Here is a 101,706-nt window from a genome sequence, read left to right on the forward strand (position 1 = left end):
CTTGAGTGCTGGAGCTTGCAGTCTTCCGTATCCTTGTCCCCTGAGAGCAGCCCTGGGCAATGTGGTTTGTTTTGTTCAACTCAAACTCATTTTAACTTCTTCTGCCGCTGTGGTTTGTCAGGTTGAAGAATGTGTGGCTCGAAGCTAAATATTTCCAAGCAAATTGTTCTTTAAAATACAGTGTTGTGTCAAGGGCGGCAGACATGGCATTAGAGCTAGGCTTCAATTCTGCGGTCCATCGTTGATGTTGCTGTGTACATGGTGTGTGTGAGGAGCACACAGGCCACGCCATCTGAGTGGAGGCTGGAGGACAGCTCTGTGGACTCTGCTTTATTCGTCCACTTTTACATGAGTCCCAGGGTTCGTACTCAGGCAAGTTATTTCGCCGACCCTCAGTTTGTGACAGCATATAATTCTGTTTAATCTTTCTGACTTGTCATTTTTCCCCTTCTAGATTAGGAACTGAAATCAAAATTGAAATTTATGCCCTGGCAATGCTGAGGCATGCATGGCAGCCCGTACATGGCGGTTCTGTTGAACTTGTCCATATTGGGTTTCATGGTCTAAGTTGATGAGGACGACTTACCAGGTCTCTTCCTCAAGAGGGCACTCATTATAGATGGTTGTGAGCCACCATGTGGTTGCTGGGAATTGAACTCAGGACCTTTGGAAGAGCAGGCAGTGCTCTTAACTGCTGAGCCTTGTCTCCAAAGAGATTAGGGGCTCCTGTGGTAAAATGATTAATACCATTTTATTTAGGGATGCTCACATATTTACATATAAAATAGCAACAAAACTTTCATACCTACAACCGTAATTGCTTCCTTAGGAGGGGCTCTTTCTTACCTGCTGGGCATCTTATTTCCTGGGGCTGTGTGATGGGTTAGGGTTTGTAAATCTGAGTTGGGTTTAGGGAAGTAGCTAAATTACTTGCACGTGAAGGGAAAAGAAAGGGCTGGAGAGGTGGCTCGGCATTAACAACATCCATTACTTTTACAGAGGACCCAGGTTTGGTTCCTAGCATCCACACGGTGGCTCCCAAACATCTGTAATTCCAATTAGGTAATCCGATGTATTCTTTTGACCTCCTGTGACCACAGGCACACCCACAGTGCACAGACAGACATGCAGGCAAAAACTCGCATATGCAAAATAATAAATCTTTCAAAGGGAAGGGTAAGAAAAAATTGGAAGTAGGTTTGCAGGTTAGGAAGTAAGGGGAGAAGGGATGCGAAGTTAGATTCTCCTGGGAGAAGCCCTGGATAAAGTGGGTGTTCATCCTTTCTTCTGCTTGTGGGCCACAACTTTCCTGCCTGACCTTCCAGGTCACGCAGCCTTTTCTGTGAACTGAGAGTCACTCACCGTGCTGTGCAGGGGCTGGATCGGGTTGGGCAATGAGGACGATGACATCCTTAATGGTTCAGTGGAGCACTATGGGCAGAGGCAGAAGGCTCAGAGGAGATAAACCCTGGCTCTCGTGTGGATTTCCATGGTTTAACCCTCTGCCAAACTGTTTGTTCAGACAGTCTAAGTGGCTAGGAATCTCTCACCATGTAGAATCTCCAACAATTCTTTGCTCGGTAGCAGTGGGGATGAGAATGCAGAAGACAGAACAAGACTGCATGGTTTCCAGACTCCTCCCTGCCCCGCTGCTCCCATCCTCCACCATCGATGATTCTTGGTTCCCCCAGAAACCACTTACGCTTCTGTAACCTCCAGCCTCCTGATACAGAGCTTTGTCCCGAGAGTTTGTAACTTGTATGTGAATTCCGTGAGCCTCCCTCCTTATGTCCATGAGGAATGCTTCCGTTAGGAGGAACAAGCTACACCATAGGCATCAATCCTGCACTTTATGTGTTTTCAGCAGGGCTATTGATATTGCTTGCTTGACACAACAATGATAATGCAATATTTACAATAGTTTTAATAAATGAAATTAATTTATTTGACTAGAATTAAGACGACATTCTGGATAATTCTAGAACTTCTGGAATAATAACAGACTCTTAGGGCTGGATGAAATCTTGGAGGTCAGTCATTCTGTTCATCATTATTTTAGGTTTGGCTCTAGCGTCCTGTTTAGTCCGTAGATTTGTGCTTTGTTGTAAAAGAAAATTGCCCTACTTTTCATTTGAACAAATTAATGTTGCTTTATTTTCCTGAGCAACAAGGAAAAAAAAATGAGTCGTGTTGTTCAGACTTGAACCTTGATTCCCGTTGTATCAGTGGGTCCTACGGACGCCGGTTCAGCTGATAGGAGTAAGCCACTAAAGGAGGACTTTAGAAGGTTGTGCCCACGTGCTTTCTCTGCCTCCTGGTCACCACCATGTGGGCAGCTGTTGCCACACACTTCCACTGCCTTAGTCGGTGCTGCTCCTTGCCCCCTGATGCCACCACAATCTGAAAACGAAGGCTCAGACCTGCCTCTCCTGACAAAAGCAGTTTCTGGTGGGCATTTTATCACATGATGCTAGAGTAACTAACACAGCATGTGCTTTTGGTCCTTTAACTTTTGACCTCTCTGAATCATCATTCAATCAATCATCAATCAATCAATCAATCAATCAGAAGCTTCCTCTCATATGCTCAGAATGTTTTCTCCGCGGATGGCTTGAGCTTTCCCCAGCCGTTCCTGTCTGAGAGAGAGTCCAATTGTCATCGTCTCCTCGAATTTCAGCCGTAGTCTCTGAAACTTAATGACTCTGTTTTGCTTGGTTTGGAATTTCTCTTCCTGTGGTTCCATCTAGAAACTTCGTTCAGCACAGCATTGAGGTAATTGTGGTCTCACCTCCTCTCTTTCACTTCTGTTATATATCACGAACCCACGCTGCCAATGTCTTTAAACCATGGCTCCATGCATTCCTGCCTGGTTTTCTAGTTATTTAAGGGTGAAAGTGAAATCTAATCATCGTGGCCAATGGTGGAATTATTTACCCATCAGCCTAGCCAACCCTAATTCCTTGGCTCTGAACCTCTCATTCTTTAACTTCCCACACAGACAAACCCACAGAGAACTATGTGGCTGTTTCTGGACTTAGGTTTCAGTGAGTGAGAAATCTGTGGCTTCCACAGTGTTGGAAGGACAAGAAAAGAAAGTGTTTTCAATGAGTTTTCCATGGTCATTAACGCGACCACAGCACTGGCGGGAGGTCCCTCAAGCCAGACCGCGATACTCAGATTTCTCACTTAATAGTTGTTGATACGATTGGGACTGTTGAGTGATGTGGAATGCAGGGTAGGGGCTCCACTTCAGTACATGAAGAATCCTGGGAGATGGCAGGAGGAGATGCTCTTGTTTCAACCTCCTTTGTTGCTGGAAACAAATCAATGTCACCATCAAATTTGCCTATGGGATGATGAGAGTAGAAACGATGGGAGCTCCATCACTGGTCCCCAGGGAACAGGCCAAGGGTTGGACAGAGGGAGGAAGGTGGAGTCGGGGACCATTCTCCAGTTGCTCTACTTTCTCCGTCTATTACAGATGAACCCTCCTTTGGCATCTGTATGCGCATGTTGTGTGTGTGTGTGTGTGTGTGTGTGTGTGTGTGTGTGTGCGTGCTTGTGTCTGAGCTAACTAGGCCAGGCTAGCCAGCTTGCTGCAGTGTTGCTCTGTGTCTGACTTCAGGATGTTAGGACTAACCCACAAGCATCATGCCTGTCTGACTTTTTCCTTGGGTTCTAATGACCCCGTCTCTGGCCTTCGGGTTAGAACGGCAAGTGTACCATCCACTGAACCATCTCCCAGTCCAAATTCCCTTTATGAGCCCACACCTGGGCCACAGGGCACCTGTGTGAATGGATGCGTAGATAGGCGAGAGACAGCGTGCCCCTCTTCTGTCTCAACAGCGGTGGTGGGTTTGCCTTTTGATGACAAAGAGGCAATGCTTATTAAATGCCGGCTTTGAAGCTTTTATTGTAATTATATTTTGGTTACAGGGAGTATTTTTAATTGGGTGTTTCGGACTCATTTGGAGTTGACAGAATCCATATAACCTAGCAGATTACCTTAGGAGTCTCAAACTGCATGTCTCAAAATAGAGCAAGGAAAAAAATGGAAAGTAGAATCTGTGTTGGCTTTAAAATCCACTTTGAGCAAAGGAAATTTACAGCTTGCGCTGCCTTCTGAGTCCCTGCTGCTGATGCTGCACTTTGGGCGACAGGCTGTCATTTCGGGGCAGGTTTTTTATTTTCAACGATTTGTTCAAAATAAGATACTAACTCTCTTTTAAGAAAATTTTAGGCTGAATTATCTTACCAAAACATTTTCTATGTCATGCTAAAAGATTAAATTTACTGCATCAATGATGTTTTAGGAAAACCAGCTACAACTGGTAACAAAGTGCCCTAAATTCTCGAAAAGGCAGGAAGGCGCTTGCAGTCCATCAGAAAGCCTTGCTGCTCCTAAGGCTTTGTGATGCTTTTAAACATCGCCACCTAGTGGCGTCCACTAGCCATAAACGCACAGTGGCACTGTAAGACCCTATCCTTGAGTCTTTGAACACCATGGTTAGCTCGGTGTGATGGCACATACGTGTAATCCCAGCACTCGGAGCCTAGGGCAAGAGGATTGGCATGAGTTCAAGGAGTGGCTAGACTACACAGCAAGGCTCTGTCTCAAAAAAATGAAAGGGTTGGGGAGGTTGGGATGTAACTCAGTGGGACTGCAGGTGCCTAGCACGTCCAAGGCCTTAGTCTGGATCCCTAGCACCGGGCTGGCATGGGAGGTGGCAAATGGACCATTCCTGGTGTTATTCAGCCTACTGATAAATGAATTCCAATTCTAATTCCTGCGTTGATTTATTTGATTATGGGTATATACTCAATCAACTTTCCAAAAGTTACTTATTGATTCCCTATCCATGAATGACTGTCTTTTTACTTGTCTCCTTTCCCACTGCCCCCTTCACCCCCAGCCATGGGCTCAGATGTTTATGTATAAAATAAGGTACAGTGTTTTCCTGCGTAGAAAAGGAAAGACAAATTCTTGCATATTCCCAGTATAAAGTTGCTTTCATTGCACTTTTACTTACAAAGTCAACAGTATCAAACTTTATACATAGTTTGCTCCAACTATAAATATGAAATTGCTGTAAAGCTAATTACAAATACACAAGACAAAGAAAACACAAGTGTGTGTGTCCCTGTGTGTGTGCTTGCACATGAATCTTCAGGTGTCTATGTACACGTGTGCATAAACTCTCAAGTGTGTGTGTACTCATGTATGCACACAAATATGGAATCTGGACATTGACGTGAGGCGTCTTCCCCAAACCACTCTCCATCTGAGATCTCAGTAGGTAGGGTCTCTCACGTGAGCTCAGAACTCACCAGTTCTGCCAGCCTAGGCAGCCAGCTTGTTCCTGGGACACCCCCCCCCCCGCCTCTGCCTTCCAAGGATGAGAATACAGGTGGGTCACCACGGCAGGCAGACATTTGTGTGGGTGCTGGGGATTCTAAGTCTAGTCCTTTCCACACTGAGCCATCTCCTCGGGCCTAAGTATGGATATGTTTTGATCCAACAAAAACAGTGATTTGGGCTGAGTCCTGGGAAAATCCCTTTGGGGAATCTTCCGTTCCATTAGCGTTTCACTGGCTGGAAAATTGGTCGAGTCACTGAGGGTGGCTAACATTATTTTTTTATGAATAATGATATTTATTTCAACTGTTTCATTATTTAGCAGAGCAGACCTGCTTAATAGCAACCTGCAAACAGTTGTTAGCAGATATTTAATAATGAAGGAGCATAACTTCTCCACTTTGCCTACCATTTGGCAGTGAACTGCTGGTGGTGGTTGTGTATAAATTCGAATCTATGCGCTGTGACAGGTGACCCTAAGTGACTAGTCACTACTTCCCTGCATCGGAATAACTGCCAAATCCTTATCCAAACAGTGAGCCTGAGCATGCCGTGGCTTTCAGCTATCTGTGCCACTGTAAACACACGTGCAGATTTGGGTATGGGTTATAAGGTGGTTATCTGAGCATTATAGATAATAAACACATTAAAAGGACAAAACACAAACTAGAACTTGGGGTGACTTTTCCTGTTGGTGATTCCTTTTCTTAATAACTTATTTTTTATTTTATGTGCACTGGTGTTTTTGCCTGCATGTATGTCTGTGTGAGAGTGTCAGATCTTGGAGTCACAGACAGCTGTGAGCTGCCATGTGGGTGCTGGGAATTGAACCCAGGTCCTCTGGAAGAGCGGTCAGTGTTCTTAACCATTGAGCAATCTCTCCAGCCCTTTGTTGGTAATTTCAAACAGACACACTTTCAGGGATCTATCTCTAGTTGGCATTTCTTGGCTCTGGAGGTGCAGGGATCCAACTAGAAGTAAACATCTGAGCAAAGAAGCACTCCATAGACTCCTAGATGGTGAAGATATCAGTTGAAAGCCAGGAATGGTGGCTCAAGTCCATAATTCTAGCATGTGGGAAGCTGAGGCAGGAGGACTGCAGTGAGTTCGAGACCAGTATGGACTACACAGTGAATCACAGGCCAGCCTGGGCTGTGGTTACAGTTACAGATTCTGTCTCCAAAAGCCAAACAACACTAACAAACCAACCAAACAAAACAAAACACAGATAAGGCAGCCTGACTTCCTAATCTCAAAGGATTTATGGCAGGTGAACTCATGCCAAATGTAGTCTTAGGTAGAAACGAACATTCAGCAGAGAAACCAGCTCAGTACTCTGTCGTGGATACACCTTCTGCCTCCACTGGGAAGTTTCTGATTATGTTGGTTTCTGTGAATCTCTAAAGAAGTAAGAACATCAGGAATGATGCCCTCTCTCGCGTCTTCACAGAGTTTTCCTATCAACATGGGGATGTTTTCCTCTTTGACATTTAACAGATATTATCTTGTTTGGTAGGGTGACACAGTTAACAAAATTTAAAATTTATTATTGTACGTGTCTATGGCATGTGCATGTGAGCATGCATGTGGCAGGCAGAGGACAACTTTGTGCAGTCGGTACCCCCCCATACACACCTTTACTTGGTGAAGTACTTTTCTATTGCGGTGTTAAACACCATAACCAAGGGAACTTACAGGAGAAAGTCTGGTTTGCCTTATAATTCCAGAGGGTTAGAGTCCATCGTGGTGGGGACAGCATGGTGCAGGAGCAAGAAGCTGACAGCTCACTTCTTAAATGGTCAGCTTGAAGCAGACAGAGGGACACATGGCTTTCTAAGCTACAAGCCCACCCCCAGTGACATACTTCCTCTAGGTAGGCTGAACCACTGAAGCTTCCCCAAATAAGACCACCAAGTGGAAACAACCACATCCAGGTTCTTTAAATTTAACTCAGGCATGCAGAGCAAGCACTTTGCCTGCTGCCCTGTGGGTGATACATTTTCTTCAACTAAAGAATAAGATAGAAGAATTTTGTGGGAGCTAAAGGAATTATAAACACTAATCTCATGTTCAGTCATTTGGCTTGAGCAGTTCCTAAAGTGAAGACCCAAGGCTCTTTAGTAGGGACTGAAGGGAAGAAGATTTTGATGTGGAGCCAACCCATCTCTTACCAGGACTTAATCTGATAGCCAAGCATTGCCATCAGATTAGCCTTCCTTGTACAAAGCCATGAAATCCATGACTTTGTCTTGCTCTAACACACCTTGCCAGGGAAAAAACCAAATTCTCTTCTGTGCTTTAAAAATACAGCTGGAATTGTAGACCCTTTCTCAACAGACACAAAGTCAAGCAAGTTTTCTAACAGCACCTTTTCATTTCATTGCCTGGCTTCTTCTCTCTGCCCGCTAAGCCATATACCTTTCCCAGGCTTGCAGGCTGGCTACCCAGGTCTTAGACAAACCCCCACTTCTGGCTGTATTTATAACTTTCCAGATGGGACTGCCACCTGGTGGGACAGTCTGGAAGTCAGCTCACTTCTGCAGTCCATCTGAGTTTGAGTCTGTCTTAACAGTCTCTCTCTCTCTCTCTCTCTCTCTCTCTCTCTCTCTCTTTCTCTTTGCTTTCTTTTGTCAGTCTGAGGTCATGGGAAGGAATGGGACATGGTGGGTAGTATCCAGTGGCAGAAGAATTATATTTACTTGAAAACATTAATTTCATTTATTATTATTATTGACTACTTACTAATTTGTCAATGTGGGAAGTAGTTTATTGTACACTGAGAATTATAAAACCCAAAATTGAACCCAAGGATTCAATTCATTTTAAAGATTGTAATTCTTTTTTGTTTGTTTCTGTCTGTTCGAGACAGGGTTTCTCTGTAGCTTTGGTTCCTGTCCTGGAACTTGCTCTGTAGACCAGGCTGGCCTCAAACTCACAGAGATCGGCCTGCCTCTGCCTCCTGAGTGCTGGGATTAAAGGTGTGCGCCACCACCACCCGGCTGAAAACTGTAATTCTTGTAAGCATCATTTATAGAAGAATCTATGGATACTAGATTCAAGATGGCTCGAAATCCAATGTAACTATGGCCTGGGTTTGTTTCTTTTTCTATTTCCAGTCAATTTGATACTGCCTTTCATGTCTTCATTTACTAAACACAAACTATCCGGATTTTGTATTGGGCATCTCCCCCAAGGCCCTATCAGATAACTTGGTATCATAGGCGTTTTCAGCCCTGACATGTTGTGATCTGAGACTAATCCTGAGAGCCACATTCTTATTAAAAGTTCAGTACTAAATGCTTAGAACTCAGAATGTGTCTGGCTTGGTATTTAGTTAATCTTGCAACATTCTGAACTCTCTGTCTAGAATAAGGATATGGAGGGGTGGTAACGTGTATTTGGGGAAGCATAAAGGGGAACAATGGGGGCTTTTGTAATGACTACAATATATTTCTTAAAATATGATGTATTTCTTAAAAGTCAAAAATTGGAGCCAATAATAAAACTGTTCGTGTAAGCCTGGCAGGAAAAAAAACTTTGTTAAAGTATAAATAAAGAAAATAAAGCTTAAGCTATTGGGGCCGCTTGTGTGCAATCCACAATCTTCCTTGAAGGGGCACCCCAACCCAGTCTCAGGACCTGAACTGGAGATGAGGCAAGACCCAGGGGGCTAGGCTCCCGGGGATTATTCCTACTTGAGGAGCAACTATATCCAGACCTCGTTATAACAGAGTCAAGATCTGTAGATAAGAAAAGTTTACATGGAGGTTATGGAGATTAATAATAGCTTAAATAATGGCCCAATACTTCAAGGCACAGATTTTTTTTTTTTTTTTTTTTTTTTTTTTTGGTTTTTCGAGACAGGGTTTCTCTGTGGTTTTGGAGCCTGTCCTGGAACTAGCTCTTGTAGACTAGGCTGGTCTTGTAGACTAGGCTGGTCTCGAACTCACAGAGATCCGCCTGCCTCTGCCTCCCAAGTGCTGGGATTAAAGGCGTGCGCCACCACCGCCCGGCTCAAGGCACAGATTTAAAAACAAAACTTTAAGGTAATTGCAAGTATAAACAAAAAAAGTTTAAAAGAAAGGAATACAGTGAGTCCCAATGACCCATCACACAGGGATTGCTAACTCACTGACTGTGTTTTCCTCCACCCAACAACGCCTGCCTCCTACAGAGAAGTTCCAGACTTTGGCAAGGCTGATTTATAGGCAGCAAGATGGCTGTCCACAAGGGGGCGCAGCCCTCGTTGAGCAGCCCACAGTTATAAATTCCTGCACTGATGAAGGGTTTTAGAGTGGCCTGCCAGCTCTTCCTGTGTTCGAAATTAAAGTACTTCTTTGAAGAAAATGTCCCCTTAAACTATTTGTTACTGTAAAAGGCAATCTGTACAGAAAAACTAGAAAAATGTCTGTTTTTTTCTTATCAGATTTCAAAATACTGAGTTGGTTCCTAAGACCATCCATCCAATAGTCAAAAATGAGGTATTAAAAATGTAGGATCCAACCATGCCAATTTCAATAGAGGCCCGAGTCTCAGTAGTTTACCCTAAGACAATACCTGGTTCCAAAAAAAAAAAAAAAACAAAAAACCCCCACAAACTGAGACCACCAGGCACCACCCAGGAACAGGAAATTCCTAATGTTCCAAGCATTGTAAATAGAATCACCTGCCAGCACACACCCATTGCGTCTTACCAGGACACCCCCAGACAAGGGGTCTTGAACCTTAGAAATTCCTCATCCCTACCTTTTTATGATAAAAAAAAAAACCCAACCCCATCTGAGCTCAGGGCTCTCTGACCACACCAATAGGTTGGACACACAAGGAGCTCAGGTTGTGAACTTGTGTAAGACTAAAGGCTCAGCAGCTGGTAGAGGCACACGCCTTTAATCCCAGCACTCGGGAGGCAGAAGCAGGTGGATGTCTATGAGTTTGATCAAAAAACAGAGAGAGAGAGAGAGAGAGAGAGAGAGAGAGAGAGAGAGAGAATATAAAGGCTCTTTGCTTTCACATACAGGATTCAGTCTCCTAGTTGGTTTTGGGAGCAACTCTGTGATCCGGGCATAACAAATAAAATATTTTGACTTTGTGCATGTGATGTATTTTAGGTCTACTAGTCTTGGGAAGTTCTCGTAATTTGTTCTAGTGGTATGTGCGCTCAGGAGAGCCTTATGGCTCATATTCCTGTCTTCTGGAGAGCTGTTTCCAGAAGCCCCACAATGTAAATAAACAGATTCTTCTGGCTCGAGTCTTCTGAAAGAGCAGTATGTGTTCCTAAGCACTAAGTCGTCTCTACAACTTTCTAGCTTCTACTTATGTCTCTATCCATCCTATCCTCCCTAGGTAATATTGTTGCTGTTTTAAAAGCAGCTGGTTTTTCAATCACTTTTTTATTTATTCTTTGTGTCTTTCACATCATGCCTCCCATCCCACCTCTCCCCCCCCCAAATAAAGTTTAAGATTAAAAAAAAGGAAAAAATAAAAGAAGGGGAAAATCTCATCACGGGAGCTGCAGTTGACACAGTGAGTCATACAGCAAACCCCTTTATCCATATATTTTTACATGCAGGACTTTATTGCAAAGACTCATTGGTCTGGCCTGGTCTCTCTTGCATCATCGATGCTCCGCCCTCTCTGGGACTCTCTCTGGACATCCTGTTGCTGCCCTGTATCATGGAGAGGACATCTCCCCCGACCTCCTCTTACTCCCATATTCCAGCAGATCACGTTGGGGTGAGCCACCATGTAACCCTGATTCTGGGCTTGGATAGTTGCAGGGTTGGTCAGCCCCCGAGCTCTCCTGTCTTTGCCTCCAGGATGGGCTCTTCAGCACTGCCCTGGCTACTTCAACCCTTACAGCTTTAACCAAGGGGCAGGGCCCTTTCTCCAGCTTTCAACTCCTCAGTCATACCTTCAGGACCAGCTCTACTGTGTTGCACAGGTGAGGAATAGGGACCACTCTCCCGAGTGCTGCCACTGAAGAGGAGCAGGGAGAGCTCTCCTGCTCTTGTGACCTAGGCCAGCTCTTCCATCAAAAGCAGTTGTTTTCAAGTTAAACACACTGGTGCATCCAAGCTTATGAATAGTGGGGACAAAATTTAGTTCAAACCCAGCCTCCCCTAAACAGCAAATTAAAATCAGCCTACATAACTCCAGACCCTAGCTCCAAAAACGAAAAAAAAAATAGTTTTCATTTCTATTACTTTAAAAACTTCAGGGAGGGCCGGGGGGTGGTGGCGCACGCCTTTAATCCCAGCACTCGGGAGGCAGAGGCAGGCGGAAAACTTCAGGGAATATATATTTAGTGTCACCACTATTCACCTCGCTTTTGGAAGGTAGCATACCATATACTCTTCTTTCTACTGGATATAGGTGGTTTTTTGTGTTTTGTTTTTGCCTTAACAATAGATTGTAGGGGTCACTCCACAGTTGTAAATGGAAAGCTTATCTACACAATGGCTGCAATATTTCAGTGTTTTACAGTACCCTAAGCTTTCCCCTAATCCTCTATTGAGGAATCTGGGAGATGATTTCTAAGGATTTGATATTACAAATTGTGTCGTGATCAATACTCTTGCATACCATTGCAACTTTTTACCGCTATACTTTTGGGATTTTTGCAAGTGGGACGGCTGGATCAAAGAGGGAACGAGCCTATGTAATCCTCCCAAATACAGTCTTCTTTATTTCTGCAGTACAGACGAGGGAAGAAACCGATATACGTGGGCTGGGAGCTGAACTTGGAGGTAATGGTCTCTAGGTTAAGAAGAGAGGCATTCCAGGGGGCTGGGCAGAGGTTCGGTAAACTCACGTCCCGGTTCTTCCAGCCCCCTCCGCTACAAGTTCTTTCTTCTCTGAACGCCAGCCTCAGGACCTCTCACACGTCCTATTCCCTTCCCTCCCCGTCCCCATTAGTTAAATAACGAAGGGACCTTCCCGATGGAGCTCTCAATCCGGGTTCGTTAAACCAGGACCGGCGAGAGAGCTCTGCGCATGAGCAGATCCTGACTTCCGCCAAGGGTTCGGCAGACACACACACACACACACACACACACACACACACACACACACACACACACACACACACACACACACACACACACACACACACCCCGGGTTGGTGTGACGTCATCACAGCGCGCCGCTCCCAGGTGTCTTCAAGGTCGCTTTGCGGAGTGGGAGCACGTCTGAGTGACCGGCCCCGGGTTCGGGCCCGCGCCGCGTCCCTTTGAGCGAGTTCGCCGGCAACATGACGGGGTACACTGCGGATGAGAAGCTGCGGCTGCAGCAGCTGCGGGAGCTGAGGAGACGATGGCTGAAGGACCAGGAGCTGAGCCCCCGGGAGCCCGTGTTGCCACCGCGCAAGATGTGGCCCCTGGAGGGATTCTGGAATAACTTTCTGCGGGACGGGGCCGTGTGGAAGAAAGTGGTGAGTTCCCACGCCCGGCTGCAGCCGGGCCACCCCGACCCGCTCCTCTCAGTCCCATCAAGGCTCCACTCTGTCCATACCCCGGAGGACCCCCAGGGACAGTCAGTCCGGGTCTTAGGTTTAGCGGAGACTGTCACCTCCCCAGAGTCCCGCGCAGGGCTCTGAGTCCAGGAGGTGTTGGCCTCGGGAGGATGATGACCCTTGTTGGGCTGTCAGGTGTACCGAGAAGTCCGCCCATGGGTTTTAAGCACACGCTGTTCTTTCGGTTGTAGACACCTTTCCTCAGAGTAAACAGGCCAGACTTCACTAGCGTTCACGGGCTGTGGTTTTAGTATTTGAGAGCACGGGAGCGATTTGTAAGGTTGTGGTTGTAGAGACCGGCTGACTCTGCACTTACTGTCAGAGGGCTTGCTGCTGTGATACAGCCGCAGGGATCGCCACGGAACACAGGGTTCGGTTCGGTATGCTTTGTCCGACGCCAAAGCCCCCTTTCTGTGCCTCACTGTGTACTGTGAGCACAGTTTGCTTTTCAGCTGCATTCCTCGACCTTGCCAGGCAGAAAAATCATCCATTCTAGGACTGGTTTTTATTTTAAGGGTTCCAGATATTGTCTTTGAATCTGTTAATCGAGTCACATCTGGGATGAGTAGTGAATACTGTGTGGGGTTTGCTTTCAGTTACTTCCAGTAATAGTGGGCTCGTGCTGTCTTCGAACCTAGTACTCTGCTGAGCTTTTGTATGCATTACTTCATTTCTTTATTCCTAAATGGTGAAACAGTTACTAATTCTCATTTTAAATGTGAGGAAAGAGAAACATTAAAAAAGAAGGATTTTTCTTCTGGTCACTTGAAGGAATTCATGTTGAAATCCACATGTAATCTACTTTTTTTACTATGCTACCAAGTATAGTGCAATGGAAATTAGCATAAAAGAGTACCACATACTTCAGGTGGTAAAATTTCATACTAATTCAAGCAGTCTCTTCCTTGTGTATCTGCCATTACCTGTTGACGTTAGCAGACACTGGTGGCAAGTTAAAAACTTAGCTAGTGATTTAATTGTTGGATTTTGTCTTGCTTTACTTTGAATGATTTTTTTTCTTCTATAATAATTTGCTATAATACATAGATTCTATGTATTTGTTGCCTTTCTCCTGAAACGGTGTGTTTCAGTCAAATCGGGATGCCATAGAAAAGTCCCTTTTTGTCCTTTGACTTTCTGTTTTAAAAAGGCGTGTCAGAAGAGATCTCAGTGAGTTTAGAACACCCGTATTTTAGTGAAGTCTTGCGTTTTTCTTGAACATGAATGCTTTATATCTTGCAGAATGCTATTTATCCTAAACCTTGTCTAGCAGTCTTGCAGAATGCTGCTCATCCTAAGCCTTGTTTGCTCTGGAGTCTGTGGATATCCTATAGGAAGTCCCAGAGTCAGTGAAAATACTGGAGTAGGTAGGTTAGCCCCAGTCTGTCAGGAAGTATATTTCATTTAGAAGTTTGTAAAGTAAGTACCACGCTGTTTCTTTGTTGGTGGTGGGATTTTTTTTCTTTTTCTTTTTTTGGTTTTGTTTTGATTTTTGTTGCACACACAATGGAAAATGAGGTATCCCATGCTAGGCATAGTAAGTAACATATGTTGATAATCAGAGCAATTCCAGAGGCTGAGTAAGGAGGGTTGCTGCGTGTTTAAGGACAGGTCTGCCTTGGCTAGAGAGAGGACCCTGTCTCAAAATAATAGTGAAAAATAAAAATGAGGGGTGGGTGAGGTTGGAGAGGTGACTTAGTCCTTGAGACCACTTGGCTCTTGCAGAGGACCCAGTTTGGTTTCCAGCACCCACATGGTGGCTCAAAGCCTGTCTTGACTCTAGTTCTAGGGGAGCCAATGCTTTCTTCTGGCTGACCTCTGAGGGCACCAGGCACACTCATGGCACACATACATACATTTATTCATATAAAACACTAATTCACATAAAATAAATAAATCTAAAAAATAAAAATTTAAAAAGAGTATATTTGTTTATTCTGTGTGTTGTGCTTTTCCCCAGCTCTTTAAGACATACCGGTCCAGTATCTTCACTGTCTCTCATATACTTGTACCTCTCTGGTTCATTCACTACTACGTCAAATACCACGTTGCGGTAAGTGTGTGTTAAATGTGTGCTTCACTTTTAATACTGTACAATAATTTCCTGTACGTGCCGTTTTAAGTTGATTTTGAAGTTCTTTGAATTCTTTTGCGTAAAAAGTTTAATGGAACTTCAGGACTCTTATATACAACTAGTTTCAACGCTTGCAATTCAAAAGATTACTCTTATATGCAACTAGCTTATGATTTGCAATGCATTTCCTTGTGGTAGTGTTTAAATGTCAGAGGGTCTAAGCCTGGAGTCCTGAGCGGGAGGTGGGAAGATGACTTCTACCGCCTTTTTAGCACAGGTCAGGTATATCATACCATTCAAAGCGGGTTTGTCATTGTTTCATGTTCCTTTCTGGGTTTTCATAATTGTCTTTCTTTAGAATCGAGGGTGACCAGAATTATTAACTTTTTCATGGAAAGATCTTGCGTGCGTTGTCCAGAGCCACTTGCCACAAATTAAAGAGAAGGAATAGCACGGTGTGGTTGGTACGTGGTGCTGGACCAACAGTGCTGATGGCCCCGTGTCGACTGTTGGAGCTCAGATAGTGTAAAGAGGACAATGCTTGTGTTCAGGGAGAGTTGGGAGCTGAACATATCTATTTGGGGAGCCTTAGCGACAGCAGCCTGGTGTAGGATATTGGAGTGAGGGAAGAAGGAGTAAGGAGGCTGAGGTGGACTGAGATGCCAGGACCCACATAAGGTGAAGAGGCTTAAACATCGAAGGGTGGGGTGATGGTGGCAGATTTGTTATATGTGAGGAACTTGGTCAAGTAAGTACACTGGTGGAAAGGGGGTGTTTCCATGAAAAGGGAGAACACCTTGGGGAATGGAATTAGAATTGGAAGTATTAGGGTGAATTCGTAGTTATTACAACGAATTCATAGGTAGATAGATAAATAACCGTGAATTGAATGTGGACGTGCGCTTGTCTGCTTGTTCACCCCGTGTGCCCATTAAGGAAGCCTGGCGACAGTGCTGTCCTGAAGTTACACCCTAACAGACAGCATCTCAGTGTTGTCGGCCGTGAGACAACTCACGCTGTGCTACTTGACAAAAGCAGCAAGAAGAAAGCAGCCTCCGCTTTGTGATATTCCTGCCCACGGTTCATCATCTGAACACGGTCACAAGGAGTCGTGAACAAGCCGAACTGGAGGGAATGGCCAGCGGAGAAGACTATTGCCTTGTTACCTTCAAAAGTGTTCAGATCATGGAGGTAAAAGAATGTCAGAAGACAGCCTGAAGACTTGGGTTCTCCACTTCAACCATGTGGGCGCCAGGGATCGAACCCAGATTGTTAGGTTTGGCAGCAAGACTTTGCACTATGAGCCATCTCCCTGGCCCACATTAGGTCTTTGGCACAACAAGAATGGAGTACCCAGTATGCCCTCTTCATTGTTATGGAAAGAATATATAAAAGTAGGTATTTGACATCCAGGAATATGTATTATGCTAGAAGATGGGTAGCATTCAAAGAAGAGTGTGGAGGGAACAAGTTAGCCGATTAGAAGGAAGATAGAAAGCCAGTGGTGAGCATGGCCATAAGGCCTCCGCACTGAGGAGATGACTTTTTACTGATCCAATAAGCTGAGACCAATCTAGGGAACGTTTCAAAATCTAGGGAGAAAACGTTATGTGTAACAAGCAGTGGAAACTCTCCATTCTGTGTCTGTTGAAACTGTCTCATATACTGCACGCTAGCCTTGAACTCGGAACCTGATGTCACCTGATGACATCCATGAGCTTCCACACCACTGTGGGACGATGACATGATGTCTGTGAGGGAAATGTAATAAAACATTGAACACAGACCGAAGGAAGCAAAGATCTACACCAGGTCGAACAGCTGGAGGCTGTTGCAGTTTGGTACACATTAGATTGGAAAAAAAGTGAACTGATAGCCGGGCAGTGGTGGCGCACACCTTTAATTCCAGCACTCAGGAGGCAGAGGCAGGTGGATCTCTGTGAGTTCGAGCGCACCCTGGTCTACAAGAGTTAGTTCCAGGACAGGCTTCAAAGCTACAGAGAAACCCTGTCTTGAAAAACAACAAACAAACAAACAAAAAGCAAAGCAAACTGATTTTGAAATGACATGTTTTCATGTCCTTCATAGTTCCTGGAGGGTCCATGTTGTCATGGCCTGTCTGATGGGTCAGCAGTAAGGTTAGTAGGGGCTAGTCAGGATTTGAAAACCCTCTACAACAATAAAATGAACTAACAGTTTCTATCTCTAAGGGTCAGAGAATGGTTTCCATTTCTGTGCCGATGGGCTTGAAAACCGTGTTCACGTGCAACTCCACGGCCTTTCCGTGTCACTGTTCATCTTATGTATCTCATTGCTGGAGAAGAACCCTGTCTTCTGGCCGCGAGTGGCCGTTGTGTTCTGGGCAGAGTATTGCCTGGGAAGTTAGTTTGTTAGTTACATTTTAAAGTGTACTTTTGTCTTAATTAAACTGCCATACCTCCGATAAAAGGTGTCCTGACAGCCTTGGAACTAACTGAACTTGAACTCTTAAGACAGTTCACTCATAGATGTAATCACATTCCTTAAGCACTTTAGACCCATTTATAAACTTTATTTGTTCAATCTTAATTTTAGGCGTTTATATGGTATATTGGTGCCCCTAAGAAGCAATGCTTTTCAGCTTCAAATCAGAAGTTTGTCCATTATACATTTTCATTATAATCCTGAGTCTCATCTGTTAGACTTAGAAATAGCCAGATTATCTTATAAACACTCTGACAGTAGAACATGGGTCAGCTCAACTTTTTCTTTTTAGTTGCCTATTTTCTACTAATTCTTTGACGGTTTCATACTACAAAGTGTTTTATATTCACCTCTTTCCCAACTCTTCCCACACCCACTTCCCTTCCCTACTCACCTTTAGTTACATTTTAAAGATTTATTTTCCATGTGTGTGTGCTTGTGCGTGCATGTGTGTGCGTGTCTGTGTGTATCTCTGTGTGGTGTGTACACGTGAGTATGGGTGCGTGGAAGCCAGAGGAGTCAGATCTCCCTGGAACTGGAGTTATAGGCAACTGTGAGCCAAGCATTGTGGGTGCTGGGAACTGAACTCTGGTCCTCTGCAACAGCAGTATGCAGTCTTCACATCTAAGCCTATCTCCAGCCCTATCCCAGCTTTTACAAGTTGGCATTTACCTATGTAGACTGAGTGTGGTTTCCTTTATCATCTCTAAGGTCGAGTTGTCTTAGGATTGAAAAGACATTTGTCCTCTAGGAGAAGCATATTTCATAAGCTACAATATTAGGTTGACAAAAAGAGATATTAATATGGTTTCTTTTTTTAGGAATTCATGCTTTCTTAGCCACTAGTGAACATATTTCTCCATTATTGTTTGGTGGGGTCTGGGACCACTTACCTTTTATTCTTTCTCCTGGTTTGTACAGGCAAATCCTGCAGCTTCATTGTAATAACACTTATTTCAAAACTGATTTCTACATCTCTCTGAAGACATTTAATATCTTCTTGACTTTGGCCACAGTTCTTTTTAGAATAAAAATTTTAAGTATGTATTGTTAATGTGTGGGTGGGGGTACAGCTGTCCTATATGTTTGTGGAGAACAACTTTGTGAAGTTGGTTTTCTCCTTTTATCTTCATGTGGGTTCTAGAGATGGAACTCGGGTTGCCAGGCCTGTGCTATTTACCTGGAGTCACCTCTCTGATCCTGGCCACAGTTCATATAATAAAGACATTTTATTTTCTTCGTATCATCATAGTCTGAGTTTCTCTCACAGTCTTTGTCCACTTGTCTTATATCAAGCCAATAATCTTTTAAATATTTTGGTATGGTGTCTTGTGCAGACAGACATACACGCTTTATGAACTTACTTGTTCTGCATTTATATATTAAGCACCTCTTATATGCAAAGCGCTGTAAATAGGGGATATATATATATATATATATATATATATATATACAGCAGATTGTATCCCTGCTCATGAAATGCTTATTCTAGTCTTGGATACTGGCAGTAAGCACACGATTAAGAGGCATGTATGGTTATAAGAGGTGATCAGTTCTCTAGAAGAGGAATAAAGACAGGAAGCTGCTGTTTTAATTGGGCTTTTCTCTGGAAGTAACACTAAACGGACCTCACTGGAAGGAGGTGGGAACAAGCAGATAGCCAGAAGTGCATTTCAGGTAAAGGAAGCTGGGACACAGCAGGCTTTATCCATGTGCACAATAGCTTGGGACCCATTGTGACTAAGGTGCACTCAGGGAGGGGGTGGTAGTTAGCCAGGGGTGAGGTCTTGGAGGGTTTAGAGATCACAGCAAGTACTCCATCTTCTTCTCTAAGGATTATTAAACTTTGAGCTAAGATGCGATCCATGTTGAAAGGATCATTCTGGCTGTGTTGTTGGGGCGTTAGTAGAAGACAGGTGGACAGTAGGTACCGTTGGAGCAGTCCTGGCAAAAACTTCAAGAAGCATGGGCAAGGGAGGTCCTGTTAGCTGGGGAGAATCACTTGGATGCAAGGTATATTTTCAAGGTGGTTCCAGCAGGATCTGCTGGGGAGTTAAGGCTTTTGACTTTTAGCACTGAGGGAATACAGGTGCCATTAGCCAAGACAGGGAACACGAGGAACAGCAATTGTGGAAGGAGGGAAAATTCAGTTGTGGGTGTGACGAACTTTGAGATGCCTAGTGACATAAGCAGAGATGTTGAATTATTATTAACAGTAATGTGGGCCAGAATTCTAGGGAAATTTGGGGCTTAAGTAAAAATTTAGGATAAGATCTAACATATTTTTCAGAAGAAATTCTAACACTCTAATTTACACAGAGTTGTTTTTATTGCAGGCAAAACCATATGGCATCGTTGACACGAAGCCCAAGATATTCCCAGTAAGTCTCAAAACTCCAGTTTTTCACTTGTACGTTATCCCCTCCCATTCTACACATGATTGCCAGGTTCATCGGGATAAATGCCCTTTCTTACTGTCAGCTTAAGTGTGTTTGTGCATTATTGGAGGAGGAAAAAGGATAGTATGAAGTAGCAACTGAATTTGAAAACGAGGAGTGGACACTATTTCTTTTTTTTAATTGTTATTTATTGAGCTCTACATTTTTCTCTGCTCCCCTCCCTGCCTCTCCCCTCCCCCTTCAACCCTCCCCCAAGGTCCCCATGCTCCCAATTTACTCAGGAGATCTTGTCTTTTTCTACTTTCCATGTAGATTAGATCTATGTAAGTGTCCTCATTGTTGTCTAAGTTCTCTGAGATTGTGGTTTGTAGGCTGGCTTTCTTTGCTTTATGTTTAAAAACCACCTATGAGTGAATACATGTGATAATTGTCTTTCTGTGTCTGGGTTACCTCACTCAAAATAATGTTTTCTAGCTCCATCCAGTTTTCTGCAAAATTCAAGCTGTCGTTATTTTTTTCTGCTGTGTAGTACTCCATTGTGTAAATGTAAATTTTCCTTATCCATTCTTCGGTCAAGGGGCACTTAGGTTGTTTCCAGTTTCTGGCTATGACAAACAAAGGTGCTATGAACATAGTTGAGCACATGTCCTTGTGGCACAACTGAGCATCCTTTGTCTATATATCCAAAAGTGGTATTGCTGGGTCTTAAGGAAGACTGTTTCCTAATTTTCTGAGAAATTGCCACACTGAAATCCAGAGGGGCTGTACCAGCTTGCATTCCCACCAGCAATGCAGCAGTGTTCCCTTTTCCCCACAACTTCTCCAGCATAAGTTGTCATCAGTGTTTTTGATCTTGGCCATTCTTACAGGTGTAAGATGGAATCTCAGAGTTGTTTTGATTTGCATTTCTCTGATGACTAAAGATGGCAAACATTTTCTTAAGGGGAAACTATTTCTTAACCATGTTTTATGACCTTGACTGCTCTAGAGCTGAAGGAACACCCCCCCCCCCCCATCCCCAGCTTTTCAAGGGTAAAGGACTACAGCGGAAGCCTGAAGCGGTACCTTTTGTTAATTCAAATTTAAATTAAATTGGGTGTGTTGGGTCACACCTTTAACCCCAGAACTCCTCTGCTGTGTCAGGAGGATATCTGAGTTGGAAGCCAGCTTGGCCTACATAGTGTGTTTCAGGACAGCCAGGGCTATATAATGAGTTCCTATCTCAAAAACAAAGATTTAGTATTTTGACATAAAGTACTAAATCTTGTAATGATAAGTAGTATTTTTTTGATTGTGGCAATGGTCTCATAGGTATATCCACACTTAAGTTATATTATACAGTTTAAACATGCACTTTATTCTGTCTATGGTGCTTTAATTTTTAGGTCCTCATAGAAACAATATACATATATATTATATATTATCAGTTGGTTGTTGGAGAGGCTGTTGTTTACTATGCTAAAATATAGTTTCTGTCTCTGCTTACACGTAATGAGTGAACTGCCATAACTGTAAATCCAGAAACTTCCATTAAGTAGCTTATGCGACAGTGGTCTGTATCAATGCAGCATGAGACTGTTAGAGAGAGCCATCAAAACTGGCTCACTGTCCCTATCGGAACTCTACTTCAGGAAACTTCTGTTATTTACGGACATGTGATGGATGTGTGTCAGACCCCAGGTATACTCAAAATAGGACGTTCACTTACTGGTTTTGTCAGTTGACTAATTAGTATTTATTCTTGCTTGCCTGGTTATTTATTTAATTGTGTGTTTATTTTGCCATTCATGTACAAAGGCTAAGGCCTGGCCCTGTTTTAAAGACCTTATCAGGGGGTTTGTTGAGTTTCTTTTCTTTTTTTTTGCTATAGTGGTTCTTTCCTGTTTCCATGTTGTTGACCACTTCCAGAATCTTCCATTTTGAGAAACTACATAATGGCCATCTAATTTAGACTAGAACAAGCTATGATAGTTCTGGCTTAACAGAACTTGCTTTCTCTCTCCTGAGGTGATAGACTAGTGTCGGTTAGGCTGTCCTCTCCAGTCTGTCTTTTCTCAGTCCTTATTAAGATGAATGCCAGAGTATAATAGCTTTTCCATACAGTGTCTGAGCATGGAGCAGAGTACAGTGAGCACCTATCCAGGCTTAATCTCTTTCTGAAAACTGGAGGTGGAGGCTGAGAGTAGATGGAAGGAATAAGATACTAAATCTTATAATGCTGTGTGTTATTATCTGGATCTCACAGGTGTATCCATACTTCAAAATTGTGTTATACAGTTTAAATATGTACTTTATTATGTCTATAACTTTTTATGTTCTAATGCAATAATTTGATTAATTTTGTAGCTTTATATATATCAGTATAGGTGAAAATATAGCATCCAAATTGAAATATTTTTAATTATTTATTTTTATGTACATTGGTGTTTTTCCTGCATGTATGTCTGTATGAAGGTACCAGGTCCCCTGGATCAGGAGTCACAGGCATGTGAGCTGCTATGTAGGTGCTGGGAATTGAACCTGGGTCCTCTGGAAGAGCAGCAGTGCTCTTAACCACTGGCTGGAGCCATCTCTCGAGCCCCCAAATTGAAATGTTTTAAGTAAAATGTTTGTTTGGTTGGTTGGTTTTTTGAGATAGGGTCCCTATAGATAGTCTTGTCTGTTCTGGAACTTGCTGTATAGACCAGCCTGGCTTCATACAGAGATCTACCTACCTCTGCCTCTAGAGTGCTGGGATTAAAGGTGTGTACCACCATGCCTGGCTTAATTTTGAGTTAATGAACGGTAAAATATGTTTATAGTCATTTGTTGTATTAAACAAATGTTGAAATATTTCACAACAAAATGTATATTTAATGAAAAAATTTATATTAAGCATTTACTTGTTTTTCCTAGGGTGATACAATTCTGGAGACTGGAGAAGTAATTCCACCAATGAAAGATTTTCCTGATCAACATCATTAAAGAGCACATAAAAACTTAAAAGACTTGTGTAATAGCAAAAGTCTCTTCATATAGTGCTGTATTTACTGATCTGTTTCCTGGAAGTAACTAATAAAGCTTATTCTCAGAGTGCTGTTATTTTCTTTCCAGAGTCGTCTGATTTGAGACTAACAGTAAAAAGGCAAATACCAAACAGAGCCATCAGCATGCAAAATACGTTTTAGTCACAATAGATTTGTTTATGTACTGATTTGGCAAGAGGATATGTAGTGATATATTTCATTTGTATTTTAATAAATAAAGCTTGCCTGAAGATCAGTGAGTAAAATAAGTCACACTGATCAGCCTTCCAGACCAGGCATTGGTGACACACACTTTTAAGCCCAGTAGCCACACTAGTTTGTCATAGATACCGGGTGGTAGTGGTGGTGCATGCCTTTAATCCCAGCACTAGGGAGGAGTATAAAACGGTGAAGACAGCTCTCACAGTCTCATTCTGAGTTTCCTGGAGGCAGGATCAGTCGTTTCAGACTGAGGTGAGAGCCAGTGACTGGCTGCTTTGCTTTTCCGACCTTCAAGATGAACCCCAATTATCTGTCTCTGGGTTTTTATTAGTCGTGCTACAAGGATATGAAATGTTTGAAGCACTAGAATGAAAATCTATGACCTGATACAAAAACGGCTGTAACATCCATTTTAAAAATTAGCTTGTTAGGCCGGGCGGTGGTGGCGCACGCCTTTAATTCCAGCACTCAGGAGGCAGAGGCAGGCGGATCTCTGTGAGTTCGAGACCAGCCTGATCTACAAGAGCTAGTTCCAGGACAGGCTCCAAAACCACAGAGAAACCCTGTCTCGAAAAACCAAAAAAAAAAATAAAATAAAATAAAAATTAGCTTGTTAACGCTTATCACAAAAGACAATATGCAATTTGGATTGTTAATTTTACTTTTAAGTCTACATAGGTGCCATTTGGGGGAAAAGAACTGTGTTTGCTAAGAATTACCAAAGTTCGTTCATTTCAAAGAATTTATCTGGAAACTCCTTGTGCAGCTGTCTTCGCGCAGCTACAGTTGATGCATAAATGACGAATCCCCAGGAAAGCAAGACGATCACAAGTAGCAACTAAAGGGGAAGGAAAGGGAGGGGAAAAAAATCAATGCGCTGGGTCCTTTCTCGGCTTAGGCCAGGTTACTAGCTACAGGTGGGAGCAGATTGTCGGAGTCACTCAAAGGCAGCCTCGGGGCCTGGCCCCGGCAGCGCTGACGTCAGGGGCGGAAGAGCGTGTCCTCCAGGAAGAGGAGGAGCTGAGAGCTGGGCGTAAACGCTCAAGTTAGGAGTGGGTTTTGGGGTTCCGAACTGCTAGCAAACAGTCGGCCTTCGGCTTGCGGGCCGTGGGATGTGGCGCTGTGGAGTTCCAACGCCCGGGTTACCTACCACGGAGTAAATCCAGTCCAGGGTGCGGCGACTCACTGGCCTCATGGTAAGGGAGCGGCGGGGACGGGGTGGCGCGAACCCTAGAGCCCGCTCCTGGGCGCCGTCCACCCCGCTGCAGCAGCCATCTTTCCGCGGTCCCAGGCGCGCTTCCGCCCAGAGTTGGAGCGCGTCACGTGATCCGGGCCTAGCCCGCCTTTCAGGCAGCGGAGGAAATTAAAAAGAGAAAATGTTAAAATCGCGCTTTTTTTGCGCTTACACGGGCATTTCTCAACTCTTTTATCTCCAGTCGCAGTGCGATACTAACGCAAAATAGCATGCCATCGTGTGCATTTAAGTTTATTTGAAAATAGTTAACGCTGGGAGAATTAAAAGTTGCCGCCCCACACCCGCATCCGTTTCTACAAAATGTGGATAGACGTTCATATGTTTATGTTTGGCATGAACAATATCATCCACTCGTTTATATAACTAAAGAATCGCTGGAAACTTAATTAGGCCGTTCATCAAGAGCGACTAGTCAGAATACTGTCGCTTACTGCTGGAAATATTTTTAAATATGTGGCGTTTTAAAATGACTTGTTGACGGGACGTTTATGGAGTCTAGGACCTCAGCAAGTGTGGCCTGCTAAGCCTCAAGCAAGGCAGTTTGGCAGGCCAGCGTGCAGTTGAGCTCGAGGATGCTGTGTTTGCAGGGGCGGCCTGGCTGGCAGGCCCCGGGGCTGCGCGGCTTGGGGCGCAGAGGTGTCGGATTTAATGTTAATCTAGATTTCGGGGAGCGGGAAATGGGAAGCAGGCCGCTGGGAGAAAGGTCATGGCTGCAGAAGCGCTCGGCGCCTGCGGCTCAACCCAGCTGAAAAAGACGTGAGGACGAGGGCACTGTGGTTGCTCAGTGCAATCCTTGTTACACTAGGGAGAACCCGGGCAGCTTGTCCAGGTTTCGGGTGTCGGGTTTCCGCCCCTTTGGCAGTGGCTACTGCATAGGTGCCTCGTCTCCCCAAAGACGGCGCCCCCCGCGGTGGGGGGCAGGGCAGGGTCTGGTGCCCGGGCGCCCGCCCGCGGCGCATGCGCCGGGCCGGGGGTGGGGCTCTCCGTGCTGCACGGGCAGGGGGTGGGTCTCGCCTTCTCTCCGCCCCCAAACTGCCTTCGGTGATGAGCGTTCTACGTCACAGGGGTCGCAGCCGCCGCCGCCGGGGTCTCCGCTGTCTCGCGAGGAGGGAGAGACGCCCCCTCCGGCGCCTGCAGAGGAGGGGAGGCGCCGAAGCCGCCGGGTACGCCTTCGCGGAACCTGCCGCCACCGGCCGAGCTTACTGGGCCGACGAGAGCTGGCCTCCGGCGGCCCAGCGGGGTCTGCCACCGCATCCTCGGAGGTGAGCAAGCTGGGAACAATGGGCGTGGGGTCGGCGGCTGCGGGAACAAGGCTACGGCCTGGACCTCTGAGGGCCGGGGTCGCGACGTCACCACGGTAGCGGGGCACCTGTGGCTCGGCGGCGGTGGACGAAGGAGGGGAGTGCCTCGCTGCGCTGCCCTAGGGGCGCGAGCTGGACTCGAGATTGGAAGGAGTTGTGTGTCCAAGCAGAGCAGCCACCACCGCTGGAAAGTGTGACCTTGGCAGGTCCCCAGCCGGGACCCTGTCTGTGAGCTGGGAGTAGCATTTCAGTTGCTCGGGTTATGTAACTTACGTGGTGTGGTTGTCTTTCCATACGATCCAGCCGTTTCAGGCTAAGGTAGCCACTAAGACAGGTGGAGTTGTTCAGTGTTTCACATGTGGACTGGGGTTGTATGACCACAACCCCTGTCTCGTTAGTGCTGCTTTCCCGGCCTGGTGGTTTCTGATTTGTAGACTAGAGCGGGCCAGTGAGGAGGTGAGCACAGAGATTTTTTTTCTTTCTTTTTCTTTTTCTTTCTTTTCCTTTTTTTTTCCTTTTTGTTTTTTCAAGACAGTTTGTGTATCTCTGGCTGTTCTAGAACTCATTCTCTAAACCACCAGGCTGGCCTCGAACTCACATAGATCCTCTGGTGCTGGAATTACAGGCATGTGCCACCACTGCCTGCCTGTAAGCACAAAGATTTAAAAAGCAAAAGGAAACTGGGAAGCATTTTTGATGAGTACATTTCTAGATTAAGGGGGGGTGGGGAGACGAGAAACAGGTGCCCAAGGCTCCTAATAGGTAGAGATTGTTGTCTGGGAGGATTCGAGGGTTTAGATTTTTAGTGCATGAAAAGCTCTGCTGTTGGCCACGATCATACTTCCCTGGAGTGAGTGGCTTTCACAGCAAATATAATTCCAATGTTGCTCATCCCCCATTTTGGGGCAGTGACCCTGGTAGCCAAGACTAGTTTGGAGTTCCTTATGTAGCAGAGGATGACCTTGATTTTCTGGCTCTCTTGCCTTCATCTTCCAGTATGCTGGGACTATAGGATGTCCCAGGGTACCTGTCTCCGATAAATTCTTTTTATTAGTGGTACTTGAAATTCTAGCCCAAGCCTTTAATCCCAACACTCAGGAGGTAACCTACAGAGTGAGTTCCAGGACAGCCAGTGCTACACAGAGAAACCCTGTCTTGAAACCTCCAATAAGAAACTAAATTTGGTCATTTATGTCATACAACTTTTAGATGATTTAAACTACTCAGATTCGCAAGTAGAACCCAGATTGCTTTTAACAGTCATTGTTCCTGTTTATCCACTTGTGAACGTTGTTAACCACCTTGCTTAAATACATTAAGCATATAATTGTTAATTACTTATTTGCTATTGACTATTTTGGAAACCCCTCAGAGTTGCTGTGACCGTCAAACTTTTCCGTATTCTTCCTGTACGTAGAGCACTGTGCTAAGTGCTGAGTGACATGAGTTACATCCCTCCACAACCTTTTGTTGTCCTCTTTCAAATGACTACCAGTATTCCATTTTAGAGTTGAGAATATCTGAGAAATAACTTCGTCCCAGCTTGGTCTCTGGGGACTTCAAACTAAGAAGTGGTTGGTGATTCTAACCAGACGTGGTGTCACCAGCCTCTAATTCCAGCACTCAGAGGACAGAGGCAGGCAGACCTGAGTTGCAGGTCAGCCAGGGGTCCATAGTGAGACTTGGTTCTTCCCTACCCCCCCCCCCACAAGTGGCAATTCTCAGTATTGACTGATGCTACATTAAAGTTAACATTGCTAAAGTACAGTCAGATGGTTAAATTCTCTGTCCAGTGATAATTTAAGGAATACTATAGAAGATAATTTTTATAGAAGTCTTGACTTTTAAAGGGGGAGAAAAAGAAAACTGTAAAATTCATGCAGTTTTCCAAACTCCCAGTCTAGCTTTCATTAAATTTCACTTCTGATTCTTTTTCGGTACCTATTTTCCCTGGATATGTTTGATCCTGTTTTCTGAAATTTCCCCCAAATTATGGCATAAAGGGTTTTTATCTTTGTTAGAATCTGCAGATTTGAAGATTTAGGAAAGGCAAAGTTCAGTGCTTCCTTAAGTTTTGGATTTGGCTGTTTTAGAAGTAGGAGCAGAGCAGGTTCATCTGCTCTGGGGGAGCAAATTTGTAGTCCTAAACCTTAGGTTTCTTGGGTAGAGGAACATTTATGAGGCTTCTTCTAAAAAAACGAATATCCTGAAATATAAAATATAAACAGTTCCATATTTACAAATCTTGTGCAAATCTCCCATTTCAGGTTTCTAGCTATCCCAGTGTGATTGTTAGTGTATTCACCTAGGTGTGTGTCATCATCCGGATCTAATTATGGGACATTTTCATCTTCCCAGAAAGAAGTCCCATAGCCAGCTCAAGTCATCTTTTCCTCTTTATAGATAGGACTGTTTGGGTCATTTTATGAATGACACCATTTAGTAGATGGGTTTGTGTGTGTGTGTGTTTTGTTTTTTATTTATTAGAATGTTATGTTGTAGATTCAGTACTTCATTACTTGTTATTGCTAAGTAGTTTTGTGTGCATACCTTTTTTATATAACCCACTAGGTCAGGTTAGTGCTGCCTTATGCATATCTGGCTGTATGGGTGATATACTGGGGGCATGGGCATCAACCATCAGTATAGCCTCAGGGTGGGACTTAGAGAGTCCTACACACACACACACACACACACACACACACACACGATTCTCTGGAACTGGAGTTATAGATGTGATTGTGAGCCACCATGTTGGTATGAGAACTAGGCCTGGATCCTTTGCAGGGGACATCTCCCCAGCCAGTGACCACAGCTCCTCTGAGTTGTCAAGCACTCAGTTTGTTATTCTCAGTGCTTTGATGACCAGTAATAAGTCTCTGCATTACCAAAAATAAAAAAAAAACGGCTCTGACCAAGGTTGGGAGCAGAATTAGCAAAACCATCAGTTCCCCGTTGAGCCAGTGACTTCCCCAGCCTGGGTTTGACCGTGTTGATAGTACCAAACCACATTTTGTTAATCCGTCAGTTGATGGACATGACATTTCAATGACCACATTTGAGATACCAGTAACTAATCTGTGACTTGGGAATTTTGTTTGGGTATATTTTGTATTTTCTTTTGAGTAAGTACCAACAGATGAATTGCTAAGTCACACAATGATTCTACTTCATTTGTAGTTTAATAGTCAATTTTAATATTTAGTGCTGATTTTCGAACAGATAATCTCTTATTACCATTAGATTGATATTTTATGTTTCTAACTAGCACTGTATTGTGTAGCTAAATATATTGAGTGGAACTACAAGAAAAATCTAATTGTTATTTTTACCTGTTGGTCAGTCTTTAGTCTTATGCTGTCAAAGAAATATGTTTCTCAAAATTAGAAAAGATTTAAGGATCAGTTTTATCAAAAAGTGTACTTCATTGATGTTTGGAGTTTGCAGTCTAGTATTCTGTAATTAATCCTGAGTTGTGATTTCTTTTCCTTTGTTTTTCTTTTATGGTACTGGAAATAGAAACCAGGACTGCCTTACCTGTACCAGACAGGCCTACCACTGAGCTACATATATTCCAAGGTCTGAGTTGTAAATTTCTTTTGTATTAGAAATGTTTAGTAAACACTAAAATTCTTCCTTCCAAAGAAGCAAATTAAGATAAAATGTGTTATATCTTGAAATTTACTGATCACTTTTTTCAACTCTAATCTATTATGTTGAGGGGTCAACTAAAGTCAGTGCTGCAGGTTCCTCTGGTTTGGGGGCTAGTTTTAGTTGAAGCCTGCCTGGTTGTCAGCTCTTGTCTTGCAGTGCCTTCCCTCTTTGCCATTTGTTTGCTCTGAGCACAAACTGCTTTTCATCCTACAAGGTTTTTTCCTTTTCTCTTTCTTTTAAATGACTTTAAAAACCTTTCTCTGAATGAGTTGATTACTGTACGCAGAGGGAAATACTGAAGTTTTGTGATATTGTTGAGAGTTTAAGTACATTCAGAAGGGCTGGGGCTGGGGCTTGTTGGTAACATTTTTGAGACTCTGGATTCCGTTCCCCAGAACCACATAAATAATTAATAAACAGAAAACAATTAGAATTGTGTATCTGTAATCCACTTTCCAAGACCAGTGAAGAGTTCTGAATAGAAGACTGGAAATACCTGGATCATTAAGGAAGTGTTTGTGTGGATTAATTGTCTTTCTCTTAAGTATCTTTCTGAGAAAGTCAAAATGCTTTGGAAAATCTGTTCCAGAGATGGTTTTTTAAGTATTTTTGATTTTTTTCCTTCTGATCAATGAGTAGATTATTTAGGAAGTAATAATTTTATTATTCAACCAACTTAGAATTTGAGTAGTGGTGGGGTTTATTCTGAGAGTGAAAGATTAATGCTAGACCCAGAGAGATCTAAAGAACACAGAATTTTCCAATATGTACAAGATAGTATAAAAATGGAGTATAAGAGGCTTTACAGAGAGGACTAAAATACAATGGATATTTGATTTCAGCTCCAACAAACTCACTTTGTAAGCTACAACCTGATAGGATATATGTAAAGAAAACTGATTATTAACATTCTCAGTGATGGGAATGCAGACAGTAAGAAAAGAGACATCAAACATACGATACACCTTGTGGTTTCACTTTTAGATTCGGCAAAAAAATGAAGGTTAGGTCTGGTGGCCTGTTCTTACAGTCGTAAAACTCAGGAAGCAGAGATGGGAGCAATACCCTATGTTTTGGAGGTCAGTGTGGGCTACATGGCAAGACCCAGTCTCAACCAAACCAAGACAACAACAAAAGAAGCTATGACAGGCTCTTAGAAATGCCGGGCGGTGGTGGCTCACACCTTTAATCCTGGCACTTGGGAGGCAGAGGCAAGTGGACCTCTGTGTCTTCAAGACCAGCCAATCTACAGAATGAGTTCTAGGATAGCTGTAGCTACACAGGGAAACCTTGTCTCAAAATGAAAAGAAATACTTAGAAATGATCAGTGATTGAACATAATAATGTGGTAGTCCTGCTACTGGCTGGCTGTCCTTGTGATGTCACCACAGCTGACATATCCTCTACCCTTGGAGCCACGTGCTACCTTCCTGTGCTTTTAAACTGAAAGACCATTTCTTAGTAAAGCTTTCACTGAAAACTAGCATTGGCTTAAACATGAGGTGAACATCCTCATGTGTATTTTATAGAAACTATTTCAGAAAAATACTGTTTCATATAAAACAAATTGAGTGCACATAAATTATTTCATAGATTATTTTAAAAACATAAACACCCAGTAGTGAAACTGTTACTAAATAAGCTATGGTATTAGAAGCATATATTATAGTTAGACCATAATTAGACCATGGTATTAGAGGGGTGTGTGTATAAAATACAAAACCATACGTGAAAATAACATTTGCGGACAAGAGGTATGTTTTTTTTTTTTATATAGAGATATAAGCAAGTCTAGAAGGAAACAGTGATAATAGTATCAGAAATAACAGACTCTGTGAAAATGTAACTTAATAAGTCTGAGTGGGGGACATAGGTGCTCGATTGCTTTTGTGCTCCTATATTTGTGTCAAATACTTGAGTGCAATGTCTGACCTACAGGTGAAGGTCAAGTACACTTGAGCACAGAAGAGGATTTTATCCTGGGAAATAAGATCTCGGAGCTTGTGCTTTAATTGCCATGTTGTTATGCTTTTATTTTGTACTGATTTTTTATATTAAACCATTTTTGCCTAAGTATAAACAGAGTCCTTTCATTGGGTTACTGATGTATTTCTTTCCCTTTTACAGATGACGGCCTCGGCTGCTAAGGAATTTAAAATGGATAACTTTTCACCTAAAGCTGGCACTAGCAAATTACAGCAGACGGTCCCGGCTGATGCCTCTCCTGATTCTAAGTGTCCTATATGCTTGGACAGATTTGATAATGTGTCTTACTTAGATCGATGCCTACATAAGTTTTGTTTCCGCTGTGTGCAAGAGTGGTCAAAAAACAAAGCTGAATGTCCACTGTGTAAACAACCCTTTGATTCTATTTTCCATTCTGTGAGGGCTGAAGATGACTTCAAGGAATATGTCCTAAGGCCTTCGTATAATGGTTCTTTTACTGCTCCTGAGGTTCAAAGGTTCCGCTACCGGACAACTATGACAAGAGAACGGAATGCTTCCCTTTACTCATCTGGTACTACCATAAATAGAAGAACAACTACCCCACCAGACAGTGGAGTGCTGTTTGAAGGGTTAGGCATCTCAGCAAGACCTAGAGAAGTTGAAATTCCTCAATTTATGAGACAAATGGCATTAAGGAGGACAGCTACTGCAGATGAAAGGTCTTTGCGGAAAATTCAAGAACAAGATATTATTAATTTTAGACGAACTCTTTATCGTGCTGGTGTTCGAGTTAGAAGCATTGAAGATGGTGGCCGCTACAGGGATATTTCAGCTGAGTTCTTCCGTAGAAATCCCGCCTGCCTTCATAGGTTAGTTCCTTGGTTAAAACGTGAGCTTACAGTTCTTTTTGGAGCCCATGGATCTTTAGTCAATATTGTCCAGCACATCATTATGAGCAACGTTACTCGCTATGATTTGGAGAGTCAGGCATTTGTGTCTGACTTAAGACCATTTTTGCTTAATCGAACTGAGCATTTTATACACGAATTTATCAGTTTTGCTCGATCTCCTTTCAACATGGCAGCTTTTGACCAGCATGCTAATTATGATTGCCCTCCTTCGTCTGAAGAAGGCAGCCATTCTGATTCTTCAGTCATAACAATATCACCAGATGAGACTGAGACTCAAGAGCTGGATATGAATGTATCCACTGTTAGGCAGGCACCATGGGATGATGAAACTCCCGGACCATCTTACTCAAGTTCAGAGCAAGCGCATGTTGGAATATCTTCCCTTTTAAATTCATCAGATAGTTCAGATGAAGAACTTGTCCCTACGGGAGCCACCCCTCAGGTACAAGGAGTACAGGCGAATGATGACCTAAATAATGACAGTGACTCCTCATCAGACAATTGTGTCATTGTTGGGTTTGTTAAGCCACTAGCTGAAAGGACCCCAGAACTTGTTGAGCTGTCTTCTGATTCTGAGGAGTTGGGCTCTTATGAGAAAATGGAAACGGTGAAGACACAAGAACAAGAACAATCTTACAGTTCTGATGATAGTGATGTTTGTCAATGTTCATCTCCACGTTCTGTTCTTGGAAAGGATGAACAAGTGAGTAAAAGCCATTGTGATTCTGATACAAGAGTAAAATCAAAGAAAGAAGAGAAACGATCTACATCAACTCCCAGAGACAGTTCATCCACGAGAGGAGACAGAGCTTCTACCCCATTTATCAATCGACACCGAAAGAGGGGAAGATCGAGAAGTTCAGACTCACTGTCCCAGAGCAGAAGTGGGCATGATCAGAGGAATCACAGGAAGCATCATGGGAAGAAAAGAATGAAGAGCAAACGATCCAGAAGTAGAGAGAGTAGTAGCAGACCTAGAGCAAGAAGGGACAAGAAGAGATCCAGAACTAGAGATAGTAGCTGGTCAAGAAGAAGCCAGACACTTTCTCTGAGTAGTGGAAGCACCAGCAGATCAAGATCTCGTAGCAGTGATCATGGCAAAAGAAGGTCACGAAGCAGAAATCGAGATCGCTATTATTTGAGAAATAATTATGGAAGCAAATATAAGTGGGAATACACTTACTATAGCAGAAACAAGGACAGAGATGGTTATGAGTCGTCATACAGGAAAAAGACTCTTTCAAGAGCCCGTTATTCTAGACAATCTTCAAGTCCAGAGTTCAAAATTCAGTCTATTTCTGAAAGAACAAATGCAAGGAAGAAGAATCACAGTGAAAGGAAATACTTCTACTATGAAAGACACAGATCAAGGAGCATGTCCAGTAGTAGATCAAGGACTACATCTACTGGGCCTGACCGGGCGAGAAACGAAAAGCCTGGAGGGAAACGAAAGTACAAAACCCGGCATTTGGAAGGTACTAATGAAGTGGCTCAGCAGTCTCGTGATTGTGCTTCCAAAGTGAAGGACAGTCACTACCAAAAATCATCAAAACTTGATGGAAATTATAAAAATGAGAGTGACAGCTTTTCAGATAGCCGATCATCAGACAGAGAGACAAAACACAAGAAGAGGAAAAGGAGGACACGTAGCCTGAGTGTAGAGATAGTTTATGAAGGAAAAACTACTGATGCAACTAAACACCATAAGAAGAAGAAGAAGAAGCATAAGAAGAAGCATAAGAAACACCACGGAGATACTACTTCCCGATCCCCAGTTGTCATAACCATCGACAGTGACAGTGACAAGGACCCTGAAGTGAAGGCAGCTGTGGAATGCAGCGATGGTAACCTTCCACAGCCTCTCCACAGTGAAGTTTTGACTCCTTCCTTGGAAGCCTTTGAAACGAGAGATGTTGTCACAATAGAAGATGAGTTTGGTGTCCTGGATAAGGAATGTGATGTTACTGCACTTTCTGATGACTTGAGTACCAGCCGGACCTTGGATAATAGTGTACCACCAGCAGTCTCAGTTGAACAAACGCTTGATGTAAGAGAAGAAAGCACCTTTGCCTCAGATTTAGAGAGCCAGTCCAGTAACATATCTATTCAGACTGAGCCATCAAGACCACTGTCATCTCCAAGGACCTCACTGTTGTCGGCAGCTCTTGATGGAGACTGTGATATGTCTTAAAACTGCCAAAGCATCTCATTGATAATTCAGAGGCTATAGAAAAATATAGGGGGGAAAGTCATCTACTGCAGTCTAGATGACTTGTTGAAAAAACTTTGCCTCAAAATATTTTGTGTTTGTGTGTGTGTTAATTTGTAAAAATCATTTGTTCAAAAGGTATGTATGTCCTGTCCCCAGATATATGCACTTTTAAGTGAAGAAAACGTTGCTAGCAGTTTATTTAAAACTTGGGAACCTTTTTAAATAAAAATAAAAAAATTAGAAGTTATTTCCTAAAGCCATATGGTATTGGCATATTTTTATGGTAGTATTTTTGAATTTTTTTTTTCGAGAGTTACTCTGAAAATGTGTTACAAGCTGGGAGAATGCTTTTGGACAGTTATTTTTCATAAAAAAAATTGTATGATTGAAAACCATTTCTTAGGGTGAAATACATCATTTTAATCTGCACAGGTTATCTTGACATCTGCCAGAAGTAGAGTTTAGTATCTTGTTTATATACTTGTTTGTCTGGACTGGCAGTAAAACAAATGTGTATTCAACAAAAGACAATAAAATAGACACAGTAAAAGAATTCAAGACATTTAACTGTGCAACATTGCTTCCTTCAAAGTTTGCTAGAGCCAAAGTCTTAAAAACCGGGTGACCATTTACAGGTCCCAGTTTCAGTCGTTGGTTCAGGCCTTCATTAACTGACATTGAGTGTTTATTTTCTTAAGGAAAATTACTTTCTAGCATTTGGCTTAATACAAAATGCAAGCCCTGACCAAACTTTTCTTTGGCAACTTTTCACATCAAGTGACTCCTTATTTTTAATCTTTAGAGAAAATAAAATGGCTTTATATCTAGCTCAATAAAAGGATTTTCATTGAAGATCAGAGCTTGAACTTAATCTAGATTTAGGCTTCAATTTGCCTTGTTTTCCTGGTTTCATTCTTGACTGGAAATTGGAAGGCTTGCTGCCTGACAAGTCTGTATTGGGTTTTAGTGGGAGAACAAGGCAGGTAGACTCCTTGTCCTCGTGTATTTTACAGATTGTTTAGCTAAAACAATTATGTAAATATTACTACAAACTATAGTAAGTTCTCTGGAGAGTAGATACAATTACATATATATGGTACAACTGTATAATTGTGTGTGTGTGTGTGTGTGTGTGTATGAAGAATACATAATGGAGACTCGAACTGAGGATTCTTGAGATTATACTTGAGTTAGAATGCAGAAAATAAGTTGACAGCAATGTATCTGAAAGGAAGAGATCCAAAGCCGGAATTCGGCCTAGCATGTTAGAGGTAGGGTTGCTGAAAGAACCCTCTAGAAACAACTTTGGTTAAAAAAAAAATCCTAAAGATTTGCTTAAAGACAGTAGAACCCTATCTTTAATTATAGGATTCTAAAGTTGGTGTTGACAGTTTGAAATTCACACAGTGAGAAATAGTGGGAAAAAATGGACTTTGCAGTTGCAAGAAGCTTTGGACTTTTGGGGGGAGGTTGCTTTCCCTTCTCTCAGATCCTCCCCTCCCATCTGAATCCACTTCCTTTCTGTTTCATTAGAAAATAGTCTTCTAAGGGAAAATAATAAAATATAACACAAAAAACATCAGAATCGGACAAGACAGAAGGAAAAGAGCCCTAGAGGAGCTTCAGTAAACACCCACTCATTTGCACATTAAGGAATCTCATAAACACTAAACTGGAAGCCATAATTATATATATATGCAAAGGACCTGAGACAGACCCATGCAAGCCCTGTGTATGCTGCCTCAATCTCTGAGTTCATTTGTGGTTTGATCGTGTTGATTTAGAGGGTCTTGTTTTTATATCCTCCATCCCCTTTGGTTCTTAGACTCTTTCCTCTGCAGGATCCCCTGGGCTGAGGGATTTGATGGGCTGAGAAGTGAATTATCTCTGTCCATGGTCTCTTTGTTTCCTCCTGTTTCTGGAGGAAGCTCGAGGACTGATCTATGATTATAGAAGAATGTTACTAGAAGTCATTTACCTTTTTCTTGTTAGGACGAGTATTGGTTTTACCCTAGGCTAGGTCCCTAGGCTCTCTAGTCTCAGATTCTTGGTCACCCAAGTAGTATTGAGTATGGGTTCTGTCTCATGGAGTAGGACTGTAGTCAGATACTGGTTGGTTGCTCCCACAGGCTTTGTGCCACCCATTGTACTGGCATATTTTGGAGCGTTGGTACAAACCCTGACTGCTTTTCCAGAGGTCCATCGGCAGGGCTTGTAGCTAGGTTGGCATGTACATTTCTCTTTCGGTAGCATGACAGAGAACCTTCCTGTACCAAAAATGCTAGAACCTAGGGGCGAAGTCTCTAGGCTTCAGCTTGACGTCTCTATATTGAATGAGTTGTTTGGGTATTGTCTTCAGCTGTGAGTCCTTGCCATAGTTAAGAACAACCTTTTGGCAACAGCCTGGCTTGTTTTGTGGATTCCCTTTGGCCAACAATTAGATGTTACACAGTTCTGGTGCTGGAAACTACATTTGGTGACAGATGAGCTGGGCGTATGCCTTTATTCCCAGCACCCAGGAGGCAGAGGCAGGTGGATCTCTGAGTTTGAGGCCAGTCTGGTCTACAAGAGCTAGTTCCAGGACAGGCTCCAAAGGTACAGAGAAACCCTGTCTCAAAAAACAAACAGAAAAGGAGAGAGAGGGCCAGTTGGGGATCTGTCTCTCCCATTACTTGGTGACCATTTAGCGCTCCGTTGTAGATGTATATATTTTAGGAATCTTACACTGTTTTAGGTTTCTATACCACCCCTAAAATGCCCCTGAGTTTTAGCTGTCTCTTCCCATTAGCCCTCCTCCCTCATCTTCCTGTACCTTGTTCCTTCCCCACTTGATCTTCCCATTCCAGCTCCTCCTCCACCCATCTATTTCTTACTTCCCTTTCCTAACAAAATCTGTTGTGCGCCCCCCCCCCCCCCCCCAGTTTTGCACTCTGCCTAGCCTCCAGTTCTGTGGATTGTATCTTGGTTGTTGTTGGATTAACAGCTAATATCCATATATAAACAAATACAAACTTTTTTTTTCTGGGTGTGGGTTACCTTACTCAGGATTTTTCTAGGTCCATCCATTTATCTGTGATTTTGATTTTTTTTTAAATATTTATTTATTATGTATACAATGTTCTGTGTGTATGTCTGCAGGCCGGAAGAGGGCACCAGACCTCATTACAGATGGTTGTGAGCCACCATGTGGTTGCTGGGAATTGAACTCAGGACCTTCGGAAGAGCAGGTAATGCTCTTAACCACTGAGCTATCTCTATTATTTATTATGTATACAGCGTTCTGCCTGCATGTGTGCCTGCAGGCCAGAAGAGGGCACCAGATCATTAGAAATGGTTGTGAGCCACCATGAGGTTGCTGGGAATTGAACTCCGAATCTCTGGAAGAGTGGCCAGTGTGCTCTTAACTTCTGAGCCATTTCTCCAGCTCTCGTGATTGATTTCCATACCACCCCCCTCCCTCCCTCTCTCTCTCTCTATCGCTCTATCTCTCTATCTCTGTCTGTCTGTCTCTCTCTCTGAATCTAGGTTGTTTCCAATTTCTGACTATTGCAGTGAATATGGTTGAGCAAGTGTCTCTGATAGTATGAAGTGTCCGTTAGGAACATGCTCAAGAGTAGTATAGGTAGATGATTGCCATCTTCCTGAGTAACTGCCTCACTGATTTCCATGGCAACTGTACAAATTTGCACTTCCATCAGCAATGGATGAGTCTTCCTGTTAGTCCACATTTCTTGCAAGCATGAGTGTTCACTTGTTTTATTGATCTTAAGCTATTCTAATGAACGAAAGGTGATTTCAAAGTAGTTTAAATTTGCATTGAACATTTGTTTCTCAGTCATTTTTGAGTTTCCTCTTTGAGAATTCTATTTAGATCTATACCCCATTTTTTAATTGGGTTATCTGTTTTCTTGTTATTTTAGTTCTTTATATGTTTTGGATATTAACCCTCTTGTTGGATGCGTGGTTAATAAGATGTTTTTCCTACTCTAGGCTGCTACTTTGTTAGAATGATGGAGTCCTTTGCCTTACAGAAGCTATTCAGTTTCACACGGTCTCATTTATTATTGTTGATTTTAATGCCTATACAATTGGTGTTCTGTCGGAAGGTGTCTCCTGGGCCAATGTGTTGAAGGCTATTCCCCACTTTATCTTCTGTCAGGTTCAGATTATCTGGTTTTATGTTGAGGTCTTTGATGCACTTGGACTTGAGTTTTGTGCAGGGTGATAGATATGGATGTGTTGTGTTCTTCAACTGTAGACATCTAGTTTGACCAGCACTAATTGTTGATCTCTTTTATTCCCTTGTGTATTTCTGGCTTTAGCAAAGGCCAGGTATCCACAGATGTGTGCATTTATGTCTGGTCTTCAGTTTGAGTCCACTGATGAGTGTGTTGTTTCTGTGCCGGTGCCCTGCTGTTTTTATTACTGTAGCCCTGCAATACAGCTTGAAATCAGGGGCGGTGAGACCCCAGCAGTTCTTTATTGTTCATGATTGTTTTAGCTATCCTGGCTTTTTAATGTTTCAGATAAGAGGAAAATGGTTCATTTAAGCTCTGAAGAATTGTGTTGGAATTTGATAGGCATTGCATTGGCTCTATGGATTGCTTTTGGTAGGGTGCCCATTTTTACTATATTAGACCATATTGATCTGTGAGCCTGGGAGATCTTTCTGTGTTCAGATACCTTAATTTCTTTCTTCAGTGTCTCAAAGTTCTTATCATACAAGTTTTTTCAATTGGCTTTGTTAGAGATACACCCAAATATATTATTTGTGGCTGTTGTGAAGTGTTGTCTCCCTGATTTTTCTCTGTTTGTTATTTGTATATAGGGTACTGATTTTGGCTGGAAATGTCAGTTAGCTGTGGGCGTTCCTGGTAGTAGTTTTTTTGGGTTACTTACGTATACTACCGTATTATCTGCAAACAACAATACTTTGAGTTCTTCCTTTCTAGTTTGTCCCCTTGATCTCCTTCAGTTGTCTATTTCTCTAGCTAAGAATTCAAGTACTATATTGAGTAGGTATGGAGAGAATGGGCAGCCTTGTCTTGTTTCTGATTTTAGTGCAATCGCTTTGAGTTTCCCTCTGTTTAATTTGATGTTGTCTATTGGGTTACTGTTAATTGCCTCTATTATGTTTAGGTATGTTCCTTGTATCCCTAATCTCTTCAGGACTTTTATCATGAAGGGTTGGATTTGTCAAAGGCATTTTCTGTATGTGTGATGATCATGTGGCTTTTGGCTTTCAGTTTTATATGGTAGATTACATTTACAGTTTTATGTATGTTGAACTATCCTTACATCACTGGGTTGAAACCTAGTTGATCATGGTGGATGATCTTGGTTATGTTCTTGGATTTAGTTTGCACAAGTATTTTGCTGAGTTTTTTCTTTTTGTATCCATGGTTACAAATTGGTCTGTAATTATCTTTTTGTTGGGTCTTCATGTGGTTTGTGTACCAGAGTATTTATGACCTTGTAAAATGTCCGTTTTGTTTCTATTTTGTGGAATAATTCAATAACTCTTTGAAAGTGGTAGATTTTTGGACTGAAACACTCTGTCTGTTTTTGTTTTGGGGGGAGACTTTTAATGACTGCTTCTGTTTGATTAGGGTTATGAAGGAGTTGTGTTCATTAGTCACACATCTTTCCTAGGATCTCCGTGTCTGCTGTCTGTCTGCACCTTGTCCACCATTGCTCATAGCCCTCTCCCCCATCCTTAGGGTACCATGCAAAAAAAAAACTCTGTAAAATCTTTAAGATTCCAATCCCTGCTTAAAATATTTCAGTGGTTTCCGATTATGCTTTAGACAGACCCTAAGAGTAAGATAAAAAATCCAGTGTGACAAAATGGCTTAGAAATCTGAGGCGAGGCTCCACCTTTCATCTTCCCTCGCTGTGCTCTACCACCCACAATCCCTTACACCTCACGAAACCACATACGTTGTGATTTTCTTCAGCCAGAACTGGGTGTCTGTCTGAGCTTCATGTTAAAGTGTGTTTGTAGCCCCCATTTTTACCTGGTGGTGACTCTGGCTTTTGAATACCAGTAGGCTTAACAAACAGTTGCTGGTAACTGGTTATACGTGCCTCTTTAGTCTGAAAGGCCCACGATGGCCGTGTAGACTGCTGTATTGTCACACTGCAGCAGCTCACGGGTGCTCAAAGCAATGTGCAGCATTGTTTTTCACAGTTTTCAGGACTCACGTACCAAGATTTTACTGCAAGAAATTGACAAGTTAACCATGACATTCTGTCACTGTAGTGTATGTATTTGTAGTGTGGGGTAAGTGGGTTTTTGCAGTTTTCACTAGAGTGCAATCCTATTTTAACACCAATTTTTCTGGTTCACTTAGTCTTTTATTGCAATGCATTGAGTATAACTTGCTTAAAGAACATGTAGTGTAGCCTGGCAGTGGTGGCGCACGCCTTTAATCCCAGCACTCGGGAGGCAGAGGCAGGCGGATCTCTGAGAGTTCAAGGCCAGCCTGGTCTACAAGAGCTAGTTCCAGGACAGGCTCCAAAACTACAAAGAAACCCTGTCTCGAAAAACAAAAAAAACAAACAAAAAACATGTAGTATATTGTAATGCAGTGTCCTTTACAGTTGAGCATTTTGACTTCCTTTCCATTACAGTTAGGGTGCAAATATTTTTCTGCATGCAGCTTTTCCCCTTCTCAACTCTGTAGTTGTGCTACAGAGTGCAGCTGAGTAGCTGAGGTCGGTCTCTTAATTCCTCAGCTTGAGCTATCCTGTCATAGCCTCGTAAGTGTTAGATTACAAGTGCATGCCACTGCATCACCTCTCCTTAGTTTGGTTGGTTTTTTGAGACAGGGTTTCTCTGTGTATCTCTGGCTGTCCTGTAACTCACTTTGTAGACCAGGCTGGCCTCCAACTCAGTATCCCCTGCCCTGCCTCCCTGAGTGCTGGGATTAAAGGTGTGTGCCACCACCGCCCGGCTATCTCTCCTGCTTAGTTTTTACTTCAATGTATTTTCTCCCTATTGGTTCCCTGAAGAGGATAAAAGGCTTTGAGCATTTTTATGCTTTTTGATTCATATTGCCAAATTATTTCTAGAAGGGTTGTTCTTCACTGGCAGTCTGCAAATGTGTTAGTGCACTTGTTTCCATCTTTAGATACTCTCTATGTATGCACATACATTTGCTTTGTTTCTACTTTTGAAATTTTTTGTTAGTATACAATAAGTATATTGTGTGCAAAATGTATTTGGTGGGGGGGGAGTCAGGGGGATTCTTTGTGTAACAACCTTGACTGTCCTGGAACTCACTCTGTAGACCAGGCTGGCCTCAAATTTAGAGATCAGCTGCCCCTTTATGCTGGGATTAAAGGTGTGTGCCACCACTGCCCAGCCAAAATGGTAATTTTTTTATGGTGTACAAAGTGACAAGTTTTTACTGTGACACTGGCATCCATGTATATGATGTAATTTGGTCATATTTATTTAAATATTCACACTAATTTCTGCCCTCTTTCACTGGTCCATTTTCCAAAGTCTTCTACTTTGATATGTTTTAAATCTAGATTTCACGTATATGAGAATATACTACAACATTTGTCTGAGTCTAGCTTATTGCATGTAACATTTGCCAGTTCCATGTGCTTTCCTGAGAATATGATTTTATTCTTTATGGCCAACCAATGTGTGTGTGTGTGTACATAAAATCTATTCATCTGTTAATGAGCATCTAGGTCAATTCCATAGGTTTACTGCCTTGTGAATAATGCCTGCAGTATTTCTCTGAACTAATTGAAAGTTGCATACATAAATGTCCCTTTATCCTAATTTTCCTGTTTTTCTACAGAATGGGTTTGTGTAACTGAGGTAATCGCCAGGGAAACGTGACATTGGTGAGATTGTTTTCTTCTGTTAGTACAGTTCTACAGAGTCTTAGTGGCTGACAGCCTTCTCCCTCACTTGTTTCCGTACTCAGATTTTGTCCTAGTCATTCAGCGAGGGCATTTGCAGTTGGCCTTCTGTATTCTTTTTAGTATTCTCTGGTGTAAAGAGAACACCCCAGTCTTTTTATTCTTAATGTTACTGCATATTGTAAGCCCTTAGCTGTCGTGTAGACGAGTTCCTTCACTTGTACATTAGCTGCCAAGAGTAAGCATCAGTATTAAGGTGTGGGCCTCAGGGCTGAGGAGGTGGCTTGGGACAGTAAAGAGTTGCACAACAAATATGGCATGAGTTCAGATTCCTAACACTCATATCTTAAAAAAAAAACCAGATGTGGTAATGTGTACTTTAGTCTGAGCACTGGATGAAATGGACACTGTCCGATTCTGAGCTACCCAGTCTAGATTAAATGGTCTAGATTAAAGACCCTTCTCAGAAAACAAGCTATAAGACGTGGAAGCTAAACATCAAGCACTAAGGAGCTAGAGGTCAGGCTGGTCTACATAACAAGGTCCAGGCCAGCAGGGCTACTTAGACCCTGTCTCCAAAAAAGGGAAGAGGAGTTCTTGAAATGACTGCCATTTGTGAGCAGAAGACCCTTGTTCTTGCAGAGGACCCTAGTTCAGTTCCCAGCACCCACACTGTAGTGCATAACCAACTACAACTCCAGTTACAAGGAACTAATGCTCTCTCTGACATCCTCATACATCAGGCTGTGTGTTGTGTGCCTAAGTGTATAAGGAAACCTCTCATACACAAACAATTTATTTTAAAAAGTGTAAGAAGTGTTGACCTAGATCATGAGAGAACACACAAACAAAAAAAAAAAAGTGGCCCTGCCCTTAAAATGGGAGGGCATGCAGGAAAGGGTTAAAATGGCCCCGTGTTACAACACAATAAGTAGTGTGTTAACAGGCCACAGAAAATGCTAAATAGATAAGGCAGCCTGAGGTTTGAGTCTTAAGGGTGAAACAACGCAAAGAATACAAGGTGGTAAGGGAAGTGATTTAGTATTTGAAGAAACTAGCTGTGCAATAGGAGATTAGTGAGCCCGGGCCGTAGTTGAGACGATACGAAGCTCAAGAGTAGTTGGTATATGAAGTGATGGGATTTGTTGAGGCTGAAAAGTTGGTATCTGAGTAAAGTATTAAGCACCAAAGAAAGATTGGACTTCTTTAGGAAGGAAGAATTCCGAGCAAAGGAGTAACGTGGGCCGGGCGGTGGTGGCGCACGCCTTTAATCCCAGCACTCTGGAGGCAGAGGCAGGCGGATCTCTGTGAGTTCGAGACCAGCCTGGTATACAAGAGCTAGTTCCAGGACAGGCTCCAAAGCCACAAAGAAAAACCAAAAAAAAAAAAAAAAAAAAAAGGAGTAACGTGGTTTTTGTTGAGAGATCTTCCCTCTGCTAATCGGAGGTGGAAGTTAGAAGTGGTGTGGTCAATTAGATTATTACACCATCTGATTTGCCTGAAGTCAGTGACGAGCAATTCTAGTGGACTAGAGCAGGTTCATTCTGTAGGAAGGATGCAAAGGCAAGACAGAGTGTTGGAAGTCTGGCGTGGCTCTCATGTGCTCCTGCCTTGGGGTCTTCGCACTTTCTGTTCATTGTGAGTAGAATGTTCTTCACTTAGAAGACTCACTTCCTGTCTTCATAAGGTTGTCTTTCTGACCAAATCAGCTAATAAATGTAGCCTCCATTAAACTCCATTGCATCAACCTGCTTTATTTCTTCTCGCTGCATTTTTCTGTCTGGCTCCCACTCTAGAAAGTCTCCCTCCTTTCTGCCATCGTACTGCCATCCCCAGGCCAGATGCTGGAAACACATTTACTGCATGGCTTCCTCCTTTACACCACCTGCCACTCAGTCTTCCTTCGCTGCCGATTCTCTACTGTTACCCTCTTGACCTTTGTCCTACCAAGTTGTTTCCAGACTGATCTACTTACTCCGGAAAGGAGCCAGAGAGGCCTTTAAACATGCCACTTAGGTCTGTTGCCCTTGCTTAAATCCTTCAGTTGCGCTTTCTTCCTCGTCTTTCAGGCCCTGTGGACACTTCGCTCTGCCTCATGCCACCGCCTCAGTGTTCTCAAGTCCCAGGATCAGATACACTTTTTGTATTTTGGCCCTTTTGTGTGCTCTGAGGCCTACCTGACATCCACCTCTGTTTTTGTATATGTTTAAATGGCAGAGTCCTTCTCATTCTTAAGGACTTCTTTAAGTCTGTACTGCTCAGTTAGGCATCCCTTTACCCTTATTGAGAGACATGTTTATGCCACTTGACATCTGACTTTACTTGTTTGTGCACTTATGTCTGTTTGTACATCTTTGTTGTGTGTCTTCCTTTGCCATCCACCCAAGCCCAGAAAGACAACTTTTTAAAAATTTGTTTTTATTGAGCTATACATTTTTCTCCATTCCCCTCCCTTCCTCTGCTCTCCCCTTCTACCCTCTCCTGTGATCCCCATGCTCCCAATTTACTCAGAAGACCCTGTCTTTTTCTCTTTCCTATGTAGATTCTTATATCAGTCTCTTAGAGTCCTCTTTGTTGTCTAGGTTCTCTGGGGTTGTGGACTGCAGGCTGGTTTTTCTTTGCTTTATGTCTAAAAGCCACTTATGAGTAAATACATATTTATCTTTCTGAGTCTGGATTATCTCACTCAATATATTTTTTGTAGATCTAACCATTTGCCTGCAAATTTCAAGATACCATATTTTTTACTGCTGTATAGTACCCCATTGTGTAAATGTACCACATTTTCAAAAGACACTTAAGGAAATGCTCAGCATCCTTAGTCATCAGAGAAATGCAAATCAAAACAACTCAGATTCCATCTTACACCTGTTAGAATGGCCAAGATCAAAAACACTGACAGCTTATACTGGAGAGGTAAGGGGAACACTCCTCCATTGCTGGCAGGAGTGCAAATTTGTATAACCACTTTGAAAATCAATATGGCGATTTCTTAGAAAATTAGGAAACAATCTACCCCAAGACCCAGCTATACCACTTTTGGGTTTATACCCAAAGGATTCTCAATCATACCACAGGGACGCAGCATTATTCGTAATAGCCAGAACCTGAAAATGATCTAGAATAGATGACTTTTAATGTATCTGTCTATGAAGTGCTTTGGTGTGTACTCTGAAAACATGCTGAGCAATAATGCCTAAGCAAAGAGAGTCCAAGATTTAAATATTTCTCCTTCCCATCCTGGGGCACTTCTTCCCTGGCTATGGTTACATTCTACCTAGGGATCAGATTGCAACTGTGATTTAATCCATTGCCATTCAAGGATATAAGACTTCCCACCGGAAGCATAAAACAAGGCATGTTATTACCCTTTCCCCCTTTTTTGAGACAGGGTCTGACTCATGTAGCCTGGCTGATCTGGAACTCACTATGTAGACCAGGCTGGCCTCAGACTCAAATCTCCCTGCCTCTACCTCCTAAGTTGGGGAGCTAAAGATGTGTGCCATCATGTTCCGTTACACTTAGCTTTTGAAGGCAAGTCTTGATCTCATTTTTCTCAGTTAAAAGCCAATAGTTAGGGCCTAATCTAGTGGCATACTTTGCAATCTCAGCACCCATGAAGTAGAAACAGGAAGACCAGGAGTTAAAAGCCAGCGCGAACTACATGAGAAGTTCTAGGCTAATCTGGGCTGCAGAGACATACCCTGCCTAGAGCACTTAAAAATCCCCAAGCCTAAACCAGGATTACACACCTGTAATCCCAGAACTCAGGAGAATCATTAGCTCAAGGCTAGTGCGTCTGAAAACAATTTAGGTAGTAGCTCAAGAGTTTGCATAGCACACACATAAATGTGTACAAAATATAAAGAACAGTAACATAAAAGCACCAGCAGAAACCCAAAAGAAATTGGAGAGAACTGAACCTTTGAAAGATAGGAGCCTCTCTGTATAAGAATAGTTCATTTGGCTTTTCTTATGAGAGCCTTCCTCAGGGTAGTTGGAGGCTAGACTCTAAGGAAAAAGCCACAATTAATGTTTTTATAAGATGGACCTTGGAGCTTTCAGGGTGACGATTCTGAGGAAGAAATCTCAGAAAGGAGACACTTGCCAGGCAGTGGTAACACCTTTATTTAATCCCAGCACTCGGGAGGCAGAGGCAGGTGGATCTCTGTGAGTTCGAGGCCAGTCTGGTCTACAGAGCTAGTTCCAGGACAGGCACCAAAGCTACAGAGAAATCCTGTCTCGAAAAAAGAGAAAAAAAGAAAGAAATGCCTGTGTGTGCGCGCGCGCGTGTGTGTGTGTGTAATGTAAACTCAAAGTGCTTACAATGAATGAGCAAATAGAGGTTTCAAGCTGAGGCATAGGAAATGAAACGGGAGGGGGGGACCTATTTGAAATCCTAGAACTGTCAAAAAAAAAATTGAAAGGAATTGAAAAGTGAAACAACCCTTGGCCAGCACAGGAGTGGGAGCAGAATGGGATGTCGGAAAGATGACCATGACTTTCTTGCAGAAAGGCTTGTGTTCTGCTTAGAATAAAGCTCATGACTGTCTACTGTGTCTTAAACCGCATGGAAGGGTTTCTGATAGTAACCCGCAGGAGGGGTAGCGTGGAATTTCGTGATTATAAGGATCTGTTACTTGGTGAAGTACAGTTTGAAATCCAAGTGAACTGAAATAAATTAATGCTGTGTGATGAATCTTTGGTGCAGCCATCAAATAAATACAAACACAAACACAAATACATGCACACATGTATGAGGAAGGAAATATGGCTAAAGGTGAAAAGGAAAATTTACATTTGAATAATTCAAGGAATGAAATACAGAAGAATAAAATTAGTACAAAAAACAGCAAAATCAAAACTTTAAATCCATACCAATAATTATTTCTGTTTTTCTTTCTTTTCTTTTCTTTTCTTTTTTTTGGTTTGTCAGACAGGGTTTCTCTGTAACTTTAGAGCCTGTCCTGGAACTAGATCTTGTAGACGAGGCTGGCCTCAAACTCACAGCGATCCACCTGCCTCTGCCTCCCAAGTGCTGAGTTTAAGGTGCGTATGCCACCACTGCCTGGCTGAAAGATTTATTTTTATTTTATGTATTTTATTTTATGTCTGTATGTATGTGTACTATATGCATGGGCACTAGAGTTACAGACAGGCATGAGCTTACATGTGGGTGCTGGGAATAGAACCCTGGTCCTCTGGGAGAGCAGTCAATGCTCTTACTGCTGAGCTGTCTCTCCAGTCCCTCAAATTCCAATTCTTAAGCTTAAGTTCCGCTGCAATGTATTTCATAAAAGTTCAAATGCCCAGGCCCTAAACAAGTTTCATTAAATTTCAAAAGGCTAAAGCATTTCGGTGTATATGACCACAACAGATTAAAATCAGAAGTCAATGGCTTTGAGCTACTTAAAAGAATCCTAGCTTTCTTATTTAGAGGTCGAGAAGAATTCCCAAGGACACTAGAAACTATTGCAAATGGAATTCCATGAAAAAAAAAAAAAAACATCAAGATTTACGGAATGTTCCAGATTGCCATTTGAAAAAGGAAACTTAAAACGACTCACGTGCTTTTAAAAATACAGGGACAACTATAGTAAAGACGTAATCCAGAATCCTCTTTTAAGAAACCGGTGCAAGTAGGGTGGTGGTGGCAATACCTTTAATCCCAGCACTGGGGAGGTAGGCGCAGGCAAATCTTTGCCTTCGAGGCCAACCCGGTTTATGGGGCTCTTTTGACTGCCAGGGTTTCACAGAAAAACCCTGTCTCAAACAAACTCTGTCCCTGCCCATCAAACCCAGAGGCATCTAGTCTAATATGCCCTGGCGATCTGACACAAACCCGGTGTTCCTAGGTTAGTTACACAAACTGGCCTAAAGAAAGCAAAAGAAGGGGGGCGGGGGGAACAGGACCCCAATTGATTTTGGCTTGAGTGATTTAAAAAAACAAAACAAACAAACAACAACAACAAAAAATACACCATCAGCCTGAGAGCCCGCATCGCATCGGGGACCACTCACCATCCTGGAGCCAGGGACCCATGTAGCTGAGGATGTAGGTGGGGTCCAGAGTCTTCCTGACATAGTCTCTGAATGCTTGCAGATTCTGCCGCTGTTCAGCTGTCATTCTGTGGCTCCCCGCGAGCGAGGAGCGCCCTGGCTCCCCAAAACTCGCAGCGGATTTGAGCGCAGAGGGGACTTTTCTAGGCTAGGAGGCACCCTAGGGACAAGCGGCCAGGGCCAGTGCCTGGAAACCGAAACTGCCTCTCAGCGCTGGGGGCGGGGATCCAATTAAGTTTCGTTTCTGATCCACGGAGCCTGAGCCCCTGGCCAGGAGGCACCCAAAGGAACCTTGGCAACTGCCTTGAAGTTTGTGCATTGCTTTTGGAGTGGTGCGGTTTGTATTATAAAGTCCGCACAGTTCAAGTGTACAGTTCAATGATTTTCGAAAAATGGAGACACCGGTAACCACTTCGGCCAGATCAGCTGGGTCCTCCTGTAATCTCCGTTTTCACTTTATTAAGAAACTATCACCTCTTTTCCATACCAGTTTGCATCCCCACTCATAGAATTAAAGAACTAAAATTGACTAGCATCCGCTAGGTACCAATAACCTTTCTTTCTTTCTTTCTTTCTTTCCTTCCTTCCTTCCTTCCTTCCTTCTTCCCTCCCTCCCTCCCTCCCTCCCTTCTTTCTTCACTTATTTATTACATTTTTAAGACAGGGCTTATTTATTTGTTTCTTTGTTTTTGTTTTGTTTTGTTTGGTTTGGTTTGGTTTTTGGTTTTTCGAGACAGGGTTTCTCTGTAGTTTTGGAGCCTGTCCTGGAACTAACTCTGTAGACCAGACTGGCCTCGAACTCACAGAGCCTGCCTCTGCCTCCCAATTGCTGGGATTCAAGGCATGTGCCACCACCTCCCTGCCCCCCACCACGGGAGGGCTCTGATTTCTCTCATCAGCACCTTACAGTTCCAAGGGTACAAATCTTACATGAAATTAATTCTATGTTCTTTTTTATTGATATTTATTGAGCTCTACATTTTTCTCTGCTCCACTCCCTGCCTCTCTCCTCCGCGCTTCAACCTTCCTCCAAGGTCGCCCACCAAGCTCCCAATTTACTCGGGAGATCTTGTCTTTTTCTACTTTCTACTTCCCATGTAGATTAGATCTATGTAAGTCTCTCTTAGTGTTCTCATTGTTGTCCAAGTTCTCTGGGATTGTGGTTTGTAGGCTGGCTTTCTTTATGTTTAAAAACCACCTATGAGTGAGTACATGTGGTAATTGTCTGGGTTACCTCACTCAAAATAATGTTTTCTAGCTCCATCCATTTTCCTGCAAAATTCAAGCTGTTGCTATTTTTTTCTGCTGTGTAGTACTCCATTGCATAAATGTACTACATTTTCCTTATCCATTCTTCTGTCGAGGGGCATTTAGGTTGTTTCCAGGTTCTGGCTATGACAAGCAAAGCTGCTATGAACATAGTTGAGATTGAGGGGCATTTAGGTTGTTTCCAGGTTCTGGCTATGACAAACAAAGCTTCTATGAACATAGTTGAGATCGAGGGGCATTTAGGTTGTTTCCAGGTTCTGTCTATGACAAACAAAGCTGCTATGAACATAGTTGAGCACATGTCCTTGTGGCACGATTGAGCATCCTTTGGATATATACCCAAAAGTGGTATTGCTGCGTCTTGAGGAAGGTTGTTTCCTCATTTTCTGAGAAATTGCCACACCAACATCCAAAGAGGCTGGCCCAGCTTGCATTCCCACCAGCAATGCAGGAGTATTCCCTTTATCCCACAAATTCTCCAGCATAAGTTGTCATCAATGTTTTTGATCTTGGCCATTCTTACAGGTATAAGATGGAATCTCAGAGTTGTTTTGATTTGCATTTCTCTGATGACTAAGGGTGTTGAACATTTCCTTAAGTGTCTTTCAGCCATTTTATATTCCTCTGTTGAGAGTTCTCTGTTTAGGTCTGTACTCCATTTTTTTTATTGGATTATGTGATCTTTTAGTGTCCAATTTCTTGAGTTCTTTGTAATTTTGGAGATCGGACCTCTGTCTGATGTGAAGATCTTTTCCCATTCTGTAAGCTGTCGTTTTGTCTTGTTGACCTTGTCCTTTGCTTTACAGAAGCTTTTCAGTTTCAGGAGGTCCCATTTATTAATTATTTTTCTCAGTGTCTGTGCTGCTGGGGTTCTATTTAGGAGATGGTTCCCTGTGCCAATGCATTCAAGTGTACTTCCGCCTTTCTCTTCTATAAGGTTCAGTGTGGCTGGCTTTATGTTAAGGTCTTTGATCCATTTGGACTTGAGTTTTGTGCATGGTGATAGATATGGGTCTATTTTCATTTTTGTACATGTTGATATCCAGTAATGCCAGCACCACTTGTTAAATATGCTTTCTTTTTTCCATTTGATATTTTTTGCTTCTTTATCAAATATCAGGTGTTCAAAGATGTGTGGATTGATATCCGGGTCTTGGATTCGGTTCCACTGGTCCTCCTGTCTGTTCTTATGCCAATACCAGGCTGTTTTCAGTACTGTAGCTCTGTAATAGAGTTTCAAGTCAGGGATTGTGATGCCTCCAGAAGTTCTTTTATTGCACAGGACTGTTTTGGCTATCCTGGGTTTTTTGCTTTTCCAAATGAAGTTGAGTACCGTTCTTTCGAGGTCTTTGAAGAATTTTGCTGGGCATTTCTATGTTCTTTAACACTAATGTAAATGGAATTGTTCTTGAATTTTCATTTTCAAATTGTTGCTATCATACAGAAATAAAGGTAGATTTTGTTTGCTGACCTTATATCATACAACAGTGCTAAATCAATGCCTCCGGAGTGCTGGGATTAAAGATGTGCCCCACCACCACGTCTGGCGACTTTATTTATGACTTTTATTAATTTCCATGTCCCCAGTCTTGGTGCTTTTTATTTCCTTTTCTTTCCTTCTGCAATCCTGAGGCTCTAAAAGAAAACTGATTAAAAAAAAAAGTGATGAGAATTGGCCAACTTTATCCCTTAATCCTGCTTGGAAACGACCAGAGATTTTGGTGTAATTCACTTTCTGTTTCTGTGATAAAACAGTGACCCCGTGGGTTTATTTGGCTTCCTATTTTCAAATCTATCATCAGGGGATCCAAAGCAGGAACTCAAGGCACTGAAGCAGAAACCGTGGGGCGGCAGAGGAGAGCAGTTACCGGCTTGCTTGCTCTGCCTTGTTCAGAATGCCTTTCTTAGAGCCCAGAGCAGCCTGCCTAGGGATAATATGCTTCAGGTGTGATAGGTATCGCCAGCAGCAGTCAACATGTGCCACGCAGAGGGCAGGCAGACCAGGCTGCTGGAGGCCACTCTCAGCTGAGGTTCCCTCAGTCTAGGTTTCTGTCGACTGGACATAAACTCCGACAGATGCTCTCAGTCAGATTAATGACATTTTCTTTCATTTCTAGTTTTTAAGTTTTCTTCTTCTTTAGCATGAATGGGTGTTGAATTTTTTTCAACTTAATTTGTTAACACGCCAGATTTTATTGATTTTATTGTTTTGTTTGAGACAGGGTCCTATGTAGTCTAAAATGGCCCGAAACTCACTATGAAGCCTAGGATGACCCTTGAGCTGTCCCTCCTACTTCTGCCTCTAGAATGCTGGTATTGAAGGTTTGTGCTGACATGTTTGTCTCATTGATTGACTTGTGAAAGTTAAATAGGCCTAGAATTCCTGGGATAAGTCTCTCTTGGTGACGAAGTAACATCTTTTTTACTATACTTCTGTATTCAATTTACTAGTATTTTCATACAATGGGTCGTTTTTAATTTGTCTCTGTTCATAAAGGATATTGGTCTGCGATTTTCATGCAATGCTTTCTGTGCTGGTGTCCTGTTTTCACTTTAAGTATTAACGGAGTTCACCAAGGAGACCGTTTGGGCTGGGAGTCACAGTTGTCGCATATGTTTGGATTCAATCTCTTTATTACACATAAGGCTATTCATATGGTTTTAAACCTTACCTTGAATCAGTTTTGGTAAATTGTGATCTTATTTTCAAATGCCCAAATAATTAAATGAGAATCTATTAGGCTGGAGCACCTTGAAGGCCCAGAAAAGGGGCCTTAAAAACAGAGGGGAGACAAGCTCGGGCAATCACAGGCCTATTAGCACCTCAGGGTGGCAGGAGGAAAGAAAAGGAAATGAAAAGCACCAAGACTGGGGACATGGAAATTAATAAATGTCATAAAGACACCATAGGCGGTGGTGGGGCGCACCTTTAATCCCAGCACTCCAGAGACATCAGTTTAGCGCTGTTCCATGATCTAAGGTCAACAAACAAAATCTACCTGTGTTTCTGTATGGTAGCAAGCATTTGGAAATGAAAATTCAAGAACAATTCCACTTACCTTAGTGTTAAAGAACATAGAATAAATTTAATGTAACATATGTAAAACTTGTACCCTTGAAACTGTAAGGTGTGGGCTGGAGAGATGGCTCAGAGGTTAAGAGCACTGGCTGCTCTTCCAGAGGTCCTGAGTTCAATTCCCAACAACCGCATGGTGGCTCACAACCTTCTGTAATGAGATCTGGTATACAAGTATACATGCAAGCAGAACACTGTACATATAATAAATACATAAATCTTTTTAAAAAAAGAAACTGTAAGGTGTCAATGAGAGAAATCAGCGCTCTCCTGTGGCTGGGGGGGGGAGGCACAGAGATGGTGGGGCACGCCTTGAATCCCAGCAATTGGGAGGCAGAGGCAGGCGGATCTCTGTGAGTTTGAGGCCAGTCTGCTCTACAAGAGCCATTTCCAGGACAGGCTCTAAAGCTACAGAGAAACCCCGTCTCGAAAAACCAAAAAACAAACCAAAACAACAACAACAACAAAAACCAAAGAAACAAATGATAAGCCCTGGCTTATAAAGCTAATAAATAAATAAAAAAGGAAGGAAAGAAAAAAAGAAAGAAAGAAAGAAAAGAAAAGAAGGAAGAAAGGTTATCGGTACTTAGTGGATGCAAGTCAATTTTAGTTCTTTAATTCTATGAGTGGGGATGCAAACTGGTATGGAAAAGAGGTGATAGTTTCTTAATAAAGTGAAAACGGAGATTACAGGAGGACCCAGCTGATCTGGCCGAAGTGGTTACCGGTGTCTCCATTTTTCGAAAATCATTAACTGTACACTTGAACTGTGCGGACTTTATAATACAAACCGCACCACTCCAAAAGCAATGCACAAACTTCAAGGCAGTTGCCAAGGTTCCTTTGGGTGCCTCCTGGCCAGGGGCTCAGGCTCCGTGGATCAGAAACGAAACTTAATTGGATCCCCGCCCCCAGCGCTGAGAGGCAGTTTCGGTTTCCAGGCACTGGCCCTGGCCGCTTGTCCCTAGGGTGCCTCCTAGCCTAGAAAAGTCCCCTCTGCGCTCAAATCCGCTGCGAGTTTTGGGGAGCCAGGGCGCTCCTCGCTCGCGGGGAGCCACAGAATGACAGCTGAACAGCGGCAGAATCTGCAAGCATTCAGAGACTATGTCAGGAAGACTCTGGACCCCACCTACATCCTCAGCTACATGGGTCCCTGGCTCCAGGATGGTGAGTGGTCCCCGATGCGATGCGGGCTCTCAGGCTGATGGTGCGGGGTTTTTTGTTTGTTTGTTTTTTTTTTTAAATCACTCAAGCTAAAACCAATTGTGGTCCTGTGTTCCCCCCGCCCCCCTTCTTTTGCTTTCTTTGGGCCAGTTTGTGTAACTAACCTAGGAACACCGGGTTTGTGTCAGATCGCCAGGGCATATTAGACTAGACAGCGTCTGGGTTTGATGGGCAGGGACAGAGTTCCCGCAAAGTGAGTAGTAACTTGTGGAAATCATCTGTGAGTCTCTGGTCCTGGCAGGAGAGATTAAGAAGAACCGCTCCCCGCCCCCCACCGTAGATTTGCTGTACAGAGCAAGGCTTTAGGGCAAAGGCGGAGGTGAGGAGCTCGTGAAACATGAGGACTGAGGTACATGACAAAATGCTATCAAAGGATGTTGCTAACGGGAAGCCCGTAGAGGAAAACTTTCCCCAGACTCCACGTGCTTAGGGTTTTGTACAGCGTTTCATTTCCAGCTTTTTTTTTTTTTTGAGACTTGTTTGAGACACTTTGTAGATTGTCATGAGTGCTTCCACCCGAGATGAGCAAACGGAGATGTCCACCGAGGGGTGATGGGAGGCGACCGGGTGACAGTTGTTACTTTTCATTTGACTAGTCCTTGCTGTCTTTCCTGGTGTTGGACGGTGGTGCAAACTACAGGTTAATCCTGGGCTTCTTTGCTCTGCAATTTAAACAGTTTGTTCACGCCAGGCGGTGGTGGCGCACGCCTTTAATCCCAGCACTCGGGAGGCAGAGGCAGGCGGATCTCTGTGAGTTCGAGACCAGCCTGGTCTACAAGAGCTAGTTCCAGGACAGGCTCCAAAACCACAGAGAAACCCTGTCTCGAAAAACCAAAAAAAAAAAAAAAAAAAAACCCCACACACACACACACACACAAAAAAAAACCCAGTATGTTCAGTGAGGCAGAGAAAACCCCTCAGGGTCCCCACTCCCAGTTCTGCTAGAGAGAAGTAGAAAAAGACACCCTAATGACTGGACTAGCCTTGAACCCTGAGGACAGGAAACCCACACAAGACACCTCAGTTTACAAGTGCTGTGACTTCCATTCTTTTAATCTTATCATTCCTCTCTGGTTAGTTTCCTTCCCTCCCCCAAATGGTCCCCTGTTCTGCTTTCATTTTCTTCTCTCTCTCTCTCTCTCTCTCTCTCTCTCTCTTTTTCACCTTCCCTTCCCCTCCTTCCCTCCCTCTCTCCCTTTCTTTTTCTTTTTCTCTTTCTTTTTTCTTTTGGCTTTTCGAGACAGGGTTTCTCTGTGTTGCTCCAGCCTGTCCTGGAACTAGCTCTTGTAGACCAGGCTGGTCTCGAACTCACAGAGATCCACCTGCCTCTGCCTCCCAAGTGCTGGGATTAAGGTGCGTCACCAAGTGTGTTCCATCTCTCTCTCTCCCTCTCTTCCCCGTCTAAGGAATCTTCCTTCCCTCTTCCCTCTCAGGAGGCCTTTTCAGTTTCATGAGTTTTAGGATTTTTTTTAATAGTCTGTAAAGATGATGTGAAGATTTGAGTTTTTTTATGTGGATTGTTGATATCCTACTAATTCTGCCCATCTTGGGAGATCTTTTTATCTTCTGCTATCTTCATGAATTTTTTTCTTTGGTGTCTTGAAAGGTTAGCCTGTAGTAGCCTTTCACCTCTTTTGGTTAGAGTTTGTTTGAAGCTATTGTGGATGACATCCCCTCTTTTCCCATTTCTTCCTGGGCAAGGCTGTTTGTTATTGGTATGTAGGAAAAGCTACCGTTTTCTCTATGTGTACTGCGTATCCTGCCACTCTGGTGAAAGTTTTTGTGAGGGCTGAGTTTTCTCGTGGAGTCTTTGGGGTCCTTTTAGGATTATATTATCTGCAAATAGAGATAATTTGACTTCTCCCTTTCCTAGTTGGGTCAGTTTTATTTATGTCTCTTGTATTGTTCTAGCTGAGACTTAAAGCGCTATATTGAATAATAGGCACCTTGTCTTGTTCCAGATTTTAGAGAAAATGCTCCTAGTTTCTCCTATTTAGAACAATATTGTCTGTAGGTTTGCCATTGTATATTTAAAAAAAAACATAAAGAAGCACAAATGACCCAAAATAGCCAAGGCTATCATTAACAGAAGGACAGTGCACCCCTGTCAGCTCGGCTGTCTAGCAAGGAATCAGGTAACAACAAATGCTGACAAGAATGTGGAGGAAGCTGGGTGGTGGCAGCACACACCTTTAATTCCAGCACTTGGGACATAGAGGCAGGCAGAGCTCTGTGAGTTTGAGGCCAGCCTGGTCTACAGGAGCTAGTTCCAGGACAGGCACCAAAGCTACAGAGAAACCTAGTCTCGAAAAAAACCAAAAGAAAAAAAAAACTCAAAATCCAACATAGCACAGAGAGGCTTACACACCTGGGTCTATCTCTTATCTCTGCACTTTTTCATGTCAGCGAGGACAGTGAGAACCCCTGAAATAACAGCTCCACTCTTAGGGGAAGGTTTTTTTATTATAGATGTGAGAGAGAGCAAGCACAGGTATCTGGGAGAGTCCAGAGCAGAGAGACAAGGAAGCAGGCCGGCCTCGCCATGGCAACCCTTTTGGAGCAGAGAAAATAGCAGGGGGAAGCAAGAGAGGAGAATAGTGGGGGGTGGGGTGGGGGCAACCTGGGGGAGACACCTGATGATTCACAATGGCTGGAGATAGAACCAACCTAAAAGTCCATCAGTGGGTGGGTAAATGGATAGATGGATGGATGGATGGATGGATGGAAATTTCTAAGACTGCTTCCATTTGGAACATGGAGTTTGGGGTAACCTAAATCTGTATTCCTGAGCCGTGGTCACTGAAAATGGCCCCAGAATAAACGGTCTGTCTCTTATTCCCTTTAAGATGAAATCTATTGTTTTGTATTGTTCTTTGTTTTTTTCTGTCTTGAACACTTGCATTGTAGAAGTCTTTGAACTTTGGTTAGGGCTTGTTGCTTGTTTGAGGCTATTGTGATTAGTAACCCCCTATTCTGGTCTCTTTCTCGCCAAGTTTGCTAAAGGCATGTCAGAAAGCTACTGGCTTGTATGTTCGTCAGAAAAAAGGTTTTTTTCTTCCTCCCTCCCTCTCTCCTTCCTGCCATGTACTAATCTAATTGCGCTGTCAGAGTAATGCTAGCTTTGTAGGATGTGTGTCCCTTCCCCTTCTGGTCTATGTAATATGTTGAAGAATATTTATGTTAGCTTTTCTTTAAAGGTTTGGTAGAATTCAGCAGTGAATCCGTCTAGTTCTAGGCTTTCCTTTGTTGGGAAACTTCTTTTTTATTACTGTTTCAATCTCATTTTTTGTTATAGACCTGTTTGGTTATATCCTCTTGATTAAATTTGGATGGGCTGTAAGTGGCTAGGAATTTGTCAGTTTCTTCTAGTTTGTTTTAAGTACAAGTTTTCCAAGTACCTCCTAATGATTTTGTGCATTTAATTAGACTTTTTGGTTTTTCGAGAAAGGGTTTCTCTGTGTAGCTTTGGTGCCTGTCCTGGACCTAGCTCTTATAGACCAGGCGGGTCTTGAACTCACAGAGATTCACCTGTCTCTGCCTCCCTAGTGCTGGGATTAAAGGCCTGTGCCACCACCACCCCGGTTAATTAGACTATTTTTTTTAAAAAAATAATTTATTCTTATTTTATGCACATTGAGTGTATGTCTGTGTGAGGGTATTGGGTCTCCTCAAACTGGAATTACAGACAGTTGTGAGCTGCTATGTGGGAGATGGGAATTGAACCAGGGTCTTCTGGAAGAATAGTCAGTGCTCTTAACTGCTAAGCCATCTCTCCAGCCCCTAAACCCTTTTTTTATAAAAAAAAAAATTCTAAGTTTGTCAATGTGGGTCTTCCTCTCTTTTTGTTAGTTTAGCTAAGAGTTTTAAAGTAATAGTTTGGTTTAAATAACAAATCAGTAAAGAATTTGGGAAAATAATAATAAATGCACGTGAAATTCCTTGCCTCAGAAGCGAGGAGGAAGAAGACATCACATTTCATGTTGATATTTTTAAAATGCTGACCAGAGGTTAAAGATAAAGATCCACAAAATTAAAGATGATTGCACTAGTCTCATTTTCTAGAAAGGGAGAAAAACATCACATTTAGTAACTTAAATAAACCAGGAAACAGAAAGTATCAAACCGGATGATGCAACGAAGGCTCCTGCTAGTTGTGGGTTGTAGGCTGTCCGCTGTAGCCTGTCTTTAAAGAGCTAAGAGTCTCTATAGGCAGGATTAGGCCTTCCTGAGACCCCTGTGGTGGTTTGTATAAGAATGGCCCCATCAGAATGATTAACCAGCAGGGAGCAGCACTGTTTGAAAGGATTAGAAGTATTAAGACTTTTTTTTTTTGTTTATTTGTTTTTCGAGACAGGATTTCTTTGTGTAGCCCTGATTGTCCCGGAATTAGCTCTGTAGACCAGGCTGGCCTCTAACTCACAGAGATTCCCTTGCCTCTGCCTCCCAAGTGCTGGGACTAAAGGTGTGCGTCACCACCACCTGGCTCCATAATGCAGCTTGTTGGGTAATAAAATATGAGAGGGCATCTTATAACTCAAGAAATGGGGGTATTACCAAGCATCTTAACAATATTGTTAGATTAGTTCATTAATATGGATGAGGGTATAGGCACTGTTTAATGTAGTAGGAATGACTGAGAGTCCACCACACATATTAATATGGATGAGGATATAGGCACTGTTTAATGTAGCAAGAATGACTGAGAGTCCACCACACATATTTGCCTTATAAAAGGAGAGTATATCAACCTCCTCCCATGTGTAAGCTTTCTCAGATACTATTCTACATAAATACTTAGCAAAGGCTCTGAAGCACGGCTTCTATACATTTATTCTTTAATTTGCAGGCTCATGACCCCAGGAAAATGTTTTAAGTCTGTTTCAGTTTCTATGTCTATGTGATGGAAATAATGACGTTTGAGAATTTTGAGAATACATGTCCATGATACTAAATTATTGACAAGTATTCTATATCCCCAGAATTAATCATAGGACTTTTAAAAATTACTTAAATAATTTCCAAACATCATACTTTGGAACCACAAAACAGCCTCATAGGTAAAGGCACTTCCTGTCAAACCTGATGACCTGAGTTTGATGCCAAGGCCATATGGTGGAAGGAGAGAACCAGCTCCTGCAAATTGTTCCCTGGCATTTCTGCACATCTGCCATGGCATATGCGTGCAACATACACACACATATACACACACACACACACACTCACACACATACACACACACATACCCACACACTCACACACATACACACACACTCACACACACACATACACGCACTCAAAAAAGCAAATAAAGAAATAAAGAGCAGTAACAAAATAGTACATTTAAGTAACTCTTAACCAAAAGAAAATCAAAATATCGCTAGCCATTTTTAAAAGTAAAGCTACCAATCAACGCCTACATTCCACATTTAAGAAGCTATCAGCTAAGCCTCCTTCAGTCCTGCTGCAGGAAGGTGCATTATGATTTCATATTCCAGAACAAACAGTTAGAAATGAAGCCTTTTCCTAAGACACAAAGTGTTCTTATAAATTGAGTTCCTAAAATGAGTGAAAAGAGAGGGTGTGGGATGTGAAGAAGAGATGTAACTTAAGACATAGGGTGATAAGGGGCTGGAGACAACTCAGCAGTGGGGAGAACGTACTGCTCTTATAGAGGGCCCGACTTGGGTTCCCAGCTCCCGAATCAGGTGGCCTATAACTCCAGTTCCATGGGACCCGACAGCCTCTTCACAGGCACACAACCCACACACAGACACCAAATACGCATGATTGTAAAACAGACGTCTTTAAAAATACAATGAGAGAAAGAGGAAACAGAAATTATTTTAAACAATTGAATTTGGATTGGTTTTATCTCTGCTTTCAAAGATCATTAGGGCTCAGCAGGCTTCTGGTTGTAACAGGAAATATGCATTCGTGCACTGTGATAAAGGCGAGATTCGGGTGCAGGTCTGTGTGTGTGTTCTATCTCCCCAAGTTAGTTCATAGTTATACATCAGCCATGATGAAAAGACTTGAGATTGGCCTGGCAGTGGTGGCACACGCCTCTAATCCCAGCTCTTGGAAGGCAGAGGCAGGTCAGCCTGGTCTACAGAGCGATTTTTGGGATGACTAGGGCTACACAGCGAAACCCTGTCTTGGAAAAAGCAAACAAGCAAAAAATACTTGAATAAATTTTTTTAAACTCTGGTTGTTAGAGGTACATTGGAGGTTTTCCCCTCTTTAACTATTGAAGGGTTCTGGCTAGCCCACGTGTGGTAGCGATGGCTTTGGCAGGCCTTGCCCTTCTCCCCCATTCCCTCTGCCTTCTTGAAAAAAAAAAAAAAAACTAACAAAGTCTATTTCCTTGTTTGGCCACTTCCTCCTCCTGAGGCCAACTACCAAAGTTCAGCTATCAGAGTACTGGCGTCCAGCAATCAGAAGCCCCCTTTGGCTCACCTAGTTAACATGCCCAGTTAGAATTAAGCACCTCATCCTAACGTGCCGGTTCCCCTTGTACCTTTATAAACCATTTGCCTATGGGCCATGTCTGTCTCCTCTCTATCCAGAGGCAGCCCTTTGTCCTCTGGGACAAATATTCCTTTCCTATATCCCTTGTTCCTTTCCCCTTCTCCCTTATTCTCTATCTCCTGTGTTTGTCCCTTGTCCCTGCCCTCTGTCCCTCTGGAGCAAATCAGTCTTCTTTGTGCTGAGAACTTGGTCTTGGGGTTCCAGTGCTGTTATTTTTCCTTTTATCTATCTCCTCTCCCTCCAAAAGATGATGATAAAGTTGTTTAGATGAGGCTGGGAGTGTGGCCCAGTGGTAAAGCTCTCATCTAGGCTATATGAGGTCCTGAGTTTTTTTTTTTTTTTTTAAAGAAGTTGGTAGTATCTTGTTTGGTTGTATTTTTTTTAAGAGGAGGACCATGAGGAGGTCACTTAAAGGTGAGAAGGTTCAGAAGATAGGCTCTTTTTTTTTGCTTATTTATTTATTTATTTATGCACCATTCTACCTCCATGTATGTTAGAAGAGGGCACCAGATCTCATTACAGATGGCTGTGAGCCACCATGTGGTTGCCAGGAACTGAACTCATGACCTCTGGAAGAGCAGCTAGTGCTCTTATCCTCTGAGCCATCTCTCCAGCCCACAAATATTTTACTTATTTCTTTTTTAAATCACAATGTGTATTTTTTAATTTTTAATTATTTATTATGTATACAACATTCTGTCTCCGTGTATGTCTGGGTGCCACTAGATGGTACCAGATCTCATGAGAGATGGCTGTGAGCCATGATGTGGTTGCTGGGAATTGAACTCAGGACCTCTGGAAGAGCAGCCAGTGCTCTTAACCTTTGAGGCATCTCTTCAGCCCCCATGCTTTTATAATTTATCATATCTTTCCATAAATATTTTGATCTCTCTTTCTCAATTTTCTGTTAGATTAGTAACACTCTCCATTCTTTACCTTGCCATTTCTTCCTTGCACTGGCTCCTTTAGGAGCTCTGGATTCTGTTGGTTGACCTTAATTTTGTAACAAATATACCCTATCAATAAGGATGCATTGAGGAACCTGGGACACTAATAAATACTATGGCTGGGTATAGGATTTTTGACTTACATTTTTTGCTGTACTAGAAGACAGTGGGAATTTACTCATACATGCTCCATGTCCTTCTTTTTCATTAAAACCTTTTCCCTTTTTGTTTTGTTTTGTTTTTGGAGACAGGGTTTTGCTGTAGTTTTAGAGCCTGTCCTGGAACTAGCTCTTGAAGACCAGGCTGGCCTCGAACTCACAGAGATCCACTCGCCTCTGCCTCCTGAATGCTGGGATTAAAGGCGTGCGCCACTACCGCCTGGCTCATTATAACCCTTTCAAATTGCATTTATGACTGTGGGCACTGGCTCCAAATCGTGAGAGAACTATTGACACATTTCTTCTGGAAAACTATGTGCTTCCCTGTGGAGTGGAAGACTTTGCTGATCCCCAGGCTTTCCAGGCCGTTTCAGAGTAGGCCTGGGTGTGGGCTATAGTGTCTTTTCAGAGTTCCTTTGGAGTCATACGCTCACCCCCACCCTAGAGGAGCACTGGATGGGTAGTATTCTCAGCATCCATTTCTTAGTGACACCGTCTGAACACATGTTTAGCAGAATGAAACCTGTCCATGTAACAGTATTAGGAAGAAGATGATAAGCACACAGTTATCGTATACAATGCTAAGTGTCCTAGCCAGAGGCTCCACAGAGAGGAGCTTTAAAAGCCTCTACCGTGGGAAGCTGCGGATAACATCACATGGGGGCCCCAGAAAAGTAAACAGTGGGAGCTGTTGATTTGCCCAAAAGACGGGCTTTTCTCTGCGTTGAAATTCTGGCGATCTTGATGGGATTATCACTGACTAGTAAGCAGCCGTATTGGGTATGGTAGGCAGCAGGATGAGTTCTACAAAGTGCAGAGTCTGAACTGCCCAGGGTCTAACAAGACAGCTTAATCTGGCAGGCCTTTGCTGTGTCTGGGATAAATCTGGTCGCTGTGGTATATCAGTGGCAGCTGGTCTAAGGGAAGATCATGTCACAGAAGGCAAGAGCACAGCTGTGAGCAATAGGACAGATGTTAGGACTCCAAGAGGTAAGGTTGCGGACCCAGGGAAGCTAGAAGTGACCGGATTGGTCGCTGTTGTGAGTTGAATTATGTTGGAGTGCTAATTCCAGGTAGCTCAGAACATGGTCTTATTTGGAGATGGGGTCTTTGCAGAGGTAAAGTGGGGCCCTATTGGAGTAAGGCGGTATGCTCTGCGACTGATACCCTTATAAGATGTGAAGGCATAAAGACCAAGAAGATGCTTTGTGGAGACGGAGGCAAGGTGTAGGGAGAGACCTACAAGGCAGCTGTGGAGACGCAGTGTGAAGATGGGCAGAGACTGGAAGGCACAAGGAATCCTGATGGCCACCCAGGCTGTAAGAGGCAAGGGAAGCGCGCTCCTCTAGTCCTCAATGGAAGCATCGCCCCACCAACACCTTGATTTCGGATGTACAGGCTTGGAGCTGTGCAAAAGTGTCTCCATTGCCTTAAGCTATGTGGTTTGTGTCAAGGTGTCGCTGCAGCCACAGGCAACTCATACAGATGGCTTAAGGAGAAAGATGGTCACAGGCACCAGTTAGGATGTGCAGAAAATAAATCTCAGTTTGCTAGTGGGGTTGCAAAATTGCTCGGCTTCTTTGGAAAACGGTTTATCCATTCTGCACTCTGTTCAAACGAAGCTACCACATGGCCCAGCAGTCTCACATCTACATGTGTACCTAAGAGAAGCGCGTTTGCACAAACCTGTCTATGAGCACTGTGGCTGCCTGAATGAGACTGGCCCCCTGAACATCTGAGTGCTCAGGCACCAGAGTGGAGGAACTGTTTGAAAGGATTAGCAGAAGTAGGAAGTGTGGCCTTGTTGGAGTAGGTGCAACCTCCGTGGAGCAAATGTCACTGGGTGATGTCTCAAAATCCTACACTAATCCCGGTCTCCCTCCCTCCCTCTCTTTCTCTCTCTCCCTGCAGCTCAGGATGTAGCTCTCAGGTACTGCTGCAGCACCACGCGTGAGGTCCTCCTCCCTGCCGTGATGACAATGGACTTACTCCCCAACACAGCCCCCAATTAATGCTTTTTAATACGAGTTGCCATGGTCATGACATCTCTTCACAGCAACAGCTAGTGACCAAGAGAAGCACTCGTTGCATTTCTATCTATAATACCCAGAGAGTAGGCACGGCCCCAGTGCCTGCCGAGCGACGGGATTTCATTGGCTTGTTACGTTCTTATAGCTTTTTATTAAAGGAAGGAATGATAGCATGTACAAGATGAACGAACTTAAAACATGTTAAACGAAAGATGCCAGTTGCAAAGACCATATGCCACATAGAACCACTCACATAGATGTCCAGATGAGAGCCGGGGCGATAGCGCCATGATAGAGTACTTGCCTTACAAGGCCTGAAAAATCTGGAATAACAAAATCTTGTAAAGTTGGTTAATGGCTGTCTAGTGCAAAGGGAAGAGAGACCAGAGTGGCTGTGAAATAGATAAAGGGCTTCTTTTTACAGTAATTCAGTAGTTGGGGTGGAGTCCAGACTCTAAAGTCCACCAAGCTCTCCCCTTGACTAGAGAAAGTGTGACTATTGACAGGAACTTTGCTGTTGATAGAGATCCTTAAGAGAGAGCTAAGGCAGAGGACTTCCTCTCCTTGCTCTTTCCAGATACCTTCGTAAGTGTTGCAGGCCGGGTCTCCTAGTCTCTAAGAATGCACAGAAAACCACACTGGCAACTGGCTCCCTCCTTTGGAATTTGTACTCTATCTGCTATGAAAAAAATTGGCTATGTGGGACCACAGTCGGAGAGTGGTTTGTTTACTTCCTAGGTAGAGTTAGCATGTCTATTCAAAATGAATACCATTTTGAAGCTAGCAGTTGCTAGTGTTTCCTGCTCCCTGTTCTCACTGGTCTCTTTAGCGCCCTCTTTTTCCATTTTTCTGCTGTATTTTTCACTCTTAGCAAGAACCCAGAACAAAAGATCACAAACGTACTCTTCATTCAAGCTGCTTACTGCGTCTGCTGCACAGATTACTGATGCCATGGGGTCCCACCCTACCCTCTTAGTCCAGCCATTGCTTCCTTCTATGTAACACCCTCCACTGTGACTTCTGCCAACTGCGGAGAGCTTTTCTATTTATTTTTTCAAAAGTCTTGAAGACACTCGTTTCGCGGAGTGCACGCTCGAAGCTCTGCACCCGCTTGTGTGAAGGGTGGGAAGTGTGTGTTGATGAATGAGCAGAGTCTGCTGCTTCCCAAAGCTGCTTCTGCTGTGTGGTTATGACTTCCAGCCCAGGTGGGAGGGGCTGCCCTGTTTCGCCTCCAGTGAGGAGTGGTTCTGCAGGCTGCTCACCTGTCCTGGCTTCTGATTGCAGAGGTGGTCCAGTTCATCCAGGCTGAGAAAAACAACAAGGGCCCCATGGAAGCTGCCTCCCTGTTCCTCCAGTACCTGCTGCAGCTGCAGACGGAAGGCTGGTTCCGGGCCTTTTTGGATGCCCTGTACAGTGCAGGTTGGTTCCTTCTTCTCACTCACAAACCAGAGTTACTTCACTCTGCTGAGTTTGAATGCCGTAAGGGAAAAGGGATTAATTTTGAGGCGTCTGTGTCTAGTTCGTGCCTCGTTGTTCAAGGACAGGTAAGGACCATATTCAGGCAGATGATAGAATTATCTACCAGAAACATCCACAGGAACCTACAGGATTGTTTTAACTGGGGGAGAGGCAACCGTGTTACTAGAATACCAATGTCTTTCAAGAGGAGAACGAGCAAGTCAGTTTTATAGTGTTGACACGGAGGCCCATTATGCCACGGCGCAGCTGTGTGAACGTGAATGACAATCCCGCTAATTGGAGGCATGCGGCATTAAATTTTATAGCATAAGCTGCCATAGCTATAAAGTTCCACCTGAGCCAAACTAAACACATTGTTAGGGAACCAAACAAATGCCTTGTGACCAAACGGAAGGAGTGGATAAGTTAAACATCTATATTGTGGGAATTTTAAAACATATCTATTGGAACATGAGGGGTGAAGCATGTCCGTTTGCAGGCGTGATGTCAAGCACATAGCCAGGAAGAACACAAAGAGACAAATGGGGCTGCATAAAATCTGAAAATCTTTGTATATCAAAGCTCACAACTGCCAGAGTGGAAGATCAACCCGTAGAATGGGAGAAAATAATACAAATCATGCATTTGGTGAGGGATTATTATCTATAATATATAGGATATATATTATATAACATTAGGAACTCCTGTAACTCAACAGAGGAAACCTGGTTGAAATAATAGACAAAGTGGATTGGCTGCTCAGGTGGGCTGGTAAGAGGGCTCAGCTCATGAGAGGGCTTGCTGCAGAGGATTGGGTTCCCAGCACCCACATGAAGAAGCTGGATTCAGCTGTGTGCATCTGAATTCCCAACATTCTTACATGAGATGGGGTAGAGACAGAAGGGTGGCCCAGAAGCTCATGGGCCAGCTAGCCTTGTATATGGCAGAAACAAAAAGAGAGACCCTGCCTCAACACAAGGTGGACAGGGAGAGCCAGCTCCTGCAGATAGTTCTCCAGCCTCCACACATGCGCTGTGGCACTCCGGTGCCCCCGCCCTGTCCCACTCCTAATAAAAAGAAAGGGTTTGCCATTTCTCCGGACATACAACTAGCCATCACACATGTGAAAAATGCTCATAGTCACTCACCCTCAATGAAATGGGAGGGAAACCTCCAGCGAGTTACTGCTGCACACCTATTACTCCTGTGAGGATGTGGGGAAACTCTAGGTTTGTGCACTGTTTGTAGACTATAAAGTGGTATCATTGCTGTGGAAACTAGAGTTTCCTAAAAACAAACAAACAAACAAACAAACACCCATTGCATTATCCAGAAGATCCATAGCTGGAATTTTCCCCTAAAGAATTAAAACAAAGCTTTTAAGAGCAAATTCTGCACTCGTGTTCATGGCTGCGGTTCCCACCACAGCTAAAATACAAGTCGTGCAAACAGCCTTTGTCCCAAATAGTATCCATCCAGGTGGTAGCACTCCCCCAGGTCATGGTGAGGCCTTACACTCAAACGTATCTCAGCATCACAGAATGAATAAACAGTTAAAAAACAAATCAAATGTAAGGAGAAAAACACATGGTACACGCCTACAGCAGAATCCGTTCTAGTTCTCCAGAGGAAGGGAAGCTCACTTATGCTACCACGTGGGTGAATCTTGAGACGGTTGCACCAAGTAAGTGAGCCACGGTGCTGTAAGTGTTCCACCCACGCCAAACCGACTCTGAGCCATAGGAACAGAATGGTATTTGCAGGAGATGGAGTGAGGGGTAAAGGCCTTGTTCATGGGCGGTTTTCGCACGAGGAAAACACCCTTGAGCTTCTTTTGCCATAATCAATTTACTCGACATTGCTGAACTTAGTTAAAAGTGGTTAGGTGGTAAATTTTATAATTTTTTTTAACTACAATAAAACCGTGAATGAGATTATATATTTTAAATGTATTAGCCATTACTATTTTTCTGAACTTTCTAAATAATATATGTAAATAAGTACCTTTTAAACACACATAGAATAACTTAAGAGGTTATGAAAAATAAGTGGTATGTGAACTCTGCTGAACATGCATGGCTTTCTGAAGATGAGTGACATGTAGTGGTTGTGCATTAGATGTGTAGTGGCTGTGCGTCAGGCATGTAGCTGTGTGTCAGGCATGTAACTGTGCATCAGACATCTAACTGCGCATCAGATATCTAACTGTGCATCAGACATGTAACTGTGTGTGTCAGACATCTAACTGTGCATCAGACATGTAGCTGTGCACCAGACACGTCACGAGTGCTGGTGTTTGCTGGATATGCATATTTCTTTTCCTCCCTTGCTAACGTTTCATGGCAGCGTGAAAAGACACTGCAGGGGCGATAGCATATTGAGATTGTTCTAACAGAATCCAGGGGATTCCTTTTCTTCATGGTGAAGCTTCTTTGTGTGTGGGTGCGGGGAGGTCAGTTGGGGAAGGCAGGGGATGAACACGCGCATATGTTTATGTGTGTGTGTCTACGTCTGAGGGCACTTTTGTGTAGGCCAGAGGTTGACACTGAGTGTCTTCCTCAGGAGCTTTTCACCTTAGGTTTTGATTCTGGGTCTCTCATTGAACCCGGGGTTTAACCATTTCAGCTAGACTGGTTGGGATTATAGGGCCACACTGCTACACCTGGCTGTTGACATGAGAGAGCTGGGGATTGAACTCAGGTCCTCATGCTTGTGTGGTGAGCTCTTCACCTACTAGACCTTCTCCCTGATCCTGGAGCTGTTTTGTTAGTTTCCTGGGTATGGAGAAATAAAACCCATTGCCTTTCCAGGCTACTGAATGAAGTAAATGTGGGTCTTAGAGGCAGGGAAGCCTGGGGAGTCTGTTCAGGCACCTTAGAGTGAGACATTCATGGGTTACTTTCTCTCTCTCTCTCTCTCTCTCTCTCTCTCTCTCTCTCTTTTATGATATTTATTGAGCTCTACATTTTTCTCTGCTCCCCTCCCTGCCTTTCCCCCTCCCCCTTCAATCCTCCCCCAAGGTCCCATGCTCCCAATTTACTCAGTAGATCTTGCCTTTTTACACTTTCTACTTTCTTGGGTTATTTTAATTGGAAGTCATCCCCCCCCCCCCCGATTTGTTCATTGGCATAATCTTTTCTTGAAATGGTGTGGAAGGAAAGCTCTTCAAGAGCAGGAAGTAAGATTCATATTTCCTCTTGTCTTTTTTTTACTACTTCCTCCTAAGAAGGTAAACATGATGAATTTGACTAATTTAAAAGTAAATTGGGCACCGAAAATGTGGTTCTGTGGCTCTGAGCATTTGCTGCTCTTGCAGAGGACCCAGGCTTGGTTCCCAGCCCTCACATGATGGCTCACAAACATCTGTAACTCCAGTTCCAGGGATTTGGCACCCTCTTCTGCTCTCCGCAGGCAACAGACACACCCATGGTACACATAGACACACATAAAATAAATAAATATCTTTAAAAAGTAAATTGCGGGTTGTTGCTATGGCACATGGGGGCATTTTGAAGATTTAATACTGAGGTCAAATACAAGGCTTCACATCTGTCCTTAAGACTTTACCCTGAAAAGTAATGAATTTGGGAAGACCTGAACGGTTGGGTGCCAAAAATAAGTGCTATTTCTTCGTGGAAAAATCATGGATAGCTGTATTAGTTGACCTTCACTGCTGTGACTAAATGCCTGAGGAAATAAAAGGCAAAACCACGTGGCTCTGGCACCATGGATTTGAGGTCTCTTACCATGGATTCAAACAGAATTCCTATGGTTTTGATGGTCAAAGTGGTTTTTTTTTTTTTTTTTAATGTTGGGCTCATTTAATAATCCTCACTTTTCTTTCTTTTCAGGTTACTGTGGACTTTATGAAGCCATCGAAAGTTGGGATTTCCAAAAACTTGAAAAGTTAGAGGAACACAGATTACTTTTACAGCGTTTACAGCCAGAATTTAAGACCAGAATCAACCCAACAGATATCCTTCCTGAATTGTCTGAATGCTTGATTAATCAGGAATGTGAAGAAATCAAACAGGTAAATTAATGCAAAGGACCAAGTTTAGAAAAAAATGCTGAGACTCGTGGAAATGGTTCTGTCTTGTTTTAGGCCCTCAAAGGATAATTGAAACCCATAAAAGACCTCAACTAGAAGATGGAATGACTAGAAAAGAATTTTTAACATGAATGGGGTCATTTTTCTATTTGAAGTTTAGCCTGTTCTCAGTTAAAGTTGCCTTGTTACTCTTTCTCCCAATAGTGTTTTATGCACACACAAATCACACTGAACAGTACAATGAATGAAAAGAAGAGATGGTGGGCTCTTGGTCATAGATACATTTATTATAATCGTCTCTCAGTCAGTAGTGAGGCAATCCTGGGCAATTCCTTTAGCATCTGGTTTTTTTCATGTCTAAAGTAAGAAAAATGTACCTTAACTACATGCTGGTTAGATTAAAGGAGGTAACGCACATACAATGCTTATGTCAGCTTGATGCATAATAACATATACACAGTACATTTTAGTTGTCATTAGACATAAAAGTCATAGAATACCTACTCTGTAAAATATTTATTGTTGTGCGGTTGGAGCCTTTCAAATAGCTCTGTGTGCTGATATAATCTTTGTGTGAATGGCTGTCATACGGGTTAGCTTTTTTGCCCTGGGATTGCTGGTGGTAATGGATGTCAGGATACAGAAGATGAGAACATTTGGCTTGATCTATTGATATCATATACAAAGGACAAAGGTGAAGGAAAGAATATCTTAAAAACTTATACTGGGTGGGGCAAAATGATGTGAACTAAGGCCTACTGAACTGTCCTTCATGGTGATTTTGGTCAAATGCTACCTGAGTAGATATTTCTTCAGCAAAGACAGAACTAACTGATCCATGGTGTGCTGCATTTGTCTCGCTCAGATCTGCTTCACCAAAGGGATGATGGCAGGTGCGGAGAAGATGGTTGAATGTCTTCTCAGATCGGATAAGGAGAACTGGCCCAAGGTTTTGAAATTGGCTTTGGAGAAAGAAAACAGCACGTTCAGTGAACTGTGGATTGTTGAAGGTGGGGCGCTTCAGGAAAGAGCCTTGGACCATACCGTGCCCCTCACCGTCCTCACTAGGACTTGCCACATTCTATCAGAATTTACTTTTTCTGAGAGACACTGCTCTCTTCAGATACCCAAGGCTACATCTCTAGGTTATGAACATCGGGAGGCTGAGTTCTGGGAGGGAATTAGCTCGCTAGCCCAAAGATTCTGGGGAAGGAAAAATAAGGGTTTCCAGCACAAATTTATCAGAGAAATAACTTGAAAATTCTAGACCTAATGTTTCAAATTGCAAGACTTATCTCCCTACCAGAGTAGAGGCTGAATATTAAGGACGATAGATAGTGATTGGTTCTCTTGCCTGGAAGCCATTCAGAACCAGCAGAGCAGGAGTGGATGAAGAATTTGCTGTATTTAAGGCAGTCTTATATGGCTTCTGGAAACTCACTCTTTGAATCGGAGTTTGATAAAAACCCAAGTTTTTAGTTTTATTTTCAGCATAAATTCTTGTAGGAACTGTCTGTGTCTTTGGCGATGGATTAGCCAGAGACGAAAGCCATGAGTGTCTCCTTCGTGTGCCCAGGAATGAATCTCTTGACACGAGCTGCCGAGTTGGGAGGGCTTCACCGTGCCTACTGCTCCTAAGCGGCACGGTCCACACTTGGAGTCATGTGGTTCTAAAGGACACTGGCATTCAAACACCAAACTGAGCTGCAAACTCGAAATGATTCTCCCTGTTGCTTTAAGAAATAAAAGGGACCCATGAGATGGTTCAGCAGAGAGAAGCTCCCTCCTGTCACTGAGCCGGAAGACCTGAGTTCCGCTTCTAGGACCTACAGGATAGAGAGGACTAATTCCCAAAAGTTATCCTCCACCTTCCACATACTCCCTGTGCCCTGAGGGACACACACAATTAATTCATTAATAAACTGAAGAATTAAAAATAAATAAATAAATTGTTAAGAAAGTGAAAGGGCATGGCTGTAAAAGCTCAATGGAAATTTAGGTTTTTAGTGTTAGGACTTTTTGGAGCTTTCACAACCAAAACCATAGTCAGATTACATTAAGACTCTAAGCTTTTTTTTTTTTTCAATCTCACAAAGGTTTCAAAATGGTTGAAAGTAAAGCTGTTGAAGACGATGACACGGAGACGTCCAGCATACAGATTTTCATACAAGAGGAGCCAGAATGCCAGGTTCTCAGTCAGAATCCCTGCACTCCTTCAGGTACCCGGGCATCGTTTGTTCTCAGAATCCCTGCCCACCTTCCAGTACCAGGCATCGTTTGTTCTCAGAATCCCTGCCCACCTTCTGGTACCGGGCATCGTTTGTTCTCAGAATCCCTGCCCACCTTCAGGTACCAGGCATCGTTTGTTTTCAGAATCCCTGCCCACCTTCCAGTACCAAGCATCGTTTGTTCTCAGAATCCCTGCCCACCTTCAGGTACCGGGCATCATTTGTTCTCAGAATCCCTGCCCACCGTCAGGTACCGGGCATCATTTGTTCTCAGAATCCCTGCCCACCTTCTGGTACCGGGCATCGTTTGTTCTCAGAATCCCTGCCCACCTTCAGGTACCGGGCATCGTTTGTTCTCAGAATCCCTGCCCACCTTCCAGTACCAGGCATCGTTTGTTCTCAGAATCCCTGCCCACCGTCAGGTACCGGGCATCATTTGTTCTCAGAATCCCTGCCCACCGTCAGGTACCGGGCATCATTTGTTCTTTTCCATAATGGGCTTTCTGCAGCATGTGATGCTTTTTGAAAATCCTTTTATTTATTTATTTTTTAAAGGATGATTAGGAAAGGAAAGGGAATTTGTGTGGCAATAGTGACTTCATAATCAGAACCACTGTTTCTGTCTTTCGTGGCCTCTGCTGATCTTATCTGCCTTCTGCCCCTGAGAGTGTATGTCCAGTGTGTGTCCTCTGATGACTATGGTGATCCCAGAACTTCTGTGTCTGTGACATCCCAAAGCAGCCTTGTGCTCTACAACAATACCTCTGTTTATGAGCCACTTGCTCAGTGGCCTGCCCGGATCTCAGGGCTGCCTGTGGATGAGCAGGCTGTGTGCCCTCTGTTTTCCGGCATCTGTGTGGAGGGATCAAATCAACTCGTTCTCATACACATGGTGCTGTGAAAGTTGCCTATGGCTGGATAAGGCCTCTAATGCTCCCTGAAATATGTGTTCATCGTAAAGAGACCAGAAGGTTGTAAGACATACCAAAGCATATTTGTAACAAAATGTATCAGGAAGGCAATAAGATGAATAATGAATAGTGTTGAAAGAACATTATCATTTTTTAGAACAATATAAAAAAGATACTGTACACATGGAATCAGCACCTGAATGAAACAAGGCTTATGTCCTGCCAGAGTGATACAGTATGGGTTGTTTTAAATGTTTCAGACATACAATGATCCATACGTGTCTTAAGCAACGCGGATTTTCTCAACCTTCTAAAAGAGTCTCATTCACTCTTTTCTTTTTATCCCCCTCCTGAGACAGGGTTTCTCTGTGAAATAGTCCTGCTGTCCTGGAACTCACATAAGTCCAGGCTGGCTTTGAACTCACAGAGATCCACCTGCCTCTACCTCCCGAATGCTGGGATTAAAGGTGTGAGCCACCACCACCTGGCGAAAGTCTCTTTCTTTACAGTGGGAAGATTTTAGACACATGAGGCAGTTTAAGGCTTTTCTGTCTCTTGACATTTTGTATGCTGACCTGTTCCTGAGATAAAGCCTCCGATCATTAAACCTCCCGGTTGTGCTGACCCATCTGGGGCCTGGAGGAACATACAGCATGGTTTCTCCTTGCTAACATTGCTTTGAGAACCTGATGCCAACAGCCTGGTTCTTCTCAGCTGTCTTTGGGGGTCTGTTGTTTCTTTGTTCCGAGTAACTTTGCTTTGAATTAGACCATTCTTGCTTTCTTTTTTTAATTAAGCTTCCATGCTTTAGAAAGAATCCACTTTGGCCTTTCTTGATAACTTGTTATTGATACTTTACCACTGAGAGACAGGTGTATGTGTCAAATCAACGGGGGAAGTGGGCCAGTTATTAAGAGGCTGGATTCCAAACCTCCTAAATGGGGCCCTTGTTGCTAGAGTCCAAACTCACGTCCACTGAACGACAGATAGAACACTGGCTGTTTGGTAACTTTATTCCTTCTATGTTGTAGAAGCATTTTCTAATAATTTTAATGGCCCGTTGAAACCAAGAAATTACCAACTAGAGCTTGCTCTGCCTGCCGAGAAAGGGAAAAATACAATAATATGCGCTCCTACTGGTGAGTCGGTTGTGGTAACTTATGCAATTTTCTCTTTGCTTTTTCTTTTATTTTTGGGTGCTGTGATAAAATGAAGAAGTTCAAGTTTTCCCCTGTTGCATTTACCATTGTGAAAGCTGACCTATTTACACAATGTATCTTTTCTAAAGAACATGGACAAAGCAAGGGAAATGCCTTCTTAGTTTACTTCCGGTTCTTGCTGTTTGAGTTGATGTTACCTAGGAAGTAGCTTGATAGTTTTCAGCCATCGTTTAAACTGCTGCTGTCCCTGCAGATGGCTGATTGTTGCGGAAGTTGCTTGTGCGTTCCTGGCTGCCTAGACCACGAAATAATCACACAGAAACTATATTATTTAAACCACGGTTTGGCTAATCACTTAAACGTATTGCCAGCTAGCTCTTACCTATTTCTATTAATCTGTGTATCGCCACGTGGCTGTGGCGATATACACGGCTTCTCGCAACTCCACTTTCTTTCTCCCAGCATTCAGTTTAGTGTCCCCTCCACCCCCAGCTCTTCTCTGTCCTATCACAGGCCAAGGCAGCTTCTTTACTCATTAACCAATAAGAGCAACACATATACAGAAGGGTTTCCCACACCAACTGATTTGTTTATCTGTCCCAATGGTGATAGAGAAGTGAAAAATAAAGACATTCTAGAGAAGCGTCTAACGTTGGTTTTGTTTCCTTTTCCTTCCATACCAAAAGGTTGTGGGAAAACCTTTGTGTCACTTCTTATATGTGAGCATCATCTGAAAACATCGCCACATGGAGGAAAAGGGAAAGTAGTCTTTTTTGCTAATCAAATTCCTGTGTATGAACAGCAGGCAACTGTGTTCTCACGCTATTTTGAAAGACTTGGGTATGTATTACAATCAGTTTAACTGTGTTTTTTTCTTTTTTTTAAATTCTAGCTTCATGCTATAAATTTGCTTTGTTTCATTTGGTTTTTTTGTTTGTTTGTTTGCTTGCTTGCTTTTTTTGTTCTTTTCTGAGACAGGGTTTCATGTAGCCAGAGCTGTCTTCCAACTCACTATGTAGCTGAGGTTGGCCTAGAAGATAGGATCTTCTTGTGTCTACCTTCTGAGTGCTGGGGTCACAGTGTCACGGTGTGCACTGACATGCCTAGTTCTTCTGTGTTTTTTCTTAAATAATTTATGTATTTTATTTTACATGGATCGGTGTTTTGCCCATCAGTATGTCTGTGTGAGAATGTTGGATCCCCTGGAACTGGAGTTACAGACAGTTGTGAGTTGCCATGTGGGTGCTGGGAATTGAACCCAGGTCCTCTGGGAAGAGTGGCCAGTGCTCTTGGTCATTGAGCCATCTCTCCAGCCCCTGTTCTGTTTTTTTTTTTAAAGATATGATTTGGAGAAAATTACCATAGACTTAGGTTTTAGAGGTAACTCCTTTGTGGAATAATATTTTTCGTTCAGCTCCAGCAGAAGGGCTAAGCGCTCCTGGGTTACCCTGCAAAGGGAATGACCTTGAGGCCAAGGTTAATATTTAGATGATACAGCAGTCATTCTTAATGATTTTATACGTCATTTGACATTCCTCTTTGAAGAATTTTTCATCTCCTAATGACTTGAAAGAATAAGTATACTGAGGTCAGTTATAACCAACTTGCTTTTCCTGATTGCTGGCTTTTTGTCAGGTTTGAGTGTTATCTTAGACTACTCCCCGGTTGTATTCTTTCGGGTTTAGGGGGAGCTTCATTAATGGTTGCTCGGATCTGGCGTCTCACCTTTGTTTCCTTGTTCACATCGCAGTTGGTAATAAGGGATTTCTGTTATTTCCCAGGTACAGCGTAGCGGGCGTTTCCGGGGCAACGACTGATAATGTCTCAATGCAGGACATTATCGAGAACAAAGACATCATCATCCTCACGCCCCAGATTCTTGTGAACAGTCTCAACGATGGAACCATCCCCTCGCTGTCTGTCTTCACCCTGATGATCTTTGACGAATGCCATAACACCAGTAAACACCACCCGTACAATCAGATCATGTTCCGATACCTAGATCACAAACTCGGAGGGTCGCCAGGCCCACTGCCTCAGGTAGTTCCAGTCAGGTGACGTCTCGGAGCAGCCCTAATCATCCAGAATCCCACTTAGTTACTCTTGTAGCCACATTTGAGGTCATCCTCCTCACGTTCTAGGTCTATCAGTTAGCAATGCATTGTTTAGTTTTGATTCATTCATTTAACAAACAGTTGTCCTTGGTATCTAGGGTGGAAACCCTTCACAGAAACCAAATCAAGGCTGCTTAAGTCTCTTGTCTGAGATGACATTGCATTTATATATAATTTACACATTTTCCTCATGCATACTTTAAATCATCTCTAGATTACTAATATTGTATAGTATAATGTAAATTTTATATCAATAGTTCTTGTATTGCTTAGGGAATGAAGGTGGGAAAATTTATACGTGTTTAGTACTTGGGAAGTTAAAAAATATTTTTGATCCATAATTGTGTGAATTCACAGATGTATGACATCTGGATTTGAGGGCCAACTGTGTGAATCATGGGCTTCCATGTACCTTGGGCATTGTTTTAGGCCCTGGGGACACTGCTACAGAAGATAGAATGCTAGCTCTCATGCAGTTAAGTCTGCACAGGGAGCCAGCCACATAGGAGTTATATCACAGCTCATCATGAGGTTTGCTGCTGAGCTGGGGAAAGGGTGTAGTCAGGATGCAAATAAAGGCAAGGCAAGACCTAGTAGAGAAGTGGGGAGCTAAGAGGAGTTTTCCAGGAAGATAGCTTCATGATTTTTCAGTACGAGGGTTCTGTGTGTCCAGAGCCTGACATGCTCCAGAATCCTAGAACCCTATCATGTCACTTGAGTGTGAGGTAAGAAACAGCAGCGGATGAGGCAGAACAGGAAAAGGGGGACAACTGGTGAAGCTGATGGTTGTGGCAGATGCCCCTGGAGACATCTATCTGGAGGGTAGAGCATCCGTGGGCGGGTCTATGGCTTAACCCAGGAAAGGAGCAGCACCCGGTCCCATGTCACATGACAACGATCACTCCAGAGAGTCATTATTAGGCAGGACAGGAAGGAAGGGAGGCTGGTGCATAAATTCTCCTTCTTCTCCATCCGAGGAGAGGCAGGTGCTTTCCTAAAAATCATCAGTGTAGAAATGGGAGAGGGAGTCGGAGGGGCAGGAAGATCTGAAACCCTGGATGAGAACCGAGATGGGTACAATAAAGAGTCATGGTATGATATCAGGGGCCTGAACGAGGCTGCGAAACACGAATTGTATGCAGTTCTTTCGCTCCAGTAATTGCCCATTTCGAGTGTGCAGGTTGAAGGACATTTAGTGTGGTACCCACAGCTTGTTCTTTTCAAGTAATGTTGGCGGTAAACAGATGCCTGACCGGTGAGTTAACCATGCAGTAATGTCGAGCGCTGGCTGAAGGACAGCGTCTCACTGGATCTACACAGCGCTCGTTTTCAATGGCCACTTCCCCTTCACTGAGTGTTGATGGCACTTGATAAAGCACACAAAACGAATGGGCCGTGTGTGTGGCTGGAACGGACATGCCATTCCCTTTCATTCCCGTTGTGATGTTTTCCTCCTCAGTAGGAGACACGGGGAGAAAGGAAAGAGTAGCCCTGCCTGGAGAAGGCTTCCTCTCCTCTCTTACTCTCCTTAGTGTCTGGATGATAAGCTTCGATTAGTGCTTCACTTTGGAGGCCCTTCTGCTCACAACATCCTGGAGAATGTCCGAGAGCCACTGATGGGGATGCTCCTTACAGGTCATCGGACTGACTGCCTCAGTGGGTGTTGGAGATGCCAAAACTGTAGAGGAAGCCATGCTGCATATCTGCAAACTCTGCGCCGCCCTTGACACGTCCGTGATCGCCACGGTCAGAGACAACTTGGAGGAACTGGAGCAGTTTGTTTATAAACCCCAGAAATGTAAGTGGGGCTCAGAACACTCCCCTTGGGAATCTGTGACTCTGCTCCTCCTCCTTCAGAGACAGTGGATGAACTCTGATGTTGTATTTTTTGGGCAGAGGCATTTTTAACCCCACACTTTAGGAATAAGCGTGTTTCCTCTCTTTCTCCCTTATCGACCTCTCCTCCTGAGTCTCAAAAGTAGCCTGAAAGGGACAAGCATCCCTGCTCTTTGTCTCCAAAACCCTAACACAAGCACCAGCCAGAGAGTGAAGGGGGTAGTGAGAAAATTTAATTGTATTGATAGCCAGCGGCTGGGTCAGACCTCTGTGCTCCATGCCCTAACTAAATACGACGGGGTCATCTTGCTCCTGTATGTATCTGATAATTGTAGTTAAAATGATCTAAATCATAATAGCTCTCACCAAAAGGCCAGGGCAGGTTTTAAAAAATGAGATTCACTTGCAGATTATTAGTGATTAACTAGCCACGCAAGCAGGGAGGGGCAGTAGTTACATAAGGCTTCATGTTAGCCTGTAGTGGAATGGGAGGGCCCAGCTCTGTTTATTTCTAAGTGTCCCCCATGGGAGACTGTGAAGAAGGTGCCTCCCACCCCACCCATGTTTGAGCCCTTGGTGTAGCACGAATAATAAAACCCAGAGACAGATATTGGGGTTCAACCTGATGATCAGAAAAGCAAAGCAATCAAGCCACTAGAGAGGTCTTACTGCTAAGATGTCCTTAAAGAGAGAGCAAGTTCCCATCTCATCCCACTTTTCTATCCCTCTCTAGTGTTGGGTTAAAGGCATGCGCCACCACCTGGGTCTTTGCTGCACCGCGTAGCCCAGGGTGGCCTTGAACTCACAGAGATCCGCCTGCATCTGCCTCCCAAATCCTGGGATTAAAGATGTGTGCCACCTCTGCCTGGCCTCTATCATCATAGCTTTACCTTTTGGTCTTTAGGCAAGCTTTATTCATACGGCATAAATAAAATATCACTCTGCCTTTGAACTTCATCTGCTTCCAAGTCTTGCAAAGGCTGTGTTGCTTTTCCTGACTCTGCAAACTCTCCACGTGTTATCCTGAGCCCGTGTCCCAGCTGTGCCCGCTGCATGGCTGCTCCTGTTCCTGCCTTTTTCCTTCCTTTGCTAATTTTATGGCAGCCTCCCCAGGGAGACTGACTTGCCTTCCGCTGGCTCCCTGGTGCCTTGCCTGCACCTGTACTGCAGGACTCGGTTGGCTGGGTTTCAGAGCACGCCTTTCTTCCCTCCAAGAACCAGCCTTCCGTGTAGCAGTCCGTAGTTCTTGCCAGTCCTCTATTACCAGAGCATGGCATGTGACAGGCGATTCTTTTTCTGTTGGAAATACGCAAATGTGAATAGTAAGACCAATGAGAACACTCTCGGGAGGGGGCAGAAGGTGTAGAGAAGGCGAATAGGAAAGCAGGAAAATGGGGCTGGGGTGTGGTACCTGCAGAACCCCAAGGGCAGCAGCCAGACAGGCAGAGTAGAGGCTCCAGGAAAGCTAGGCTGAGAGGCTGGGTTACACCGAGGCAGTAGAGACGTTAGGCTCGGCACAGGAAGCAACGTGAGGCTATCTCAAGACTTTTGAGCATTTGCTGTGATTGGGCCACTTACCAGTGAGTGTGGAGCCTGTGGCTTTTCAGAGAATGTCACAAGGGCAGAGAAGGGTTTGGAAATGGCAGCATTTGACCTGTGCTTCTTTCAAACAAGTCGTGTTCCTTTGTCTCCAGTTTTCAGGAAGGTGGAATCACGGACTACCAACACATTTAAGTCCATCATATCTCAGCTGATGAAGGAAACAGAGGGACTGGCAAAGAATGTCTCCGAGGAACTCGGTAAGTCTGTGCTAACTCAAGGTGAGATACTCAGTCTTTCTGAACCCAATTCCTCTTTTTAAAATGAATTATTGACCTCTTGAAATAAGAAAAAAAATACAATTATAAACATAAAGCACTTTGATTTCGGGTCATTTAGTAAATAATCATTTTACTAAATCTCAGTCTTCAGGATAAATATCCTATTTATAATGGATAAGAAAGAAAATTAGAAGATGAGGCATGTTAGCACCAATGCTTGAAAACCATTTGTTTGCTTGTTTTGCCCTCTAGGAAAATTATTTCAGATTCAAAACAGAGAATTTGGCACGCAGAGATACGAGCAGTGGATCGTCGCCGTTCACAAAGCCTGCATGGTGTTTCAGATGCCGGACAAGGAGAAGGAGAGCAGCATTTGCAGAGCGCTCTTTCTGTACACGTCCCATTTGCGGGTGGGTTGCTGCTGTGAATGACCAGCTTCGGTCCCTGCCTCTCCTGGGACCTGCCCTGTGGCAGCTGAGAGAACATTAGCTTCTTATCCTAGCCGAATTAAAAACTCTCCAGGAAGCCATCCCCAACCTCATTTGTCTTCTAAAACTTAACGGCAAGTCTACAAGACTGGAAGAGAGGCTTAGAGTCTGTGTCGAGCCTCCAGCTTTGCCTTATTTTTGTGGTGGGAGAAAATTGGGTGATGCTAAACCCTACTGCTCTAGATTTGTGATTGGTAACCGCCATCTCTGAGTTCAAGACATGGCTCCTGTTGCCACATCCTGAAGCCTGTGTGGTCTTAGTTTGTTAAAGTCACATACTTAGAACACTCGGGGCTCTGGTTAACACAGAAGAAGGGACTAGCAGTACAACCGCCACTTTGTTGTTAACACGGTGAGAAATATTTGGAGACTTGGACCATAGCAGGTGTTCACGGAATTTTAAGGCTTAATGAACTTTCAGAGTTGGTGGTAAGGGCCTTCATTCTGAAAGGCCCATGGGTACTTAGCTATGACTTTGGAATTTAAGGGGAATGTCAGCACCACGATGCAGGAGGATGTCAAAGCTGATTTGCTTTTATTATTGTTTCTTATGACGCATTGCTATTCCTCTCCCAAGGTGGAATTTTACAATATGAAGTGAGTCTACTTAATTAATATTTCTAGCTCACTGAAACAAAAAAGGAAACCAGCTTTTGGTTCAGAGTTTTGTTATTGTTTTTTAATCATAGACCCACTAGGGGCTATTCACCTCTTAAATCTCAGCTGTGCAACATGAGAAAGATTTTCTTGAAACTGGTTTTGATCTCAGTACAGCCAGTTGAACGTCGGTGTAGTGGACGTGGGGAGTTGGAAGTGTACTGAGACTCACCTTTCCTTTGAAACAGAAATACAATGATGCTCTCATCATCAGTGAGCATGCCCAGATGAAAGATGCTCTTAATTACCTCAAAGCCTTCTTCCAAGATGTCAAAAATGCAGCATTTGATGAGACTGAGCAAGATCTTACGCGGAGGTTTGAAGGTGAGGGCGACTCGGAAGTCGTCGCTGGAGGCCGGTGACTTGATTGGCAGCGTGCACGTTATACTTAGCGTATATTTATTTGCTGATGCGGTTGTGCTGGGTTTAAGATGGGACATGATAGTGGCTATGATGGAGCATGACCTTAGCATGGCTGAAACCCCAGCACTACAAACAAAAGAAAGCAAAAATCTTAGAGTTAACCTAACGGGGAGAGGGGAGCACGGGAGGGTTTGGCTTCAGAAAAATCCAATACCTATAGGCACATCTGTTCCTTTTCCACCTTTAATTTGGGAGAAGGAAAAACAGTGGTATTTGAAAAGGATGCTTCCCACAGTTAATGAGTAATGGTATTCTGTCTAACTCAGTAATTTAAAAATGTTTAATGACACCAACATGTGTTCTAATGAGGTTAAGAAAACTATGCTTTATGGATATTTCTTTGTTTTTTTGAGTCAGGGTTTCTCTGTGTAGCCCTGGCAGTCCTAGAACTCGCTCTGTAGACCAGGCTGGCCTCGAACTCAGAGAGATCTGTCCATCTCTGTCTCCCAAGTGCTGGGATTAAAGGTGTGAACCACTACACCTGGCCTATGTATACTTTTAATAATGAGAAAATGTCCCTACTGCCCTTACATTATACTCCAAACATGGGAACATAGTAAATGGAACATTTCTATCAAGTAGCAATCACTACTTTTTTGGCTATATTAAATTATTTACTATACATATGTATTGCCAGTGATGTGCTGTGTTGATCAACGTAAGTCAGTTATCTGGGGGAAAGTGTATACATGAACTGCATATGTTTACTATAATTTTACTGATATGGGGGATAATGTCACACAGAACTTACAAATGACAAACACGAAATTCTTCATTGTAAAGAAGAGTTAGCCATTTGTGGCCCACGGGATGCTTTTGGTGGTCTTGGCAGGACCCTTGTATCCATAGCCAACCACAGACTGCAATCCCCAAACAGATGTAGTTCTGATATGGATGCCAGGTATGTTTTCTGTAGGAATAACAACTAGTAAGACAACAGAGACATGCTGGGGCCTCGCTGACTTCTCAGTGCAGTGAGCGGCTTCTCTTCTGAACCAGATAAAGCCTTTTGACTTGACTCATAAGTAACAGCTAAATTTAACCTGCATTATATACTTAGCGTTTTACAAAGTCTGGACTGCCAACAAAGGATGAAGCAACTGTTATCTTCATTTCCATGTGTAAGGGCTTCTACTATGCTCAGTTTCCCACCACCAATGTCTCATTGAACTTGTGTAAAACTGAACATACACACACACACACACACACACACACGCACACACACACACAGATACATACATACACAATAACTCAAGCACTAACTCATAGTAAAGTGTGATAAAATGAATTATGAAATTAAGGACCAGGGCTATTTGTTGTATTTGTCTTTAGTATAAGTCATTGAGCTGCAAGGATATAGAATTGAATTTTTAAGGTTATTTTTAAGAACTTAACAATGACTATCATAATCCGGTTTGATCTGACCCCAGTATACCATACATTTTTTTAAACGATAAGACATCCTGTGTTCCGGTTTTTAACTTAAAACATCCTTTTGAAAGCCCCCTTTAATCCCAACATTTGGGAGGCAGAGGTAGGCGGATCTCTGTGAGTTCGAGGCAAGTCTGGTCTACATAGCAAGTTCCAGGACCGACAGGGCTGCATAAAGAAACCCTGATTCAAAAAACAAACTAACAAATAAATAAAAAAAAACAAATAAAAATATGTATCTCTTTTGATCTTTCCACATCGGCAGGTTCATCAAGTTTTCCTTTTAACCTTGTATTTCCACCAGCTGGGTAGCCTAGGACCTGTGGAGCAGTGTCTCAGTGATTGGGTTATTTCCTGTATATCTTTCATAGTTTTGACAGTCTTGGTGACTGTCCTCGGAATCTTCTCCACAGCTTCCTAAACAGAACTCAAGTCAAATCCCTAAGCTGTTGGTTGTAGAATGTGTGAGCTTTGTATTGCTAAACTCCTTTCCTAAAGGGGTACACCAGTTGAAGTGAGTGGTTACGTCTCAGATTTCTGGCTAACAATGGAGAGGTTAGCCATTAGAAGTGGAAGGCCACAGTTCTAAAGCGTCTACATTCATAAGCCTTTTGCAAAATGCTCCCCATTTGCAGAAAAGCTGGAGGAACTAGAAGAAATTTCCAAGGATCCCAGCAACGAGAATCCTAAACTCAGAGACCTCTACCTGATCTTACAAGAAGAGTACCACCTAAAGCCGGAGACCAAAACCATTCTTTTTGTGAAAACCAGAGCACTTGTGGATGTAAGCCTTGTGTTTGTGTGTGTGTGTGTGTGTGTCTACTTTTAAGGACAAGGTTGCCCTTTCCTCACTACCCTGTAATCAAGTATCTACACCTGTGTGGGCCTGTTCTGATTGTTTATCTTTGCCTAAAACCTCCTTGTTTTATTTACCCAGTCATAAGACTTGGCACTATAGAGTAAAAACCTCATCTTTTTTTTTTAAAGATTTATTTGTTTATTATGTATACAACATTCTGCCTCCATGTATGCACACAGGCCAGAAGAGGGCGCTAGATCTCATTACAGATGGTTGTGAGCCACCATGTGGTTGCTGGGAATTGAACTCAGGACCTCTGGAAGAGCAGCCAGTGCTCTTAACCACTGAGCCATCTCTCCAGCCCCCAAACTCATCCTTTTTAAGACCTTCCCATTAAAATGTTCACGTCCAGCCATCCTGTAGGTTTTGACTTACATTTGATTAGTACCTAATATGCTTGGGCATCTTAAATGCTTTAGAAGTTTGTCTTGACATCATCTTTAAAATGCTTATTCAGATTTTACAACCAATGTCAAAGTCGAGGTTTTGGACTGGAGCTATAGCTCAGTGGTTGAGCACTCATCTAGCCTGCATGAGTAGTTTAGGCCCAGTTCTGGGAAACAATAGGTTGCTACCACATTGTTAAGTTTCTTAAGATTCTTTTTGTAGGATGACCAAAGAAAGTCCTCTGGGAGACAGGAGATTTGAAGTGTTTTCTGCTGACCCACAGCCTGCTTCTTAGTTCTTTCTTTTCTTTTCTTTTCTTTCCTTTTTTTTTAAGACAGGGTTTCTCTGTGTTGTCTCTCTCTGGCTGTTTAAGACTTGCTCTGTAGACCAAGTAGGCTTTGAGCTCAGAGACGCTCCTGCCTCTGCCTCCCGAGTGCTGGGATTAAAGGTGGGCACCACTACCTGACTTAGTTATCTTCATAGTGTCTCTGAACACTGAACATTTCTAGTCTGGTTTTTTTTTTTTTAATGCATGTGGGTGTTTTACCTGCATGTGTATCAGTATTTTGCATGCAGTACCCACAGAGACCAGAAAGGGGTATGATATTCTCTGGAACTGCAGTGAACCGACAGTTGTGAGCTGTCATTTAGGTGCTGGGAATTGAACCCGGGTCCTCTGGAAGAGCAGTCAGTGCTCTTAACCCCTGAGCCATCTCCGCAGTCCTCTTTGCTGTGTTTTATTAGTGTTTTGTCATTTTTGGTATAGAGGTCATGCATACGTTTTCTTAGAGCTGCACCTAAAGGATAGTTTTAGTGATGCAATTGAGAAATTATACTTTAAAATGTTTCACATTAAGCCGGGCGGTGGTGGCGCACGCCTTTAATCCCAGCACTCGGGAGGCAGAGGCAGGCGGATCTCTGTGAGTTCGAGGCCAGCCTGGTCTACAAGAGCTAGTTCCAGGACAGGAACCAAAAGCTACGGAGAAACCCTGTCTCAAAAAAATCCAAAAAAAAAAAAGTTTCACATTAGCCAGGCAGTGGTAGCACACACTTTTAATCTCAACACTCAAGAGGCAGAGGCAGGAGGATCTCTGTGAGTTTGAGGCCAGCCTGGTCTACAGAGCGAGTTTCGGGACAGCCAGAGCTACACAGAGAAACCCTGTCTTGAAAACAAAACAAAACAAAACAAATTCACATTGTGGGCTGGGAAGATAGCTCAGTGAGTGAAGCATTGGAAGTGTGGGATCAGGTGTGGGATCTGTGTGGATCAGCATCCACACAGAAGAGTTGAGCATGGCAGCGCACACTTGTGATCCCAGCGCTGGGGAGGAGAGATAAGCAGACCCTGGACTGGCTGGCCAGCTAGGTGAGCCCACTTGGCAATCCCCAGGGAGTTACTCAGTCTCAAAATGAACTAAGGTGGATGGCTCTTAAGGAACGACACCTGAGGTTGACCCAGTCCTTCATAGCGTGTGCACACACATACACACATGTGCACACCCCCAAGCATGATCAGCCATGTATACCCACACGTACCACACAGATTTTTCAAATTTCAGTTGTCTATTGCTGATATGTAACCATAATTGATTTAGACATATCGATCTTGCATCTCAAAGTCTTGCTAAATCCAGTTATTCTGTGTACCATTGTTCTGGACCTTGTCTTTTTAATCACGGCAAACATCTCACAAATTAAGCCACAATGAACCACAGAGGTCTAGACCACTAGAATTCATTGTTGTTTGGGACTTAGTCTGAAATCTATCTGCATGTTCAGCTTTATGATATATATATCATATATATATAGAGATAGAGAGAGAGTACTTTGTGTGTGTGTATATATACATATATTGTATATACATGCATATACACACAATATTGAAATAATTCAAGGTTTAATCTTTACAAATAGTATCCAACCGGTCATTGCTTCTCACTTTCAGGCTTTAAAGAAATGGATTGAAGAAAATCCTGCACTCAGCTTTCTAAAGCCTGGTATATTGACTGGACGTGGCAAAACAAACCAGGCAACAGGTATTTATGAATAGTGAAGTAGATTTAGTATAGTATGCGTTTAAAATGTATACCATGTTTCATTATTTTATGACATCTGATGGACTGTGTGCTTTTTTTTTCCAAGGTAAAAATAACTTTCCACTTTTAAATGGTTCCTAATTAGTGGCTGGTTTTCCAAGAGCGTAACTCTTTCACAAGTGAGTTGTACAATGACCTCTTTATCCAATGCAGGGATGACACTCCCAGCACAGAAGTGTGCGCTGGAAGCGTTCAGAGCCAGCGGGGATAACAACATCCTAATTGCTACCTCGGTGGCTGATGAAGGCATTGACATCGCTCAGTGCAACCTGGTCATCCTATACGAGTATGTGGGCAACGTCATCAAAATGATCCAAACCAGAGGTGAGGGCAGCTGACGTCATTACCACTCGGCTTCTGCTTTGTTTGGCATGTGGGTGCTTGTCCGTCCTTTTTTACTGAGCTGTCGTATGTGATTGAAGGCACACGTGACTCGGGTAATTTTAGGCTAAAAGTTGACTTCTCTGGTCAGGATTAGGTGGTTATAGTTTTACCCATAGTGCTCCATTGTGACACTTCACAATGGGACTGCCTAAGTGTGCATTCACTGGCACACTTATGAAAGTATGATAGCCACTTGGCCTGAGGCTTTGCCACTCAGCAAGCAGACCTTTCATGGTTGTGGTGAGTAGCTCCTTGTACTGCAGAGTCCTTTCGTCTCACCCGGACCAGGCTCTTCCCTCCTTTCCCTTGCTTCCCCAAGAAGAGCCCCACTTGCCCTTCTGAATAACATCTCTGTGTGTCGCTCCCTATTCCCATCCCCTTTTCATCCTTCTCTTCAGCTTATGAACCAGTTCAGCCAACCAGACTCCGCTACTGATGTCGAATTGCTCACATCCCACTTTTTTCGCATTTTATGTCCTTTTCCATCTCCATTGCACATAACCCAATTCTCTCGGCCAGAATAACCTCTCATTCAGATGCCCGTGACCCTTTCCATCTGTCTGTGCAACAGCGTTGCCAGTGTCTTTCCTGCATCCCAGGGCTTATAAACCTCTCTCGGCATTACAAAACGGTTCAGGTGGGCGTGCTCGTGGTGGCATCGCTGAGGACCCATCTAGATCATCTTGAAATCAGTGTTTCTGATAATCCGGCTGTGATCGCACCGCATCACTGGAGATCCCCAGAAAACGAGCTGCAGGTGGATCCTGGTTCATCTGTGTGTTTACCATGCAGACTGGAGCCCGCATTCTCGTGTGCTCCTCAGTCCAGCGCCCCTAGAAAGCAGGGTGCCGTGAATCGACAGTGAATTCTAGGAACACCTCTCACACTTTCGTGTCTGTTTCCACATCACGTCAGGGTTTTACATCGCAAGTACAAACCAAATGTTTTCTGACAGGCAGGGGAAGAGCAAGAGACAGCAAGTGCTTCCTCCTGACCAGCAATGCTGACGTCATCGAGAAAGAAAAGGTGAACATGTTCAAGGAAAAAATAATGAATGAATCCATTTCAATGCTTCAGACGTGGGATGAAATGAAATTTGAGAAAACGGTAAGTCTTTTTTTTTTCTGGGCTACTCTTGGAATCTGACCAGAAATAATAAATGAGCAGGGTTGGTGCTGAGTGTGTGTGTGGTGTGTGTGTGCATACATAGTGTGTGAGTGTGTGTGTGGTGTGTGTGTGCATACATAGTGTGTGAGTATGTGTGTGGTGTATGTGTGCATATGTAGGGTGTGTGCGTGTGAGTCTGTGTGAGTGTGCATGCGCGTGTATGGTGTGTGAGCACGTGCATAGTGTGTATGAGTGTATGTGTGTGTGTGGTGTGAGTCTGTGTGAGTGTACCTGTGCGTGTATGGTGTGTGAGTGCATACATAGTGTGTGGTGTGTGTTTATGTGCATGCAAGTGTATGGTGTGTGTGAGTGTGTGTGTCGTATGGTGTGTGTCTGTGTGAGTGTGTGAGTATAGTGTGTGTATGGTATGTGTGTGTGAGTGTGTGTGTATGGTATGTGTATGGTGTGTGTGAGTCTGTGAGTATGCATGTGTGTATGCATGTGTATGTGTGTGTAGTGTGTCTATGAGTGTATGTGTGGTGTGTGTGAGTGTGTATGTGCATGGTGTGTGTCTGTTATTTTTTTAAAAGGTTGCCAAGTAGTTCAGGCTGGCTCTCAACTTGAACTGGCTATGAAGCCGAGGGTGATTTTGAACTTTACATCCTCCTGTTTCTACCTCTCAGTTGTTGGAATTAGAGATAAAAGGGAGTGATCAAGTCTATGGGATGTGAAAGGGAGCCATATGGAGGTTGGGGGGGGACCAGCTAGAGATGAGGGGCAACTCAGTGTGGGGAGGTGGCAATAAGAACTGAACGGCACGACAGCTCTGTGTGAAAGTGCCATAAAAGAAAAACAATAAGGCTGGGTGGTGGTGGCGCACACCTTTAATCCCAGCATTTGGAAGGCAGAGGAAGGTGAATCCCTGTGAGTTCGAGGCCAGCCTGGTCTACAAGAGCTAGTTCCAGGACAGCTAAGACTGTTACACAGGGAAACCCTGTCTCGAAAAACCAAAAGAGAAAAGAAAAGAAAAACAAAAAGATGTGATTCTGGGGTGAGAACCTCTTTTGTGGTTTTAATGAGGGCTTGGGGCCTGGATTTGAACTTGGAAATTGGCTTGAGTCACAGTTTGCTACGAGGCTGTGTGTTGCGTGGTGCAATAAGACCTCTGTGCCCCCAAGAATCCTCTGGTTACCATGTTGCGCACAACGTGTGCAGTCCAGGGAAGCCAAGAACTCATGTCTATAATAGAAGGTTCAGGACATGATGGTAACTCAGGTACTTCACAGTGTGGAGATTATTAGGCTGTTCTGGTTATAACTGCACAAAGTGTAATCTGAAATCTAAATGAAGAAGCCTGTGTTCCCTTCCTCATGGAGCCAAGCTCGGACATGAATGTTCCTTTTGAAGGAAGGACTTCCAGCACAATTTACATACTCACAACTGCTGCAGGGGCTTCTTCACTTTAGGGGATGATGGCTCATGCTAACCCTACCAGGTGAGAATAAGAACACGACTATAATTTTTGAGCTAAATTTGAAGCAAGCTTTATTAAATACTGGCCAGGACGGTGGACACTGGCCAGGTCCATACCCAGGATCTCCAGATAATTGGCTGCGAATTACATTAGTCAGAATGTAATAAGGAAGGCGATGCCCTTCCTGCCTTCGTACAAGGGGGGCAAGCACACATCCTGACACACTTCCTGCCTATGTACCGCCCTAGGTGTGATCAAGCACATCTTGTGCGTTTGAGGCAACCAGGCTTGTTTCACCAGAAGTGAAAACACACGGCTTGTTGTCTAACCTGATCAAAGGCCTCCAGCATTCCAAGTTATCAGTCCTTGGGCAAGCAGGGCTTAGGTTAGAGGGGGTTCTGTTTTGTAGCTCTCTTAAGCACACTCATTTAAATTTAAAATACAACTTTAGCCCGCACGCTCAGTGGAGAAGGGTGCTTGATTGATGGCCTGAGTTTGATCCCTGGAACCTACAGTATAGAAGGAAGAAACCGACTTTGCCTGTGTGTGGAGTTCTTTTCAACCACAGGTGTGGGGTTGGGTGGGGCAGTGCCGTGGTGGTGTCTCCACCAGTTGCTGCTGTTTGCCTTAAAGTTGTAACTATGGTAGTAGCAGCTTTAACTCATTAGACTTTAGAACAATTACCAACAGTGCATTTAAGATGAAGGGCCCAACCCCTCACCAGTACTGCTCCCCCCCCCCTCAAGATTTGGCAGCCACGATAGACTGCAGAAAAACCCAGCAATATGGAGGCCCCTGACTCAGCAGGATGTACTGAGCCCCCAAACTCGCCCGCCCGAACTGGCCCGACTTTGCCCTGATTACTGGGAAGAAACTGCCAGGTATCCTCCATGTGGTAAGGAACCAATCAGAAGTTAGCGGGCTCTGCCTGTGCTTTACTGATAATCATGGACTGCAGTACGTTGGACCCCAGTGGCCTCCAGGTATAGCAACCTTTCTACAGCTGCAGCTGACCAACCAGCTCAGGACAGGTTCCACCAGCCCGGAGGTGCACCAATCCTGAGACTGTTCCTATGCAACTTGAAGATCCCTGCCCCACAGCAGCTCGGGGTCTCTCTACTGGACCTGCTGTGTCAGACAGATGGACAGAGACCCCGAGTTAACTCATAATTAAAAAAACTCTTTGCTTTGGCGTCCGATCTGGTCTAATGGTGGTTTTGGCGTCAAGACTCTGGGCACAACAAAGATACTTGAGATGACTAGTATTTTAATTGAATTTTAGTGTGTGATTTTAAAAAGCCATTGCACGTAAGTGAATGAAAGACAATTGGATATCTAAGGTGCTCCCCACCAGGCGGTTTTGATGGACGAGAGTGCTAATTCTTTTAGCATTTGAGAAATAACTGTTTCTCTTCCTTCTGGCTTGTGTGGCTTCTGAGAACTGCCTGCTGTCATTTCTTTTGTAGAGATAGTAGCTTTGTTTTTCTTTTTCCTTTTTTTCTTTTTCTTATTTTTTTTCCTGCTGCTGAGATTTTGTGTTTCCAGAAGTTTTATTATGTGTGCCTTGGAGTGATCATCTTTGCGGCATGGTTGGCTTTGTGAATCTAAGATCCTACTGCTCTCCATATTTCATAATTGTTTAGCCATAATTACTCTGACTTTCCAGATCCTGTCCCTTCATTTCTGGACTCTAATGACATTAGATGTTAGATGTAAAAAATTCTTCAGTAGTCATACATGTCCCAAAGAGTCTGGTTTTTTTTATTTGTTTCGGTTTTTTAGTCTGTTTTCTTTGTGTGGTTTGATTGGGGTAATTTGTTCTAGTTTTTTTTTAAATAAACATATATTACATAATATATATTAAATATATATAATGTTAGTGTGTATGCTTGTGTTGTCAGCATGTAAGTCCGTGCATCAAGTACTCGTGCCTGGTGCTCAAGGAGGCCAGAAAAGGGCATCAGATCCCCTGGAACTGAAGCTCCAGAGAGTTATCAGCTGCTGTGTGGATGCTGGGAACTGACCCAGGTCCTCTGGAGAGCAGCCAGTCCTTGTTATTAACTGCTGAGCCATCTCTCCAGCGTTGGTTCTAATTTTTAGTTCATGATTGCTCCTTGGTCCCCTCTAGTCCAGTTCATCTGTTGAGCTTGTAGTCTGGGTTGTTATGAACCTGCATATTTTTCCATAATCAAATGTGTGTGATTGTTCATTGAAGCATTTTTACCCTGGCTGTTCAACTCTGTACCATGTAATTCTTATCATTTCAGCATTAGCATCATTGATTGTGCCTTTTTCATTCAGTGTGAGGTCTTCTGTTTCATGATACGAGCAGAGATGTTTGCAACTTAGATGTTTTCATTTGCTGTTCCTGAGACTCTGACCCTTCCTAGTCTTCTGTGTTAGCTGGCTACTGGCTCGGCTCTGTTGAGGAGGTAGGGTCCTTGCTTCGTCCCCACCGGTGGAAGCAGGTGACAGGAGCAAGGGGAGGGACGCAGCAGGTATCCAGCCTCTGACAGGAACAAGGGGAGGGATGCAGCAGGTGTCCAGTCTCTGACAGGAACAAAGGGAGGGACGCCCTTGTTACTGCTGGGTGGAGGGGGTTTCTGTCTCCTCACAGGGTCTTCCTGTTAATGGGGCTGAAGTCCCTGACTCCATCCTGATAATTGGGGCCTAATTAGCTTTGTAAAGTAGAAATCTTAGTTCCTCCTTTGTGCTGGTACAGGTATGGAGGGGTTGGGCCCCAGTGCCCTCTCTACCCATAGAGCAAGGCAGTTATATTGTCTGAACTTTAAGCTCTAAAAATCTAAAGATTTTGTCTGCGAGGCTGCCCTTTTCTGGCCCTTTGCCGAGGGACAGCAGGCTTTTCTGGGGGACTTTATGTTTCTACCTCTGGGCATTCCTGATGTCAGCTGCTTTGGCTTTAAGTCTGCACATAGCAGATGAACAGAAAATTCAGGGAGCCCACCATCATGTTATTCCCAGGACCCTGGTGTTTCTGGCCGGTCCACCCTCTCCTCACTCTTCATAATCTCATTTGGTTTGTCATCATGCCCCATTCTTTCTCTACTCGGCCAGTCGACATGTGGAGTTAGAATCCAGCCACCCTGTGCCGGCATTCCGCTGTGCTGGACTTCAGCAATATGTTCTGTGCTCCAGGAGAGGTCTCAGACAGAGGACTCTGTCTCTTGATCTATTCGTTCGGCTTATGTTATGCCTGAAGCACGCCCATGATGGGTCATTTGTGAAGGGTTTCTAAGGTTTCGTAGAAAGTTGAAAGCATGGCTCATGTGACAATTTCACGGGCGTGTTTGGGAAAGCAATTGAAAGATTAATGGAGGATGGATTAAACCCTGATGACTAAAGAGTTCAGAGAACCGAAGGAATTACGAGATTGACTTTTACAAACCAAACAGTACGAATAGGAGTTGTATGCTCATGGAAATTATATTTGAGTGAGTGTGTGTATGTGTGTGCATGTTGTGGCTGTGTGCATTGACCTTCGTGTGCTAGTTATGGTCACTCAAGAGACTTTTCCTTTGGCATGTAGGTTCAACGCATACAGTTGGATGAAAAGTTCATCAGAGATAGTCAACGCAAGCCACAACCGGCTCCTGATAAGGAAAATAAGAAACTGCTGTGTGGGAAATGCAAGGCCTTTGCGTGCTACACGGCTGACATCCGAGTGGTGGAGGTGAGCTGCCCTGGCAGTCTCGGGTACCAGTTAAAGCGTCTCATCTCCTGGAGAGACGTTTGTAGCTAGGACACTATGGCTTCTGTTGTGGCTGTTGTCCACGGTCCTTGTATTAATAAAGTTGTGCTTTTGTGTGGGGGCCAGAAAAGCTGATATCATGGAAGCATGAAGTGGAATAGAGGTGCTGGAGGCTAGGCAGGAGAGGGAGGTCTAATCCAGCTGCCACATGGATAAGGGTTAGGGTTCTCCCACACGGCAGGGCAAGCACTGTTTCCCATTCATTCCAAACAAATCAGACGAGGGGAATTCAAAGCTTCATAACATGAAGAGGTGAAAATTGTTCAGGCAGAAGGGAATGCTAACGACTCCGATTGGTCATTCCATGCTCAGATTATCACACTGCATACTATGAATATGGACAATTGTGTGTCCTTTAGATAAAAATAAGAAAGTCCCTTTGAAGGACAGTCTCACGGTATTGACCAGGCTGGCTTCAACTTGCGAGTCTTCTGGCTCTCAGCCTCCCCTGAGCAGGGACTACAGGCATGCGCCACCACTTTGGCCAAAGGAATAGTTTCTTCATGCGGCTGTAGAGAAGGGAGGCTATGCTAGATGCAGTGTTGTGTCCTCGATCAGCTCCTGGGACAAATAAAGGCTTGCGCATAAAATTCTGTAATGAAAAGAAAGGCACCGGTGCTGGCTTCTTAGCTTAGGAAATGCGTGAACGCATATAACTGTGTGCTTCTGCGGAACTGGTTAAAGGCATTCGGGAATCTTCCTAGCCCTTTCTGCAACTTTACCGTATGTCAGAAATTATACGAAAGGAACAATTAGGCTGAGACTTTGAAGCACATATAATAGAGTGAAAACCTGCTAGGAAATAAATCGAATACAAAATTATAAAGATGCTTTCCTTAGGCTGAATGCCCCATGAGCAGCAATACCTTGGGGTCCATCTTCAGTCAAGAAAAGAAATGAGGATAAAGGCTAAGTATATAAAAATGTTATATTCTGATTAAGAAATTCTTCCTATTTTGTTTTCTAAACTTTTTTGGGACAGAGAACACTTCGTTTTTTCCCCCTGGTTTTCAAGACAGGGTTTCGCTGTGTTGCCTGGTCTGTTCTGGAACTTGCTCTGTAGCGTGAACTCGAACTCAGAGATTACCTGCCTCCGCCTCCCAAGTGCTGGGATTGAAGGTGTGCACCACTGCTACCCAGCTCCACAGCACATTTCTGTAATGAAAACCAAACACCTTATTTAAAAAATGCAGCACAGCTGGGGGCAGCGGTGGTGACACCAGCCTTTTTTCTCAGCATCTGGGAGGCAGAGGCGGGTGGCCCTCTGAGTTTGAGAGAGTGAGTTGGGCTACATAGAGAACCCATGTATTGAAAAATGGAAAGGAAAAAAAAAAAGTAACACTTGCAGGTTAGCCTTCGACTTTCTTCCCCTTAAAACTTTTTTTTTTTTTTTTTTTTTTTTTGAGACAGGGTCTCTTTATGTAAAATCCTAGCTATCCTGAAATTCAGGCTGGCCTTGAAGTCATAAAGAACCACTTATCTCTGTGCAGGAATTTAAAGGTGTGCAGCACCCTTAAACTGGCCCCCTTAAAACTTTTAATTAAATGCCGAGGGGGTGGTAGCACGTGCCTTTAATCCCAGTAATTGGGAGGCAGAAGCAGGCAGATCTCTGTGAGTTCAAGGTCAGCCTGGTCTACAAGAGCTAGTTCCAGGACAGGCTCCAAAGCAACACAGAGAAACCCTGTCTTGGAAAAACAACAACAACAAAACAAAACAACAACAACCTTTTAATTAAAGGTTGGCAAAACCTCCAGAGATGAATGCTGGTATCATTCTTGCAACCAATGGAGGGTGGTGCATAGCTGAGCTACCTAGGGGATGGGTTATTGGAACCATTTGGACTAGAAGCATATTACTTATTACAAGTGACTTCCATTTTCTGAATCTGGTCCTTTAGATGTAGAAGGTCCCTTCAGCTCCAATTTCAATGCTTTCTTGTTCACAGTGGACCCTTTAGACACCATTTCCCTGGAGGATGGGATGCTGGGTCTGCCTTGTTTCTGCAGGGTACACGCTTAAGTCAACTATAGGTAGGGCCTGTGGACAGTCCAGCTCCTGAGCCTCTTCACACACACACACACCGGCCCTTGGGTGTTCATCCCTGTGCTTCGGTTTGTGCCTTTCTGGCCTCCGGTGACCTTGTACCCTCCTCACTTGCATCTCCCCCTGACCATGCAGGAAGCCCAGTACGTAGATTCTGCTCTGGCCTGTAGGAGACTCTCTGTCCACAGTCTCTTCTGTTTCCATCTGTAAAATAAAGGGATTCCACTCACTCTTCCTCCTTGCCTACTGAGCAGTTTTTAAGCCGTTCTTGAACTGTTTCTAATATTCTTTTGTGTTCAATCTCTTCCTCACAGAAATCCCACTACACCGTGCTTGGAAATGCTTTTAAGGAGCGCTTTGTGTCTAAGCCGCACCCTAAGCCAAAGATCTACGACAGTTTCGAGAAGAAAGCAAAGATATTCTGTGCCATACAGAAGTGCTGTCACGACTGGGGGATCCATGTGAAATATAAGACGTTCGAAATTCCCGTCATAAAAATCGAAAGTTTTGTGGTGGAAGACATCGCAAGTGGAGTCCAGAGGCGGCACGCAAAGTGGAAGGACTTTCATTTTGAAAGAGTACAGTTTGACCCTGCAGAAATGCCCATATGAAACGCCAGGCCGTGGTGGTGCACGCCTTTAATCCCAGCACTCGGGAGGCAGAGGCAGGCGGGTCTCTGTGAGTTCGAGGCCAGCCTGGTCTACAGAGCTAGTTCCAGGACAGGCTCCAAAGCTACAGAGAAACCCTGTCTAGAAAACAAAACAAAAAAAAAAAGAAAGAAAGAAAGAAAGAAAGAAAGAAAGAAAGAAAGAAATGCCCAAATGACCTCGGGGCTCCTTAGTCTTGCAGTCCAGGGAGCAATGATGACCCAGTCCTGTCTTACACAAGCCTACACCGTGTGGAATGCCAGATAACTTGATGTTTGTTCCAAGCAGTTCTCGTCCACACAGAGCACGTGCACATGACCTGCAGCACTGAATACTTTGGTCACCAGTAACTGTGGGTTGGCAGTGGGGTGGGGGAGGGGCGTGTTAAAAACTTCCCTTTTATACTTTTCAGAACTGCCCATGATGGATGAAGTGCCTGCCACAAGCTGGCTTTGCCCTTAACACTCTACCGAATTCTGACTTTGTTCTTTTCAAGGCCACCAGACAGACTGTCAAGTCCAATGGGTACTTTCTGATTCTTGCATTGGACTCTTTCCCCGCTTTTGGCTGTCACTCACATTCTGACACAGGTATAGGCGACTGCAAGGTTCAATATGCACACATGTGTGTACTGAAGTGACATATACCTTTAAAAGTTAGAACACCATAGCAGACAGCGGAGCAGGTGCCTCTGTTCTGCGCCTTTGCTATGCATCTTACTCTAAGATCTGTCCTAACTGGGGCCGTTTCCCCTCCTTGACTAGACATCTCAAACCATCCCTGCCCCCCCCTCCCCCCCGCCTCTCTCTTCCCTTGAGACAGAATCTCCCTGTAGACCAGAAACTAGATGTGTGGACCAGGCTGGCCTTGAATTCACAGTTCCCCTCATCTCTCTAGTGCTGGGATTAAAGGTTTATGTAATCATACCAGGCTCTAGCTATTTTCAATAAAGTCTAATGCTTACTTAACACTTGGACTATTTCTAGTTAATGCTTTTTTTTTCTTTTCTTTTGCTTTTTGAGACTAGATTCCTGGAACTCTCTCTGTAGACCAGGCTGGCCTTGGTCTCAGAGATTTGCCTGGTTTTGCCCTTCAAGTGCTGTGACGGAAGGTTTGCTCTGTCTTCTTAAATATATAAAACTTAATATTATATATAATAATACATAGTATAATATATATTATTGCATCCCTGTATCTCTTGTCAGGGTTTACTAATGCATCAGAGAGCTTAGGATGGGGTTCTTCAAATCAAGAGATAAGTGCCTGAGTGTTGTTGCTGCCCATACAGCAAGGTGCTGTCTTCAGTTTAGGGCGGAGCTGTACTGCTTTGGAGGCAGCGCAGTGATGTAAACACCTTTACAAAAGCTATTTGTAATTCATTAGCCCCCTCAATGGCCTGAACAAAACTGCAGAGATCATGTGACCATATAACTCTTTCACATGACATTTATATATTTGAATACTATCCCCAGACTACCTAGTGCACAGTGTGCCCCCCAAGTCAACCCTGGAGGTCAACAGAATGACATGGGATAGCACCCCACTTGTTCTGATGTCCAGGGCAATTAACCAGCAACATGATTTTTTTTTTTGAAAAAAACAAACTGCAGGGATTTAGGCTTTTGATTGATAGACTATATGAAAAAAGGATTATCTATATAGTAGTCATTGGTAATGGTTACTGGTAAAATTCTTAAGATGCTATAACGTGGGTTAAATGAATTTTCTAAGTGCTGAGTTTCATCCTTCATGTTTAACATGTGATGATGTCTTTCTTTGCTGCTACCGTTCAGAACTCTGTAGCATGTATGAGAGATCTACCGGAAACTATTTGAAAAGAACCGCTTAAATATTACAGCGATTCGATTAATTCAAAACCATTTATATATTTGTGTATATGGGTGTTCTGTCTGCATGCCCATTAGAAGAGGGCATTGGACCCCTCAGATTGCAGTTACAGATGGTTGTGCGGGTGCTAAGACTTGAACTCAGGACCTCTGCGAGAGTAGCCAGTGCTCCTAACTGCTGAGCCAGCTCTCTCTAGCCCCTGCCAATGATGAGTTATTTGAAGTGGAATAACCCTTTCTTTGCCAACGGGGAAAAGCATACTAAAGCTGAAACTGAACTGAGAATTTGAGTTGTACACAGAGTTAAGCCACTGCCAGATATACCGTGGGATGGAGCAAACCCTGGGCTAGTGAGTACTGCATGAATAAATCAGGCAGGGTCTGAGAAATGCCAGTATGCTGATCTTTGGACTTCCTAATGGCAGGCTGCATCTGGACTCTCCCACAAACCCGGGACCGGTCCCCACTAGAGTCCTAGCGGTTGCCAGCATGTGTCCTTTTTGAAGTTCAGATACAGCTTGTTCTACAATCACAGACCTTGTTATTTTGTGGTCAGTGCTGATCCTGCAGCGTTTTCATCCTGAAATGGAATCCTCAGAGGTCTCATTGTGCAATAAGGTTGATAAATCCTGACTCCTGTACTTAAGACAGACTCAGCGTTAACTAGGTTTCAAATGCCAGGCTAACCAGACGACACTGCTTCTGTGAGCAAGTCCTTTGGTTCAGTGCTGTGAGGGCCTCTGGGGCATGCACTGCACAGCCAGGGAGGCCTTGCCTGGTATTTACAGCACAGGTAATCATTGTATTGCTGCTGGCACACTCACATCCATTTAAAACCAGTGGTTCTGAAAACACTTCTTCTGTTCACTGGACACTGTTAATTCGCGTCCTGTAGGAACTCAGGGATAGATTTATGGCCAGGATACCAGCCAGCCAGGTGAGATCAAAGTGCACTATCAACTTCTGGATCACGTCAGTAAACCGTTTTAATGCACCGTAAATATAATTACCATTCACTCTACAAATCTGTATTTAATAGGCACGCACAGGCTTGCTGGGTGCAAGCTTTGAAAACCCCTAATAAAAATACCAGCTTTGATTACCTTTGTTTATGGCAATTTGACCGAGAACAGAAATCGGCTGAGTGCTAAGTCTGTGGTGATGACATTTTAGCAGCTTCCTAAAGCAGCCAGTGGGACCACAGTTATCATTTTCACAAGCAGGGCTGTGCTGCTCCTTACAACCCACGGGCTGTCCAACCCAGTGCCCCACTGTGTCAACTGTGCTCTGAAGGCACCCAGTTTGAACATGGTCTCCAGAGGGTGGCACTGTTAGGAAGGTTGTGGAACAGGAAGCGGTGGAGCCTCTCCAGAGGAAGTAAGTCAGTGGGGATAGATCCAGAGACTTTAGAGCTGGTTCCACTTCCTGTTCACTCTGCCTCTTGCGGCTATGTCTTCTCTAGCATGAGCCCTTTTCCTGTACGTTGCTTTTGTCAGGGTGTATTCCTACAGGAGCAGAAGAGTAACCCAGACACTGATACCATCCCGAGGAAGCTGGGCCAAGGTGTATTCTTACATTACAGTAACTCAGACATGGTCCCGAGGAAGCTGGGCCAAAGTTAAGGTTCTTCACCCATGAGCAAAGTCCTATTGCCTGTGCCTCTGGCAACTGTTTGCAAAGAATTAAGTGACAGCAAACATAGTATGCTAGCCATAACCCTGACCCATGAAGGGACTCAGAAGAACAAAGAGATGCTGTCTCGGAGCCCATGAGAACGTGGCTCAGAGGGGAGATAATAAGTAAGGAGCCTGAGTTTAAATCACTGGAATCATCTAAGCCTGACGCCACGATGTCACTAGCCTTTTAGTTACATGGACCAATTTAGTTCTTTTTCCCTTTTGCTTAAAACTGACATGAATAGCATATCCTTCCTTTGCGTTGTATATACACACACATACACACCACGAAAGGTACATGTACTTTGTTGCTGTGTTAAGTAAACTCGCCAATTACCTCATTTTGGATGCTAAGGAATACTTGTTCTTCAGGAAGAATAAGGCAGTAGTGCACTTGGAAAGTCATAAACACCAATGAGATTATCCTCCCTTTCCAAGAGGAAGAAGCGGGTGGAACCAGCAGGAGCTATACTTCCAACTGGAGAGTAAGTGGGCCAGCACCACCTCGAGAACTCAGGTAAAAGGTTGTACAGTCTTATTTTGGACGAGCATAGGGCACAGGCCAAGAATACTGAAGCGGAAAGAACAGAAGATGTGTTTGGATAGAGTTGAGAGCGAAAGGGCCAGGGTCACAGCCACAAGACACTGCCCTCACGACCAGTATCCTCGTCCACTCAGGCTGCTGCGACAGCATCTGGATTGCGTAAGCACAGACATTTCTAGAGGTTGAGAAGACCAAGATCAAACACCCTCTCCCCTCAAAACCGCCAGTCAAGAATACTTTCCCTAGAACATCTATTCTAAAATGAAGAGAAGATAAAGACTTTCCCAATGTAAGATGACCACGTCATCTCCAACAGACTTGTCACAGGAAATGCCGCAGGCAGCTCTTGAAGCCGAAGTGAGGAACAAGAAAAGACACAACAGCACAAAACTCACAGGTAGAGCAAGCACACACTTCGAGAACACAGCCGTAAGGTATGTAGATCTTTTACTGCCACTTACTTCCATTTTAAAGGGTTAGAGTTAACACTATTAAGATGCTCAACAGTTACAATCATTTGGTAAGAGACGCACGATGTAAAAACATGTCAAGTGTGGAATTAAGATACAAAATGTGGCAGGGAGTTTTTTTTTTTTTTTTATGTGATCAGAGTTTCACTGGCGTTTAAAACAGCCTGCAGTATCACATGACCCCTGAGGATCTCCAGGTGAGCATATTTCAGTCCTCTGGTTGGCACACAAAAGACGCCAATGAAGAGCATCACCTGCTCACACGGGAAGGTGTGAGAAGACAAAGGGACAAAGGGACAACATCGCTGCTAAGCAACCAGAGCGACACAGAAGGAAGTCCTCACCTACCAGCAACAGGGAAGCATTTTAGAAATGTGCAAAAAAACCCTCATAAATATTATATTCCTGGACAATTAAGGAAATTCATTCCGTGGAAAAGTTAAAGTTATTAACATGTCTGCACTAACACCATGCTCTGAAGATTCAACACAATCCCATGAAATTTCCAGTGCTATTTTCCCCAATGATGTTCTTCTAAGAAATAAAAGCCATCTTACTACGTACATGAAACCACAAGACTCCCTCCAGACCAAGATGTGCTGAGCGTAAAAACAAAGCTAGAGTCATTACTGTTTTTCTTATAATTTATTTTTATTTTATTTGCATTGGTATTTTTCCTGCATGTGTATCTGTATGTGGAGTCAGAGACAGCTGTTAGCTGCCATATGGGTGCTGAGAACAGAACCCGGGTCCTCTGGAAGAGCAGCAGTTAGTGCTCTTAACCACTAAGCCATCTCTCCGGCTCCCCTAGAGTCATTACTGTTACCTCACTTCCAAAGACACTACAAAGACACAGCAACACAAATAGCATGGTGCTAACACAAAAACAGATGCAGAACCCAATGGAGAGGAACAGAGGTCTCCAGAAAGAAAAACCTACAGGTTGGCTAAATGACTTGACAAAAAAGCCAGGAATACACATGGAGAAAGAGCTCTCTCTTCAGTAAATGCTGTTGGAAAAAATGGATGGCCACATGCATAAGAATGAAGTCGAACCCTTATTTTATACTATATATAAAAAAATCAACTAAAAATAGATTGAAGGCTTAAGCATAAGACCTCACGCCTCAAAAGCGTTAGATAAACACATGGGGAGAATATGGCATTGGTTATCGTAATGGCTCTTCTGGACTAGTTCTAGTCAGAGCTTCAAAAATGAAAGCAAAGAAAATGAAAACAGGCCCATCAGAATGCTTCAAAATAAAAGTTTTATAGCCAAAGTCAAAAGTCAAGCTGACAACAAAATAGGAGAAAATATTTGATAGTTTCTCTCTAGAATATGCGGTATTAAAATTCAACTACAAAAAAACAAATAATTCAATTAAAAGTGGGCAAAGGACTGAGACATTTCTCAAAAGAAGTTACAAAATGACCAACGTGTATTTGAAAATATGCTCAACATCATGTACCATCAGGGAGCCACCAATAAAACCCTGAGTTCTCGCTTCAAATCCTTGAGCGTGATCGTTATCGGAATGAAGAGAGGTTAGTACGCTGACAGCATGGAGGAGGGCAATGAGCACACACATGCACATGGAAAGACACTATGGAAACAGTATGGTGCCCTCTAGAAACTCAAAAAGAACATGCTTAGGACACAGCCATTCCTCTTTAGGTACGCTTCCAAAGGAATCTAAGCAGCATGTTGAAGAGACACCTGCCCCAACATCCATTTCGGCAGCATTCACAAAAGCCAAGGTGTGAAATCTGCCTCCTGTCTAGTGTTTATCCACGGCTGAGTCAACAGAGAAAACAGGGTGCATGTGTGCTCACACAAATCCGCCACGTGTGGCGCTATGGGGACTTTAAGGACATGATGTTAAGTGAAAAAGCCATGCACAAAAGACAAATGACTGCATGACCTCATCATGTCTAAAGCCTGATGATACTTTAGCGAGAGGCTAAGACGAGCATTGAAATAAAAAGGAGCAGTGAAGAGTCAGCCATGGAAGACATGGGAGAAAGCACTGCAAGCGCACATGAAAACATGAAGGGGAACGGGAGTTCATTCAGGAAGAAGGAACTTGGGAGTTCTGTGGTACAGAATGCTGATGGCTGTTCATACCTATACACTACATATTTTTTTCAAAATATATTATTGGAAGTATTCTCACCATAAAAAGAAAGTATGTGAGGCCTGATTTAGCCACTCTACAATGTTTACATATTCAAATAAATCATGTACAAAGTAAATGAATTATTTTTTCAGTTAAAAAAATTAGAGACTGTTTTAGGTAGAGTTTTTATTACTGTGAAGAGACATCATGACTGCGGCAACTCT

At 43.4% G+C, this 101,706-nt stretch overlaps 4 protein-coding genes across 5 annotated transcripts; 3 read left to right on the forward strand and 1 right to left on the reverse strand.

The window, feature by feature from the left end:
* The first annotated feature begins 12,470 nt into the window (after positions 1–12,470).
* Ndufb6 (NADH:ubiquinone oxidoreductase subunit B6) lies at positions 12,471–22,874 on the forward strand. Its single transcript, XM_041667653.1, has 4 exons — positions 12,471–12,785; positions 14,827–14,919; positions 19,740–19,784; positions 22,698–22,874. The coding sequence occupies exons 1-4, from the start codon at positions 12,606–12,608 to the stop codon at positions 22,764–22,766; spliced, it is 387 nt and encodes a 128-aa protein (XP_041523587.1). The 5' UTR covers positions 12,471–12,605; the 3' UTR covers positions 22,767–22,874.
* An 804-nt stretch (positions 22,875–23,678) lies between these two features.
* On the reverse strand, positions 23,679–48,427 carry Smim27 (small integral membrane protein 27). The gene is made up of 3 exons (XM_041667352.1): positions 48,215–48,427; positions 24,180–24,372; positions 23,679–23,867 (listed from the first exon to the last, which is right to left on the reverse strand). The coding sequence occupies exons 2-3, from the start codon at positions 24,222–24,224 to the stop codon at positions 23,745–23,747; spliced, it is 168 nt and encodes a 55-aa protein (XP_041523286.1). The 5' UTR covers positions 24,225–24,372; positions 48,215–48,427; the 3' UTR covers positions 23,679–23,744.
* Topors (TOP1 binding arginine/serine rich protein, E3 ubiquitin ligase) lies at positions 24,081–35,340 on the forward strand. Of its 2 annotated transcripts, XM_041667349.1 has the most exons (4): positions 24,081–24,225; positions 25,349–25,546; positions 29,105–29,164; positions 31,367–35,340. In XM_041667349.1, the coding sequence occupies exons 1-4, from the start codon at positions 24,223–24,225 to the stop codon at positions 34,286–34,288; spliced, it is 3,183 nt and encodes a 1,060-aa protein (XP_041523283.1). In that variant the 5' UTR covers positions 24,081–24,222; the 3' UTR covers positions 34,289–35,340. The 2 variants fall into 2 exon arrangements, with proteins under 2 accessions (XP_041523283.1, XP_041523284.1); XM_041667350.1 differs by lacking the exon at positions 29,105–29,164.
* A 5,117-nt stretch (positions 48,428–53,544) lies between the features above and the next one.
* Positions 53,545–95,835, forward strand: Ddx58 (DExD/H-box helicase 58). Its single transcript, XM_041667351.1, has 18 exons — positions 53,545–53,765; positions 64,770–64,904; positions 68,795–68,976; positions 69,860–70,004; positions 71,091–71,213; positions 73,165–73,272; positions 73,980–74,133; positions 75,075–75,333; positions 77,043–77,205; positions 78,938–79,042; positions 79,316–79,473; positions 80,397–80,532; positions 82,698–82,846; positions 85,254–85,344; positions 85,558–85,728; positions 86,744–86,895; positions 91,917–92,060; positions 94,496–95,835. The coding sequence occupies exons 1-18, from the start codon at positions 53,660–53,662 to the stop codon at positions 94,790–94,792; spliced, it is 2,778 nt and encodes a 925-aa protein (XP_041523285.1). The 5' UTR covers positions 53,545–53,659; the 3' UTR covers positions 94,793–95,835.
* Positions 95,836–101,706: the final 5,871 nt, after the last annotated feature.

Source organism: Microtus oregoni, unplaced genomic scaffold (assembly GCF_018167655.1).
Source record: "Microtus oregoni isolate MIOR12 unplaced genomic scaffold, Mior012 000017F_ref0000208, whole genome shotgun sequence".
Taxonomy (NCBI): Eukaryota; Metazoa; Chordata; class Mammalia; order Rodentia; family Cricetidae; genus Microtus; species Microtus oregoni.

Excerpts from the sequence above, each read along its gene's own strand:
- Ndufb6 (XM_041667653.1), top strand. The coding sequence starts at position 12,606 with ATGACGGGGTACACTGCGGATGAGAAGCTGCGGCTGCAGCAGCTGCGG. Across the intron at positions 12,786-14,826 it reads GGGCCGTGTGGAAGAAAGTG|CTCTTTAAGACATACCGGTC; the intron begins GTGAGTTCCCAC and ends GCTTTTCCCCAG. Across the intron at positions 14,920-19,739 it reads ACGTCAAATACCACGTTGCG|GCAAAACCATATGGCATCGT; the intron begins GTAAGTGTGTGT and ends TTTTTATTGCAG.
- Ddx58 (XM_041667351.1), top strand. The coding sequence starts at position 53,660 with ATGACAGCTGAACAGCGGCAGAATCTGCAAGCATTCAGAGACTATGTC. Across the intron at positions 68,977-69,859 it reads AATGTGAAGAAATCAAACAG|ATCTGCTTCACCAAAGGGAT; the intron begins GTAAATTAATGC and ends TGTCTCGCTCAG. Across the intron at positions 70,005-71,090 it reads TGAACTGTGGATTGTTGAAG|GTTTCAAAATGGTTGAAAGT; the intron begins GTGGGGCGCTTC and ends AATCTCACAAAG.
- Smim27 (XM_041667352.1), bottom strand. The coding sequence starts at position 24,224 with ATGAGGCCAGTGAGTCGCCGCACCCTGGACTGGATTTACTCCGTG. Across the intron at positions 23,868-24,179 it reads TGGACTGGATTTACTCCGTG|TTGCTACTTGTGATCGTCTT; the intron begins GTAGGTAACCCG and ends CTTCCCCTTTAG.
- Topors (XM_041667349.1), top strand. Across the intron at positions 25,547-29,104 it reads CTGCCACCGCATCCTCGGAG|AAACCAGGACTGCCTTACCT; the intron begins GTGAGCAAGCTG and ends TACTGGAAATAG. Across the intron at positions 29,165-31,366 it reads TGAGCTACATATATTCCAAG|ATGACGGCCTCGGCTGCTAA; the intron begins GTCTGAGTTGTA and ends TCCCTTTTACAG.